The 144,179-nt window shown below is 33.1% G+C and overlaps 5 protein-coding genes across 9 annotated transcripts in view; 3 read left to right on the forward strand and 2 right to left on the reverse strand.

Annotated features, from left to right (window-relative positions):
• The first annotated feature begins 2,393 nt into the window (after positions 1 to 2,393).
• Positions 2,394 to 74,640, forward strand: LOC111051883 (CDC42 small effector protein homolog). Of its 5 annotated transcripts, XM_039427278.1 has the most exons (7): positions 2,394 to 2,853; positions 11,479 to 11,532; positions 22,361 to 22,422; positions 40,207 to 40,294; positions 53,955 to 54,071; positions 68,382 to 68,558; positions 70,299 to 74,640. In XM_039427278.1, exons 5-7 carry the CDS (start codon positions 53,979 to 53,981, stop codon positions 70,305 to 70,307), a joined length of 279 nt encoding a protein of 92 aa, XP_039283212.1. In that variant the 5' UTR covers positions 2,394 to 2,853; positions 11,479 to 11,532; positions 22,361 to 22,422; positions 40,207 to 40,294; positions 53,955 to 53,978; the 3' UTR covers positions 70,308 to 74,640. The 5 variants fall into 5 exon arrangements, with proteins under 5 accessions (XP_039283212.1, XP_022194165.1, XP_022194173.1 ...); XM_022338473.2 differs by lacking the exon at positions 22,361 to 22,422; XM_022338481.2 differs by lacking the exon at positions 22,361 to 22,422 and having other exon boundaries at positions 40,207 to 40,278.
• A 1,729-nt stretch (positions 74,641 to 76,369) lies between these two features.
• Positions 76,370 to 88,729, forward strand: LOC111052031. The gene is made up of 6 exons (XM_039427276.1): positions 76,370 to 76,782; positions 77,886 to 78,676; positions 80,186 to 80,285; positions 80,678 to 80,779; positions 87,344 to 87,499; positions 88,591 to 88,729. Exons 2-6 carry the CDS (start codon positions 77,895 to 77,897, stop codon positions 88,654 to 88,656), a joined length of 1,206 nt encoding a protein of 401 aa, XP_039283210.1. The 5' UTR covers positions 76,370 to 76,782; positions 77,886 to 77,894; the 3' UTR covers positions 88,657 to 88,729.
• A 1,735-nt stretch (positions 88,730 to 90,464) lies between these two features.
• LOC111051958 lies at positions 90,465 to 123,440 on the reverse strand. The gene is made up of 5 exons (XM_039427277.1): positions 122,648 to 123,440; positions 108,170 to 108,212; positions 106,804 to 107,051; positions 90,862 to 91,065; positions 90,465 to 90,696 (listed from the first exon to the last, which is right to left on the reverse strand). Exons 1-5 carry the CDS (start codon positions 122,694 to 122,696, stop codon positions 90,638 to 90,640), a joined length of 603 nt encoding a protein of 200 aa, XP_039283211.1. The 5' UTR covers positions 122,697 to 123,440; the 3' UTR covers positions 90,465 to 90,637.
• A 379-nt stretch (positions 123,441 to 123,819) lies between these two features.
• LOC111051969 (another transcription unit protein) lies at positions 123,820 to 136,946 on the reverse strand. Its single transcript, XM_039427274.1, has 10 exons — positions 136,767 to 136,946; positions 135,350 to 136,414; positions 134,657 to 134,705; positions 133,406 to 133,533; positions 132,742 to 132,914; positions 131,597 to 131,814; positions 130,259 to 130,421; positions 129,152 to 129,367; positions 127,583 to 127,772; positions 123,820 to 124,185 (listed from the first exon to the last, which is right to left on the reverse strand). Exons 1-10 carry the CDS (start codon positions 136,807 to 136,809, stop codon positions 123,974 to 123,976), a joined length of 2,457 nt encoding a protein of 818 aa, XP_039283208.1. The 5' UTR covers positions 136,810 to 136,946; the 3' UTR covers positions 123,820 to 123,973.
• A 326-nt stretch (positions 136,947 to 137,272) lies between these two features.
• The window catches only part of LOC120350831, a 25,938-nt gene continuing 19,031 nt past the window's right edge, over positions 137,273 to 144,179 (forward strand). Inside the window, exon 1 of the mRNA XM_039425728.1 lies at positions 137,273 to 137,581. Within this exon, the coding sequence (XP_039281662.1) occupies positions 137,302 to 137,581 (280 nt within the window). The 5' untranslated portion in view covers positions 137,273 to 137,301. The remainder of the gene's footprint in view (positions 137,582 to 144,179) is intronic.

A 144,179-nucleotide genomic window follows, 5' to 3' on the forward strand; every position in this document is an offset into this window, starting at 1 on the left:
GAAGTCATTCTATTGTATTCCATGTAGGTGTTCAGTTTGAAGCAGAGAATTAAATGTAGAGACCCATATGGCATTCGTCGACTTTGAGAAAGCTTTTGACTGATTAGATAGGCCTATACTTTGGTGCATAATAACAAGAAAATGATATCCCAAGCAATTGATTGACACGATAAAAAACTCATATCAAGGAACCATGATTGCTATTGGCATGGCTGTAGATTATCCCATCATTATTCAATATCTATCTTCACGACGTCTATTCGATTCTGGATGAGTTGCGCCCCTCCTGGAATACGTTTAGATCTCGAAGATTTTTATGTTTACAAATGTCCTTGTTATTCTTCAAATTCTAAAGATAACTTGCAGAAAGCAATGTATCTTAATATTTCAAGACATTATAATCTGAGAAAATCAAAAAACAAAACCAAAACAATGCCCTTCCTCCTGCGGCGAGATCACCAGTGAGAGCTAAAATTATTCCGGTTTATGTTGTTCTTAAACAAGTGTTTTACTTCAAATACTTGGGGGTTGAAATCACATTAGGCACTACTTGATAAGAATGTAGACCTGAAATTGCTGAATCCTTTTTTGTTGGAGGAACAACCAACCAGAGTAAAATGTATCTTTAGAAAAAAAATAAGACAATATTAAATATTTTTATGATCAAAAAAATATTTTCTCTACGAATTATTTCATATTATTACGTGATCAAGTGGTAGAGTTAACATTTATTGTTCAAATTTCCCCAAGTCATAGAATAAAAAGAAGTCATTCTATTGTATTCCATGTAGGTGTTCAGTTTGAAGCAGAGAATTAAATGTAGAGACCCATATGGCATTCGTCGACTTTGAGAAAGCTTTTGACTGATTAGATAGGCCTATACTTTGGTGCATAATAACAAGAAAATGATATCCCAAGCAATTGATTGACACGATAAAAAACTCATATCAAGGAACCATGATTGCTATTGGCATGGCTTTAGATTATCCCATCATTATTCAATATCTATCTTCACGACGTCTATTCGATTCTGGATGAGTTGCGCCCCTCCTGGAATAAGTTTAGATCTCGAAGATTTTTATGTTTACAAATGTCCTTGTTATTCTTCAAATTCTAAAGATAACTTGCAGAAAGCAATGTATCTTAATATTTCAAGACATTATAATCTGAGAAAATCAAAAAACAAAACCAAAACAATGCCCTTCCTCCTGCGGCGAGATCACCAGTCAGAGCTAAAATTATTCCGGTTTATGTTGTTCTTAAACAAGTGTTTTACTTCAAATACTTGGGGGTTGAAATCACATTAGGCACTACTTGATAAGAATGTAGACCTGAAATTGCTGAATACGTTCTTGAACACTAGGTGGTACAATTAAATGCTGGTTAAAAAACAGAACAAGAAAGGAGACACAATTGAAATAGTATAAAGTGATAGCAAAAACAACTTATTACGTTTACCTTAACGTATCCATAATCAAAGGTATTACTTCAAGGAGCAGAAACTTGGGTGGACAATAAAAAACATTATGTAGTTTCAAGCAGCAGAGACGCATTTTCTTCGAAGTGTGAAAGGCTGCACAAAGTTGTACAGATTCTGCAATGATGACGCCTGATGTTGTGGCATATATCATCATTAACTGTACAACTTGAAATATACTGGAAATCATGGATAAACGGATGTTAGATAGTCCGGACAATGAATGCTCGAAAAAGGGTATAGAATGAAAAGTTTGGTCATATGATAAATATGACATATGAAGCTGCTACAAGAAAGGAAAACATAAAATAGTGAAATAATACATCAAATTGAAGAGTATTTAATGCTCTAAAAATATAAGATAAGCATTGATTCATGCAATGCATTGTTGGAGAGTTATAACTATAAGCCTTGAAAGAGCCAAAAAGTGGATGAAAACCTGTTACGGTATTTAAAGAATTTTACACTTTCAAGAGAGAATATCTCGGGAACTTAATAAAATGTTACATCATATATATTCAATATCTCGTCAATTTAAAAAACTCCACTGAAAAAATATTGAAAATCTATCAAGCTTCAAATTTGAATGTTTATAGTTGTATATGTGGTTTGAACGCATTTCGCCTTAATATAAGCATATTTTATATACGATAAGCAAAAATTTGAAAAATGCAACTTTTTTCAATTGTTTTTCATTCGATGCATGTTTTCTCACAAGTAGATATACGACAAAAATGCATTTTCTCTACTAAATAATTATTATTAAATACTATGCAGTGTGCAATATTATTTTAAATATTTTGAAAAATGTGCACAATGCAATAGAACCGTAGAGTGCTGCGATCTTTGGAGAGTTGCTCGTACTAAGTACTAGGTCACGTGTCACGTGATATAGTGCCAAGCAATGCTGAGCTCTGTTGAGAGCAAGCACAACTATTTTAGTATTGGTACAATAATATATAATATATTATGCGAATCATCTATTTCTATTTGCTTTCTATAATCATCTATTTATGTTGCTAATTAAATTGATGGTTTTTGAAAAGTAAATAGCATGAGGTGTCAGAAAATCAAAGTTGAATCAATGATTTTGTACGTTGAGTGTTGGTAGCATGATATCTCGTGTGATTAGGTTGGCCAGATTGAGTCAGTTTGTTGTTCTTTCGTTCTTTGTGTATTGTGTTTTTGACAGTCTTGTTCTCTCATCTTGGCGTGTATGTACTAAAATAGTGGTTTGTGATGTGTAAAATTGTTTAATTTATTGATTAATAATTAGTAAATAATACTGTGTTATTAAAAAAAGTGCTTAATCCGTGAAGAATCTTTCAAAAGAATGAATACCTGCTTATTGGATTAGATATTCTAGCATCACTAAGGTAATCACGTTATGTTTGTAGGTTATATTTTCATGTTATTTCTTGTATGATTTGTAAAAAATGATAATTATAATGCTGACAGTTTATGCTACGACTCAATCCCAATATACTTGATATTTTGATTGAAATCCAGGAAATTGAATTTGTCATGTGTACTTGCTACAACAACCTGAAAATTTTCAAAACCACTCGGTTTTCCGGTATTGACATGAGGTGCAGAATTTTAAACATTTTCAAGTTGAGATATCTAGAGAATCGTATCCGATACCTATTATCTCATTGTTCCATTTATATCTTTGAGATACCTAATAGTTTTCGTTAATTTATTGTAATTTTTTAATTTTAGTTAGGCTACGGACACCACATGGGAATGCTACATGATTTTCTGATTTCTAAGCTTTCTAGTTTTGTTTCCATAGAGCAGTCATGCATTTATAACTAGACTTCTAAGTTCTAGACATCTGGAGAACTTTTTATGGGGGGCTTGGACTAAAATTTTATATAACTTAGGCCTATTTGAAAGGGGCACGTATTTGAACTTGAGGGGGTTGAACACCCATGTTTGTAATATTTCTTTTATCGAACCTTAGTTTATCTTCCATTCAGCGTAAGTTATAGCCTAAAGCTTAATCAACTCTCTGAAATATAATTATTATGATAAGATAAATACTAGATAATCTATGTAGTCTATAAGGATTAAAGTATAACAAAATTGTAATTTTTGACTAAGCTGTATCAATATAGTAGGACCTTTATATTATTATTGAAAAAATGTAGTCCTCAACAACATCTTTGTAGCTAGGAGGCTAGGACACAGGAGGTGGCTTCTGCCGAATATGCGCCTCTCCCAATGTATTTGGGTGAGACACACACACACACACACACTAGATTCGGCTGCCGCCACTGACTTGTCGTCTCAGAACTTTTTTATGCAAAAAAGTGAATTGATGCGTTTGAAGCAAACGGCACATAATTTAATATCGTAGACAAAAGATAGGAACTAATTTCTCTAAATTGTAGCTTACTATATTTTGTATGTATACCTACTAAACATGTATATACAGACGAGTCTGTACAGCCGCGAATGCGCTGCGTTTCATGTTCGAAATCAAACTCAAATTTATTTATTCATAAAGAGTTACATTACAAAATAATAGTGTAACAAATAATTAATGAATATTTACTACTCTGCGTGGATGCTTTGTCCGTGTGCAGGGAAATGTTTTCGGCTGACTTGGCGAAAAACTACCTTGTTTTTCTCTGCCCTTATTTAAACGAAAAATTCATTCTCTAAAAAACACACACACACATTTCTAACAGTAGACCAAACAAATTCAAATGGCACAAACTAAATGAAAATCCAAATTGAATCATGCTTAATAGAATATAACAAAATATGTAAAGGTATGATATTTAAACTCAACTGTATGGTACATCAATTTTTAAATCATTCTACAATCCTTGACAACATAACATTTTACAAGCTTTATCAAGAGTTAGTATTACCCAAAACAATAACAACATTTTCTAATTTACAAAAGCAATGAGAGACAATTTCTAACTAGTGAAGCAAAAACATTTTTCCGAATCTTTGCGCTTTCTTTGTTGCATTCAAACAGGACCTCCGATATACTATATAGGAATTATATATAGGTATATAGGAAGTCCTGATTCAAAGTTTTATCTCATTTTTTCATTTCAGTTATGAAAATACTCACTTAATTATTACAATATTTTATATTTTTTGCAATAACATGATAACATCCAATTATCAACTGAATCAGTGACATGAAATGTGATCATTTTCATTGATTCTAATAATTTTTCATATTTTTTAGTAGGCTGCCTCTTTCTATCACAGTCTTCCATCAGCTCTGTCACAATAAAGAGCCAAATCAATTTGACATAAATTATATCAAAAAGTGCCATAAATAAATATTTAGAAAAATTTTAAATAAAAATTTTAAACTAGATTAGGCTAGATATTTTGACTGACAGTATCAGTACTGTATGAGAATTGAGTAATGACATCAAGTATAATTTCTGGTAGACAGGCTATAATCACCAGAAAGTTTAACATTATATATACAATGTAGGGTAAAAGCAACGTTAGTAGACAGTCTAATAACTTTGGGGTAGGGGCTATTGAACTCTCAATATTCTCAATTACGGTACAGCAAATCTCATTGTGACCCAAAAATATTATTTCTGCCAACTCCAAAGTACTTCAGTCAAAAAAATGGGTTGATTGGTGTGCATTGATATCACAAGCGTCTTCAATTTTATCATTGCAGTCAAAATCTATACCTTAATACCTTCAGCTTCATCCATTACCCACAATTGCGGGATCGATGGCGTCAAAAAAACAAAACACGTACAAACACATGAAAAAAAACTATCACTGTAGCCTACATGAATTCTATTTGCTATTACGTTTTCAAGTTCCTCTCACGCATCTCACTCCATTTCATGTCAAGTTAGAACAATCTTGTCAAGCAGAATAGATCGATCATAGATCTCAATCATTGAATTAATCTTACAATCTAATTAAATAATAGATCCGCTATGGCAAGGACTAGGAGTTTTTTATTTTTCTCTTGAAATATTGAAGAAGTTTTTACTTTCTCATTGAAGGTTTTTATTGCATCTAGCTTTAGAATGTTATTCATTCATTTAATTTATCTCTGAAGAATAATAGATATCATGAATTTTTTATAGTTCAATTTTTTAGATAGTTCAATTTTTTATTGAATAAAATAGGAGGAGGCTCAATCAATTCTCATTAGCATATTCTACAGATAATGTTTTACTTTTTTTAATTCAGTCATATTTTTGAACTAAAATCCTTTATTTGTAAAGCAAATCGGTTCTACATGCGGAGCTTTTTATAGTAGATTGAATGTTTTTAACATTTATCTTACATTGGAATAATTACATTCATATTTATCTTTGGAATTATTTATTTCATTCTACCTAACCCAAAAGAAATGAATAAGAGTAGCATATAGTTGAATAGAATAGATAGCTGTCTTTATTTTTACTTAGGAGGGCGGAGTTAGGGCGCAGCCGGCCCTCTCTTACACTCAACTCTCCAATACAAAGCTGAATATTCAAGATTAAACAATTCAAATTGAGAAGAAATATATACAATATTACAAACAAGGTTGACAAATATTATTGAAATACAGAATAATGATCAATGTAGAAAAAAATAAAAAAAACCTAAATTATAATTAATATATAAAAAGAAATTAAAAACTGAAAATTATACAATTTTACTAAAGAAGAAGTAGAAACAGAGAAAGAAGAAGAAGAAGATGAATAAAAAGTAAAAGAAGAGGAAGAGAGAGAGATAATAGATATTGAATTGTTTTGAAAAATAGAAGAAGAAGAAAGAAAAATCGCCAAAGAACCCTGTGCTAGGTCCAATCTATAGTTGATTGATATTTGATAAATTCGGATTGTGAGGGTAAGCAAATCGAAAATCAATCGTTGTCATTTCAATTTCTCTTTCCAATTTATTTGCTATCAGAAATAAATCGTCCCATTGGTTGAAGCGAAGTTCGGAAATCGTGGGTCGCTGCAAGTGAGAGAGAAGGGTGGAAAATTTGGGGTTGCTGAATGGTGGGGTGGCACTGGCAAACGTGAATCATAAATTGTTTTGTAGGGGTGCAAACGCTGTTATCAGGCTTCCTTTTGTGGGACTTCCAGAGCAATGCAACTGTGCAGTGTACCATAGCTGTATTCCAGCAAACTCTAGACATTGAATTTTCCTGTAAACAAGAAGTAAGATACAACATGTGTAAATATTGATGTCTTCCAATCATTATGTTCACTAACTTCCAATCAATATTTTAATCATTCAATTTTGTGTGATTATGATCTATAAAAGACGGTGGATTAAATTCTAGTTTGCTATAAATTACAATATTCTAATTTATAACCATTTAGTTAATGGAATACTAGAAGTTTTTTTAAATTGAAAATCTGTATTTTTGTTTTGGAGTGTACATTTTTGTGTGGTTCAATGATGTGGAACTGTTGATATGGACTGTTGTAAAACTTGGAATCTAACCAGTTTTGGGCTCGATCCTGTGGAACAGTACTATCTTTTAAGAAATTTAAATAGGTATTAGAATTCAGGATTGATTGATACAGGACTGCTTTTTTAATAAAAAACCAGTCTTGATTGTGTGAGCCAGTTGAAATTTAAACGTTCAAACTACTTCAAGAAGAAATAATATCAGTACAAAATTACGTAAGGTAGACACAACTGCATAATGAGTAAATAATAATTTTGTTTCATTTTGAGAGTGAAATCGAATAATTATTGCTGCTACACATTTCTATTGGTTGGTAGACTAGAGTAGACAGCTAGAGATCCGGAAGATCTAGCAGGAAGAGTACAGTTGATTTCCATTTTCACATAATAGTTGGTGGCCAGGGCCAGTCTAGAAGTAATTAAACTTCCGAGAAAACTTATGAATAGAGAAAACTAACCGGGATGCGAACGCTGGGCGCCATGAACACTTGAATTGTGTGAGAAACTCTCGCACGCGAACTATACAGTCTATATAAAATGTTATTTAGTATATACAGGTGCATAATAAGCACTACACATGGAAGTGAGCTTTATGCTTTGTGAACAGAACTAGGGTGCAGACGTCCCTGAACTGTTCTGGTCAACGTAGAAGAAAGCCCATAAAAAATTTGCACCTGTCCATTCAAAAGATCTTCATTCTACTCGGCCAGTTCAGGCACAAACAATTTACAATGAGTGAAGGACTTTGAGGTGACTATCAACAGTGAAGAAGCAAACTGGAGAAGACTGTATTATATCCGGTCGGTCATGCTCCAGTGTTTTGTTGAATGAAGATGTATGGCTTGATATAAAACTAAAACACACCTGTTGAGTAAGTCATTAATGAGTGCAAAGTGATACAGGCACAGAAATTTATTTAAAGTAAGAGCGTGTTTTCTGGGTCTACTTTTATGTTTTCCTTCGTAAAATTTTGAGCCTGATACTTTGGACAAGGAACTGTTTTCCATAATGTTAGCAGGTTGAACTGTGTTTGACATGTTACGAAATTCAATGCTATATTGAGAAGCTATCGGCAATCTAAATGGTCATGTACATCGAAAAAGGACGTTTTTTAATAAAGTTATGCATGTTTGTTAATTCTAGTTTATCCTTGACAATAGTGCCCTTTAGGTAATAACGCCCAATGACAGACAGGTGTAGTCGATTAGTGAATTCTGTTACAGGTTTTATACTGATACTTTTGTAGTCGATCCAGCAACATGTTTTAAAAATTCAACATAACTATAGCAAGAAGATTAGTTTTGAACGACTTGGGAATAAGTCTAAAAAAGTAAATTGATTCGGAAGTATAAGTAGTCTATAACTGTAAACCAAAATAATATTCACAATTTTTAAATTATTATGCACTTTAACTTGAGTTATGCATTTTATTTATTAATTTATTCAACTTATTGAAATTATAGCATCAGGCAAGTGAATAAATCACGAGTTTAAAGTGAACAACATACAAAATGCTAACAAATAATTGGTATTGAAGGAAGATGTTTCAGTCACTAATTAAATGACTTATTCATGAAGAATTGGAAATATAACACAATGAAAGAATGAAATCAATGTAGAATAGTGAAATAGGTACTTGAGAGAGGAACAACAATTTATGCCTTCTCCCCAGCAGTTACAACTTCTTATAACCGGAAATGTGAATAAAGAAGGTGTAGATTGACGTCTATGCAGAGTAGGCCTACGGCTGAGGGGAATGTACACATAGGATACGACATATGGGGTGCGGGAGGATTGAGGCACAAAAAGATAATAGTCTAATAAACGTTTTGGGTGGAGCTGATGTCTATTTTGAAGAATATAAACAATCTATCAAATCACAGATAGTCTCAGTAGTATTTAGGAGCAAATTTAAGGAATGACATTACTTTCAAATACTGTATTACAAAAAAATGAAATATATTTTAAAAAAATATTATTTTAACAAGAAACCCATCTAAGAGAAGATTGGCATTTCTCTGTAGAAATTTGTGAGTTTATAAGTATTGCTATTTTAAGAAATTTCTATTTTAATTGTGATTTGGTTAACTTGAAAGCGTCTGTCGGAGCCAACCACAGTAATGTTCTGTACTCAACTTCCCACGGATGTAAAATGAGTTCATCGTCTAGTGCTGGTCTCAACTCAACCAAAACTACAAATTGCTATACTAACCAACTAAAACTGAAATAAGTCTAGTTTATGACTCATGTGTTCGTCATTTGCCACTCCTTCCTTCATTATTGTCACAGTTTCCTTTCTCGAATAAATAAAGTAAGAAACCGTTCATTTTCAGTTATCTATGACATGAGATAAATTATTCATCCATTCCATGGAAAATAGAAAGAAAATGAAACAGTCTCTTACTACCTTAATTTATTAAACCAATGTCCAAACATAGGCCTAATAATTGTCCAAACCGAGATTGTAATAGTAATTATCTCACCAAGATAAATTGAAATCAATATCAATGAGATACACAATGAATATTTTGCCAACTTTCAAAAGATTCAACTTGTAAACAGAAATGTTTTCCAGGCGCAACAGTAAAATTTTCAGCTTGAAAAATTCAGCATTTTTAGTGATTTGTAATAGCTCTGTCGTCTTATAATCATTACACTTTGTTGATGATGACCTCGTAGATCTTATTGAGTTTATAAGAATGACGGGTGGAATTTCGAATTTGCCATAAAAAATGTGACTTCATGAACAGATGGACTTAGTGATTTATCAGTGCCAAAGGCTACATTGTATTTTATTCCACTGGTAACTTCGAAACTCTAATCAATTGATATGCTTGCATATGGATGCAAGCCGCCCATAAATGTATAGTTTGTGAGATTTGATTTAGTTCGAGATAGTTTGTGATATAGATTGAACTGAGTTCAATGCAGCTAGAACAACATACCTATAACCGTCATCACGATACAGGTTCCAAGTTTAAGAACTAGTTATGAAAACTAGATATTCATGAAAAATACAATGTAGGTGCACTGTATATTACTACATTGCTGATAAGCCTTCTGACCATTCCTTACAAATAAAATTCTTGAGGACATTATTCCTAAATACCGTACACATCTCTGAGGCTCTATCGGGTCAGGATAATCTACTAGCGCATCATTTATAAATACCAATGTATGGACGGACGGTTTGTATAGTTGGCCCCGGGACTACCGTCCTGGAACGGAAATACAAACTGGCCCCCATCAAGCCTGGTGCTTGCTAGCAGCCAGCCAAGCGAGAACGTGCAAGTGAAGTTAATAGATGCTTAAACAGTACCCGAGGATGGGATGGTAACAGAGGAGGGGATGGTAGAAGGAGTAAAAAGGATGAAGAGGAGAAGGAGGATGTTACTACAGTCGATCTATGCACGCACCTTTGGATTGCATTGCTGTGCTATGCTATGCTCAGTTCGACAAGTTTGTTTTCCACCTGACTATACTTACATTAGTCTTCCCTTCCTATTAATTTATCCTAGCAGTATGAAAAATTCTATCTAGAATTTCTTGCATCTATATTATAACAGGATTATTTTTGTGTTCTCATCTATCAGCAATATATAAAGCTTCTTCAATTAATTTATCTTCATACTCTAACTGCACACATAAATAAAACGGTACAAGACGTTTACATACATGTAGTGATGAGAAATGTGACATCAAATTTTGAAGAAAATTAAAATTATTAAATAATTAGTGTACTGCGGTACAACAAGAGTGTATTTCCCATCCATATAGCACGACAGCAACATTCACATACCTTATAATGTTATCATTGACTAACTACCTCACATTTCCATATGCTATTTGTAATCAATATTAATTTAACCACGCATATTTGTGTTACATATTTCTTGAATTGCATTGTTTCTTACAATAACTATGTATTCATCCTTTTTCTGGGTGTACAGTACCAAGTGGAAGAAAATTATAGAAAATCCATCAGCAATATTAGATTTTTTTCATTTACAGTATTATGATTAATTATTGCATATTCCGTGATCTTTATGATGATCTCTAGCTGATCTTTATGATGATATGTATGGCTGAACATGAGTGAAGTGAATATTTTACTCAAAAGTCTTCTTCTCAAACAGTTCTTTATGCTGAACTAGGGCTGTGTAATGTACAATGTGATAATCCATAAATGCTTTCAGCCTTATCTTATCTGCCTAATAGCTCAATGGGAATCGCCAGGTCCAGTCACTTGTATTTTTGCACTTGAAAATGAAGTCTAAAGATGCTACTTGGCTTTCATTCAAGTATGCAATATTCTATGCAATAATATTATACATAGTATCAAATTCTCCTCTTCAAAATTATTTTTATTGTTTGTCAATTAGGATAGTGAGTGCATGTCATAATCAATATTATTCTGATTCTGCTCAGTTTGATAGCGTTACTTTTTTAATTGCAGGAAATGATTTATTAACTTCTGATCGGAAGTGCATTATACTGGTAGGTCATCATTATAATCTTTGTTATTAAATTAGGATCAAATAAATTGTTTATTTCTAATATCGTTTTTCTTTTCATAATTTCAGAAGTGGCCTAAGGCTATCGGTCCTGGAGCAGGCTTCTACTTATAGAAACTAGAGGTGAGCTGAAGTATAATATTCTAGCATGAATAGCACTCGACATTTAAAAATGAAAAAATCAATATCAAGTAGTACCAATTTAATCAATTTTCAACTTCACGGAACCCTGGTTCATTTTAATTTGTTTTGATGATTTGTAAAAGAATAAGTTAAATGTTATAGTTTCATTTTTTCTCACAGACATGAAAAGAGTAGTTATGATTGGCACATATCACCATATTTTGTTATGCTTCGAAGGTGCATCTAAGTTTTGAGAGACTTATGGATCAATTAGTTTGACGGGGAAATAAGATAATTTTGCATTTAAAGGTTTCGTATACTTGCTCTTAGCATAGAAGTGAAAGTTTAACGAACCTATCAAGCTATCAAAGACTTGCAGGAAATGATTTATTAACTTCTGATCGGAAGTGCATTATACTGGTAGGTCATCATCTTAATCTTTGTTATTAAATTAGGATCAAATAAATTGTCTTGATTTCTCCAATCTAGTTAATACACGTGAATTTTTTTTCTAAATGTTGGACTTTAAAAAATCCTTGTTACAATTTCATCCAATTAAATCCAATTTAAAATCCATGTTACATCTCCATTTACTACATGTTGCACTACTAGAATCTGAAAACATTCACTTCTTCCATATTAATAGTCTCTTGATAATTTCTAATAAACTATTTTACTTTCGGTACTAAATTATTTATTACTGTACTTTCTGTAAATTATTCTACTTACTTTATAAAAGGAAAGTAAAATTCACCAACATGGCTAAAATCAGAGTTTTGGCCTTTCTTCTCAAATTCTGTTATTACAGTTGAATAGATTTACTGTACTTTGTGAATAGCTTTTAACGCTTCATGAGTGATACATTGAGCTATAGTAAATAACGAATATGGTATCTTCCAGTCTCCAATCTTTTGAAAAACCTCTCCAAATTTCGGGCGTTGTCGTTATCTTGCACATGGCCTTTTGCTCTCTAAAACTCCTTGTCCTTATCTTTTAGAATCGTCCTCTAATGTTTATTTATCCGGTAAAAATTTGTAGTGTGCCACTCAGTAAGAATTTTAAATGCATCTACCCTCTACTCATCCTATACCTTTCTTCATCTACTCAGTCCACCTCTTAATGTTAATACATTTTTAAAGTGCGAGGCTTTTCCTTTCTTCTATAAAATAGAAGTAGCAGAAGTCACCAGATTGAGTCCTCCAAAATTGTTCAAGTTAAATTCACCTATAGATACACAAAAACTCCAAATAGTTTTTATGCATTGAAGATGCCTTTTATCAATATCATTTTGAGTCGTCAAACGCTTCATCAAAGAATGAAAGAAGAGTTGAATATTTTTTAATTTTGTATTTGAAAATACGCAAAGATATTCTGTCTTCAGTGCCCTGAGTTGTAAGTACTGAGGAAAAATGTAAAATGTGAATTTTATTCATCATCTTTTACGAAATCACTTATTACTAAAATGATATTAGAAGAGGACAATTCTCAATGAAATCAGAGGAAAAGAACTTGGATAGCACAGATAATCGCATAAAACATGAGTTGAACAGCGTTGCGAACAACTAGCATGAATGAAAGAAGAGAAATTTGAACTGTAGTTTGTAGTTGCTAATTATCATTTGGTTCATGAACTTGCCTGAGCTTGAGCTTGTACTTACATGAAAATGGCAATTAGTGTTAATTATTCAAAGGCAACTAGTTGGCAGGAAGCTCGAGCATGCTCGCGTTCAGCCTCATTAACTCAACGCAGGACCATGCAATCTGGACCAGTAACCTAAAAATAGTGCGCCCATACAGAGATCATTCATTTTTGGAATATTTCCATTCCATAAATCACCAATCCCCAGATTTGTATTTATCCACATAACAAAGAAAAATCAGCTCTAGAATAGAGCAGTTGAACAGTTAAATAGTTTTATGAATTTTAAAAAGTGAATTTGATTGAATTAGACATTGAATACATTTCAAAATATAACTTGATAGGCCCAATTGAATTACAGCACTCAATGAATAAATCAAGAAAAATAATGAATATTGGTTATTGATAGAATCTATGGTCTGATAGAATTGGTTATTAAATAAATGTGAAAAAATTTAATCTTTTCGAATTAGTTGCTGAATAAATTTGGAAAAATAAAATTCTAACTCAAATTCAAAACATATTGACCTACTTTTTTGACCATTGTATGAATAAAAAATTTGAGGATTGAACAGTTTTGGGCTGTGTCTGTAGGTCCTTCCACAATCATTTTAATGAATAGTGTTTTGTGTATCATTGAATAGATAAATAAATAAAAAATGAGTTCAATTACTACATTACTATTTTAAAATAATTGTGGTAGAACTCAAGGAGAAAGTGATAATCAATATTTTTAGTACACAATAATGTAAAATGTGTAATGAAGACATCCGATTTGAAGAGAATCTACTCTGTACGGAAGAAAAATTAAAGTTGTCAAATGTAATTGAATGAAAATTTATCATTATTCATCTGAAAATGGTCATGAAAATATCAGTTGGAACTCAAAAGCAAAACAGCTTTGTAATAATATATTATGAGAAGTCCTCATTCTTTCATGATAATTGAAAAAATCACGTTTGTGGAAGCTCAAATAATCTATTTTCCTGTCAGACGAGATCTGAATTCATAGAGTTTTGAAGATGATGTAGGAAATTGAAAATATGATGTTGTGTTGTAGATGAAGTTGAAGCATCTAGTCGAGGAATTTTTAATTAGATGACGTACACAATTTAAAGGTACTGTTACTGTTGAATGTGAAGTAGAGAAATGGAAAGTACATAAGGGACGACAGATGGACACAGAAAGTAATGGGATGATGATTAGAGGATGGAAAGTAATGGAGAGTTAATAGACTGACATGATATGAAATATAGGATGCAGAGGAAGAGGAAGAGGAAGACCAAGTAGATGTTCAATGACTGACTTGTGAGCAGCTGGGATGAGTAGCTTCAAGTAAATTTGGAGAAGACCTACATCACCAAATTTAACTTTTTTGTGACCCACTTCTTTAATAATTGTACTATTAACAAGCTGTGAAATAAGAATTCTATATAAAATTATGTTCAGAAGGAGAAGATTTATACTACTTAACGCTTTGATAAGCCTTGGTAGTATCATATTATGTGGAACTTATACCTTGTCGAAAGTTAATTGAATGAGAATAAATATTTGTCTGGTGAAAAGAAAGGTTTTGTAGTTTAATGGAATCATAACCTCGATTCAGTAGGATTTTGTTGTCCAATCAGAATGCTGTGGAAGATTACTGTTCAAATGTCTTGATTCCATTTAAGGTTGGGGAAAATTAGAGGAATGATTACTTCCAAGATGTCTAAATGCCAAATACGTCTAAGACGTCTCAAATAGACAATTCGAAAAGGTTTTTTTTTAGTTTGTTGTTACAACTCATTAGGATGGTTTGAGAATGAAGGTGACTCGGTAATTGAGTTGCAAAGATGGGATTGAGAGCATTCGCAACTTATTAACGCTGGTTCACCTACTTCTCCATGTGCTATTGTTTAATATGCTGCTATTCTCATTAGTTTGCTTCCAGAACAATCATTAATGACCCAGGGTTATTATTGACACGTATTAAAGGAATTAATCAGTTTTCGTATTAAAGGAATTAATCAGTTTTTCTGTCTTCCCGTATTATATAAAAATAACAGATAGGCCTACTCTTTTCACTAACCGTTGTTGGAATGTTGTCAACCTAAATCTTATGTAAAATAGTCGTATTTACAATAGCCGTATAAGTATTAGTACTCAATATATATTTCAGTACCTAATACCTCATGAAATCATGTTTGTATCTAAACTAACATTATTGCATGATTATATTATGAGAAATTATCTTTTTTTTCTTGGGGCTCTGGGCTGAAAATACTTATTCATAGATAAAACTGTATTTGTTAATTATTATGGAAACTCTTAACTCATAGTAAATGATATCTACTGTATCAAATGAAATGTGCTTTCCGTATATAGATGAACGGAATAATGCCTGAGAGAAGTTTTTATGGTAGACAAAATTGGTACATATCAGGATTTGTAACGGAATAATGTTGCCTGACGCTTTTTATTGTGGGTGGTTCCGGATGTATCTTATAGTGGAATTGCGTGATGTTCGGTAATTTTTAAATCCTCCATTACCCACCGAGATTGACAAATCCAAATTGTAGGGTGTGAGAATGACTCGTGTTTGTTGATTTATGTTCTTATGGTTGTCTTTTCTTTTTTTTTGTCACTCTACCGCTAGGCTTGTACTACAGTTGTGATAATTTAGAAGAGTTTTTGTTTTGATTTTTTACATTGTGGAACGAAAACTTACCAAGTATCTAACATTCAAAATAATATTTATTTTTCCAATGGCTTTATTGAATAAATATTTTTTATTTTGATGGTGTAGAGATAATAATTTCAAGATATCTTGGAAGAAAAAGTTGACAATACATTAAGAATTGAGGTTCAAATAATGGCAGTAGCTGATTAGGTAAGGCCTGAAGTTAGGGCAAATTGAAATCTAGTTATATTGTAGATCTGTAGCATGATGTGTTGCTGTAACAACAACAGACCGGAATGGATATTAACCTTATTTTGAATGCCGTTTTATGGCCCAGTGCAACTGGTATCTTAGTAGATAGAATAGATAGCAACTGGGTTTATGTAGAGAACAATTGAGTAACTTCCACCACAAAGTATGAAAACCTATATTCTCTCTTTTCTGTGCTTTGACGTATCCTATGAATAGGGAATGCCCTAAACCCACCTCAAGCTGTGTTATTGTAAAAATGAATTCAACTTTCTTTACTCTAATCCGAGTTTAAAACTTCTTACAAACTTCCTTTAGTTGGAGAAACTAAAAATGATTTTAATAGCTTAGCAAGATAATTTTGTCGTTTGACGAGTGCCAAATTATATAACAAAGAAAGTGCATTTAATTTGTAGGAAGTAATCTGCAATCTTTCTGTTAGGTGTTATCTTTTGATAATGTTGCGCAATAGAGCAATAGACTTGTCAGTTCAATCTCTTTTCTGTTCTTCTCATTCCAATTGCCGTGTAATATTACCACCGAGCAACTAGTAATTACTAATAATTGAAATGGCTCATTAACTGTTCTGTGCTCTGTTTCTGTGGCACTCAGAGGCAGCGGATAGTTCCTTAAAATTGTCCCAATTCATTGTTCAGTGATGAAGAAAGTCTTGTAAATGACATCATGATCAGATTATGTAATAAAGAACGTCCCAATCGTAGTTTAATGAGAGAAAAGATAGTCTTGTGAATTACATTATGTTCATGATGTACAAATTGAAGGATGATCAATGAAATCATGCCCAGGACATTCAAATAATGTACACATAAATTGAACAAATTAAGGAATGATTTGGATTTAATCGGCAATGAACATTTGAATAAGATTCTAAATTGATGTACTTCTATGCAATTAAATACAGTATTATTGTGTACTATGTAAATAAGTAAGCTCGGAAAATGTGTCAAATCAGTTTTAGACTATTCAGTGAAGAGTGAGAGAGTGATTAATTGTTCAATTAAGAACGCCTGATTTACACAACTACATTGTTCTGATAAACTATGCGTCAACTGATCCCAAATATAATATGATCTCATATAATATGATATAATAAAATATCATTGAATCCACAAATGAAGAAATACAAATATTCAAATGTGGTTTTAATTTTATTTGTTTATGTGAAAAATTGATCCATTTGAAATGCTTGTTGTTTGTTGTAATGTTCAATGTTGTTTAGGTTCTGTCATAGATAAGACAGTCTTTGACCCGGTTACACAAAAGCCTGTTAATTTTTAACCGTGATCAAATGTAATGTGAACCAATCAGAGAAGTCTTCTTCTCAGAAAGCCTTTTCTGATTGGCTCTCGTGATATTTAATCATGATTAATATTTAACAGGGTTTTGTGCAATCGGCATCAAGTCCAATTAGTCTATGGTTGTATTTTTTATATGGGATTGGAAATCACCAAATGGATGATCTATTGTGAACTGTTTGAAAAAAAATCACTTGTTTTCTTTGTTATTTTGGATACTTCTCACCTTGTAAACTTGATGTTCGCTATGTAAAATTTTCCTTAAAATTAACCATATTTGTCTTATGCTCTAAAGCTGGTGTCCTTAGGACGTAATCTTTAATTTAAAGAAAAGCCTCACAACTGAGTACTTGACTATTCAAGTACCAATCATAAACCTTTTGAACAACTTATCAAATTTTATTTTTCAGGATCAATGACATTGTTTCAAGTCAAGGCTTTACAACATTTTCCTTGAACAATTGAAATATTTGGGTTGAAACCCAGTTTCCCCATAGCAGGTAGAATCAAGTGTAAAGTAGAACTTCTTCAGCGGCGTGATTTTTTCTGGAAGCAGTCTGAAGAAGCGAGTTCATTTTCTGCTTGCACTTGGCGCGTCTGCGGCGTAGACAGACCTACTTCTGCCGCGGTGACACTGCACTACAAAGGTCATCCATCATCCATCCATCTATGGTTGAGGTCAACTGGTGATCGGACCATTTTCCATACCCGGCTGCTTGCTTGCTCATGACAATGACCGCGCTTCTTCTCAACATTTCTCCAGTTTCCATTTTCCTGGTACTTTACCATACTGGGTCGATGATTCTCTCTCTTTCTCAAACACACATTCCTCCTCTTTCTCTCAGCCGATCACTTTCCGATGTAGGACACTTCGTGAACTGAACTGTAACTGTGCGCTCATATTGATACAATGATAATAAGTATCACAGTAATATTTCTCGAATACGTTCCAGATTATTTTGAAGCTTCCATACCATTCAATTTCTAGTCTGCCTGTGAAGAGTAAAGTGATAAAATTTAGCACATTCTCGAATGCGTTCCAGATTATTTTGAAGCTTCCATACTTCAATTTCTAGTCTGCCTATAAAGAGTAAAGTGATAAAATTCAGCAGATTTCCTTTCAATCTTGAAAAGCGTTGAAAATTGAGATTTTCCACTTGTTTGGTTTAATTTTGATACGCTTGCAATTATTAACAGGATTGTTGCTCAGTGTCATTGTCGAATAATTGTAAATTTTAAAGATTGAAATAGGTCTCCCACTAGATATTATGTTGAATTCCATCTCATTAGTTGGAATTGGTGATTATTCGGAAAATAGTTCAAAAAGTCCTGGAAGTTGAGTCTCGATCGAGAATTTGTCGCATGATTCAGCAATTCCAATGTAGTTTTAGTTTGTTAGTTGTTTTGTTATTTATTATAAATATTAATTTCCTGGACTTTGTTCTTAATTAATTAAAAAACTTGAATTTCATGATAAATTAGCTGGCCCGGCGAACTTCGTACCGCCAAATAGTTGATGCATCTCATGACAATCTTTAGCTGGATGCACATCTCAAAATCTATAACCCATATTAACAATCCTCAAATCCAGACCATCCTATTATTTTCTTATTGACCAAATAATCAGTTCAGCATACTCTTCCATGTGCGTGTACGATAAAATCATATCTGACAAATTAATTGATCACGCATATCATTAATCGACGTGTAGTTTAAGCTATGCTATCTTTTTGCATAAATCACATGTGTTTCCCCTTTCACTCCTTTCACTTACTCAAAGCATGCAGGGGATTTAAAACTCTTATAAAAATCTAATGCGTGACCTTGGAAAATAGCTAGAAAATTAATTGCTCCACAAACTTTTTAAATAATTGGTGAGTGACGATGAACCCTTATGTCGGAATTGTAATTGGAGAATCGAGAGTTTCGATAGAAATCAATGGTACAAAATTGATTACTTTTATCAGTAAGAACTTCAAATACCAAATTTTATTAGAAACTTACAGGTAACTCATGCCCCGCAAGGGTCCAAGTAAAACCTTGACCTACTGAAATCTTGAAGAATTGAAGGGACTTGAATAGGCCTATATCCATTCTCGGTGAATTAAGTCTTAAAAAGATCGATTAATAATAAATCTGAATAAGTAACTGTATATGTGTCTAATAACTAAAATATGTAATAACTGTAACTAATATAAATGTAACTGAATGAGTAACTGATATTTGAATAAGTAACTGGCTTCAGGGGATTTTAGTGGATTTCATTTATATAGATAATTATCCAACTCCAAAATAAATAATTTACTAAAAATCAATTAATTCTAAACACCGAAGACAGCAGAATTATTCGAAACAAAGCAATGTTTTTAACCTGAGGCCGCACTGCTGGATGGTTACACACAGAACAGTCATTTTGTTTTTAGTCGGGGGGCTTAGAATAAAAATACATTGGTGGTTATGGAGCAGCACACACTCTTGTCTACTATCTATCGACGGCTGTTGGATGACGCAATGATTATAACTGCTGATTTTTATTTCTCTGTGTGACCAGCTCCTCAAAGTAGGAGAAAATTCTAGGAGAACACTCTTACTTCTTCTCTGTGCCAGCTCACAAATCTTCTCCCATAAGGATTACATGTAAACTTCGAAGGACCGTAGGAAAGAGTCCTGAAGTCGGATTATAAATTTGATAGGCCATAAACCTGGTCCTAAACATAACGAACACAACTAAAACAAATCATGAAATTCGGTTTACACATAAAAAAGTTATTGAATGTCAAAATTTGAGGCTCGATTTTTATTTATAAAGATGTATAAATTTCAACCACTTATCGGAAACTAAATCGCCTATGAAATATCGCAGTAGCCAGAACTGAAATGCTACTTGAGTTCGTCAAGGTCTAGCAACAGTTCTTTCCAATATTTTATGAATTTTAAACCTTTATGAATAATGTAAAGGAGAGCTCATCTGAACTTGGACTTGATTCGTTTGTTTTCAGTGAGCCAACTATTCCTTTCAAGGAGTTGTCTGTTTGTTTCGAGAGAGCTTTAATAATTCAAGTTCCCTTCCAAGTTGAGATTTCCTCGCCGACTAATTTGAAACAAACTGAATAGAATTACGATCTTGGCCTTGTCCGCTCACTTGTCCGAGTCACAAATTTGTGTCCGGCCTTCTCAATAATAAGTTGCGGCCGGCGCAGTCCAAGTTCTATTGAGAGGTTGAGGCTGTTTGTCGCGTTAATTTCCATGGCACCCGAAGCAAATGCCAATTGTGTCGGCGCGGCGGCTGCTCTAATGAAAATTGACGCCGGCCACTAAACACTGTCAGTTGATCTTGCTACCACATAAGGCAATGAACTGATATGTCCATTTCCATTTCAGACTCAGATATGTACACACTTGCTTCACAGAGGAATGCTTCATACCAATAAAAAAGAATGTCACTTTATGCCACTTGTTCTTCCGTATCACTAATTCTTGATAGCATACTCCGAAGTTTTAAATATTGATAATTTTTTAATATATTTCTAGCTGTGTTCACGTCAACAAATATAAAAATGAAATTATGTACATTATCTATACCTACCTCTTGGCTCTTTGGTATTTTCAGTGCAATAATCATTTTTGAGGCTTACGCTTATATTTCTGTAATTGAAATTCATTATAATATTCACTCGTAATCTCTGGTCCCATTATCTACTTTTATGTACACCTCAATTCTATTTTTATGTAATACCTCAATGGAGGTATTATTTATTTGTACAGTTCACATGACATTGTAATTAAATAATCATGTTTTATTTTATAGCATTGTTTTGTTGATATAGCAATTCATAGTTACTATACACACTTTATTTTAAAAAAACGCTACCGTATGAAAACAATTACTTCTTACTAAGAGTCATACCGAACTACTGTACTCCAAAGCATGAACTTGCATAATAAACGTACACCACATTCATCTTTCAAGTCAATCTACGAGGCTTGCCACAAATTTTTGTAATGGAGATTAGAAGAAAAAGTTGTGTTCCAGGCTGTATGGAAACATTGAAGAGTGCTGGACTCACCTCTTGACTCCACCAAGCCACATTGCATGCGCTTTCAGTCCTGACTCCTGAGAGCTAACCATGCATTATTCATAATGTACCTTGGTGTTCCTTGCATATTTAATGGCTCCTCCTTCAATTTCGCCTGCTCATTAGTTTTTTCTTATCTCATTTTGTGTTGAGCCGTTGACCCTGGCTGCTCTTGACCTCTCATCACTCCGTATTGTCTGCCACGCTCGTATCATTTGCGGAAACTACTGTTTATCTAGATATTCAGTTTTTGCCTTGAATTGGTGGCGAACATACATCGCCAATATTTCAGTTGAATAATTGAGATAAAAGTGAATTAGTAACGACCATCCGATTTAATTTCGATATTGTAAGGTCGATGTGGTAATTGGCACAGAATACTTTCAAACTCTGAAAACGTCTTCATTTTTGTGAGAATTTTACTTTAAGCCAACCACGAATTTTGTATTCATTAGTTTTGAAAATTCGTTGTGTACATACATTTAAAACCAACTTATGACTATTAGGTAGTTAATAATATCAATCAAAACTAAAATTTTATTTGAAATTCGAAAATAATGTTCCAGTGTTTTCACAGACATATCAAAATTCATTGGGAATCAAATTTTCCAGTAAGCTTTAATTTTCTGCTGTTGAAAATTCTTCATTGTGAATTTATTCAAGTACTTTTCGTTGCTAATCTTTCAGCTTGTGAAATATACCCACAGACATCTGAAGATGCAAGGAATAATGAGATTATCTGATTTTTAAATTTTAGTGAATTGATCATAACCTACAAACGAAAAAAATGTGTTGAATATTGTAATACAGTAATGTATTACTAGTACGATGACTGTCTCCCACATACATAAAATTGTTCACCTATTCGATTGTCTTTATGTTTCAGGTAAGGAGGACGAATAAAATAGTTGATCCAGAGTAAATTGGTTGCAAAACGTTTCGACTCAGGTACCGTTTATTTCATTTCCTTTTATGTGGCATTAAAGCCCGTTGACACAGATAAAGGATTATTAGTTTGATGATTTTCCAACTCTCTTAGCTTTAGATTCGTCTTTAAGAGACTAAGAAGATTCGCATCAGAAACTTTTCAGTAAGTGGGTTTTGGGTAAGTGGGTGGTGGTAGTAACCCCGGAAGGAAAAAATTGAATGTGAATTTGTTTTTAAAATCTGTATGTGACAGAATCTATGACAATGCGTTTCCAACATAACATCCCAAAGTAAGTGTTTTACTGAGTGAGAATGAAAGTTCAATAAATTTCACATTATCTAATTTATGGTATGTGGTCAAAAAAGCTTTGCTTATCAATGAAGTGACTTCCTTTATTTGCGGAAACCAGGAACTGTAGGTCCGCTTTCTCCCCCTTCGTTACCAACAAAAATAACATGTGTGCGTGGGACACAGCAAAGCTCATTGTTGGCTCTACAGTTCGGTGCTTAATCTGCTATTATTCAGACTTTGTATGTTTGTTGTTCTTGTAATTCGTTAAAATTACATCCGAATTGAATAAAATGGAAAGTAAATGCATTTTTCATCGTTGTTGATGTCTTTAGCTCATCATTCATTGATATAAATTGAATTGAATCATTCGAAAAATTGATGAAAAATTAATTTTCCTAGACAAAAATGACATGCATTTTCAGTAGTGTGTGTAATTTTTGTATGTGTTTTCAGTGTGTTTGTTCTCTTTTTTAAATCACAGTGACTTTTTGAGACATTCCTTTCCCAAAAATCACCTTCAAATCTATCTTCCATGTCTAGTAGACTCAGAAGAAATTGTACATTATACTCATTCTCAAAGATTTTATGTGCCTTTGTGTCTTGGATTTATCCATTTGCCTTCTTTCTTCTAGAGCTAGACTAAAACATTTCCTTTTAGATCTATCTTTATTATTGTCTTTATCTTTTAGCTCCGTGTGCTCCTGACTATTTTAGGCTTCAAAATATTCTCATACTACATATACGCTCAAAAATGTATTTTCCTTACAGTTGTGTTCTCATAATGTATTTTTCATTTGACATTTTAATGAAAAAAGGTCTTACAATTCAATTAACAATTCAATCATTACAATTTTTTCTGGGTTGATAAATAAATACGTACATTAATTTTGTTATGGGAGTCGCTACAAGTCGACTCCAATGTTAATCTCACTAGCAGATCGTTTTATGAACTTTGTTCACAGTTATTTACCTCAAGAGTGATTCAAGGCGCTAAATGTCTACATAAATGTCTACCCGTGCATCTTCATCTACACCGAGTTGGACAGCTTCATCAAATTTTCTTACTAAATTGAGATTGAATTACAGTTTTCCAAACGAAAGTAGAAGAGAAAATAATTAAGTCAAATTGTCCAATTAAATTTAACTGTTTCTGCGGTGTAATAACTAAATGAACGAGCGGTGCAGCGGTGTCCTGAGAGTGTGCGTTAGTGTGCTTGATTTGAACTGGTAGTCATTTTCGAGCGATAAATAGGGAACGCTTTAATCAGTGTGTTGGGCCTAAAAACTGTGCCAAGGCCAGGTATTCATGGTTTCTATATACAAAATGATGTTTGTGAGATCTCTCTTTAACTGCTTGTGATATACGTTCACCCGAATTTTCGAAATACGCCACCACAAACAATTCCTCTGGGCTTGGTCAATCTAGTTTCTATTTTCTCCATTGTCTCTTCAGTGTCTACCTCATTCTTGTACTCTGAAGTTCCAATCTATGTAATATACAAAATATTAGTTTGCAGTGTTACGTACGATAACGGTTTGCGGTCAAGATGTGAATGCTAGGTTTCATTACAAATGTCATTTCTGTTACTATTTAGGAGTTCACTTGAAGAAACCCAATACATGCGGTTAGCTATTGCCTTCTAAGTTGCTACCGATTGCTGCTTTTGATATTCAGATCCATATTAGGAAATCTATGTACATTGGAAATTTTAAGGTAACTGCTACATTTTATCTTAATCGCTTAAAATTTCAATAATTGAATTAATTTCAACAAGTAGAAGGAACTTGTAAGCTCAATCTACTAGTAACGTTTGAGAACTGTTGATGTGACATCTTCCTCGTTTCCCGGAACGAATTTATACAGTGTCCAGGAAAGTGTTGGTTTCACCACAGATAAGACAAAATTTGGTTACATGGTCTAAGGCCATTATTCTCCACTTATCACTATTCCTGTTTGTTAAATCTTCTTATGTGATTATTATGCACATAGATCTACATATCATGCATAGAGACTTCGGTATTACGCCATCATACAATTGAAATATTAATAAATCATTCTTATTTATTTTTTTATTTCATAGCCTATGTTATCTTATTTGGAAAAGATTGATAATAAAAAAAACAGAAAATAATTAGAAATTTCAAAGAATATTGAATAAAAACTTCATTCCTCTGATTTTAGTTCACAGTACTGGGATGTTGGAAACAGATTTATTTCACTTCAAAATATGGAGTTTCTTTTCAAGGTTAGCAGTGTATTGGGCAGATCTTGATTGTACGCAAAGTACCTAAAATACATGTATTCTAGGTACCTTGGTTGTACGGTAGTGAATACCGCTGAGACTTCTTGATTATTGAAAATGAGGGTAGCACGTTTTATGTGCTTGTAATTTTCGAGCCTGGACCAGCTCTTGATGGCAGAAATCATCTTTCAAAAAGATCCGGTACAAGAGATGATCAAGTTTGATAAACTTTCGTTAGCGCACATTTTCCATCATTAGTTGGGAGACGTACATGCAAGGTAGCTTTAGTGAAGGCGGGTTTCATCTTCCCTGGACCTCGTAAAAACTCTCTCCGTTCAGCTTCATTAACTTACAGCTCCTAAATTAGCTTTAAAACATCATATTTCTTAGGTATCGGCTTGTTAGCACTGAAGAAGGTAACATTTTAATAGTGTTCATTCAATAGGGATATCAAAACAGGGTTCTGTATTACGATTAATTTTCAAAATGTGATGGATAATATTAAGGATAGTTCAACTGAAATTATGGATTAAAACCAATCATGAGCTTGTAACTAATTAGGTATCCTGGATTGTTGTTCAGTACTTGGAACTTTCCAATAACTGCATAAGTTATTCATTATTGAGAAAACGTTTTCATGATCCTACAACTTTGAGATTACTTCCATCTTTTGTATTGTACCATTGAGATACCCTCGAATAATGTCAAGTTGAGCATTAAGTCCAACTTAACTAGGATTTTAAAAAAATTAGATCATTGGTATCTCAGAGAAATAGTAAAGACTAACTTTTATTTTAAACTGTAGCACTCACAATGTCTATTGTTCTTGCGTTTTCTCTTTTATTTCTAGCCTTGCTGCTGAATTTTTTATACTTTAGTGCTCACTAGGCAGTTTTCTATTATTTGAACATAAAAACTTGAACCTTTTTGGTAATTTCATAGGCTGTTCAACTATTTACTATTGGTCTTTTTTATGTGAAGAATCTTGCTTTTATACTCAGATTTAGAGTACAATATTTGTAATTTTTATCATAATCTTATCACCTCTTGATTTATTATAAGGCTACAGTATTGATACATCATCAATATATATATACTGTATTTCAATTTTGAAGCCCTCCTGCAATTCTGATGTAATGAATTTTATTTCTCTTCGAAGTTGATTTGAAGAATGAAAGGTGTTTCGTTTATACACCAGTTCGTCAATCATTTTGTTGATCCAGTGTGGCGTTCTACATACGAATACCTTGATTACTTTTTTATTGTTAGGCGTTCCAAACTGTTCAATATTCGTAAATGGCCCTCAATTGTCTCCACATGGCGGTTTCATCACAAGCATTAATATTCAGAGTCTAACCTATTGTTCAATCCCCGCTTATTCAGGCCGACAAAAATAGCTATCATTTATTTGAATGGAATCCTCGAGTTAATTTGTGTCTTTGATTGTCTTAACATTCTTCAAAAAACTTTTTGAAATATAATTTGTTCATTTACAGTTCTAGGATTATATTTTCTTTCCGTTTGTCACTTTCTCTTAGGATGATGTTAAAAATTCATCAGTCATTCGATCTAGTCTACAATCAAGGAAAGATAAAATAAAATACATTTACTTATCCATTCAACCACTTTCATTTACTGACATTGATAGACTCCGCAAATCGAGTATTCTCAAAAACAATATTTTGTAATCCAGATCACAAATTCAATCCGTTTTTATAGTTTTCAATAGATATTACTACGGTGAAGTTGTAATGAACACAAATATTATAGACTGTAGTTTTAGATTATGAGTTGAGCGAAATTAATTTCACAGGAGAATAAATAGGCTGAAGTCTTTATGGAATTTATAATGCGCAGTGACCTTCCCACTTTTCTTGCTTCTTCAGGTTCTTTATTTCCACAATATGGCGTCGAAATGACATGATGTCAATAGAAGAGAACGTAAGGTCTGAGGAATAAGAAAGGCGAGTATAATTCAAGGTTCAGGACATAGAAGAATGTGGCAGTGGACAATGGACAAATGTGGCGGATCAGAGAGTTGACTTTTGACAGAAATCGGCGCTGCCTTCTGCCGGAAAAGCGTCGTTGATCTGGCGAGCAACGCCCTTCCCAAGCCACCGTCCAAAATCGTTTGTCTAGCATTGCATTGTTGCTGCTGCTGCTGCTGCTGCATTGATGTTGGCCGGACAACCAGCTGATTGACACCAGCTTGATCTTCTCAATGTCTCAATAGATAGGACGGCGTCGCGAGGCGGATTACAACGTTACTTCCTGTTCATACATTTCATGTCGATCTAATCATGCTTCTATTATTCGTGTATTATCTCATGTTCATCTAATCATGGTTGCATTATTCTTTGTCGCTGGGTTATGTAGACAATCGCTTTGATTGTTGATTTAGACTCTCCTGCTGGTTGTCAAAGTTTTGCTATCATTCTTTATCATATGATTGATAGTTTTTCATGGTTGTATAGTCTTGGTGAACTGATGATGATCTGAAAATCACTTGAAATCCGGGATCAGCGGATTCAGCTAAAAGGGTTGCTGACCTGAAATAAGTTGAGTAAGAACTATAAGCTGATTCAAGATAGTTGATCTCGTTTAGTGCTATCCAGAAGAAGTGATTTTCTAAAAAGGATCTTGTATTATCAGGGTGTGTCAAGACTCAAAATTTGTCGATTGAAGTAGAGTTAGTTATTTATTTTGAAATATGAATTTTATAGACAATAGGCATATGAAACGAAATGGCACTGATTAATTCACTCACTCATTCATAATCAACGTAACTAAAAACAGAACTAAACAGAACTAACTTTCATTTTTATCTATCAATAAAATGATAGATAACATAATGAATTCGCAATAGAATTATAAATTTTGATGAAAGAGAAAAATATACCTAAGAAAGGCTAGAAGCTAGATGAAATAATTATTGTTGAGTAATTTGGTCATAGACCAAATAAAAAATTGATAATCGAAGTTGTCAGACAATCTCATAAGTTTTAATCCAAATACAATCCCCCATACATGAATCCTATAAGCCTACATACAAGATACAATGTATTTTATTTCAGTATCTTTTTAAAAGTCATGCTTGTACTCAAAGGATTACGCCCATTGACACCAACCACTTTTACATGAACTATTACTATTCTGAGCGAGATAGTCCTTTTTCCAGCATTCTTTCTATCCAATTTCTTGTTAGAAGCAGTACCTGGTGAGTAGCTGGTTAGCATGACCCTTGGTCGACCCGCTGGCATCTGAAAAGCAGTCGGCCTTACCACAGTCACAGACGCAGACGCAGACGCAGCGCAGAGTAGACTGCTTGGGGTCTCGGTGACCTCAATGCTGGCTCGCCATCGCAAACCACCAACCAACACCATCCTAGATAGTAGTTGACTTCTCTAACTTGTGGCTTTTTGCTGTCCTCTTATTTCACAGTCACTTTGCCACTGACTATAGATCTATTCTTACATGTAGACGTGTCTGAATAGTAGCCTATAGAAGACTATGCTTATTGCTTACCGTTTTAGAATAGTTTAGACCTGCTACCTCTTCTACACCGATTTATTCATTAACCATAAACAGTTGATGTAAAGCCTTTCACTGCATTCTGTTAAAAATCTCTACAAATCACTTAGCATACGCCTAGAATATGGGATTAACTCCTAATTTCTATTCTATGATGATTAATGGAGATAAGAAGATACTTTCTTAGCTAATATGGTAATTGTTGATCTGCTCATGTTAGAGGAGTGGTTATTTCAAATTCTAGACTGTACCTTAATGTTTTATGTATGTTTACCTCGCCATCTATTACGTACTTGCATCTGTATTTTATAGAATGGATATTTTTAATTATTCGTCAAGAAATTCTAATAAACATTGATGGTGAGGAGAAAACAAAACTGGCTTCTCGTTGCAAGCAAGTGTAAATGTCATGTCTTCTCATAAACTATCATTTGTATTACCTTTCAACTATAAACATAAAGTTATTCTTGAACTTTTACAATAATAGTTTCAAAAGAAGCTTTGATTTTATTATTCTCGGAAAATATTGAAAGCATTGTGAAAGTAAAATGTCCATCACTAGTGCAACATTGCAATAAACTGAAATGAAAATTATTTCATTCTTTCTAGTATTGTACGGAACATATTCGTAGGATCTACAGTTTGATTATAAGAATTTATTGAATTACAATATATTATTTTATTGAATAAGAAATTAAAAATCAATGACAAGCTATTCAACAAATTTAATGATGGATGTGATTGAAGACCTTAATGATCACTTTTGAATTTTTCATTCCTCAATTTATCATTCAACTTATAGCGGATGAATATGTCTGTTGAAAAAGTATTGGCAATAATCTGTTATGGCCATGTCCAAATATACGAGTATAATATGCAATTTTAATCATTTTTCCTGATGACATTATTTCATGATTCATCTATATTTTCCATACTTTCCTCAAGGTATCGTTTTTTATTGCACACAAATTTGGAAGTTTTCTGTTGTGTTCCTTCTTTGTACAAGAAATTGCTCATGAATTATTACTTCTAACCTTGAAGCACACTCATTTCTCCATGTGCTTTATGCGCCTTTCTCATTTTTTATTATTCATCCAGTGTTCGTAAATATGTCGGTTGAAAAGAAATGTTGGCAATAATCTGTTATGGCCATGTCCAAACATACAAAGAAAATTTAAGATCTTTTTGGTAGGCTGAAAAGTTGAGCAGCGATGTTATTTTTAATAATGAGCCATTGTCCACTGCACCTTAGTATTCAAGGACGTGTAACCTATACTACCGTTCTCAATTTTTTCAACCTTCCATTTCATTACGCTCTTACTTTCATTGATTTTCTTTTCACTGTCCATTCTTTCATTCTAAGTTCTTTTTTAAAGGTACCATAGAAAATTTGTACTGGGACTAACATGGTTTTCCTATCACCGAAGTTTTGCGTTTGTTTCCAAAATGTGTTTGTAATTCTTCTTCTTTAAGTACCTTCTCCATTATAGAGGTTGGCTACCATCATGGCAATTCTAACTTTGTTAAGTGCTGCTTAGAAGAGCTCCCGTGACATGCAGTTGAATGCTTCTCTCAGTCTGCAATATTAATGTTAATTACTAACATACAACTCTTATTACTGGGTATTTTTTATTCAATTTGAACAGACACTTCAAGATCATCAAGTCCTCCGTCCGAAAACACTCTTAAAATCTCATTTCTGGAAATAAAATCATATTCAAAATTAGGTCTATGTTACATTCGGCCACCATGGATGCTCGCGCGGCCATCAGTCTTGCCACCAAGCGGAGCAAACATTTGTATGGCAATAAAATTCAAAATCATTATATTTCAACCAATCAAAGATCTAGTATATGGTAGTGATGGGCTGAGTGTTTGCGATTTTGGAAGCGTAATGTTACATGCTCCATATTATTCAGTGAGGCTACTCTTAGTCTCTTCACCAACTGATGGATAAAAAAAGTCGGAGCTTTTGGTGGTGCTTTTGCTAGTGCTTCCAAAACGAAGTGTGACATGCTCCCATTTGATTCTATGATATCGCTTGGTGGCTGAGTGTGCTATTGATTGTCAAAATAAAACCAAATGAAAATATCTGGGGACGTTCATAGTACTGAATCATCCATTTTTTCATCAATGGTCCTTCACGTTAGAAATTTCTAGACAAAGTTGATATTATTCAGTTGATTGATGATAGTGGAAAAATGCCAAAAATTTCAACAATTGAGTGTTGATTGATGCTGATAATATACAAGTTTGATAACCCATCACTTTATTCTTATGACTTGGTGAAATATAACCAATTCAAGTTTATTCTTGAAATCACAAGATAACAATTAAAGAATGAATGACCTGATTCATGTAACCTTATTAATATTACTTTGTATTCTCTCTCAAATTATGTAGTCTCATATAGCTTATCTTCAAATTATGAAGAATAATTTTTTCTACTGGTCAATCAATCGATTGAGTAATGCCTTGATAAGAAATAGTATCCGAAATATTTCTGATTATGTGTTATTTTCCTCCAATTTTTTTCTCATGTGACATTCATTTCTGTTTACTGGACTATCACAGTAAACTACACTTTATTACTATGTATATAGTTTACTGTATACTTTATAGTTATAACGTGTAGATCATTCATAAAATTTTCATGATACAATACTAAATTGGAATGTAAGTAATCGGTTTTCCAGCGATAGTTGAGGTTAAGAAGACTATTTTCAAATTGTTTAAGATACTGCGTACCATTTCTATTTATTTCAACTTTTATCAAATTTTAACTTTTGGGAAATTGATTTATTGTTTATTCAGTAACGGCTAGAAGAGGTTCATGAGAATCGGTGGTTGATGAGTTTCCTAGTTTAGAGAACCGTTAAAAACAGATTGACTATTGAACCGAGATTCCTTCCATGAAAAAGCACTCAAATCTGTTTTCTATGATTTAGTGGGTTGGACCGTTTTTATTTCTTCCTCTCTCCTCGCCGGTGATTCTCTAGTTCTTGCATTGGAAATGGAGCAAAAGCGGATACTGCTCGTGGCTTGGGTGGTTCTGTTGCTGACTAGAGTAAAACAATAGCGCCATCACCATTCATCGTGTTTGCCCCGCGGAAAGATTTACACACCACGTGCTCAAAATAAAGGCGTAGGAGTACAGTTAGTTGGCGAGGAGGAGGTGGAGGAGGAGCTCTTTTGACAGAAGGAAACAGACGCTGGTTTCACTGAAATTGGAAAATGCTTTCAGCGTGTTTCTTTCATCTAAAATGAGTCATGGTGGAAATAGGATTGAAAAATGAGAAAACTAACTCAATGAAAATATTCTCTATTTTTGAGAAAATTATATCTATTTCTCAATATCAGTTACCCACTTGATCAAAATTAATGTAGCATAAAAATATCAAAACCTGTTAAAATCTGCTCGGTTGATACTAAATATTGGTTCATTATAACTAATTATGTTTAATGTCAAAGCTTCAAAACTATAAGAAAGTAAATTATTGATTTTGGATTTGGATTCCCATCCAAGCAAATTATTGTTATTTAATTTTTCAATCACTCCGGTTCTTGGGTGATTTATGAGCTTGTTCAATTTGTAAAGAATTTGAGCAGGGAAAAGAGAAGGCCTACCAGATATGCGGATCTTCCATTGGTATTTCCACCTTTGATATGGAAAATATTATGTACTTCCGCTTATAAAACTAGCAGTTTTTGACATTTTGGTACTTCTTTCTTTTGGTATTTTTTCTTTTGAACTTTATAATGTTACCTGCGTTTCTTTTACAACAAAACCATCCAAAACTCTTCAATTGCATTCTTCATTAATATAAGCTTCAGCCTTCTACCTTTATAGTATGTGAATATCAGCTAAAGCTGAATGAGCGCATTGATCTATGCGAATATAGAATGTATACCAAACAGTGTTGAGAAACTTCAGCAATCTTTATACTTCAAGTAGGTGACAGAATGCTTTGCTCAAAGCTGTCCATCCATTATTGGGGTTTATTACTTGTATTCAGCATAAATGAAAATAATCAATTCACCTCAAACCGGAAATCCGGTATTCAAGTACAGGACAATGCTATTGAATTCTCGTTGGTAAGAAATCAAATTTGTAGTGAAAGTCGATGTGCTCGTACAACAGAATACAGAATTTGTGAAATTTATGTATGTTTGAAGGGCGGTTTGAATTGCTTTCACTCATATCCACAAGCTTTGTCCATATCAGCGCTGCTTTCTTTGCCAGATAAGAAGGACAGAGGACATTTGGATTGTGAGTCACCCGATGGATGAGTTGACCATATCTACGCAATCTTCTCTTCCCACAACGTAGCCTACTCCTTGTCGTCACTCTGACTTATTCACATTATGAAACATCTCTAAAACCAAACGCTTTCTCCCTGGACTAATAGTTTCCAATTCCAACGCCTCTACCCATAAATAATCCAGAAAGCATCTTGCGTTGTGAAGTGGGTGGTAGACTGTACGGGAGGAGGCTTTCCAGTAAACAACGGTAACATAACATAACCTCAACCTGGCACTCATTGTGGAGAGCGTCCAAATTTATTATTGGAAGTGTGAATGAATTCCATTATCATAAATTAACCAGCTATGCCGTAAACTCGCGGCGCTTCACTCTCTTACTTTCGATTCAATGAGAGCTCCTTCTTTTTCCACAATTATTCAACACGTGGCTCGAGAAATCTTATATTCTCTGATATTGTGGACGAGTCCTACACAAACTAGAAGCTGTGATGAGGTGAATTATTATGTTGAAACCCGTTTGCTAGTTTCTTATCTCTGATATCGTAAATCTCATCTGAACGTTGTAGACGTGAACAGGATGATAATGTTGTTATTTAGGAAATGCTAAAACTCCGTCAAATGCACCGGGAAAACTCAAAACTAGGTTCTTTTGATTGTGCAATGTTGTTGATTAACTCTTCTAATCAACACATCTTGAATTAAGCCCTGCACACATCGATTTTTGTTCTTACGATATTCTGCCGTCCTTATGCTGTTATTAGATTAAAAAATGTATTTCTTATTTTTAAAACTCGTGGCTGGAGACCAAGGCTTCTTTTTCCAGTCACGCCAAAAACTATTGTATTTTAATGATTATATTATTTGTAAAAATATTTCTTGTATTTGGCTATCAATTATAATATTATTCTATCAGATTAAACGGAACTTGCCAAACATCATCTGTTTGAAATCATCTGTATAATCTAATAGAATTTATAATGACGGCAAAATATCGTACAAACAAAAATTGATGTATGTGTAGCTAGCCTTCGTGAGTGAAATGTGTCTCTATCCTGAGTCATTGTCAAAGCTTCAATAATTTCCTGATCAGCGTTGTAATGGAGAGGAAACTTGATTACCATACTTTTCCTATATTTACCAAATTTTTAGTTGAATTATATTATGATGTAAGACAATGAAAGTTTAGAAAGGAAGGAAGCATTGTGACGATGAAAGTCTAAAATGTGTACTTAGATTTTGACCATTTATTGATGTTTTAAACATTAATTTCAAGCATCTAATAATAAAATTTTTTGCCAAACAGAGAAGTTTTCTCTCAACCATGACATTCACTCTATTGTGAGATTCACTTAAAACTGTCAGCTTTCCTTATAAATTAGATTAAAGCTTCCAATGAACTAATGCTGACAGTTTGAAGTGAAATTCAGCATTGCCAAGAGAATAAAAGCAAGTTTCCAATGACCTAATTCTGTCTGTTTAAGGCTGTGCAAAGTTTCTTCTGGTGATTTTTTTCAAAGTTTTTCGATTTATGTATCATCAAGCTATCAAAATGGAATAGTTTTCTCAGAAAAACATTTTTTCCCGATTAATTTTTGAGATATGAGCGCCTAAAGTTTAAATTTTTGAGAACATTTCAAATTCTGTAAGAGTTGAATCCGATTTGGAGGATAAATTCTTCACGGTATTGTTGATTGAATAAAACAAAAATCTTTTGAATATATCAATTTCTGAGAAAGTCATTCAATTTACCAAAAATAACTCAACTAAAAGTTATTTTACAAATCGAAAAACTTTGAAAAATATCACCAGTAGAAAGTCTATGTTTAGCCTTTGCACAGCCTTAAAGTGAATCTCACTTTACTAGCTGTGTATTAGTCGCGTAATTAATTATTCTGCAATTCAATGAGGGTGGTCTGAATCATTTCAGATTAAGGTGAACTGATCACTTGAAGATAACTGGAAATTCAAATTAGTGAAGAATCTGAACCCTTTCTTGATTATAGACGACGACTCTACTCTTTGAGTTGTAAAATAAGCTCTTGGGAATCTAAAATAAACGCGTTCGGATGCTGAAACGATCGATAGAATTGCGTGGGTTTTGAGCTGATTCGTTGACAGGAGGGTTCGTAGTTCGTATGTACTGTTTGTGCGTGCTGATAACTCAGGATTATAAAAATATGACGGTCCATTAGAATCAGATTGCTTTAGAATCTGATCGACACGCACATTGCCCAATCCTGAGCTTTGAATACACTTTGTCAGCATCGTCGAATTTCGTGCACGGAATAGTCTTGAATAATGCAGCAGTAGCTGGCTGATCGCTGCTCTGATAACAGGTTCATTGAGCTGTGATCAAAAATCTCTTCGAAAAATATTCACTACTTCACTTCACTTTAAACTCAACGATTCAATTGCTACTGACTTGACGTTGCTAGTGGTTAATGTATCTCCGATTTATGTTTAATAGAAATTCAGGACTGCAGAACATTGAGATCTGACAATTGTAATAAAGCGCACACAAGCACACAAGACAAGCATTAAACGGCATGCATTTATCAATGCAGTATAGCAAAAATAAAATATAATTTATGCATAATAACAATGAAATACGGTATATAAAGTTTGAAAAATATAAACTAAAATATAGACTAAATATAAATAATGGTTGCGTTTTCATTACAGTTAGCCGTTTCCGTTCTATTACATTTTTGAATTTTCATGAAACTGGTTCCTAATAGTTTATCATGTCATCGCTCTACATCAAAACTTGCAGTTTTTTCTTCTAAACGAAATTTATGATCATCAACTCTACTTTCTTCTAATAGAATTGGAAGATAAGCTTTCAAAAATGATATGTATAAGTTTCTTGTTGAAAGAAGTTTTCATAGTGGAAATTAATTTTTATGTGACAATCATGTATGATATCATATAGGCTATATCTATATTTTTATGTACAGTATTTTGTTAAATATTGAAGAGATTATTTTTTGTACTTGACAATGTTCAATTGTATAGTTGTGATCCATGACTGTACTGTATTGAGCAAATAAAAAATATTCTATTCTATTCAAACATAATGGAAGCATGAATGGGAAATTTTAAAATAAGAACTATTTTATAGAAACTTCGATAGATAGCAGGAGCCTAGTACAGTAGTACTCTCTTGAAACAAATACAATTTTTTACGCTCAATCCTGAGTTTTCTTTACATCATCAGAGTCAATCAAAGTGTTTATGGAGATCAGCAGACCTGTACAGTTTGAATTAAAACTCTTAAAAGTATAACTGTTACAAAAAAAATATATTTTTTTATTATATAATGTTCATTTTGGAGTAATTTATATTTTGAATAACTATTTCTTACGTTTTGGAGAAACAGAAACTCTTCTAATGAATTCGATACTGAATACTATATTCTGCTCTTGAGAGACCTTTGTATTCATTCGCTGTGAGCAGACTGAAGTTCATGTTGTACCGAATCGTAATCTTGAACCCGTTCAGATGATTGCGAGTCGTGAACATTATAACGAAGTGTGATGCTCGATGCAACTGATCCGAGAGCCGTAGATTGTAAGTAAAAGCCGGATGCTGGGATGTTGGGATGCTGGCAGCACTCGCCCTGACCGGAATTTCGGTTCAAGACAAAAGAAGTGAGATTGTGCCGGGCGACAGCCAGTCTACATTATTTGCGGACCCCTTCTCTTCAAATCGTAAGTCTAGTGAGCATCCAGCAACAGCAACGACTAATGGCTTTCAACGGAGCGGGGTGGTTTTGTGCTCGTGCTTCAGCCAGTTCACTGCCCCATTTATGTGCAGCAGACACGAATTTTACGAGCTTGCCCAAATCCTGATGCTCACCCTTCGGCCCCTGACTCATGCTTGTTTTTCAATAAAATTCGACCCACTTTCTCTGTAACGCACCGTGAGTTATGCAAGTCGACTGCAGCTGCATGCTGCATCTCTACCTCGAATATTCCAAATGCGTTCGGCTTTCAATTTTATAACTCCACACCACTAGCAGTGCTTACAAAACATGAAATGTGGTGATATATTTATATTTTTCAAGCTATGTTTCACCACTCGACTGAATTGTACCATATTTTAATGCTTCACTATATTTTGTGCAAAGGTTTATAGGAGTTTTACGATCTAATAAATTGAGAGGCTGTTGAATTTTTCACTTTTTGTCTGTGCACTGAGCTTAAACAGAATCATGAGCTTTGCCATCTTGGGTTTCACTTTTCATGGCCATATTGTCATTTTTGGGCTAAAATTCAAAATACAGTGAATTGAATATAAAATGTTTAATACTGTATTGAAAATATAAAATGTATTGAATATTTCACTGTATTGAAAATACAGTGAAATACAGGGTTTGAATTATTTCCAATCCTGCTTATAATGTTCTTTTAATCTTCATGATTTATCGATTAAAAATATCTATTTAAACTTAAGCCACTTATTTTGTGAAATAGAATTCTGTTCTTTCAATCTTCATGATTTATCGATTAAAAATATCTATTCAAACTTGAGCCACTTATTTTGTGAAACTTCCATGAATCATTTTGTTAGTAGTGGACAAATAAACTATGACAAAGAATGTGATATTGTTTATGATATAGCCTTTGGCAAGATTTAGATGAATGTGAGTTAATTTTATCGGCAAAAATATTACTATAATATATATATATACTTTCAATAATATTCAAAATTTAGGATCTGGTTTTTACATTTCCATATTAATATTATCTGGATATTAGAAATGTGTTGTTGCTTTATTTGGAGTGTGTGAATGAATAGGCATAGAAGTTCATTACATTCATTCAGGATCTGATTAATTGAAAGTTCAGTGATGTTGCAGAGTTCATTGCTCTACTTCTGTATACTTGGGGCTGTTCTATTGTTTTCATTTTGAGGCCGATTAATAATACTTCTAAACAATTGAATATGAGATCTAGCATTTAAAATGAAAGCGAGACCTTTGTTTGATTTTTTTATTAATGAGTTCTACATTTCTGAATGAAAACTAATGTGGATAAACGTTAATCAGTTTTCACTTAGGGTTTTTATTGGAATGTTATTTATACTATTTTTATATTTGATCATTCAATCGATTAATTTTCTCTATAGTCAGGATGATTAAGGACTAGGCCATCCATCCGAAGAAATAACAGCGTTGCCAAAAAAAATGCGACTAGCTTGAATTTCAAATCTAATCATAGATTATCTATAAATAGATAAAATTATAAATCTAAACATATCAAAAAAGTATTGAGGACATTCTCATATTCTGTGCAATATATTTGACATCGGCTATTGGAGAAATGATCATTCCTGTTGATGTTGAATACCGCAACACAGACAACTTCACCACAACGTTGAAAAATGCTTTTGATATCGACATATAGTAGGAGATTGTGAAAAATTTATGTACTTACAAAAATATTCAAGAAGATAATGCATGCAAGCTTTAGAAGTTGATGTTTTCAGTTATTTTTAAGATGATGAATTCTTTGTAAGTGCTGTATTACAGTAGCGTCCATCTCTTCTCAGACCATTCTACTCAATTAATTGATAGCATTTATCACAAGTCTTGAATATGATTGTCCTTTCCCACAATCACATGGTTCACTGCAAATACTTTCTCCCTTGTTCCCAGACTATTTCTTCACATGGAACAATACTCTTGACACGGTGAAGTAACATGCTTATTGACCTCAAACCAGGAACAATGTGAGGAGAATCTCATTGATCTCACATAAATAATTTAAGCGTAATTAAATCGTGTAATTGTTCCCAAGAACAATTATTTTAATGGTGTGTCGTATCTAGGAATGAACTAGCCGTTAGATACAAAGGGATGAGAATTTTTCAAGCTATAAAAGAAAGTTTGGATCATAAATGCTTTTATGAAGTTCTTATTGCAGTATACTGTATCCTCCAATACTGTTTCATCAGTCTGATATAATACTCGAAATATTTTATGGCTCATTATTCAATGAAAATGGAATACAGTATTGATGCAAGAATATTTACATGAATTACAGCATAATCTAATTTATTAAAAATCACAGTGAAAGCTGGACAATAAAAATAAAATTAATAAGTCACAGCAATTTTGTTGATGCTTCTAAAATTGTCGGTTGAATTTCACTAGAGGTAGATCAGTAACAGACAACAATAGACTACAATATAAGTATTTTTCACTGTGTTCATAAACAACAATGATTATTCATCGTTTTGTAGCTGTAATTGAGCACGTGTCATTACAGGCTACTTATGACTCATAAGACGGTGTTTATAGCTTTTCATATTCATAATGCCAAGAAATTCTTGAAGATGAGTAGACGTTTATTTTTATTTCTGTACCGTATTAAACTTTTCAAATCCTATTACATATTACAGTACATCAATAATATGACTAAAATTCGACACTGGCATTGAGAGGAGTACACTCCAAAACTCCAGAAACACTGAAATTAATTCTATTCACTCATTCGTGTTTTGAAAACAAAAATTGAATGACATATTTCTGACTGAAAAAGATGATTTTTTTTATTTATACAGAGACAAAAACACAATAAAATGATTGGAAATGGAAAAACAGGCGTTTAGCCCTTACTATTCCATTCCCGAATTTTGATTGAAAATTCAATACCAATCCACTAACCATATCTATACCCTATACCAAATCTACTCTACCATACCACTACCTATCCATTTCAATACTAATATTGTAAAAACAATATTAGGAGAGGTGACTTGATTTCACAGTTGAGATAGTTTTAGTTTGAATATTTATTTAGTATCAATTCATCTGCTTTGATGTAGTGATAGTGTCTGTCAACGTGACAAAAAATCGTGCATCTTGTGATCTGAAAAGTTGAATAGTTCAGAATCAATCACGATTTGAATATTCAAGGAAGTCATGCATGAAATTGGCGCACGATATCTTTGGTTGACGTTACTCACGCCAGACGTCATTATATGCTCTAGTAATAGAGCAATCCAATTCAACCTCTTAATTTCTTCTAATCTTCACTGATCATTCGTTAGCACAATGAAACACTTGAAAAAAGCTTTGAAATTAGTCCCTAGCAAAGCATTGAAAACGTCCCATATCTCTTATCATATATATTAAATTTATTAACACTTATTGTTTGTTATTTTTGACTAATTGTCTTAATAATTTATTCATCACATCAGTTGAAAACGTTATTAAATTAAGAGAAATTCATTCATTCATAGAAACATTAGTATTACAGGTACAAAAGAGGGTTCACTGTATACTTTATTGTAGTAATTTACACTTTGTACATAGAATCTGTAAAAACTTTCTTTTCTCTGTTACATTAATGGTCCATTTATGTAACAGAAGCTTGTGAACCCATTATGAAGAGAATCATATTTATGATTATAATATAATATTCATAATTATCTACTCTTCATCCATTTATTCCCTGTTCTCTGTTTCAGGTAATAATCCAGACTGATCGGGCATTGAAGCTAAACTAAGCTGTGGTTAACTGCTAGGCTGAGTTGACAAAGGTAGTCAAATTGATTGGTAAGGATTATTTCCCGTAATCGTTATTCACGATGTATCACAATACAATGTATTGCATCATTGTGGCATTGCAATGTATTGAAATACAATTCTCTTCGTTTATCATTGTTAGTGGACTTGTTGGATTGTAGAGTAGCACATTTATCATCCTATAATGAAATTTATTCTCCAATGTTCCAAATACATACAGGTCTATTTTACCTCTAATAATAGTGATATTGTACAAGTATGATAATATTCACCACTTTTATTACTCACTGTACGTTTTCATAAGCACTCTGCAGAGTCTTGTCTAGAGTAGCACGAATAAGCAGCCATCCTATTTATTTGGGCTACTCTGTGTAGTGCTCGTAGCTCGTAATACAGCTCTGACTACAAATCATAATCTATTTCGAATTCCATGGCGCAAAAGTCGGTTTGCATCCGAACACCCTAGCCTCCCAAACCAGCTGCTGTGAATGAGATGCGATATTATAGGCAGAGATGGGCAGTAAACAGCCGGCATAACATAACGGGTTATTGGGAAGACTTCTTCCAAGTCAAGGCCAGGTCATCAGGCAGGGTAGGGTCAGTGTTATATGGGTCACTCACACCTCGCCGGACGCCGGTAATAATTGCCATTACTGTCTTATGTGTGCTGCTATTACGTATGTAAATTTGCTAGCTGTTCTGAACAGAATGCTTCAAATCTTTTTGAGTAACTCAATTTTTTACTTTCCTTGCCCTATTACCATAGGTAAGGAAAGTATTGTTTTCCGAAAAAAATTAAGGTACCCCAATTTCTAAATTTCTTTACGTTTCAAGGTCCCTGAGTCCGAAAAAGTGGTTTTTGGGTATTGGTATTGTAATGTATTCAGTACTCTATGTGTTCTCTTGGCCTTCGATGCTCGAGGCTCTGTTTGTGTGTGTGCCTTGCAATGGCGATCACTTGATGTGTTTCCTAACAATTGTAACAGTTGAATATACTTACTATCAATTATATCATGAAGTTTATTTCTTTATCAATACCTGAAGTGAATACTTTACAGGTCTGTATGTGTGTGTGTGTGTGTGTGTGTGTGTGTGTGTGTGTGTGTGTGTGTGTGTATGAGTGTATGTGCGTCTGTGTACACGATATCTCATCTCCCAGTTAACGGAATGACTTGAAATTTGGAACGTAAGGTCCTTACACTATAAGGATCCGACACCATCAATTTCGATCAAATGCAATCCAAGATGGCGGCTAAAATGGCGAAAATGTTATCAAAAACAGGGTTTTTTGCGATTCTCTCGAAAACGACTCCAACAATTTTGATCAAATTTATACCTGGAATAGTCATTGATAAGCTCTATCAACTGCAACAAGTCCTATATCTGTAAAAATTTCAGGAGCTTTGCCCCATCTATGCAAAGTTTGATTTTAGATTCTCAATTATCAGCCTTCATATACAATTTAAACAAAAAAATTCAAGTGGAAAAGATTGAGCATGAAAATCTCTGCAATTAATGTCCAGTAACATTTCCACCTAGAATTGAAAATAAGCTTGAAATCCGAGAAAATGTGATTATTAAATTGCAAACTGTTGGCAACTGTTGGTTCTATTAAATCATTCACTACGAAGAGATAGCAGACCTCGTGTGTTTCCTGCGTTATTGACCTATCACCAGCTGTCTCATATCTTTGAATAGTAGACTTGAGATGCGCGAGTACACTAGCGTCAGGTGATCAATTTTCATAACGGCAAGGAAAGTTGTGTGAGTGCGCCACACCAGATTTTTCTAGGTTGTCTTTGTGGGACTATCCTAGTTATAATGAATTACTTGAATTATGTAGAAACTAATAGAATACATTGAATTGTGTTGATCCATTTGTGATTACAGTAATTCAATTTGTGGTCATATCCTAGTTCATGGCTATAAGTAATTTCCCCAAAATACCTTCATTTTCATTTTTTACCATCAGCGTAGAAACTTAACGAGTTGCTATGAGTAGCCAGCTTAATTCCTTGGTTGTGTGTCGCTTCTCACAGCGACTTAACTTCTGATTTATCTTTTTAGATTGCTGAGGAAATTTAGCTACTTCATTTAAATAACACTCTGTCCGTAGAGAATTTGCTATGATTTAGCATTCATGAAAATTTACAATTAGATTTCACACATGGGTCTTCATATAAAGTTTGAAAATAAAATCGTTTTTGTTTCATGATATTTCTTGAGCCTCCCATAACAGCTCATTCATGAGCTATTGATGTACATATTTCCACTCATTCTTTACATGACCAAAGGGTTAGTTCCACTCAAGGATAGTATATAGCTATGTAGGATAGTCTATATACTATTCTTGAGTTCCACCTGCCTCGTTGTGTTGTGAAGTACTGTAGCAGCAAGTTACTTGAGATTCCCTGATTGCTCTTTTCTCATAGTTACGTTGAATTATTCTCCTTGAAACTACGTTTAAGTATTCTCCTTAAGACTACGCTTAATTATTCTCCTATAATTTAAAACTGTCGTTAAACGAATTTACTTTAACTCAATTCGTTTATTCCATATTTAAATTTGAACTACAGATTATAAAATACAAGTAAAACGTTTGTTGTTTCCCTACATTCACTTTTGATACTAAATTATCGTGTATATATCTGAAAATCCTACTTTATGATGTACAATCGTACGTACTTTTTATAAATTAAAAAGAGGTGTATGACCTTTTGATCTTGAAGAAAGAAAGACAATAAAACTTATTCGTTTGAAAAGCTGATTCCATGAGTATTATTCCTGTGATTAATTAGCGTCTCCCATAATATCAATCTTTTGTTGATAATACAGAGTGACCATGAGAAACATTTACATTTTAGAAATGAAAATCAATATTAATTTTTTAAGATATTATTTATTCATCTTGAGTAAAATTGTTGGGAGTATATGCTATTTACTTTTTGTAGAGAAAATTATGTCAGGAAGGTGACGTCCTTCTTCACTGAAGCAATTTTCTATTCTGTTCACGCTCCTTCAAGTGTATCCTCAGTGATCTACGCCATCTCAGTACGTATCGCCGCTTTCAAGTCACTTAAAGTACGGGGTTTATGTCGATAAACTTGCTCTCTCAAATGTCCCCACAAATAAAAATTACATTAGATGACTTGAAAGCGGTGATACGTACTGAGGTGCTTTTCATCACTGAGAAAACACTGGCACGAGTGTGGAAGAGCTTCCTGGACAGAATAGAAAAATGGCCCATATGAATAAAACCAGAGCAAATGCTCATGAGCAAAAGCATTGAGCATAAGGTTTTGCTCATGAGCAAAAGGTAGAAGCAAAAGCATTTGCTCATTTTGATATGAATAAGCTTTACCTTATACTCTTACCTTATGCTCCTGAACTCTGGAGCAAATGCTCACGTATTTTAAAGATTTTTCATCAGCTGATTCGCTTTTTTAGCCTTATTTGTATTTATAGCTCACGGAAGCGCTAAATATGCAAACAGGGGGCACCGCTTGTGTTTGCGTTGTCTGCTCTGTTTTCTATATTTATGAATACAGTTTTAGGTTAGTTGAGTTTAGAATTTTGAAATAATAACGTGAAAAAATGTCATCTCTATAATAATCTTCAGCATATTCTTATAATATCAATAGCTTTCTTATAATCGTCTACACTCTCATATTCTTAAATGCCTATTTCCTTTTTCGTGATGGCTATCTTTATAACAGGTAGCTTTTGTACTATTATTCTTTTGTAGGAATAATGGTGATATATATCATGGTTGAATCTAAAAAGAGTTTTATATAGTTCTACACTATTGGTTGTGATAGTATCTGGTATAGTTTTCTCTTCCTCATACGAATTAGTTGAGCCATTCTACTATGAGCAAAAGGTGATAAGCTGCTCTAGACTAGACTCACCTTTTTTAAGCATTGCTGTGCTGGAGCTTCCAGCTAAGTTGCAAAAGGTAAAGCTAAATTATATGTTTGTATGCATGGCATTCAACACTGAACTAGAGGTGCAAACATATTATGGTGTACACGTTTACAGCAGCAGAGAAACACAAGAAAGAAAGGAAGCTCTTAATCTTGAAACATGTTTCCGAATTACAGTACAGTAATTCTATATTTGCAGTACACTTTGTGTAGTGTATTGCTTATACAATCTGTATTATATTCATGCTGTTTGTACATATTTATTACAGCAAATGAATATACTTTTAAAGTCGATGTAAGTTATAAATTAAGTTCAACTACATCATAGATAATGAAGGAAAGAGTAGACTACTCGAAATTCACTGAAAATAGCAAAATGTAAAGGAGCTGCGAGACGCCAAAAAGAAGCCTCCGCAGGCTCTAACATTTAATAATAATACTTCAAATAAATAATCTTGATGATTGATGACCAGGACTACTCCACAAGAAAATATTCACTGAGAAATAAAGAGCATTAACTTGTTAGAAATCTCCGTTGAAAATGAAAGCATTCCATAACAGAAGTATATTTTAGAAACGGTTTTCAATAAAATTCTAACAACTCCTTTCTAATTTTTTCTATTTAATTCTTTAAAACAAGAAGGAAAAGTTGCTGTGTAAAGTGCGCAGATTGCGTAGGTAACTTTCAAAATATCCTAAATAGAAGTTTATTGTCCATGACCAAGTATTGCAATCACGAAAGTAGCCGCAACAAAAACAGAGCAGCGAGTAGCGCCTGACAAGGTACAGCACTTTACTGATAGTATTATCGGCCTGAGAATGGACAACCAACTACACCGAAACCGTTTTTGTCTTTGTTACCAGATAGTTGTTTGATGAAAGCGCAGATCAGGTGGCAATCAATCACCGCAGAGGAATGAGGATGTAAGGACGGAGCTAATTGTATAAATAAATGCAACTAAAAAGCAACTGTAATGCAACTTGTGTCGGTACTTGATTGCCGGTCACGGTCTATTTGAAAATTCGAGACCGGTTTCCTTCGTTCTTCGATTTGTCAGCTATACAAATAACATCCGTCTTTTGCTGTATTGGTCTCTCCCAAAACAAAGAGGACCCATTCAATCAGAACATTTCTTTTTGCTGATTGACAGCCGTGGTGAGGTCCGCTGAATTAATTGAAATCCGCTCGCTGATGTCTCACGGTGTACCGAGCGGCACTTGGCTAGAACAAAAGAAGTGTTTAATGAGACTTTATGATGTCATCAGAAACTGGTGGTATTGAAGTGAATGATTTCGTGATGTACTGAATTGGTTGATGCTATTTGGTTTGAGGTGAATGTCACGAATTCATTATTCCAGAGCATATTCTGAAGGATGTCAATTCACAGTTGAGCAAGTCAAGTTAATTCAAACTCACTCAAACTTCATAATAACATAAATCCATATTATACAACAATCATTACTGCTATAACTGCTTTATCAAGTGGCATATCCACTTATGGTATTGAAATCATTAGACAAGTAATAACATTGTTGTAGGCTGCAAAGAATCTTCTACTGTAGCACGTTTTTACTTGAAATTCAACTAAATGTGTTCTCTTCCCTTGCTGTATCACATATTAATACACTGTTGGTTTAAGACCAACGCTGTCATTTTATTTGAAACATATGTCAAATGAAGCTAATCTGTTGTTTTTAGTCTCAACTACTGTACAATCCCCCCTTCTTCCATGGAATGGTTCCCTCCTTTCTTCAAAATGGAATTTGATATTATCTGTGCTCAAGAACAGAATAATAAAAACCAGTAGTCTGTCAAATGACTGACTTCATCTATCATATCTTGTCTTATGTACGGTTTTTTAGGGAAAAGTCATTTTTTTCTGTTTTGGAAGACTCCCAGAGCCACATGTTATGATTTGTTGAGACGGTAGTAGGAATCAAATAGTCGTTTCAAAAAAGTTATTAATATTTATAGCGGTGAGTCCATACAATTGATGTCTTTTAAAAACACCAAATTGCTCTATACTCAATGTATTCAAATTGTATTGAACAATAATTATTGTAAAGAGAATAAGAAGGGATAGGAAATTATAAGGTAATTATTTCTGAAAATGAATTGTTAAAACTGGCTCTTTTGGAGAAAATTAAGGTAATAATGGCTAGTTCCATTTAACTCTATCTGTAGAGATTAGATCATATCCATCCTTGACTTACATCTAACAATAAGAAAAATTGATTATTCATCACGTTTTTATACTCCAGACATGTCTGTTTTCCCTTCATATACAATTAATAAATTATAAAATTCAATCATCAGTGAAGCCAAGTTTTCTTAATTTGAAAATGTTCGTTTGAAAAAATATCTTTCAAGTCCAGTAAAATTCTGCTGCTCTGGAATCTATTTTCAGAATATTTTGGATCAGTAAATTCTGCTGCTCTGTAAACTATTTTCAGAATATTTTAGATCATTAAATACAGTGCTCTCGTATGATTTAACTCTCATTCTAAATTCGTCAGTAAAATTTCACGTAGGACACCATGAAATAAATAATAATAATTATACGTTATACTTGAAATCATCATGCTGATATTAAGGGAAATAATCTTGAATGTACAATACAGTGCCAGCTGAAGAATTTTAGAAATTTATGTTAGTCCTACATTTTTGATTACACCATTTAGGTCAATAATGACAAAAAATATAGAGATGATATCATCACTACTTGTATTTCATAATGATAGTACACTGTACTTGTGACATTTGCGGCTCCATTTTGATAAACAACATCCACTTGGCAATGTTGGTATCATTTAAGGTAACAACTTACCAAGTGAAAACCAGTTATGATAATGATGGTGCGCTTTGCTTTTGTTGTGTCAGGATTTGGATGCAGGAAAAGCCACCTCTGGGGGCGCCCGTTAGTTCATTCTGAACGCGGGTGCCAACAAAATACTAGATACCTTCACGCTTCCAAGCCAAAACAGCACCTCCAATTATTGGAAAACATAGATTCTTGAATAATTATTGCTTTCTTGGTCTTGCGGAAATAGTGAATGATTCCGGAGTATGTTATCTATTTTATGACCAAGGATAATCTGACATTCGGAGCTGGCTTTTCCTCAAACCATTCCTCTACCCAGTATATAATGAGCTATTCTGCTTCTATAAATGGTTGTGTTACAAACTAAATCCGATCTGTTGCAGGTTTGAAGTGACGAGAATTCATCATGTTTTGAATCGAATTCTTACTTTGTCTGTAATCGTTTAGAGGTTCTTTCATACAACTTAGTTGGTTTTGCCGTTGATGGGAATAAACATATGAATAAATAGATTATTTATTATAAACAGGAATAAATCATTTTGGTATCTTTGGTACAATAAGAAACAAAGCAAATAAAATACGTCTTTTTATTATCAACCAGATACAAACTGATACAACTTACGCTATATTTTCTCTATGGTACCACTTATTTTAAAAAGTGTTGTTCAATGCCGCACCTTTGGAACTTTTTCTACTAATATTTTAATTATCTTTTTGGTATTAATAAATCAGCAGTTAGTCCAGGCAACGAATGCTCAAATAAAGGTTTAGAGGGAAAAGTTTGGAACACAATTTTCAACTACACAGCTCTTAAAAGGATAGTAAGAGGATTAACATATCAAAAGTCCTCACCCCTACCTAGGGAAATGCGTAAAATAGTGAAAATATACATCAAATTGAAGAAAATTTGATGCTCTATCAGCTTATAATCAGCACGGATTTTTTCATCAATCGTTCAAAAATTACAAGGCCGAAAAGATGAAAAAACTGGAGGCAGAAGTGTTTTTTCAAAAAAAATCTCACTTTCTAGAGCGGATATCTCAGAAACCATGAGATATATGGACAAAATGTAAAGGACAAATTTGTTTGTAATTTTGTAAGCTTCAATTTTGCACCGAATACAAATGTTCATAAAATGCATCGTTTCCGAGATATATGCAAAAAATTTAATAATGGTACTTTCAAACCACCCCCACCCCTCAAGCACAGGGGGGTAGGGGTGAGGACTTTTGATATGTTAATCTTCTTACTATCCTTAAAAGAGCTGTGGAGTTGAAAATTGTGTTCCAAACTTTTCCCTCTATTATCTTTTGTTGACTGGACTAAGTTCGATTTCAACTTTTATTAATTAATATAATAGTTGAATAGTATGTAAGCTATTTAATCCTACCAATGCATTCCTATTTTGTCGCATACATCCATATTTGACTCTCTCAGTGAATGAATTGTTAGGTGACATTTAGCACCATAATCCTATCACTATCTATCCTCAATATCATGATTATTAATAGATTTATTCTTGAAAATTTGCAAAACTTGGAGTAGCACTGGACTAATTGCTATCCAATAATGTGTTTATTTTTCCCGTGTAACTAATTCTGCTAAATTTACTCTCGCATTCTAGTCCAAAAACGAAAATATTTAACTTAGAAAGCTGGTTTCCTGTATATTTTCTGTGTAGTTATGATTAAATCCTTGATTGTGTGTAACTTCTAACTGATAACATTGTTTGTACGTTCGGTCTTTGACCCCTGTTGTTCCTTGCGGTTTGACACAAACTGTATGGACGAATATAGGAATAATTCCAAAACTGGTTGGGTAGATTACGAATGTTATCGATGCATAGGCCTCACAGTTTGCATGCTTCTCTCCATGTTGTACTTTGGTTCTCTGAAATCGGCCTTGGTGTAGTGAAGGTTTTCAGTGTTATTAAATCGGTTCCGTTCCTCATTTCCTCCCTGATTGAAAGGAAAATCAGCTTCCATTTCACGGTGAGCACTCCAGCCAGTGTATTAGGCACGTGATTCGTAAAGAACTATCCATTGTAATAATGTTGTCGTGCATTTAATTTGCGCCAAGAATCACTTCCTTCGTCAATTCTTTATTTTTCATTAACCTCCAAATTGCATCCTTATTAACTCTTCTCTATGTGTTTTGTATTGGTAAGGTAATATGATTTTCTCACTTTCTTATTTCCGTGTAGTTTACATTTCAATGTATCGATACTTGAGTTGAAATAATTTTGAGGTTTGAAAGTTCACAAATGTACAAGAAAGTACGAGGTTTGAAAGTCCTATTTATATTTCATTATCATTATCATTTTCATACCAATCCATTCTGTGTTTAATATTTGAAATATTCAACAAAATGAATATATTTTGTAATAACTTTTCAGTTCTTTTTCGGATAAACCCAAATCTAACTTAATTTCTGTGCTTAGATTGAGTACCTATCAACCTAGATTGCAGATGATTGTCAAATGTGATGAACCAAGGAGTCGATAAAACTAGAATGTAGCCTATTCTAGACTCCAATCAATCACATTGCAATAAAATAATATTCATCATTATTTCATTTTGCTTTTAAAACACATTTTGTAATTTATTAGATCTATGTCAACTGTTCCGATTTGAATGTTGTTCAGATTCAATTAGTTGAATACATTGACTGTTTCATTCACTGATTATTTCTGTTCATGATTGTTGCAAATACCTTATCAGGAAATAAATCTGTTTCTTGTAAAAGTGAAGTTTATAAAACTAACAAATACCCAAATGAGTGAGGTTTACTTTGAACTTGAGATGCCTGGAGCTATTCCAATAAAAATACTCTGACTTGCTGTTGAGTTAGAACGAAGCATGGAGCATTTCCTCCACAGTTCCAAAGCATTCCTAATTGAGGCAGTCGTTCTCTTTGTAATGTCCCTGTTGTCGCCTTATTAAGATATTCGCATTGACTCAATTGGTCGAAATCGGACATGGGTTGATAATGCTGAGGCCTACGGCTTACAACCATAGGGTCACGCAGCTTTCATTCTGTTATTACTAATAATATGCAATGTTTGGCCTCTGGTAAAATATTCCTCGCTAAATAAGGGGGTCAGCAGTTAGATCATCTCAGTAATTTGTAGATAAATAATAATACTGTAATATGGAATCGTTTTGAAAGTTGTATCATCATGCTTTTTGGCGAAAAGTTTCTTCAATTATGGCTTTCTTTTTGTAATGTGGTTTGTATGTCCTGAAGGTTCTGAATTATGTGAGAATTGAACCTCAATTATTAATTTTTTCACTATTCTGTTTTATTATGTTACCTGATAAGGCTATGTTTTAAACAACTCTTGCAGTTCTATACCAACAACCTAAAAAAATTTGAACGTTACTATGATCCTAATCCAAGGTTGAGGCTACTGATAGCAGCATCTTTAGAAATCTTGCTACATCCCATTCTCTCTTAGAACAGTACAGTAATAGAAAATTTAAGTTGTATTTATTCCTTTTCCCGTTCAGTTGTGAAGAAAAACTTATTGCTTGAAACTATTCTATAACACTGACAAAGTGACTTCAGTGATGATACAATATTTTCATTGATCACAATAGCGGCATTGATAGGACTGTACCAAATGCACTTCTGACGTGCGTGACCGAACAATGAGTTGCCGATTTATGGATGAATTAGATTATAACTGTTTACCGAAACTGACACCCTGACCACAACCCGAAATGACATGCTGATCATGAACATTGTCTTTGCTCAGCGAAAAATAAAATGTTGTAGTCATCCAGTTCGACGGAGTCAAGGCTATTTTCCAACATTTGTCATTATCATTGAAATGTCACTGAACGTTTATTACGTAATAGAACCCAGAAGTGAAATATGTGCTTTGTTATTGCTGGAGTCGATCCTGTCCATTCAATAAAATAGACTGGTATGAATTCGTTAATTATTGTACCTTATATAATTAGATGTTCGACATTGGTCTTTTGAAAACTGGAAAATATGATTCAGAATCAAATTCTTGAGATCAAGTATAGACAATGAATCAATCTACGATATTAAAATATAATCCATTTTATTACGATATTATTATCCAGTTATTCCTTTGAAAGGATATACTTTACCAAGATATGTAGCACAATACAGTACATCTAACGTTACCTGTGTGAATTATGACATGTTTTATTGATAACAACAAGCTGTTGTACTAATAGGCAACGTGAGTGTTTCTCACGAACTGTTTAATAATACAGAACTGAGCACTGTTCTCGAAGAAAACACCAGCCAATTATTAGAAGTGATGTTCTTATAACAGGAGTCTATGTATCTTTGATACCGTTAAACCATTTTTTAAAAGAGTATCCGTTTCAAATTAATCATAACAGGTTTTAAAAAAGATTGTCAATATACTTTGTGAAGATATAATCTTCAAGTCTTCATTCAGATAAAGGTTAATCTTAATTGAGATTGATATTGAAACTCGAAGTTTAATCTTCATTGTAATATTTCAATTTATCTTGTTTGATATGAGGTATCCTCTTATCCTCCTTCTCTTCTTCCTCCTCGTTCTTTTTCTTCCTCACCAACATCAGCGAAGCAGTTGTATTCGTGTTACAAAACAAAAAAAACCGGAATTTTTCCAAATAAAATTCACTGGTTGACCCACCAGAGATTATAATTTTACAATAATTATAAAATTTTGTTGGAAATTGGTTTTAGCAGTGAAGGTAGTGAAGATTTTGAATGTGTTGAAATAAAAACAAAATTAAAATAAAATAGAAATTCAGTTATAGGTTGATTTTTTTTTAAACACGGTATTTACTCAGATAGTACAGAATGTAAGTATGTAATGAGAGTATAGAATTACATTCTATCCTCACTGTATTTACTCTTGTTTAAGACAAGTCTGCATTATTTCTTCATCAAGTATAAATATCCCAGCTTAGCTGCTTGAAAAACTGCATCCAATTCTATTTCGTTTCAGTAAATGAAAACACTGCACTCTTGTAAGTTTACTTCGACCGATTTGAAGCAGGATAGCGCACTATTCGTGACAAGAAACGATCCGATTAACAAAAATAAAACTAGTCTGTTTTTAATGTTCTCACACAAGATACCGAACATGGCAGGATAAAGCGGCCCAGAGAGCACTCTCAAACGTAAAATAAACGAAACAGCCATTTCTCCTCCCGCATCAATGGCTGATACTTAACATGTGTGACCTGATTAAAAAGACGAGTGTATAAACTTAGTGCAGTAAAGTACACACCATAGATGACTGCATTGGTGAAGTACGTGAAAGGCTACTAGAAGCTACGTGGGTGCAGCTGATATAAATAAATTTCTGAGAGAGAGGCGACCTCAAGAGTTGTTTGTACCTACTTTTCATTCCAGTTATGAGTTGAATATCAATAAAATTCAGGTAACCTATGGCCAACATTGGTCTATTTTCATCGTTATTGTATCGCTGTTTCAAAGTAATTGGAAAAGATACAGGGTGTGAGCTGCCCACAAGAATAGACCATGGAAAGTTGTTTGATCTTTGACTTCTCTGTTCCAGCAATATGTACAAATTGCATTATTCATTTTGTATGTTACTCTTAAATGTTAAAGTGAGTGTCCCAAAAAATTGAAGTGTTGGCACAGTGTTTAATGTATGAACATTATTTGAAAGTTCAACAGCACTTTTGACCTAGTAGCAGTTCCAAAACTTGAGGCAATCAGTGGAGTTGTATGGTCTTTCCAGTGGCTCAATATTTGTCTATGCTTTTTCGTTCTGCAGGTAACAATACAGAATATTGCATTTCAACATTTAAACCATTACCTTCAACTTTATGACAAAATTAAAAAAACCTTTATCATCTACTCAATGAAAATCTTAAATTCCTCACAATAATTCTATTTCATCTTTCCTTGTTCACTGATCTTTTTCTTATCATCAATTGATCATAAAACTGTCAAGAATCTCATTCATTCTAGTTCTTTTTTTTTTTAATTTTAATGCCCAATTAATTACAAGTGTATTATCATTCTGATGAAATTATATCAATAATTTTAATGTCTTCAATTGTAGTTTTTGTGTTCAAATTATCAAACCAATATGCGTTGATCAATCATTTTCTTAGATGAGTCATAAGGACCACCAGAAGCAAGGCTGAATTTTAAAATGCAATAGCAAGTATAAGCTTCAAGGTCAAGTTGAATGTGTCGTTTCAATGTGTAAAAAGAGGAAATTGAGAAAAGTGGAGCTGTGTTGAGGTGTTGCGTGTCGCCCAGTAGGATTATCTCATGTACGTGTCTCATCTCATCGGCAGAGGCAGGGTAGATTACAGCAATGATTCACGACCAATTGGTCAGTCCATTTCAATAACGTCCGTCCATAAAATTACTGTCTTGAAACGTGTGACTTATCCAAAGCAAAACAAACATGGCATTTTTACTCCATGCTAGCTTAAAAATAAAGTGAGAACTAAGAGCACTGGAGAAAACAAGTCTCTTGTATTTTTATGTAGATCATTGAGAATTGAAAGCTCACATAATTGTTAAATTGTCAACAGGAATAGTTTGTGTTTTATTTAATTCAGTAAGGAAAACAGTTTTGGGTATGAAATCAGTTGTAACATTCTTATGTGAATGTAAGTGAATTTGAAATAAAATATGATTCAAAATCTAGTAAATTAAATATTGCAATATCAAATAATGTATTTATGATGCCAATAATTTAGATGTGTGAGTCTTTGTTCTCTTCTCATGCGAATTTATCTAGAATAAGATTAATTCTGTAACATTCATAATTTCTAGCAATACAATTATACCTATGAAAAGCTTGTTCTATCTTAAGTGATAAATTTATCCTTCTATATTTCAATGCAAAACCCAAGTTGTCCATCTTCCAGTATAGCGATCCAATCCTTCATTCAAAAATTAATAGAATGTGTTGTTTTTCAGACAGCCTGCGGATCGGTTGTGGAGATGTCCGGTTATCAGTCAGGAGGAGGAAACATGGCAGCTGGTGAAGTGTGGCTACAATGGTTCTCGTGCTGTATAAACCAGCCAGCTCAGCAGGTAAATAGCCTACCAAATACAGGGGAAGTTTTAATCTTTTAAATTATGCAAAACCCACAACTTGGGTTTTGCATTGGAATATAGAAAGATAAATTTATTACTTACTTATCATTAGTAAATGAGTACTAATGTGCACTCCTTCCAACCAAGGTTCCTCAACTTAGATAAGTGACGTACTCTTGTTACTACCTTTCTAAGCAAAGACCTTGAAGAGATATCTTTAAAGGTGTTTGTTTCTAAGGCCCAAATTCACCAAAAATGAAAACTTGGTTTGAGCGCCAGTTGGTTCTAAGTCATATGATTTTGAATTGGTTTTGTAGTATGATTGTCTGCTTATTTAGAATCAACTGGGGCTCAAACCAAGTTTTCGTTGTGGTGAATTCGGTCCTATAGGTGGGTTTTCGTTTGGGCGGATTCGCGTTCGGCTGCGTAAGCGATTAGTCAAAATAGCAACTTTCCAAACAATAATCGTATCTATATTTTGTATCGTATTCACTCAGTTGATATCGTACGTCATTCCATTTAATATAACAGTGATTTTAATACTAAATACGATATCAACTGAATGTATATGATACAAATAGATTCAATCTATTGTTTTGGATAGTTGCTTTTTAAAATAGCTGACGCATATGCAGCCGAACGCGTATCCGCACAAACGAAACCCCACTTTTAAGGTTGAGATTCGTTTCATCTCTGATTTCAGTTGATCTAGAATCAGCTGCTGAGGGTTCTCAGTTTCCCTAATATTTCAATTCATCTATTTGTTGTTGCTTTCAGAAAGTCCAGTGGATACAGAGTATCATATTCTATTCAAATTATATTTTGTAATATATTTTTCATTATACCAACATATTGCTATGTAAAAGCAAAAATCGAATCCCTTAACATACCCTTTTTCCTTTGAAACATAAGTAGCATAACATTTAAGCTTATGTCGTGATGCCGTGTGGCGTGTGATTCTCACGAATGGTCAAAATAGGCACCAGATGAACTGATATCGAGAGGAACTGAGATCATCCCTTTTCTGAGGATTAGGATGAACTCACTTATACATATTTGCTTCAAAATCACTTTTTGGTAATTCGGAATTAATGTTTCAACGGTATTTCTCTTATACCACACAAAAGTCAAAAACTTATGTGGGCTTCATCCCCTTTCTACTAGATGAAATTCTTCTCAGTAGGAAATACAAGGAATTCCAAAAATTTCAAACGTATCTAATAACAGTATTTGAATTAAGCAAATAGACTGCATTTTATTATAATATGTTGCTTATTTATAACTAAAAAACTGTGTTATATGACAAGTTAAGATTGATCAAATTTGTGTCTTATCAAGGTGTAAATTTTATCAATTTTCGATTTATTGATTTATTCATCAGTGAATAGCCTAATTATCGTGACTAGAAAACGAACATGTCTGTAAAATCGGGTTGAGTCTGCATTACAAATTTCAATAGTTGATAGCATTTTTATAGTTCAATTATACTGGTGCCGCTAGTAGTTGAGGTGTTATCTTCAAACGGAAACAAACCGGGAGGTGAAACTTGTCTAATCTCAATTTTAAAACAAACCGTATAAACGTGACCAGCGATCAGATTGCAGAGCTGTGTTCTAGTGGAGATAAAGGCTGAAAATTAAAATAAGAATATAACAAGACTTGGAGAATAATTGGATCCGAAAAGGCAATGAGCAGAAACAGTGAGCGAATTGATTCCACTATGCTTCAACATACAAGTAGTTGGCATATTGAAAGTATTACTTACGTTATTGACAAGGACAGGTGTAAAGCGAGAGCCACCTAATGATAAGAAAGTGTGGAAAGCAATACAAAGGATGAACGTGAACAATGTATGTGTTGATTTGCTGCTCGGTACAAAGGTGATTGATTTGTCAGTTTGGTTTGTGTCTTGATTCTGAACAGAGCTGATTTGAACCGTCAATTGTTGGTATTTTGATGTTGATCGTTTTTTCTTCGTCCATAACACCTGACCTTTAGGTAATAAAAGCCAGCTTGGTTGACCTTTTATTGTTAGTAGTCATCATTCATGGGGGTTTCATTTAGCATTTTTTCATTTTACCTTTAGCATTGATAAATGAAGTGTTTTATGGAATTAAATGAACTGTGTTAGCTCTCATTTGGGAAACACTTCAGATGATTAGACCTAAAGCCTAATTGGAAGATTTTTGATCGATATTTAATTTAGAATATAATTTACAGCATTTTCATTGAGAAGAAAATTAATAAATTCAAAAATCCAAAATAAGTGCTAGTAGTTGACGTTGAAGAAGTTTATAGAAGAAAAACAACTGAACTTTTTTCAGAAAGTTAAAAAATACAATATTTTTATGAATTTGAAGGTATATTATTTCAATTTATACTGTGAGGCTGAGGTATGATATTTCTTATTTTGTTTCGGGAGAAATACCTGTGGGAGAAGAAAATCGATAGAACGAGAAATAATGAAAATTCATTTTATTGAGAGACGTTGGATAGTACTGTACTCGGAAAATAATATTGTGAAATATCAACCCAAATAGAATGCAATGTTTAATCAACTTAACGATTTCCATGGAAACATTGCACAATGCATGATAATAGCTGGTGTGAAATGCTTGTAAAATAATAATAAAATAATCACTTAATAGTAAATTATGTTCAAATTGATGTTGTTTTCCATGACGAAACAATATTTTATAATAATTTTGTTGTAGTTTAGACACTGTGTATCTTTGTCGAAGATACAGATTGTCTAAACTATATCAAAGTTAAATTATGTCCATACTCTGTTTTCTCTATCTTCGATGCATTCGAATATTTTGTATGTGGACCATTTAAGTTTATTTCTAGTTTTTCTATCATGCAAGATAATATAATAATATATTTATGAATACGTTGCTCTCTCATGGTTAGGTTAATCTACCGGGAACGATGTTTTGAATTACATTCACTGCAAACAGCAGATCGCAGATCAAATTTATCTTGCTAGAGCAACCGAGCATAACTACTCTGGTTCTCTTGAACTTGATAAACTATTGCCATGCTTTATTGCCTAAGAGCTTAGGTGCTGAGGTAGGGTGAAAATAGCATTTATATGTAGTATGTAGTACTGTGTCATTGTGAGTTCAAGAATTGATAAAGAGTGGTAAGAAAGAACGGCAAATGTGTGTGTAGAAGCGCAGAGCACAAAAGGACATAACCAGCTGCATTTGCAGAGAGATAAAGTAGGTTTGCTGAGTCGCTGACATGTGACTGCAGACTGCTTGAAAAGTGAACTGAAAGCTTTCTCCTGCTGCTGCACAAAATAAGAAGACCAAAAGAAGATAGAATAGACAGACTTCAGGGGAAAAGGTAGAAGAAGTAGAGGTGTAAAGCACCTAAAGAAAGGGCGGCCTACGCAAAAACGCATCTGAATAAATTTCATAATCAGGCGAGAGGCGACCGACCCGCATACATTCATGCTGTGCGCTATGCGTGAAAGGCATGCATATTGCAGCCAATAAATTTCTAATGCACTACCTTGCAGTATTAAAGTGGTACCCAGTTTGTATTATATTGAACGTGTTATTGGAACGTATCATTGAAATTGATACCAGTTCATAAATCTTAATAATAGACTAAACTATAGATCACTGAACAGAGGTAACTCTGTTGTTTGGAGTTTCATGCGCATGATTTCAATCTGGAATAATAGCAGTAGTAGTTATTGGTGAGTGGTGCATGTTCTGGTTTATCGTTCGAGGCTAGAAAGGTGTTGTATAAGCAGAATCAATATCAGTTATAATTTCAAATTACGTTTTTTGTTAGATTTGGTAATAATGGTTATTGTAATCAAATTACAAAAAATGAAAACACCAACAATTGATGAATTTCCGGATAAAAAACATTGTAAAATGTACAACTTTCTAGTTTACTTGCTATGCACTTCAGTTTGAAGAAAACTATACGGCGAATACTAAAGATCTGTCTGACAGAGCGAAGGATTAATTACCGTATTTTAGCTTTCAACGAGTTTATTACCGCTTGGAGTGATGCAGATTTATTATGCGTGACAACATTTGTTTACACACATTATACTGTCTTACTTTCTCCAGGTTTTCTGCCTTTTCCAGGATTTGATTAAGTAATTTGCAGCACTTGGATGTAAACTTTCTGCATCCTAGAATAGTTTCAACACATGGTTCAAGATCAATCACAGTATTGCTAAAAAGCTTATTATCAATATCAATAATTGAAAAGTTTGTTAAATTCGACAGTTAATAATTAATTTTTACAGTGATTATACTGTTGAATATGAAATACAAGGATTCAGAGTAAACCTTACTATTTTATTAATTTTAATTCTATCATGATTTTTTATTCAAATTTTTTTATTCCTCCTGTCAACTTTGTACTACTTGTCAGTAATTGACTGGTTCAACTGTCCATCAATCCACTCCATTCATTAAGGAATTATAGTGAAATAAACTGTTGTGCGTGGATCCGTGGATAAGAATATTTAAAATTTCCCTATAAATTATAAGGGAAGTAATAATTTATAGGTGCAGAGTAGAACCTGTGCGCAGGTATGAGTTTATAAAAAAGTTCAATTCAATAGAAAAAACAGATCTAATAATAGTATGTCTATTGGATTACTTGAATGAAAATGAAATAAGAGTAAAGGGGTAGATGTATGAAAGAAAGAATGTTAATATTCTGTTGTAAATTCTTTATTTGTGTCCTATAATAATGTAATAAATGCCTGTCATTCCATTCATTCAAAACTCCATTGCTCTTATAAAAAATATTGTTTATTTGGGTACTGATATCCAATGTCAATATTTACGGTAGCGGTAGACCCATTTTATTGGCTGGTTTGGCTGGCATATCGTTAGCTGTTCTCAGGCGCTGGACTCAATAATCTTTTTAGGTTATGTCCACAAGCACTTATCATTTATTTCATAGTATTTAGAGTACAATTCAACATGAACACGTGCTCACAGCCTCCGTAGCAGGCCTTTGACCTTCAACGCAATGTGAGCTGTGAACTGTGAGCTCAATCAGCTTATTCAATCCTGCTCCTTCCCATCCTCTGCTCTGCTCTGACATCATCCAGCCGATTAGACCAACTAGCCAAACATCTCTCTGCCAGAGGCTAGAAACACCCCACCACATAGTGTGCGAGTTGTGTTGTAGTCATTTCGTTGAGTGAATATCTGAATTAATAAATCTTCATGTAATTTAAATTTTGTTTAGATGCTTGAATAAATGAATCTCATAGCTCTAGATCAATAATGTAGATTATTCAGTAGCTGAGGACCTGGGGTGTATTTATTCTATTGAAGAGTAATAATGAATGGGAGATTGGCAGAAAACATTGAATAAATATAGTAATAGTAGATGACGATTATTATACTCCGTGCAAATTTACTTCAGACTTGGAGGAATTTGCGGCGCAGAAAAATGGAGGGAGATCAGCCAATTGCAGTCATAGGTGGAAGCGTAGTTGTTAATTTGTTGAATAGAGTCAGTCGAGTTTGTGATTGCAACGAGGAAACTTCCTAAGCAAGGTCGTACCCAGGGGGTGGGTCACAGGGGTTGGAACCCCCCCCCCCGAAATTTTCTCAAAAATAAAAATTTTCATGTACATAGGAACTGAATTTCTCAACTAGGCTATCTATTATTAAATTATTTTCATAGGTAAATAAAGAAGAGTTCAAATTTGAAAACAATTTCTAGTCTACGTTACATACACAATTTTGTGGTGCATTAAACGATGTTAAGTCTATTTGTATTGTCTTTTAATTTTCCTATTCACCACAGACCACATAACGGTGAAATAATACATTTCGCACCTAGGGCCGAAAATGAGACTTTTCTGGTTCGAAATCGGTTTTGAAGTCAGAGGCCGTAGGCCTCTATAGAATATACTTTTTATTCTTCCAAATGACAATAAGATGATATTATTATAAATGTTTGATTATTGAATAATAAACACAAAGAATGAAAAGTTTTTGATCAACTGTTTTAGCACACTTGAAATTTGGCCAATCTGAATGTCAACGGAAGTTTAGGTTAGAAGTTCTATCCTACTCTGAAAATAGAATTATTTGAATAGTTTATAATATATATCTTATCTGTATTTTATTCATCCAAATAAAATGATAGTATATTATTACAGAATACTTTATTGAATTCTAAAAGCATAAAATGATTCCGTTTATCCACCATGTTCCATGATAAACGCTGTACTAGGAGGTTTGAGGTTAGATTCTATTATACTCTGAAAATTGAATTTGAATAGTTTATAATATCTCATTATTTGTATTTCATTCATCCAAATAAAATGATAGTATCTTATTGCAAAAACTTTATTCAATTCTAGAAGCATAAACTGATTCCGTTTCATAAACTATTTTGTAAACACGTTCACATCAAATCAGAATCAGCTGACTTCAAGGTTATTTTACAGCCCTAGGGCCGTAAAAATTTTACCGGCCTGGTCAGAAAACAATCACTTTCGGCCTCCATATGACGCACGTAAACCAGCTCATTACATCCAAATGTTTTTTCGCCCCACTTGGATGTAATGAGCTGGTTTACGTGCGTCATATGGAGGCCGAAAATGATTGTTTTCTGACCAGGCCGGTAAAAGTTTTACGGCCCTAGGGCTGTAAAATAACCTTGAAGTCAGCTGATTCTGATTTGATGTGAACGTGTTTACAAAATGGTTTATGAAACGGAATCAGTTTATGCTTCTAGAATTGAATAAGTATTCTGCAATAAGATACTATATCATTTTATTTGGATGAATAAAATACAGATAAGATATATATTATAAACTATTCAAATTCGATTTTCAGAGTAGGATAAAATTTCTAACCTAAACTTCCGAAGTCAACGACAACAGCATTGTTGACGTTGACATTCAGATTGGCCAAATTTCAAGTGTGCTAAAACAGCTGATCAAAAAACTTTTCATTATTTGTGTTTATTATTCAAGAATCAAAATATTTATAATAATATCATCTTATTGTCATTTGGAAGATAATAGGTATACATTTTGATAATAGGTATACATCTATATATCGTAATGACTTAACAAATGACGGAAGAAGAGGATGGGGTGTTCTTGTAGCTGTGAAAGATTGCTATAGCTCTGAATTGGTAGCTTCTTCCCGTGGTGAGGGTTTCCAGTCTTTGTGTGTCAAGCTAAATTTCGGTTATTGTAATGTATTTTTGATTGTTGTTTATATTCCGCCTGCTTCGAATATGTGTATTTTTGAAAATTTCTATAATCATGTTGAGAGTCTCAATGGGTTAATTGATGGTAATATTATTATGGTTGGAGATTTTAATCTTCCTGAGATTAACTCGGCTGATTACAACTTATTTACTGGTTCCTTAAGTGCATGTAGACTAAATGTTTTTTCAAAGATTTTTGAAAGTATCATTTTTGATTCTATTTACAAGCACATGTTAAACAGTTTCAATAACAACACACGGCTTTTTACCTGGTAAGTCGACTACTACAAACTTAATTGAATTTTCATGTGATGTTTTGCATGGTCTGGAGTCTTCTGGGAGGTTTGATGTTGTATACATTGATTTCCGAAAGGCTTTTGACCTTGTAAATCATGATGCTCTACTACACAAACTACTGGCCTATAATTTCTCGAATTCTACTGTAGGATTTATAGCATCTTATCTGAAGGACAGGAAACAATTTGTTCATATGATGGTTGTGATTCTGATCTATATGCAAACGTATCTGGTGTCCCTCAAGGTACATCATTGGGTCCTCTTTTATTCCTCATCATGATCAATGATCTACCTGATGTATTAAAAACTCTAAATTTCTTTTATTTGCCGATGATGTTAATATAAATATACTAAATAAACCGGTGTAAATGATTGTGATACATTACAAGAGGATATTAATGAGATTACAACATGGAGCTCTGTGAATGGTTTAAAAATTATGTTAGTAATCACACATAATGACATTTTCAAGACAGAATCTTCCTTTTAATTTCTCTTACATGATGAATGGTTCTGCTCTTCCAATCAGAATATCGTGTAAGGATTTAGGAGTCTATTTTCAAAATGATTTCAGATTCATCTCTCACATTGAACACATTTTAAATGTTTCTAATTGACTGTTGGGCTTTGTTATTAGAACTTGCAAACACTTCAGTAATTTAGATACTATAATATATCTGTACAAGTCGTTGGTAAGGAGTAGATTGGAATATGCCTCAATTATTTGGGATCCTTATCATGCTGAATATTCTGATTCTCTTGAAAAAGTTCAAAATAAATTCCTTCGCTACCTGTATTTTAAAAAGTTTGGCCACTATCCCTATTTGCATATCCCACATCACAACTCAGAATCATGTTCAAAATTCCAACATTGAAATCCAGACGTAATCTCCAAGCCATCTTACATTTATATAAAGTAGTTAATGGTCTTACGCAGCACCCTTTTCACCTGGAAGATTGGGCTTCTATGTGCCGACTGTTTCTTGTGGGAGGTATTTTTCGTTTTTTATACCAAGATCTCGAACATTGCAGGATTATAACTCACCCATCAATCGATCCATGAGACTCTTCAACACAGTATCTCGTGATATCGATCTCTTCAATCCGTCTTTGAATGCCTTTATTAAATCATGCTCTATAATACTTGAATATTAGTTCTTTTGTCAATGTTTAACTTCAAGCACTCTCTCTCCTCTCTTCTTCTGCTATCTATATATAAATATATGTCTTTACCTTACTTCTTCTCTGTTTTATTTTTTTTCTTTTAATTTTGTTTAGTTTAAATGGTCGACTTTTTTTTCATTATATTGAACTTATTCTCTCTATTATTATTTCAATTAAACTTATTTTCTTATTTTAATTAAAATTATTTATATTGTACAATACGAATAGCATTTAATGATATAAATAATTAGTATTTTATTTTAAGATTTAGCATGTAATTCTGAAGTTTGTTTAGTTTCTGTATAAGTTGTTTTTGTTTTCTTATTATTCTTTATTATTTTGTGTGGAGTGCGGTTTTGGGCAGTGTGCCTGTCGCATCCACACTGATTAACTACATTCACTACAATGTATCTTTTTTTTCAATAAATTGAAATTGAAAATTGAAATTGAAGAATAAAGAGTATAAACTCAACCTCTTACATAATTGAACATAATCTTTTAGGCTATTTAGACGAATCAGAATAAAAAAATAAAAAATACTTGGACAATATTTCCTGATATTCAGATTACCTCAGATTTGCTAGAGCTATGACCTTCCTGTTTCGCTTTCAGAAGTGCCAAATAAACAATTATTCTCATATTTATATTGTTTATTTTTCTGTGTGGCGAAAAATAACGTTCTCACCATGGGCAAAAATGTTTTCCGGCTCTCAATCTTTTCTAGTCCTCGGCCTACGGCCTCGGACTTGAAAACCGATTTCGAGCCGGAAAAGTCTCATTTTCGACCCTAGGTGCGAAATTTACTATTTTGCACATGGTGAGAACGTTATTTTCGCCACACAGAAAAATAAACAATATATATATATGAGAATAATTGTCTATTATAAGCATTTCCGAAAGCAAGTGGAAGGTCATAGCTCTAGCAAATCTGAGGTAATCTGAATATCAAGAAATTGTCCAAGTATTTTTATTTTTTATTCTGATTTGTCTAAAAGATTATGTTCAATTATGTAAGAGGTTGAGTTTATACTTTTTATTCTTCCAAATGACAATAAGATGATATTATCATAAATGTTTTAATTATTGAATGATAAACACAAATAATGAAAAGTTTTTGATCAGCTGTTTTAGCACACTTGAAATTTGGTCAATCTGAATGTCAACGGAAGTTTAGGTCAGAAGTTCTATCCTACTCTGAAAATCGAATTATTTGAATAGTTTATAATATATCTTATCTATATTTTATTCATCCAAATAAAATGATAGTATATTATTGCTGAATACTTTATTGAATTCTAGAAGCATAAAATGATTCCGTTTATCCACCATGTTCCGTGATAAACGAGGTAACTAGGAGGTATGAGGTTAGATTCTATTATACTCTGAAAATTGAATTTGAATAGTTTATAATATCTCATTTGTATTTCATTCATCCAAATAAAATGATAGTATCTTATTGCAAAAACTTAATTCAATTCTAGAAGCATAAACTGATTCCGTTTCATAAACTATTTTTCGCCCCACTTGGATGTAATGAGCTGGTTTACGTGCGTCATATGGAGGCCAAAAATGATTGTTTTCTGACCAGGCCGGTAAATTTTTTTCGCCCCACATGGATGTAATGAGCTGGTTTTCGTGCGTCATATGGAGGCCGAAAATGATTGTTTTCTGACCAGGCCGGTAAAAGTTTTATGGCCCTAGGGCTGTAAAATAACCTTAAAGTCAGCTGATTCTGATTTGATGTGAACGTGTTTACAAAATGGTTTATGAAACGGAATCAGTTTATGCTTCTAGAATTGAATAAGTATTTTGCAATAAGATACTATCATTTTATTTGGATGAATAAAATACAGATAAGATATATATTATAAACTATTCAAATTCGATTTTCAGAGTAGGATAGAACTTCTAACCTAAACTTCCGAAGTCAACGACAACAAGCATTGGTTATGTTGACATTCAGATTGGCCAAATTTCAAGTGTGCTAAAACAGCTGATCAAAAAACTTTTCATTATTTGTGTTTATTATTCAAGAATCAAAACATTTATAATAATATCATCTTAATGTCATTTGGAAGAATAAAAAGTATAAACTCAACCTCTTACATAATTGAACATAATCTTTTAGACAAATCAGAATAACAAATAAAAATACTTGGACAATTTCCTGATATTCACATTACCTCAGATTTGCTAGAGCTATGACCTTCCACTTTTGCTTTCGGAAGTGCTTATAATAGACAATTATTCTCATATATATATTGTTTATTTTTCTGTGTGGTGAAAAACAGCGTTCTCACCATGGGCAAAAAAGTTTTTCCGGCTCTCAATCTTTTCTAGTCCTCGGCCTACGGCCTCGGACTTGAAAACCGATTTCGAGCCGGAAAAGTCTCATTTTCGGCCCTAGGTGCGAAATTTACTATTTACTAGGGCTGTAAAATACCTTGAAGTCAGCTGATTCTGATTTGATGTGAACGTGTTTACAAAATAGTTTATGAACGGAATCAGTTTATGCTTCTAGAATTGAATAAGTATTTTGCAATAAGATACTATCATTTTATGTGGATGAATGAAATACAAATAAGATATTATAAACTATTCAAATTCAATTTTCAGAGTATAATGGAATCTAACCTCAAACCTCATAGTACTTCATTTATCACGAGACATGGTGAATAATTTTTGAATTACTTGGGCAATATCCATGAGGCTGAACGTTTTTACAAATAATTTATGAAACAGAATCAGTTTTTGCTTCTAAAATTGAATAAAGTATTCTGCAATAATATACTATCATTTTATTTGGATGAATGAAATACAGATAAGATATATATTATAAACTATCCAAATTTGATTTTCAGATTAGGATAGAACTTCTAACCTAAACTTCCCAAGTCGATGACAACAAGCATTGTTGACGTTGACATTCAGATTGGCCAAATTTCAAGTGTGCTAGAACAGCTGATCAAAAATCTTTTCATTATTGTGTTTATTATTCAATAATTAAAACATTTATAATAATATCATCTTATTGTCATATGAAAGAATAAAAAAGTATAAACTTAACCTCCCACATAATTGAACATAATCTTTTAGGTTATTTAGACAAATCATAATAAAGAATAAAAATACTTGGACAATTTCCTGATATTCAGATTGCCGGTACCTCAGATTTTCTAGAGCTATGACCTTCCACTTTTGCTTTCGGAAGTGCTTAATGAACAATTATTCTCATATATTATATATTGTAGGCTATATTTTTCTGTGTGGTGAAAAACAGCGTTCACACCAAGGGCAAAAATGTTTTTCCGGCTCTCAATCTTTTCTAGTCCTCGGCCTACGGCCTCGGACTTGAAAATCGATTTCGAGCCGGAAAAGTCTCATTTTCGGCCCTAGTTGCAAAATATACTATTGTAAACACGTTCACATCAAATCAGAATCAGCTAATAATAATAATATCGAGTGACCTGGCTGGCTCAGGTCTGGTGTCAGAGTTTTCAGGTCGCAACTGATCAATTTCAGGGCCTCTGACATGACCTAACGACTGCTTTTTAGGCAGCCGGGACCGACGGCTTAACGTGTCCATCCGAAACACGGGAGTGGCCCGAGATAAATATCTTGGCCCGGGCCGGGATTTGAACCCGGGCTTCTGAATCATAAAGCCAGCATCTGATCCACTCGACTACGGCCACTCCTAGAATCAGCTGACTTCAAGGTTATTTTACAGCCCTAGGGCTGTAAAAATTTTACCGGCCTGGTCAGAAACAATCACTTTCGGCCTCCATATGACGCACGTAAACCAGCTCATTACATCCAAGTGGGGCGAAAATTATATTTTCCTCCACCTACTGTCTAAAGTACTTACTTTACTCCCTGAAACATAATACTAAAGTGTCACTTTTTTGCTATCGGTAGTAAAAAACAGAAAAACTCCCTAGGGAGGAAAAGTGACTTCATTTAAATAACATGAGAAGCAACTCTATTTTAAAACTTATATTGTAATAGGTTAGAAGGTCTAAGCTCAGATGTGAAAGCATAATAGAGGTGTCTGTCATTGAGTCAACTGAATTCAATACCACAACCAGAAATTTGATCAACTCAAAAGTACGACTTTTTCTCCCTGATTATCCAATTGAAATGAAAAAAAAAGTGTACCAAACGGCTTTAATGCCATGAGCACCTTTTTGAGCCAGCCAGAGAGAACAACAAACCGCTTTGTGTGGAAATGGTCCAAGCGGCAAGCCCATCAAAGCTTCGTTTTGTCAATAAAAACATAATGGTCTGAAAAAGGGTTATTTGACAATTTTTAAAAAGTTTTATTGGGCCCTCCGGACCCCAATGTATGTTAGGACCCTGCCTAGTATCACATCCCCCCCCCCCGAAATTTTTTTCTGGGTACGGCCTTGTTCCTAAGTTTAACATGAGCGTTTGAATACTCACTGGAAATTAGAGAACGCTGGCCGGTACACAACGGTAACATAGCCGCCGTTGTATCCCTGCCGCTGTATGCCTTCTCTGCTGCGCATGTTCATCCCAAGTCGGAAGTAGTTCTGAACAGAGTATAGTATTTACTATTTTTCCAAACAGTAGGCTATTGTATTCTATAAGGTAAAATGAATAATGTTTTGATCTCATAGCTATGAAGTGAATATATTCTTCATTGGTCCTTTTTTAATTATTGAGGAGTAATAGTTACCGTACTGTAGAACTTTTTAAATCTTTGATCAATAAATAAATAGTAACGATATATTAGAATATGTATGTGTCATGTCTGTAAATGATGGAAGAGTTATCCATCTTTGGTGAATACTGCTATAATTCCAACTTCAAAAAAAATGAAAGAATGAATTAAATCAAATTCTCACATATCAGTATCAGATTCACTGACCGGTACAGTTTAAATATAAAAATTGCCATGTGTTCTAACACGACTGTTTCCATTCAGTCCGGCGGAGCGAGTATGAATAGTCTCATTAGAACTTATGGGAATAATATTCTCACTGTACCGGACACGTTCACTGATACTGATATGTGGGAATCCGCCTTAATAGTTTTTAAATGTATGATGAATGAATGTTTTTACCAAATAGGTCACTAATAATAGACAAATCAATAATATTATAAAATACTTGTACCATTGTTGTAAGGCAATGATGTGTAGTTTTGAGTGTATCAATGTCGGAATGGATCAGGTAGTTGTTCTATTTTCAAGTTTCAAGTTTTTCAAGTTTTATTTTACACGGTTGTTGTTTGTGCTGCAAGCATTATTGTGCCCTGTTTAAAATGTTACAATCATGTATAATTCTGACGAAATAAACTCAATTCAATTCAATGTTCTAGCGAAAACAATGTTATTGTCTACAACGTTACCAACAAATATCACTGACAAGAACACTGACACTGAAACAGAAAAAGGCATAGACAAGAATCGGTCTGTATCTGTGTTAATATTTAAACAACGTTATCAATATTGAGATAAAGTGAAATATAACCTAAAAAATTTGTATACATTAGAATTGGAACCGTTATGAGCTTTAGCCTGTGGTACTTCTCTAGAAATTGTATAATTCTGAATTATTGATTGAATAAATATCTAGTTGAATATTGTTGTTGATGTTTCAGCGAAAACGAGTGCAGAGACGGAGGATTGACCGGTCGATGATTGGGGAGCCGACCAACTTCCAGCACACGGGGCACATTGGCTCGGGCGACGTCGAGCTCGGCAACTCACGGCTTCGCGCCATACAGAACCAGATGCAGTCCAAGGGGGGCTACGAGACTGCATTCTCCACCGTCAAGGTAGTTACTTCCATGAGCCCTTGGGCACAAAGAAAAGAACATAGGTTCCTTCTTCTGTGCGCTTGGGGCACGTTACACCGTCTAAGATAGATAGTAATCATCTATGAATAGATGACTGTGTAACGTGCTCTTATATGTGTATACATGTGTTCATAGATATTCATTTATTTCGTTTTTAATACAAGCACAAAATAATATAATATTATATTGATTAGGAGAGGACAACTAAACAGTTCAAGCCCAAAACTATCCCTCTCCTGAACCTTTGGAGAGGACAACAGACCAAGCCTATAGTCCTCTTCCGAATTTTGATTACTGTTATAGTACAACAATTACTAATATAACTTGATAGTATAACAGTACAATAGTTGCTCTTTATTTCTGAAGAAGTAACTTGAAATATGTTTTTTCACTTACTTTTTTTCTAAATAATGGGCTGAACATATACGGTTATGCTTCACTTGTATAAATATATGTTCAATTTTTATTCACTCTAAAATCATTTAAACTGAAAAGTTAATGTTTATAGAACTAAATTTAAATAATATCACATTTGATAAATAATTACGACTAGAAAATATTATTGTTTATAGACATCAACAAATATTTGTATTCTTGGCTCGGGTGTAATGGGGGGTCGAGTATTTGATGAAAGTTGATCAAATATGTGAGTTTATTAAATATATATTAATGAATAATATTATATCACTGTCTAATGGGGCCTTAAGACAATATTAGAAAGTACAGTGGCTAGATTCCTATTTCAAAGTCTTTAATAGTGAATTCTCACTTATCTATACTATAGTTTATCTAGTATTTGTGTAGTGTGTTGTGTAGTTTATTGATAATATGCAGGATTGAATGAAAACATAATCTTATATTATCTTGCTATCTTGCTTTCTCAGTTTTATAATTAATAAGTATTATAATAATTATTAATATGCCGTATCACAAAGATTGATAATAAATAGAAGAAACTAAAAACCAATTTGGATTGAAGACTCTCTCTTTGATATCATTGTAAAACACACGGATTACTCAAGTTGGAGCAATCTCTTAAATTCAGATCAATTTTATGTCTGTATTGTTTAATATCATTTAGTTCATAAAGTATTCTTATTCAATACTTTTTAATATTATTTTTCTTTTTTATTTCCAACAATTTTGGAAGACAATTAGCAACGAATTTGTATAGATGGAGAACTTGAAAATATATTGCAAAGCAAATTATTGCGAGTCATACAGAACTCCCCACCAATATTCTAGGACATTTTCCCTGGGTATCTGGGAAACATATCTAAATATAATTTTCAATCTGTCCGAAAGTCCTTAGTTACTCACAAAGCCGTCATTTTGTTTTTCACTTACTTTTTTCTAAATAATGGGCTGAACATACGGAAGTGAAACTTAGCACGAACATTTATGGCAACTAGACAGAACTACTAAAAAATTATGCCAATTTATCAAATTCGTAAAACAAAATGGCGGCCGTTCAATTTTGTATATTTCTTAAATAACCAAAAAACCCGTTGATTTCACAAAAAATTACAAGAGTAACGATTCTTAGTTAATTTAGCTCGATTGGCACCTCAATTTTTAAGATTGTTCGAAATAGATTGAGTGATTGATGAAGTGATGCTTCTCCATATTTATTTTATGCTAGTATCTTGAATGTTCAATAATGGTAATATATCTTATTATAATTATTAATGTATGTATGTATGTTTGTTTCTGTTGCAGGCCTGTTGAACAAATGACAGCGTTATCAGTATTGTATTATATTGTAATCCTTCCTTCTGATGTTGCCTGTGATGCTGTGGCTCATCTACACATTTGTATGGAAAACCAGATCGATGAACAAAAGCAAAAGTGAACACTGTTAAACAACATCGCTACATCTAATGATGAAGGCAATCACGAACAATGTGTTTCAAAGTCATCAATCAAGAGCAGCAATGTGCTACTTCATCAATCTCCACTATTGAGAGAAGTTTAAACTGATACAATTTTATTCCTAAAATACGAGTACTTTATATCCTTAACTATAGATGATTAATCTTGAACAAATTTTCGACTCATACTTTATTCATCATGTATGTACTGCACAAAATTTCCTTATTTAAATAATAAATCTTCATCACTTGTTATAAAAATTCGCTAACGCCCAGAATTCTGGTATCAGGCCTATCAAATTGTCTTAATGACTCACCTATCAGAAAAGGTAAATTTTATTTATTTATTGATTCAATGATACACACAATAATTCATGATAATTTTTTAAATTTTGATTAACTTGAAATCTTGATCTCGATTCCCTGATGATATCTAAATAAAAAATAATTGTTCATAAATAGCTGTCAGTTTGGATTTTGTTGTTAGTATAAATCTCAGTTGCATTGAGAGTAAGAAAGCCAATCAACATCACACTAATTTTGTAATTGGAAACCAATTTTAATGAGCTTACTTATTCCACCATGACATTTGATAGAATTTAATTTGTGTCTCAAAGTTTATTATCAAGTTGACTATTCAACTCATCTTTCATTAGGATATTGTTTTAATATTTCCAAAATATTACTGATTTTTCTATAAATCGTAAATATTAAATGTAAAGTAAACGTATCATGTGTCATACAACTTTAATCTATTTTTTCTCATTCCATGCTTATTCGTTTATAAATAAAATTTTTTTACAACTACAGTAGAATCCAATGCTCTATTATCATTGTAAATTCAACTGAAAGATGCTTGAAATGCATCTGGGGAATTATAAGATTATTGAGGCTATTATAATTTGCTGCATGTTACTGAAAAATACAATTTCATCCTACAGAGTAATTTGAAATTGATAAATTATCATTTTAAGAAAGGGTTTGAACTTTATTGTTTCTTTAAAAATGAAGGATATGTTTCATTTTGACATGGAACACAGCTATTCCGATTTCAATTCACTATTAAACGTAAAACATGTTGAACATCCATCCATACTCTTCAATTGTTTAAAAGTGATCCATCCATAATTGATATTTATTGCCAGATTTCAAGATTCTGATTATTATTGGTTGATTTCAGTTTGAAACTTTTTCTATAACATCTCTCACTCTTAAACAACAATCCAATGATTTTTTGTTCCATTTTTATAATAAAAATAATGTCTTATGCGCGCACTACTGCGATTTGCATGACGGCGACGGTAGCGGGAGAACTTTTGAGCCGTGGTTAAATTGTTTAAATTGTCATGAAAATCACAGTGGTGTGCACAAGGCTTGAACCATACATTTGATGGTTTATTTCTTTGTATTGCATCAATATAAATATTGTGATCTAATATTATTGTTATTGTATTGTGTAAATTATGTTATTTTTACTGTTGAGTGTATGATTATTACTCTTATCAATATTATCCCATGATTGTAAATATTAATTTTATGATTGAATTATTCCAATGTAGTTGTTAAGTCTGTATACTTTGAAATACTCAAACTTAGTGAATAGCTTCTGATTTAAATTATAATAGGCTACGTATGAGTTTCAGATCAGTGCGTACTTAATTAAGAATCAATTTGCCGTTTGATTTATATTTTTATTTCCATATAAGTTGCTTTAAAAATCTATTGGTTACCTTCATGATGCATTCATTGGCATTTTACTCTTGTTAATATTATGTTTTCAATAGTATGCTATAATGTTTCTACTACTGTATTATATTAAATGTATCCACTGTTATGCACATTTTGCAAGAATAAGACACTCTTGTTGAATTTAAACGCTCTCGGTAATTGATAAGTAGGATTGCTTGAACAAATCAATAGACTGACTCGATAATAGTTCAATTGTTGAATGTTAGCATTACTATTTTCATCGTGAAACAAATTTTACTCCCAAATAACTCACATCCGTTACATAAAATCACTGTTTTTCTGTTCTTGTCTTCAGAAGTCTAAACTCAAGTTTTCTCACTCATAAAAACTCAGCATTTCTGCTAAGTAAGGGACATGTCACACCAGGCCAGAACAGGACTCGTACGTCACAATTTGACAAAAGAATATAGTGCGCATATATAGAATGTCCGGATGCGTCTGATGTAATATGGTCTCACCTACTTGAATGCTAAAGCCTTCCCATCCAGTCGGAGTGGTCATCAAGCCCGTTCGTGTCCTGCTTGATGTGACATCACCCTGACTAACGATAAGTTACCTTTTATACAATTTCATCTTGAATTTCAACAATACTATATATTATATGAATATGACTAATAACTTATTGACTGTTATGTATGCTGTAATGAATTCATGGCTAAGATTGTATTACATATGTCTAAAGAACAAATTTCTAATATAGCTAAATTGAACTGTTATTTCTGTGTAACTAATAATTAATAAAAATATTTAATGGGACAAATTTCAAAAAGTGTATAAGGTATGTAAGACCAGAAAAAGCCGTCCACTCACTGAGCATAGCAAGACGTATTATATGTAATACACATGTTTACATCTGAAGTATCAGTGCTTGTGCTTCTTTTTCCTGCTCAGATACTCTACACTATTAAATAGGCGCCATACAACTTTAAGAAAGCAATAGTGCATTTAATAATATCCGCTAGTTACAGTAGTTATCTAGTTGTATTAAATTTAAAGTTATCTGAGCTACTTTGGCATTGTCTGCTTTTTAACGTCCACTCTATTATTTACTTACATTAGTGGCTCAGAAGCTCTGTCTACCTCACTATCTGTTTCCATTCTTAGACTCTTATGATAATGTAAATTATTCTAAATCGTATTAAAGCATTCTAGTATTGCATTTACAAATTATCTCACATAGCAGAGTGATTGAGAAGTCTCGCAACCCAAATAATTGTAAACACTTTGAATGTTTAGGTTGCACGGCCTTTCGACAACTCTGTATAAGACTGTTTCATTGACATGCATTGACTGTTGATTCTTGTACGAGTTCTTGAGCATATTCGTGCCTTTTCATTGACTCACACGAGAAAATTTCGAAATTTTTATTTACGAGATTTCTATTTCTAAATTCACCTTTGCTACTTTATTCAGTTATTCCTTGCTTCCCATAATATAGCATTAATATTTTTAATGCTTCATTAAATCAAAACTTGATCAGACTCCATCAATCGATATGTTCTTCTTACAATTTTACAAAAAAATGTGATGAATCTAAAGACTACATTGCTCATATTGATAAGTTTTTCTCCAAATCATCTTCATGCGCCTTCCTACTTATTGAAATGACTGATGTTTTTCTGTCCATGAAATAATATAATCAAATGAAGGTTATTAATTGATTAATATAAAACTTCTGTACACAAAAATGATCATGATAAGACTGTTTTAATCATCTAAATTTCAATGCAGTAGAAAATAAAATAGTAGTAAAAATTATTGCTGTTCTAAAATATTATTGTTAATATAAAGCTCTGTACCAAGGTAGATATATTTATATTATTAACTTGGTTCTGTACTATGTAATTAAAATCATCACATGTATTATTATTTAAGATTATTTCAAAATTTTCATTCTTTTGTTGAGTTGTGAATGCGCAAAATGTATTTTAGTAATTATTTGTATTAATGTGATTTTTAGATGAAAATGTTCATTAGTTCCAATATAATATGGAATATAGAGATTATATTTAAGCATTGTCGAACCGTTCATGTGAAGTGTGTAAATTTTGTCTCATTACTCTTAAATTTATTGATAGTGATGTAAGTTATGTTATTACTAAACTGAATTGTACTGAATGAAAAAATTGAGAGTTGTCTTGATTCGGCCTATTTTCTTATTAGGAAATTATTTTTGTTTTTAATCGTTCTCAAGTGTGCTAGAAGTTTAACCGTTCAGTCATAACAGAAGTGCTATTACTTGGTGTTGAACAGTCGCATTTTAATACAAATATTTTTAAAATTTATTTTAAATTATTGTTTTTCTCAAAGTTATTCTTTTTTTGCAAAAAGTGTTCAAAAAAATCTATCATGTCACATTTTTTTATCAACAAATTTTAGAATTATTTTTTATTTTATTTTATAACTTTGTTAAGTGCCAAATAAATATTGAGACAACATAATAATGCAATTATTTATTGCTTTAATCATTGTTTCTTCTCATCTCTTCTAATTATTATGATGATGCTAGAATTTTGGAGATAATTTCCAAAAACTTATATATTCAGGACTACTTAAAAATGATACTATGGTATTAATTTACAACTATTGGAATAATATTTTTATGAAAACATAAATCCACAGGGTATTAATGAAGAAAAATCTCATCAATACCCGGTTTTAGGTTCACTTTGAAATTAACTATTATCCTTTGTACTGACTCCGTTTGTAATATCTACTGCACCGGTAAAATTTTTTAAATTATTAAATATACACGGTGCTATAGAATTGCAATAGCATAGAGAACACTTTATTGTCTCTTTTCTGTTTAGGGCTACTTGTAATATAAATGTAAATACAAATTTCAGTAAATCATTTTCAAGTCTTGAAAATGGCATGAGTGTCCAAAACATGTTGTGATAAAATAATTCAAAAAGGGTACTGAGATTTGTATTTACATTTACATAGAGAACATAATATAGCATAAGAAGATATCCATGGTATTGGTCGTTTGTGTTCCAAATTTCAAACCGATTACTGTTAACAACTGTCTGTTATCACTGTTTTGGCCGGGTCAGAGTGTAAGATCGGCACAGTATGAGAGACTACCAGTGTCACAAAGCTTCACGAAAAATAACTACTAGGACTATCAGCTTGAGTTAACAGTGAAATTTGGAAAATAATCGCCCTAAACCATGGATTATACCACGCTATATTTTCTCTATGATAATAGTGAGATTGATGTTTGTTAATGTAGGCCTACTGAGGTGTGGCGGGCGCATTGAGTGATGTGATGTGATGTGATCAAGTTGCAAGTCTCATACATTTAGTCTGACACTTCCCATTGAATCAATGTTGACAGTTTAAGGTAATTTCATAATGTTTAAACAAGCTCACTAAAATAAATTTTCCCAATTAGGTGTTTTGATTTTTTGTGATCCTCCTACTTGATCAACAAGAAAAAACAACAATTTTTATAATTTCTGGAATTATAAACGTATTCTCGTGTATAAACGCTAGTTAAGCTGCGTTTAAACCAAAGTTATTAACAAAATGTTTATTTTTCCTTCCTTATAGATTCTATTAGATTGAACGGAACTTGACAAACACATATGTTCATCATGTGTATGATAAGTTATGTTCAATCTAATAGAATCTATATAACTTTGGTGTGAACGCAGCTCTAATAAACATTTATCAATTTACCAGTTGCCGTGTATGATACGAATAAATTACCAGTTCCTCATAAGACAGTGAAGTAGGGAATAGGCTTACTTGATTACTGATATCCTGGATATAAGATGTTGACTGAACTGATCTTGCTGTCACATAAAAATGCTGCTTATAATGTTGGACTGCATTATAAAAAAATAAATATTTTTTAGTTTCAACACTATTATAACAGCATAACCTAGCAGTTCTTAATGGAAAGTGAAATTGAAAGACTAGTTTTTACAATCCCCCCGGATCAGCACTGTTCCATGTTGAGTTGATTCATGGGATAATTGTGGCTAAAACAGTGTACATTCGAATCCTTAGATTAATATTACAAGATTGAATATTCCGTTGAGTCTGATCACTGGAAAAAAATCAGTTTTCAAAAGAAATGAGATCGGAATAACTTGCTATTTTCAGATAGGGTGTGAATTTCCACCAGTTTCTATAATTTCAATTGATTCATCCCCAACTGTAATTAAGAGTTATTATTTTGTAACGGAGCTCCAGTAATTGCGCAATTAAAGATACTATTTTGAGCTGGAGATGAACGTTATCATTTGAGCAGAAAAACAGTATTATTTTAATAAACTATTTTCTAGCTTCAAGGAGGGAAAATAATAGTAATTTGTGGAAAAACGTAGCCTTTCCCAATATCAAAATGATTGCTAAGTTGACGATGATTATCAATAATAAGTAACCTTTTACTGGTTTATTACAGAATAGTAATCAGCTAGAAAATGTTCCTTTTCAAGGGTCAGTATTGTTAACTCTTTCAATAGTCCTCCAGCTCACCTCACAGGCTGAATAAAAATATTCACATCTCAGATCGTAACTAAAACAAGAGTATTAGTCTTCAATAATATCAGTCATATAGGTTCTCAACAAAGGTACTATATTAAGAATGTAATACTGTAATGAGTCTCGCTCATTTTATGCATCTTTTTATCTCAGACTTTTGATTGGATAGGAAAGAGAAAATTCTTCGATAAATGTATGCTTCCAAATGCATTAAGCTGAACACGAATAATTATTTTCTTTTCTTCAAAAATGTATCTTGGGAGAAGCGAGGGTTCACTTGTGAATGCAGTCTTCTAGAAACTTTTTCATTGGTTTTTCCAATCATCATGATCGGACTTACAATAATATTATTATTAATCACATTTAATCATAAAAAGTGAAAATTTTCATCAAAGAAAAAAGTTGAACAAATTATCAACAACATAACATTTTTCTGAAAAAAATCTTTTGTATGAAGTTAATCGAATGTCAAATCATTGTCCCGATATTTCAAAAACTCATTTCCTTCAGCCCTGAATTTTAACCCCTACAATCATCAAGAATCAAAAAATCCTTTACCAATCTGTAGAGCGTCACTTGTCTTACAGAATCAACTATAAAAGTTTCAGTATTCTCCAGAACACCAAAACAATTTTAGCGGATTTAGAAAATTGGAGGTAACTTTTTGAAAATTTCTGATTTCTCTTTTATTTTCTGGGTAGTTTGAATCCCAACCACCATCAAAATTCACCAAAACACCTTCATCAACATCTTTAATATCCACCTCAAGGTGTCCTAGGATCCTAATAACCAACTAATTACCAGATTTTATAACTGCCAGATAGTTGGAAAAATGTGATTGGATAGTTTGTGGTACCTAGATCTTCTGTGATTTGAATTATAATTACCTTGGGGCTACTAATTTATCAGTTCAATAGAATTACCGGTACATCAAAAAACGTTTGAGTAGCTTACATTAGTTTTTTTTTCTTCAAAGTAATATGGTTCTGAAGCGTTTTGTAATACAATAGGCTATGCTTATTGTATTATTCTAGTGTTTATCTGATATCTCTTACTGATGAGATGGGTCCTGCCAGAGTCCAGAAACATTTCAGTTGAGATCATGTGCCTGTGCCCATACGGACCATATACAATGTACAAGCTGTCCTTGTTATAGGCTTGATTGTAGTTTTAAATTTTGTTTCTATTACAGGTTTTAGTGATGGAGGTGGCCAGTTTCTTAGGAAAATACAATGATTTGATGTGCTACAAGAATAAAGAGCCCTACAACTCCCTTCCAGTAATATTCTATGCAGTGATATTCGTTTACATAGAGTACGACATGTTTGTTGCTCTAGCTATTGAGCCAAAAACATTGGAGAATACAGTTCTTACTGTTCTTGACGCTGTGATGATATCAATATTGTTTTGCTATTCAGTGATTCGTAATATAAATAATGCTGACGTCAGAAATCTGATGGATCTAGTGGAGGGTGAATTCCCATTCAATCGCCGTGATATGGTGCTCGCAAATCGACTAGCATTATTGGAGGAGATCGAGCAATTCTATGAGAGCAAGAGAAAATACATGAGAAGCATGGCGAACAATTTGGCATGCATCTTTTTTGTGTATGGATTCTTAGTGAACAACAGGAATGTGTTCAACTATTTGACAGGAATTATTAACAATGATGACTCGAACGTGTGGCCTACTCCCTATGTCTCACACTGTCCATCGCTCCTCAGATCTCCTGTATTTTTCTTGTACACTTACTTTTTGCACACCATACTCATGTCTATATTTATGATGGAGGCTCTCTTTGTTATAATGCTGGTATTTCTATCGACTGAGACAATAATTTCGGACTTTGGAACGCTTCACATACTTTTGGGCCACCTGACCAACAACTATCCGGACCTAATCAAGCAAAACTGTATTGCACAGTCATCAAGTCTCAGAAAAGACATGTCACGTATTATCCAATTCCATCAGACCATGATTAAGTAGGTAAACTTTTTGTAATTAGACCTACTACATTTTTCTCTATGATTTAATATTAATAGCACAGTCGATAAATTAGGGGGTTTCCCTCACCCCTCAGAACATGGTAAAAAGCTGAATTTTTCACCATCTATGGGGAAATACATAAGAGTAGGTATACTTAATATACTTTATCAATTTCTTTTAAGGGTTTCTCCTAACTTTAAAATTTTGTAATTTTATATACTTTATCAATATAGATTTTCTCAGCCACAAGATACCTGGCTGTGGATACATTTTCTATTAAAGACATCACTCTATTATAGTGACTTTTTAAAAAATGGTACCGGCTGTTCATGTACTCACTTGTTGGCGTTGCAAAATAAAATAATGCATTTCACTCTTGGTGAAGAGCTTCAAAGCTTGTATTTATACTCCTATTGAATAATTATTTAAGATACTGTATTTAATTAAAAATCATATTATACAGTAAGGTAAGCTTTGATTCAAATTCATTTAGGCCACATGCTCCAAATCTCCAGTTAGCATCTCTGCCTAAAAGGAACAAAGTTATATTTATGAGTATCTGCATAAACTAAACTACATAATATCGTGTCTTCCTTTGATCATTCTTCTCACTGACAAACTTTCCTTCACATATAGGATAATCAGTGGCATTGAAAAATCAATGCCAATATGCCTAGGCATTGAGGCATAGAGAAACAGAATGAAAACGAGAAATATATAGACACAGTTCCTCCACGATATGAAATCTGATAAAGATAGCTTAAGATACCAATATTATTTATCACCTAGAGTGGCAATCATTGTGGATCTTTCCGTCTCTCGTCTTGTTTAGTTGCTGCGAATCATCTAACTTCTTCAGAATCATAAATATGAGAGAGCATTCTATTATGCGTGTATTTTATCACAGATGAGTTTTAAACAATCGATTTGGTAGTTGAGTTACCTCCTTATTCCCAATCATGATGATAATATTATTGATGAATAAATAAATAGTATTTTTATCCACGGATCAGCATATTCTCCATGTATGGTAGCTTAGTCTACCTATATTTTAATGCGTAACTTATTGAGCTTAACTTGGTAGGTAAAGCTTAAGTTGGTGAAATTATATACAATCCACTCTGCGTGGAGTGAAAATTAGCTAGAATAAATTAAACAATTTGAAGAATGTTATTCGATTGTTCGATTATTATATCACAATCAAGATCATCATAATAATTAAATCTATAATTTTGATGTAGCTATTTGTGTGATAAATTGAAATCACTCACATAATACCGGTATATAATAATATAATTTTATAATTATTATTGACTCATTGTAGTTAGAGTATAATTATTATTCACGGACTTTTTTGTCAGAGTGATAATTAAATTAACAATGTGTATTTATATTTTATTGTACAGGCTACTGTTGTGTAGAAGAATGAAACTTTATTCTATTATAAGAAACCATGAAAATTTTATGTGTCTGTTGCTGATCTATGTGTTCTCTCAACATTTCAGAAATTTTGAAGTATGCATTAAAGGCTCGGGACTCATGATTTCGGTTGTCAATTTGGTAATCATGCTTTACTGCTGTTCAATTGCTTACCTCATGTTAACGGTAAGTGCAACTATTGCTTTATTTTCATCATTAGTTGGAATAGAATCATCAATTATTATTGAATCCATTTTGAACAGATATGTTGATTTTTGTTGTATGAGCGAGAGAGACTGGAATTCCAGATCTTCTGAATCATCAATTGAAGCGAGAGACTGAAATTCCAGAATCCAGATCCTTTATACAGATTAGTATATAGATCATTTGGATGCAGACTTTTCTCAATCTAAAGGAGGTAGAATTCAATTTCCATGGCAAATTATTGTCTGATAACAATGTTTTTCAATTCATCTGCGAATCGTAATCGCACGGTTCCATTGATGGGGAACATAGAAATTAATTCATTGAATGCCTTTCATCCTTTTTATCGGGCTTATGTTTCTTTTTCCTTGCAGACCACAGATTTGAAGAAGAGATTGAACTTTGCAATGTCATTTCTTCTAGTGACCTTAACAATATTCTCTATCTATCAGAACGGACAACGCATCTACAATCAGGTATACAGCCACTAAGAGTTTTTAAACTGTCAAATTAATTTTTTCAGCTAGTCCAGTGGTTCTCAAAGTGTGGGGCGTGACCCCCAAGGGGGGCGCGATGAATGCTCAGGGAGGGGGGAGGGCGCAAAGCATAGTTGGAAAATGTTTTTAATTTACTTCTAAAATAATTACGATAAGCAATCTTTCTATTTTCAAAATTACATGTGAGTACATAAAATATTTATATCAACCGTATTGTCAAATTCATATTCTCAATCAATAAGTGCTCCCTCAACATGATAGAAAAGGAAAACCTCATTGATCTCCAAGGTGACTTTGCGCTTAGTACATCCTTCTGGATTGGTGTGCAAAAGGAACACCCAATTTTTAAGTAAAAAGGCATTGAAGATTTAGACTCCATTTGCTACAATTTAACCGTGTAGAACTGGGTTTTCTGCTCTAGCTGCCATGAAAAGTTAATATAGACCAAGCCTGGATGTGACCCAGGAACTTAGAGTAGCGTTATCGGAGCTGACACCTCGTTTCAACAAACTCTGTACGAAAAAAACAAGCTCATCCTTCACACTGACGCTCTTTGTATTGTTAATTTCTATGAGAAACAAAATAACAACTATGTACTATAGTAGCTGTAGTACCTGAATAAATTATAATTTATTGTTTGTATAGAATTTGTTGTTTTATTATGATTGAAACTATTGCAACATTGCGATGGGTTATGTATAGAATGTGCAAAACTCAAATAAATATTGAGTCTAAGCTCGGCCCCCAATATTAAGTTCATAATCAGCATGGATTTTTTCCATCGATTTTTAAAATTTATAATAATTATCAAAAATTGAAAACAAATTGGAGGCAAACGTGTTTTTTCAATAACGTCACACGTTCAAGAGCGGATATCTCGAAAACTAGAGAAGATATAGAAAAAGTTGTGAGATATTTTTTTTATGAAATTATGTAAGCTTCAATTTTGGGGTGGTGACTTTTGATATGTTTACCTCCTTACTACCCTAAACAGAACTGCGGGGTCAAAAATTGTCTTCCAAACATTTCCCTCTATCACCTTTTTTCAGCATTCATTGCCTGAACTATTCAAGGTCAAATTTGCTCACCGTAGCTTACTTCCTTCCGCTATGTAGGCCTACTGAATACTGACTTCCATTATTATTATTATTATATTATAATTCGTCTGGTTTATAATATTTGAAATGTTCTACTGAAGGGAATCTTCTTATCTTTTGTCATTCTTGCTTTTTTTATATTCTCATTTGTTTTGTTTGTAAGATTTCTTTTATAAGTGTATTTTTCATTTTTGTTGTTATATTTTCTATAATAAACTCCCTTCTTCTGGGGGTACCAGGACGAAGGAAAAAGGAAAAAAAAGTATTATTATTATTATTATTATATTATTATTATTATTATTATTATTATTATTATTATTATTATTATTATTATATTATTATTATTATTATTAATCGTAGAGCTCCCGAAGTGGAAGACGCTGAGTAAAATCATGATCATCGATTTTTATTAGACTTGGCGGTTTTCTTGTTCGCCCACCAGCTTTTCATTCTCTGAGAAAATGCAGCTTTTCTTTCTTCACTCCATCTTGTGCCAACTCTTGGTGCTTTTATCTATGGAATAATTCCCATTTGTTCACTTTTGTTTTAAAATTATTTCTATTTTTAATTTCATCATCAGTAATTCCTGCCAAAACTAGATCTTCTTAACATTCCTAATCCATTCTCCTCCATAGGCAAGCGAAGCTAGGTACATATTTTACTATTTTTTTTGTGATTCTATGGTCAGGGAGCCTCATGATATGACCATAGAATTTTGGACGTCTTTTTCTCATGTCTGTTACAATATTTGAATGTTGCTCAACTGTGCTATTTTTCTGTAATCTATAACCATTCTCAGTTAATCTCGGACCTAGAATTTTTCGAATTATTTTCCTTTCTTCTTTCTTCAAATTTTCTAGATCAGCTTTCCTGTTGAGATTTAGGGTTTCACTGGCATATAGCATTGATGGCTTTATTACTGTATTATAATGTCTAATTTTAGTGTGAAGAGACAAGCATTTTTATTGTAAATGGATTGCACCAGCCCTAGGCCTTTACGAGCTTTCTTAATTCTATCCTGCTGTGATAATCTCTCCGAAATAACCTCTCCTAAATATTTAAAACCTGGAACCCTGTTGATTGTTCCATATTTAGTTTGTAGTCTGGTAACTTCTAGGTTTGTAGTTGTGAACACTGTTTTTTCGAAGGATATTTGTAAGCCAACTTTTTCTGCACATTCTTTCAAAGTTTCTATTTGTTTTATTGCAACTTCGCCCGAGTCTGCCATTATTGCAAGATCATCCGCAAAAGCCAAATAAGGTATTTGTAAATTATTTTTCTTGGTCCCAAGCGCGATTGGCTTCCAAAGGTTTCTTTCTTTGAGTTGCTTTTCCCACTCTTCCATTACTCTATCCAGAACTATGTTGAATAGCAACGGAGACAATCCATCCTTGTCTGACGCCAGTCTTTATCTCAAACGGTTTTGACAGTTTTCCCATGAACTTTACTTTGGATATTGTATTAGTTAATGTTTTTTCTATCAGTTTTCGAGTTTTCTTTAAACTTAACAACAGATCATCTGCTGGTCCTGATAAGATCAGATCACTAGATATAGTAAATAATATTTTCTATCTAAAGCTGGTACTTATGCATCTATTTAATCGAATAATTGAAACAGGGAAGATACCTCAAAGCTTAAAAGTAACGTATCTCAGACCTATCTACAAAAACGGGGTAAAGAAAAGTGTGGATTCTTATAGGCCAATAGGATCTATTTCAGTAGTCATGAAAATCCTGGAACACTTTATTAGTATGCAATTGAATCAATACTTGACTAGACATAATATAATAAATGAGGCACAATACGGTTTTGTTTCAAAAAAATCAACAATAGATTTGTTAGAGAAAATGACAGACGATATCTTTGAGGCCTTAGATGATAATAAATTGTCATAACAGTAGCAACAGACTTAACAAAAGCGTATGATCTAGTGAATTATGAAATAATGCTGCAAAAAATAAAAAAAATAGGCATTGGGAATTTGCTGAAGGTGTTGAAAATTACTTTGTAGAAAGAAAAATTCATGTAAACATAGGTGAATATGTTAGTACAGATTATAATCAATATGTGGATTGATTCAGGGCAGCATTTTATCTCCTGTTTATTCAATTTGTATGTGAACGATTTAGCAAGTCTCAAATTCAGAAGCAAATTACTGCAGTATGCAGATGATAATATTCTATATATGATACACACTGATCTGAATATAGGTATGAGATACATGCAGGAAGACTTGAACTTAGCGAATAAGTATTTTTTCAATAATGCTATCAAGATAAATTCAAAAAAAACTAAAGTTATTATATTTAGAAATCATAGAATCAATATCAATATACACAATCATAGGTAATATGCCATAAGGTAAATTGTCTTAGAGATGGTTGAGAAATGATTGTACATGTCAACAATTAGAGTTCAATGAAAGTATTAAACATTTGGGAGTGTTTTTTGATGCAGACATGCGATTTGGTTCACATAATGATAGAATTTTGAAAATTATGAAGGCTGCTCTGTATAAGTGCTCTAGAATTAGCAGGTGCTTTCCAATTAGTACTAAAAGAATAGTCTATTTTTCCATGATACAAGGTGTAATATTTTATGGAATAACATTGCATAGTTTGGCACCAAGTTATTTGAAGCAGCCTGTCTATGATGTAGTTAGGAGAATAACGCAAACTTTGTTCAATGGAATTGAGATTCACTTGTTGGGTATCATGTCAATGGAAGCTCTTGCTAAATATACTGACCTGTCCAGAAATTATTTTAAAAATGAATTCAGGGAAGTTAATGAGATAGGTTATGGTTTAAGAAATAGGGCATTTAGACCGCAAAGATATAATAATAACTATGGTAAGAGATTATCAAAATTTAGAATTCCTTACCTGCTGAATTGTCTGCCACCTGAGTGAGGAATTTGCAAGGAAAAAGCGAATGAGAACAAAATTGAAAGATTTCTTTATAAGAATAGCTGAATAGGATAAAACATCTTTTTCCAAGTGATTTTATTATGTGTTAGTGGGTTAAAATTTAGTCAGGTAGTAAGTAGTCATGTTATAAATATGTAAAGTTAGTAGCATACTAAAGTTAGTGAACAGAGAAGAAAAGGAAACATAAAAATAAAAATTCCAATAGGCTAGATTGATTTTAATATGGAAAATAGAAAGAAAGTATTGTATGTAAAATGTAATATGCTGATAGGTTTAAGATTATAAAAAAAATATTGTAATGAATTATTACTGATGTTTATAAATTTTGAAGGTTATTTGATTGTGCTTCTGTGTTGTGTTCGATTGTGTAGTCTCTAGTCTGACGGCTACGGCCACCTGAATTTCGTTACTTGTGCATGAACAGTCAAAGAATTAAAGAGCGACTCAAGTGGTGAAAATCGGAACTTACTGTATGTCAAACTCTCAAGAATTTCCTCATTGTAGAATAAATGATTGAATGTGAATATATTATTATTATGTAAATGATTTTGACACTCCTCAATTAGCTATAAGCTAGAGGAGTAACTAAAAGCACTGAGTGTATTATGATTGTAATGTAATTTGAAGAAATGAATAAATTGAAATTGAAATTGAAATTGAAAATTATTATTATTATTATTATTATTATTATTATTATTATTATTATTATTATATTATTATTATTATATTATTATTATTATTATTATTATATTATTATTATTAATCGTAGAGCTCCCGAAGTGGAAGACGCTGAGTAAAATCATGATCATCGATTTTTATTAGACTTGGCGGTTTTCTTGTTCGCCCACCAGCTTTTCATTCTCTGAGAAAATGCAGCTTTTCTTTCTTCACTCCATCTTGTGCCAACTCTTGGTGCTTTTATCTATGGAATAATTTCCCATTTGTTCACTTTTGTTTTAAAATTATTTCTATTTTTAATTTCATCATCAGTAATTCCTGCCAAAACTAGATCTTTCTTAACATTCCTAATCCATTCTCCTCCATAGGCAAGCGAAGCTACATATTTTACTATTTTTTTTTGTGATTCTATGGTCAGGGAGCCTCATGATATGACCATAGAATTTTGGACGTCTTTTTCTCATGTCTGTTACAATATTTTGAATGTTGCTCAACTGTGCTATTTTTCTGTAATCTATAACCATTCTCAGTTAATCTCGGACCTAGAATTTTTCGAATTATTTTCCTTTCTTCTTTCTTCAAATTTTCTAGATCAGCTTTCCTGTTGAGATTTAGGGTCTCACTGGCATATAGCATTGATGGCTTTATTACTGTATTATAATGTCTAATTTTAGTGTGAAGAGACAAGCATTTTTTATTGTAAATGGATTGCACCAGCCCTAGGCCTTTACGAGCTTTCTTTATTCTATCCTGCTGTGATAATCTCTCCGAAATAACCTCTCCTAAATATTTAAAACCTGGAACCCTGTTGATTGTTCCATATTTAGTTTGTAGTCTGGTAACTTCTAGGTTTGTAGTTGTGAACACTGTTTTTTCGAAGGATATTTGTAAGCCAACTTTTTCTGCACATTCTTTCAAAGTTTCTATTTGTTTTATTGCAACTTCGCCCGAGTCTGCCATTATTGCAAGATCATCCGCAAAAGCCAAATAAGGTATTTGTAAATTATTTTTCTTGGTCCCAAGCGCGATTGGCTTCCAAAGGTTTCTTTCTTTGAGTTGCTTTTCCCACTCTTCCATTACTCTATCCAGAACTATGTTGAATAGCAACGGAGACAATCCATCCTTGTCTGACGCCAGTCTTTATCTCAAACGGTTTTGACAGTTTTCCCATGAACTTTACTTTGGATATTGTATTAGTTAATGTTTTTTCTATCAGTTTTCGAGTTTTCTGATCTATTCCTTTTTCTTCAAGTATTTTGAAAAGTGTGGGTCTGTGGATTGAGTCGTAAGCCTTTTTGAAATCGACAAATATGTAGACTGTTGGTTTTCCACGCATTTTCCTCAACTTTGTAATCAATTTCAAATTTAGTATCTGTTCTGAACATGATCTGTTTGGCCTGAAGCCAGCTTGCAAATCAGAAATTTTAGGCTCCAATTGGTTTTGCGCTCTTTCAAGAATACAGGCTGATAGAACCTTATATGATACAGCAAGTAGGGAAATTCCTCTAAAATTATTTACATTTGTTTTGTCCCCTTTTTTGTGCAATGGATGAATCAGAGCACATTTCCAATCAACTGGTACTTCTTCAGTGAGCCAAATATTATGTATAATTTTGGCTAGCTTTTATTATTATTATTATTATTATTATTATTATTATTATTATTATTATTATTATTATTATTATTATTATTATTATTATTATTCAATAGAAGAGCTCATTTCATAATTGATTGAATAATCATTTTTTAAAGATTCCTGATTAATGAATTAATTTTCCAATTAATGAGAAATATCGTATTTCTCTGATTAATGAATTGAATTATGATTGTTGTTTTCCAGAATGACATATTACGGCAAAACCTAGCAGAGCTTCCTTGGACTGATAAGCCACAATGGTTCAAGCAATGTTTGCTGATGATGATGACTCGGGCTAACATCGACATGAAGATGTCACCCTACAGAATCTACAACCTCAACTATGTCTCATTCAAAGATGTAAGCAGCTACTTCAACTCAACTCACTCTGAGCCGTACTTATCAACAATATTATTATTTTGCTCTACTAAAATCAAAGCTCTATTTGAAGAACTTACAACCTAAAAACGCATCTACATACTAACGAATTGTTACACCTTGTCCCGTGACAATTTTAAATTTTAACTGCTTATTCACCAATTCACCTCTATATGTAACGAATTTTGGACCTATCAACAACGAATTTTTCTGTTCACTCCATGTCTCTAAATGTTTGTGTATGTGAGTAGCCTATAGAAGCTTACAAAATCGTTTTCAAAGAATTATCTTTATCCAGCAGGAAGGTCAATAGAGCCCAGATTAATAAGAAAACCAGACAGGTAGAGAGTTATTTGAGGTTGATTTGTTTGTAGGTACCGTACCTAAAACAACACTTCTGAGATAACGAGGTCATATAACTTACTGAACTAATAGGTAGTAAAATAATAAAAATAACTTATTTAATGGATATAAACTTGGTCTAGAATTTGGAAATAAACTTGGTACCTAATAGAATTTGGTCTGAGATACCTAATTTTTTTCTCTATTTATTCATATTATATTAGTATATTGTCCAGGTTGTTCATGTTGTCCATGGTTTTTTGGGTTGCCTCAGAGAATAATACAATTTTTGTAATAACATTTTACATTTACACATTTATCACATGTTAAAATGTAAAGAATAGGCTGTAGATTCTATTTTATAATGTCCTACTCTGTCATAAAAATATTTATGTATTCCATCATGAACAATCATCACACTTGAGGGAAAAGGTACCGTACCGTTTACGGTACTTAAATCTTACCTTGACCTTCCCAAATTTTATATGACAGTCCAAAAGTAATTTTCTTAGCCTGTTTTTTTAAATAAGTAATGTTGGTACTTATGTAATTTGTGATAAGATTTTGTATGTGTAATTCAAATTATTAATTCTCAGAATAGAGCCTTCTCATTTTAATTCATAAAATTAGAATACTGTACCGTGTAGACGTACCGTAGGCCTACTGTGTTTTAAGTTTTATCAATTTCATTGTCAATTACCGTATAATTTGAGACATGTCAATTTTTTCAGTGGGTTAAATTTGTCTTCTCAACTGGAAATATTCTTTACACAAAAAAGTTGTCCTCTCAAGCATGAGAGAGCTTAGGGATGAAGACCGGCAGATGTGGATTGGTCACCCATCGAAGCGGAGTTCGGAGCATTCGTGACATATCCACAATCACTCGGAAATATCAATAACCAATCACATCACTTTCATTAAAATCTGAGTATTCAAGATTATCAAAAAACATTTCAAAACTGTGTTCTAATTAAAAACGTCAACAGTTTATTATACATGATGATGACTTATTCAAAACAAACCAGAACTATCTACCTACTATTCTAATGTTTGATAAATATGGTAAGTAAGTTTGATAAAAAAGTAAAAGTGTGAGGTGATATTCACATATATATTACAAACAATATAAAAACCTTGTAAGTACCCTATATTATTAAACACTTTAAAATATTCAAGTTGAAAATGACCTAAGTTAGGGTCGAAACTAGTCGTTGAAATATTTTAAAGTTTTTAATAATAAAGGGTACTACAAGGTTTTTATATTGTTTTTATTAATTTGTACAAAAGTAGCCGATGTAAGTGAAGTGTTTCCACATATATATTTCTAACGACAATGATATTGAATATTCTTGAGTAATGCATATTGTAAATATTGTTTAGACATGTTTGCAATATTGTCACTTCTTCGAGGGGCTCTTTCTGTAGGCCTACATCGTTTCTCCAATCTTCATTGAATCAACTATAGCCTACCCTGAATAAAGCAAGTTGTCGAGAACATTGCTATCGCCCCCTCCTACTTGTGTTATGTTGACATTAATTAATTAATTTCTCTGGATGTTGGACGACACATGCAGAGGAGTTTATTCATCAATTCAGGAACATTACATATTATTTCTTCATACATTTTCAATAATATAACAATATTCAAGGTTTACAAAATGATACCTCACTATATAATATGTGTGTCGAGGTTATCATCAAATTGATACAAATTTATGCTACAACAGATAATACAAAAATAGTTTCAAAAAATCTAAAACTATATCTATTACCCTAAGCATCAACTAGCACAATGATACTAAAATAGTTATTTGTGCAACTAGTGCGCAAAGTGACAGTTTGCTGCACCGAAAGAAACGTTTACGCACGAGCCGTAGGCGAGGGCGGAATGGTTTCTTGAGTGCAGCAGAGGAACTTTGCGCACGTATTTCACATTAAATTTTTCCTACAGTTACCATTGAATATGAAAAGTGGTTGATTATGGCTGAAAGTGTAATGTTGGCTGAAATCCATCAAATGTTTGTCTGTATAATTTTGTTATTAATAACAACTTTAATTTATTTTAAACTTGATAATCCAATTGAAAATTATAATCGATAATTTATTCAAATTAAGAACTAAATTGGTCCAATTAATTTGAAAATTTGAATAATTTTGAGTAAATCTTAATTTCTAAATAATTTTTCAACCAATCAATAAATTTATGAATGAAAAAAATATTTTTTGAAATAATGAATAATTAATAATTTTCATAATGTATAATTTAATGAGTTCTCATTATTATTTATTTGAAAATCAGAAAAAATAGAACAAATTTGTATTCAAAATACACGCCAACAATGTCAACAGCTGATTGGGATTGCAGCAAGATAATACCTTTGACTATAGAAAGAATATAAAAAGAATTCTTTCTACAGTATAGTCAAAGATAATACGCAATGTATTAAGAGTACGCAAAGTAATACTTTGCGCACTAAAGCGGAAAAGTGATTCTTTGCGGCCTGCAATCAGTGTAGAAATGGAATGGTCACTTTCCAAGGAAACGATAGTCATAATTTGAGTGAGAAAAATCAATAGAATATTAGGTTAAAATCAAATAAGCATATTTTATATGGTCATATATTCGCAACTATTTGAGAAGTAAAAGAAATTTTCTTGAATTGGTTTAGGAAATTATTCTTTCCTGCTTTGCTTTCCTTAACATCAGAAAGAGAGAGAGGGTTGAATGTTTGATGGCATTGGATGACTTTTCACCGAAGAGTTCACGACTTCAACACTTCAACCACTCTTCAACAGCGTTTCAATGGCTCCAGTGATGTTTGCTAGTACTCCGTGGCCTTGAAAAACAAAATGGAAGTCATCATCATTCAACTAGATAGAGAGTAAAAATTGAAATTAAAATGATACAGTATCTACGGTATATTACCTAATATTATTGCCGAATAATTCAAGAAACGTAGCCTAAATAGTTTAGAAGTGATCAAATGGAATGCTATAGTTACCAAGAAAACAATCAGCAAAGTTGTGTTTCCATTCCCCATTCTCTTTGCAGATATTTTTTGAGGTTTTGGACTGGTCAATGTGGCCAGATATGCATGTTCGTTCAGCCCTTGTTTCTGGCAGAATCTTCTCTTCACAAGATACTCGTTCATTTTTAAGGTAACATTTAAACATTGAGTTTGGAAAACTCAAAGCCGGACAAAACTCTGTAAACAATTAAAAACTCCATTAGAAAGAAGGAAGACCTACCATTACTAACTATGTTTAGGATAACTATATAATACGGTAGTGTTGCTTTTCTATAGCTTTTGAACTTTTTGAATTTAGAATATATTCTATTTAGATTCTCTATTATAGTCCACTATATCGTACTGTATACAGGATTATTATAGGCACTGCGAGACTATTATTAGAATTACGGGTATTGAAACCTAAAAATAAGGCCACAAAATAATATAGCACTGCAGCATTGTTGAAAGAATTTGTCAATGAAATGTGAATTATATCTCCATTTCACATTGTTAAAGTTTACTGTATTATGGTGCTTACTAATAATCATACAAGTATACTCAAGTATCATATGAATATGAATGATATAATTATTCATATTCATATCAATAGCTCGTGGAGTTGTTCTTAGTTGAGCGGATTTGACACTGCTTGCTTTGTATAATCCAGAGGACCAGGTTACCGTACGATCTTGAAAATTTGGGTTGAAAGAACTAGCTACCGAAATTCTCCATCCATGATGAAAATCTAAAAAAAACCTACTATCAAGTTTTACTTTTTTAAATGTTAGCTAACACTTCCCACTTATAGTAGCATCTACCCACAAATTTAACACTTCTTGAACAATAAAGTTTGATATGTCAGATGTTCAATGTACATTAATTCTTTTAATTATTTATTACCTCAGTAACTTTAAATGTGAATAACTTTAAAACGGGTTGTGATGTGCGGTTTTCGTCATTCATTTTCTCCTGAAATTCTGTATCGCAATAAAATTCTGTATCATATGTGACCACCTTCCAATTTCAAGATTCAAGATGGGGACCAAAATTTTGAAGCGACAGTAGTTTTTTACTCCAAATACGATTCCCAATGATTTGCCAAATTATAATTGTGAAAGCTGTTTCCATAATTTTGTCCACCCTTTCATATAACTACAATTCCCACAGTAGGTACTGAAATTTTGATAGGTAACAAACTTATTTAACACCGACATTTTATAAATCTCATTTCATTAGAGATATTAGAGTAGAAACGATCACATGAAAGCACTCCTTTTACAAAAATTATTGTAAATCACAATGCAAGTTATAATGTTTTCAATGCAAGTTGGTTACATTGATCAGTACGACAAAACTATATTAATGAAATACAATAATTGTGTTACCTCTATCAATAGATCTGTAAATGATAGATCATATATGTCAATGAATATAATCTGTAATTCTATTCACAATAAATAGAGTGATCATAAAGAATTATCATACATGATCAATGAAAAGAATCAATGCCTCTTCAACTTTAAAGGGTACCGGTAAGTTATAAAAGGAAAAATCTTGGATTGTATATAAGAATAAGAATACTTTTATTCCATTAAGGCAATATACAATGCAATAGGAAACGTCAATAAATATAACAAGAAGTCAATAAACATCAATGAAACTATTACAAGAAAAAATAACAAACATTATAAAAATATGAATTTGGGGATATAAAGCACTATGAGAAATTAATAAAAGCAGACCTAATACAAGAGAAATGACATAACAATTAATTCTTAAGTCTAAAAATAATCTAGCACGGGCAAATGAATGAACTCAGAAAATGAATAAATGGGATTCTTTAAAAGGAGATTCTCCAATCTTTTCTTGGATGAAGCAAGTGGTAGTTCCCTAATATAGTGATAGGGAGGATATTGAAAAGTTTCAGCGATAAGTGTCCAGGACTTGTCAATATTTTACTTAATCTTGTATAGGGCACGTCTATTCTGATCCTATTTCTTGTATTGTATCTGTGAATGTCCTCTCTACAATGATGGTTGTCAATATTCTTCCTTACATTCATTAAGAGTTTGAAAGCCACCATCCCATAAATAGTCATAATATTTTCACTTATGAATAGTGGCTTACAGTGCTCTAGATAGGCTGCACCAGAAATAATACGCAATGCCTTCTTTTGCAACTGTGCCCAAGAAGATAATTTTGAATAAAATTTAGAATTTAGAAATAGGCCGACACATCTAGAAAATACCTGAGTCTATACCTAATTCATGCAGGTGAACGGGCTAGAGTCAAGAAAACTTCAATTAATCTTGCCATGCCTGATTTAATAGGTTTATACTATAGAATAACACTACAATTTGAAATAATAGAAAAATACAAACAGCTTCAATAAACATTGGCAGCTAAAATCGAACAACAGAAACAACAATATCATGTTACTTTGTTGACATTCTTCATCTGATTCGGGGGCGCATTACTATCCCCGTTTAGATAGCAATACGTCACAAAACCAAACAAGATCAGTCATAAAATAACCAATCAATTTCAACATGAAATTACTCAAGAAAGAAAAAAAACCCGTTGAACCCAATTTCGTCGATAGTAACCCATATAACCCATTTCATAATAATTTTGAATCCCCACTTTTTATTGACATTCTCGAATGAACCTTTGTTTCACTACACTGCACTTTCGTTGGTTTGTACGTTGCTTTATCGTCGGGGTTACAGTACCTTGTTTTTGGCGGTGAGCTTTTACCGGTTGAATTTGGCTTGACGGCGACGTCCTCTTACGTCCCTAGACCTGTCGTCTGAACGGGTGTCTTGAAGCGGTTTTACATAAAGTTGCGGAACCAAAGGGGTGGTAGTACAAGAAGTTGGTTTGGGGACACACATGAACCGCTGTAAATAAATGTATTACAGCATTAATTTCTAACTTTTCCTACAATTCATCAAAAGCTAAAACAGGAGTTATCTATTGATTACAATTAATTAAATTCTTTCATTCTTTGAATCCTCATTTTATATAGATTTTTATCTTTAAACTACTGATTCTTTTTATCAGAATTAATGGATCTTTCTTCACAATAATTCAAATTGAAATGATGCTAACTTATATGATATTTTTCGTTTGGTTTGCGAAATCAAATATAATTTTTCATATAGTAGCTCGGCTAGTATTGTTGGAAACTTGTGCGCCAGCCAACATTTATTTTATTTATTATTTATGAACTATAGGACGCAATCCAAGTGTAAATAACGGGCATTCGCCCAAAACTGCTCAGAACCTTAATTAAAAATGAACATTCCAGAGTTTATGATTTGATTTACCTACAAATACAAGTCCAAAAACTAGTATCAACTGAAATTATGAATTTATCACCTAATAAAACAAGACACTTTATAACACAATAAAAGAAAAAAATATTGAAAATTTCACTTTAAGGAAAGATAATGTTTGCCTTATAAGATTCACCTTTAATTAAATAAAATTAGTAGACACATAGAAAATAATTTAAATTGTATTAAAATTTGAACATTCATTAATATTAATTTCCTGGAGAAGAAAAACTTTCTTCTTCATCTATTAAGATTTCTATCATAAAAAATTTACTAAATCATTCAAAAGCCTTAATGACATAAGAAAACAGAGTCTGAAAAATATAAATTAAAAAATGTCATAAACTCAATATGAACAATTCTTAAAAGTTTCATTTCAATTTAAAGGCTATCTTCCTGACTTTCAGCAATACTCTACGATAATATATCTCCAGGAACAATAACTCAAATGTAACGTAACTGAAAACTTTCTATACTTCTGTAGAAAAAAATTATAAGTATCTTCCATCACTAATAAAATCAAAAGGATTATTCTCAATCAATATTATTAACTTGAAAAATAACAGGCTTTGTTGATAAATCTTTTGATTGAAGTTTCACTTAATTAATTTCCCTAAATTATATTTTAACCTTAGTTTACGTACCTTAGCGGTTATTTGAAGAAACAATTATTCGTACATGATGAAGAAACACAATTAAACCTTTCAGGACATGGCACTACTAGTAAATTTAAACATTAATAAAAAATAAAACTAGCTCCTACATTAACTACTGAAATAACTTATAAACCTGCCCAAAAAGGGCGAAACATAGTGACTACATCTTTACTCTCGTAGTGCTCCTAGCAAAGTGTCCTCCGAACGTAATCTGGTCTCTCGACTGGGGAATCCCCACTACTGTATTTAGAAACAGGTCTCCTATTGGGCGAATGGAATCAATTTGACCAATCGTCGCGTGGCTTCTACAGCCTTTGGACCAAATAGTAACTGCAAAATCGGTAGTTTGTTATAATTTCAATGCTTGCTGTTTTCCAACTTATCACATTTTATGTCGCGACAAGAAGGCTAAGTTTTAGAGATATTCCATAATCTACATTCCTCGACGACTCGGAGCCACAATTTTTAAATATCTATCATGGGAAACTCGAAGTCATGGCCGTTCATAATAGAGAGAGAAAATATTTATTTCGCTAACTCACTTACAATAATGGCTCTAGTCTATTGCGTATTAATTTACTATTATAACTTGGGAAAAGGCCTGAATTAAAGACAGTGCCCGGCACACTCCCCTTCCTTCCGGTGTGAAACACGCAAAAAGAAATCTAATCAGGATATGTTACCATAGAGGCATTCTGTATGATTTGGAGAGTCGAATTTCTGGATTGATAGTAGGATCCAATTTGAAGCGGGCCCTCTTCAAAAGAAATCTCTTTAATCATTCCGAAATTCAGCAAAATGTATAACTAATTGAGATTTGTGGCAAGAGTCTTTAAAACTGTGGCAAGAGTCAGGACAAAACAATATGGGCGTGTCCACCTTTTAAGTAGGCACTAAAGACGGACCGAGTATAATAATCTTGAATACTTCAATCACTTTATTGAGTCCCTGGTTATTTTCTTGGCAAAATCTAACAAGGGAAAACGTTTAAGAGACATCATAGTTTTAATTGGTTCTATGTTACTCTGCTGTTGTAAAATATGGAGTACGTTGATTATAATAGTAAAGGATGAAACCTTTTCACTCTGCTGAATGTATTGAAATCTAACTATCATTACTATAGAGTTGAGAGTGCAACATATTTTTAACAATATAAAGCAATTCAATAGGCAATACTATTCTACATCGGCTACGATTCAAAGATAACAATGATTGAAATTGCATTATTAGATCAACGCGAGAGCTATATGACACAAGCACGATTTTGCATTCCACAATCATGAGAAAAACACTTTTCATTATAATATTCTAGTAGGAAACTGTTATATTGAATGAAGAAAATAAAGAAGGCCGTGGCATCAGGCAGCTAAGCCGCCAAAAAAACAGCAATGGCGTCTCGGCCTAGTCATGGACTACAACTCTGTGTTTTATTTATGTTCCCTAATATATAACAGTGGCGACGAGGATTTAAAGTTCCAGGATGAAGATTGTGTAAACAAATATGTAAAAATCCAAATACGGAGAGAGTGAGGAACAGATAATTACGTGAGTAGGCTAATAAAATTGTGAAACATGATTGGAAGTGTAGGAGAATTCGACATTGGTGTCGAAACATGGTCATCATATATTGAACGTTTTGAGTTGTTTTGTGAGTGTAACGACATTAAGAAAGATAAAAAGGTATGTACACTATTATCCGTAGTCGGAGTGAAAACGTATTCATTGTTAAGAAATTTATGTACTCCTGAAAAACCTGCAGATAAGACTTTTGCAGACATTGTCAAAACAATCGAAAGTCATTTGTATCCAAAGCCTTCGTTCATAGCTGAAAGATACAAATTTAGCAAACGAAATCAGTTAGAAAATGAAACTATTCCGAGTACATAGCTAATTTGAAACGCTTATCAATTCACTGTGAATTTGGGGCTTTGCTGAATGATTATTTACGGGACAGACTGGTCAGTGGTATACGAAGTGAGTCTACAAAACAAAAACTGTTAGCTGAATCATCCTTGACCTATGAAGAAGCAGTAAAGATTATATTATCAGTGGAAACTGCCGAAAAGAATGCATCTATCCTGATGGTGGGCGACAACGCAGTGAGTGATGGCCAATTGCAACAAATAAAGGCGAGTTCTTCAAGTTTCCAGAATGCTAGCAATGACGGGAATTACCAGGCGGGTAGCACACGGCAGCACACACCAAATAACCGAAGATTTCAAGAACGAGGAACATCTAAAGAACCAGCATGAACAATCAACAAGTGACGTGTTTTTGCTGTGGGCGAGTTGGACATTATGCCAAGGAGTGCCGTCTATGGGGTTGTACATGCCGAAAATGTGGAAAAAAGAATCATATTGCATTGGTTTGTAGGTCCAGTGGTAAGTCCAACACATCTAACATACAATGAAGCATAATTATGTAGGGGACAATGACAATGAAATTGTTGAAGAGATAGAGGACAATTTTGATGGAGTATTTAATTTATGTAACTTAGGAGCTCTTCTGACAAATAAGACTAGTAGTCTCATTAATACTTTGAAAGTTGATCCATTACGGTGCCTGTAACTATTGGAGGGAAAATGATCAAATTTGAAGTAGACAGTGGAGCATGTGTTTCAGTGATTTCAGAAAATGATTATCATAATAAGTTAAGTCATATTCAATTGAATTCTACAAATTTAGTTTTGAGTTCTTATGTGCAGGAACGCATTAAACCAGTAGGGATGATTCAGGTTATGGTGGGATATAAAGATATAAGTAAAATGTTAGATTTATATGTTGTAGCTAATGGAGCAAATCCTCTATTAGGAAGAGATTGGATACAGGAATTGCAGTTAGTAGTTAGCATTCCTGCAAACAATGTAAATAATGTCCACAGTAAAGTTCAACAATTGATACTAGATCTGACTGTGAGTCAGTGGACAAACTCTACAAAGAGTTTCCACAAGTTTTTAGTGACAAACTAGGAAGTTTCAAAGGTGAGCCAGTCAAACTTAAATTGAAAGAAAATGCTGTTCCAAAGTATTACAAACCTAGGACCTTGCCATTCACATTGAAAGATAAGGTAGAATCAGAATTGAAAAGGTTGGTTGATGAAGGAATTTTATCACCTGTAGACTCTAGTGAATGGGGGACACCAATAGTGCCAGTTTTGAAACCCAATGGTCAAATTCGTATATGTGGTGATTTTAAAGTCACTCTCAATCCTTTTTTGGTGGTAGATCGTCACCCTTTACCAGAATTGAAGAGTTATTTGCTAGTTTACAAAAAGGTGTCAAGTTTTCAAAAATTGATCTTTCACATGCATACCAACAATTGAATTTGGATGAGGAAAGTAGAAATTACTGTACTATTAGTACTCATAAGGGATTGTTCAGATATAATAGATTGTGTTTTGGTATTTCATCAGCTCCGGGAATTTTTCAGAGAACAATAGAGCAAACATTACAAGGTATTGATGGAATTGCAATCTATCAAGATGACATTTTGGTAACAGGTACAAATGATGTTGAACATATGTCACGTTTGAAATTAGTATGTAATAGGTTAAAAGAAAATGGGTTTACTGTGAGTAGAAATAAGTGTAAGTTTTTTTGCAATAGTGTAGAATATCTTGGGTTTATTATAGACAAAAATGGGTTACATGTAAGTGAAGCAAATTTAAAAGCTGTTATTGATGCCCCCATACCTCAAAATGCATTACAAGTTAAGGCATTTGCAGGTTTAATACAGTACTATGGAAAATTTGTTCCCATTTAAGCGGTATCATGGCCCCCATGTATAGACTGTTGAGGAAGGGTGTGCCATTCCATTTTGATGAAAAATGTGTAGTGGCTTTTCGTAAAGTAAAAAATTTGCTAACAACTGCCCCAATATTGGCTCATTATGACCCAACAGCTCCAGTTGTTTTGACAGTAGATGCCAGCTCCACAGGATTGGGTTGTGTGCTTAGTATAATAGATTCCAATGGTGTTGAGCGCCCTGTATCATTCAGTTCCCGCACTCTTTCACCTGCTGAATGTCAATACTCTCAAATAGATAAAGAAGCAACAGCGGTTGTTTATGGGGTCAAGAAATACCATCAATATCTATTTGGTAGATATTTTACACTGAAATGTGATCACAAACCTCTATTAAGTATATTTGGGGAGAAGAAGGGACTGCCAGTGTTTGCAGCAGGCAGACTACAACGCTATGCATTGTTTCTGTCTGGTTACACATTCAATATTCAATATGTAAAATCTGAGGAAAATTGTGCTGATGCATTTTCCCGCTTACCTTTGAATCTTAATCACAAAACAGAAGCAAGAGAGTTAGCATGGGTAGGTACATATTTACATTGCATTAAAGAAGCTGATGCTCCTATTGATTGTCAACTAGTAAGAGTAGAAACTCAGAAAGATCAGATATTAAAAAAAGTTTATGGTTTTATAATGAATGGGTGGCCAATGTTCCTATCTGAAAATAATAAGGAACTTCAAGCATTTTTTCAAAGGCGAAATGAATTGACTGTAGAAATGGGTGTCATTATGTGGGGTTATAGGGTTGTAGTTCCAAGGGTTCTTCAAGAGTTTGTTTTGAAAGAATTACATGTATCTCACATGGGTATAGTTAAAATGAAAAGTGTTGCCCGAAGCTATGTGTATTGGCCTGGTCTTGATGCCGACATTGAGTTAACAGCAAATTCATGTACATTTTGTATTTTAGAAAAACCAAATCCTGCAAAAGCAGAGTTGCATGTCTGGCACTATCCTAATAAGCCATGGGAGCGAATTCATATGGATTATCTTGGGCCATTCAAGGGTAAAATGTACTTGATAATTGTTGATGCACATTCTAAATGGTTGGAGGTGTTTGAAGTGGCATCAACAGTAAGTCATGTAGCTATAGATATTTTGAGATCATTATTTGCAAGGTTTGGATTGCCACTTAAGCTTGTTAGTGATAATGGACCACCTTTCAATTCAAACGATTTAAAAAATTCCTTCAATTCAATGGTGTAGAACACATAACATCTGCTCCTTATCATCCACAATCAAATGGGCAAGCAGAAAATTCTGTAAAGTATGTGAAAAAGAAAGTACAAGTCATGTAAATCTTCCATTGCCAAAATCAAATTACTCCGGAAATGATTATCCATCATTGGTTCATGATCCATCTCCTACAACACCTGAGCAAAGTAACCTTGACCTTCCTCAGGCATTGCCCTATCATGATACTCCTCCAGTCACTAATGTGTCCTCCCCTGAGTCCTCTTCCCCTTCGATTAGACGCTCAAACAGGGTCAAGAAGGAGGTAGACAGGTTAAACCTTTAAGTGTTTGAGTTGAATTTTTTTATTCTTCCTGTAATGTCATTTATTTTTATTTATATCCATTGTCTTATTGTATCTGCCTGTATTGTATTTGTATTCTTCAATTGCATAGTATTTTTATCACTTCATTGGTTAAATAGCTACATAGTTTTGTGAAACTTATTTTGTATCTTCATAATTGGTGAGGAGGTGTTATATTGAATGAAGAAAATAAAGAAGGCCGTGGCATCAGGCAGCTAAGCCGCCAAAAAAACAGCAATGGCGTCTCGGCCTAGTCATGGACTACAACTCTGTGTTTTATTTATGTTCCCTAATATATAACAGAAACCTCTACGACAGAACGCTAGTCAAAACAAAACTATGATCGAGTGCCAGGCTATTATTCTACAATAATAATTCTGTATTTCGCTTCTCACTAGAGTATTGTCATTTTCTCACTGCCTACAACTTCAACTAGATAAATTGACTCGACAGCGATCATGGTTATTATTTCTCTCAAACTCAAAGTACGTGACATTTTCTCTAAACACTGGGAGAATAATTCTCAAGGCATGATTCATTAATATGAAAGTTCAGCTCTAACTTAGCATTGATGAACTGCTGCTGCTTGCCTTCTGATTACCAACATTATGAAATTTACCAATACATTAACACATTAATAGACTACTATTACACTATTACTGATTCCCAAGTTCACTGACATTTCTAACCTTACTGGAGCCTCACATAATTATTCCTCAACAATAAACTTCATATTCAACTAGTTTCAATTACTCTACTAGATCTCAATATATCCCAACTTATTCACATGGAAAACTCTCTCACTCTTCCTTCTCCGTTTTCCTTTGAACTAGACTTTACTGGCCAAAGTAAGATTTCTACTATACAGTTAATTACTTCAATTTAATTTTCCCAACAAAAATTCTATTTCCTTTTGACACGAATTTTCCTACATATTTCTACCTTATATCCCCATGTAAATTTTTAATCAACCTTTCAACTCTCAACTACAGAATAATTTAAACTTATGCTTAACTCAAGAGATTTTCCCTTTTTATTTCAAATTCAACTAGAAGAATTTCACTGTTAATTTTATTTTAATTTAACCCGTTCATTAGTGTTCCAATATTTATTTCTACTTTCACTGATAACCATTTTAACATTACCTAGGTACTCGAAAAAGTTTCTCTGTTATTTTATTTGTATACCTTAACTAATCACTTTAAATATTCATTGTCTAAAACCTTCAATTTTCGTTACCATACCAAATTTCTAAGCAACTTTAAACTCAATAATACCCTTTTTTTTTACCAATTTTTACTTGTGTTTTTGCGGCTGACTTTCCTACCAAACATTAACGAACCTTTTGACTGGGCTTCCCTGAACTGCATTATGCTGATTGTTTTCCTTACAATCACTACGAAGACTCACTAAATATTCTAGATTTCGGTTTACGTTATTCTACTGACGAGCCCCATAACTCTCGAATGAACCAGACCGCTTACTAGATACAAAAAAAAATCTTAGCTCACACCATCTTCGGTGCCTTTCGCTAAAATTATACAATTCCACCGTACAAATTTGCAAGGTTAGTCACAGCTAGATTCCTTGATTTGTTACATGGACAACTTTCGGGCAGTGCTCCGTTCTCTCTGGACACGGACCTACACTCGCGCCGACTACCTAAATTCAACAACACACACAGGCAGGACATCCCCTTGTCCTCCTCTAAATCTTGAGTCTCAACTAAACAAACAAAAAAAATTCCCCACAGTCTACAGGAAACGTCATCAACACAACGGATCTTTACACTATCACTACGCATGCCTACCGCAAAAATCACACCTAAAAAAAATATTTCCAATAATAAAACTGATTCACCTTTTCGAGAATAAACATTACTGATAAAGGGACTTAACAACCTCATCTCAATCAACTTATTTTCATACAAATTCCCAAGGATTTGATTATCGTTTCAACTTTAATCTACAATATCTAATTATTTAGTTTAAACATCTATGAAGGCCAAAACTACTCATCAACCTTTCAAAACTACATATCAACAATAACTAATAAAACAGTTTCCTATTTATTCTCTGATTACCTTCTATCTACCTAAACTTATCAAAAAAAAAATTTCCTATTTTCCTCAAACATTCTCCCATAATAATTTCCGAATTTTCCTAATTTAATTGAGTTGACCTTTAAAATCTCAATATTCACATTCACTACTACTATAATGATATTTAACTACCAGACGTGAGACCAGAATACGTACGTTGACATTACAATAATTTCTATCATCATTCACGGAATTACAGAATGCAAAAATTTTATTCAGCACTTAGAATCAGTTGTTTTCACCTATGCTAGTTTCTTCTACTCATTTTTATTCTAACGTTAAAACCTTTAATTTCTCAATGATCAATTTCAATATGAAGTTTTAGAATACTTTCAACTTGAGCTTCAATGATACCTAACTTTATCTTTAAGCACTTCAAAAGATTTTCATTATAATGGTTTAACATAACTGAATAACTTTCCTGTTTCATCTACAATTATTTAAACTTCAGAAAAATTGGAGTAGCAACAATAAATTATTCATTCAACTCCAAACCCAAAATATTGACAGTTAACACGTTCACAGAATGAATTATTAAGTATAGACTCAGAAAAATTGATCTAGTATTATTAGAGTAAGTTATGAAAAATTTAATTTTTTAGAAAATTTGAATTCCAGAGATTTAATATCTCTAGACAGCAGAGTGGCGCAGTTGTGTGCCCAGAAGATAATTTTGAATAAAATTTAGAATTTAGAAATAGGCCGACACATCTAGAAAATACCTGAGTCTATACCTAATTCATGCAGGTGAACGGGCTAGAGTCAAGAAAACTTCAATTAATCTTGCCATGCCTGATTTAATAGGTTTATACTATAGAATAACACTACAATTTGAAATAATAGAAAAATACAACAGCTTCAATAAACATTGGCAGCTAAAATCGAACAACAGAAACAACAATATCATGTTACTTTGTTGACATTCTTCATCTGATTCGGGGGCGCATTACTATCCCCGTTTAGATAGCAATACGTCACAAAACCAAACAAGATCAGTCATAAAATAACCAATCAATTTCAACATGAAATTACTCAAGAAAGAAAAAAAAACCGTTGAACCCAAATTTCGTCGATAGTAACCCATATAACCCATTTCATAATAATTTTGAATCCCCACTTTTTATTGACATTCTCGAATGAACCTTTGTTTCACTACACTGCACTTTCGTTGGTTTGTACGTTGCTTTATCGTCGGGGTTACAGTACCTTGTTTTTGGCGGTGAGCTTTTACCGGTGAATTTGGCTTGACGGCGACGTCCTCTTACGTCCCTAGACCTGTCGTCTGAACGGTGTCTTGAAGCGGTTTTACATAAAGTTGCGGAACCAAAGGGGTGGTAGTACAAGAAGTTGGTTGGGGACACACATGAACCGCTGTAAATAAATGTATTACAGCATTATTTCTAACTCTTCCTACAATTCATCAAAAGCTAAAACAGGAGTATCTATGATTACAATTAATTAAATTCTTTCATTCTTTGAATCCTCATTTTATATAGATTTTTATCTTTAAACTACTGATTCTTTTTATCAGAATTAATGGAAATTTCTTCACAAGTATTCAAATTGAAATGATGCTAACTTATATGATATTTTTCGTTTGGTTTGCGAAATCAAATATATTTTTCATATAGTAGCTCGGCTAGTATTGTTGGAAACTTGTGCGCCAGCCAACATTTATTTTATTTATTATTTATGAACTATAGGACGCAATCCAAGTGTAAATAACGGGCATTCGCCCAAAACTGCTCAGAACCTTAATTAAAAATGAACATTCAGAGTTTATGATTTGTTTACCTACAAATACAAGTCCAAAAACTAGTATCAACTGAAATTATGAATTTATCACCTAATAAAACAAGACACTTTATAACACAATAAAAGAAAAAATATTGAAAATTTCACTTTAAGGAAAGATAATGTTTGCCTTATAAGATTCACCTTTAATTAAATAAAATTAGTAGACACATAGAAAATAATTTAAATTGTATTAAAATTTGAACATCATTAATATTAATTTCCTGGAGAAGAAAACTTTCTTCTTCATCTATTAAGATTTCTATCATGAAAAATTTACTAAATCATTCAAAAGCCTTAATGACATAAGAAAACAGAGTCTGAAAAATATAAATTAAAAAATGTCATAAACTCAATATGAACAATTCTTAAAAGTTTCATTTCAATTTAAAGGCTATCTTCCTGACTTTCAGCAATACTCTACGATAATATATCTCCAGGAACATAACTCAAATGTAACGTAACTGAAAACTTTCTATACTTCTGTAGAAAAAAATTATAAGTATCTTCCATCACTAATAAAATCAAAAGGATATTCTCAATCAATATTATCAACTTGAAAAATAACAGGCTTTGTTGATAAAATCTTTTGATTGAAGTTTCACTTAATTAATTTCCCTAAATTATATTTTAACCTTAGTTTACATACCTTAGCGGTTATTTGAAGAAACAATTATTCGTACATGATGAAGAACACAATTAAACCTTTCAGGACATGGCACTACTAGTAAATTTAACATTAATAAAAAATAAAACTAGCTCCTACATTACTACTGAAATAAACTTATAAACCTGCCCAAAAGGGCGAAACATAGTGACTACATCTTTACTCTCGTAGTGCTCCTAGCAAGTGTCCTCCGGAACGTAATCTGGTCTCTCGACTGGGGAATCCCCACTACTGTATTTAGAAACAGGTCTCCTATTGGGCGAATGGAATCAATTTGACCAATCGTCGCGTGGCTTCTACAGCCTTTGGACCAAATAGTAACTGCAAAATCGGTAGTTTGTTATAATTTCAATGCTTGCTGTTTTCCAACTTATTGCATTTTATGTCGCGACAAGAAGGCTAAGTTTTAGAGATAATTCCATAATCTACATTCCTCAACGACTCGGAGCCACAATTTTTAAATATCTATCATGGGAAACTCGAAGTCATGGCCGTTCATAATAGAGAGAGAAAATAATTTATTTCGCTAACTCACTTACAATAATGGCTCTAGTCTATTGCGTATTAAATTTACTATTATAACTTGGGAAAAGGCCTGAATTAAAGACAGTGCCCGGCACACAACAGTAGCACCCTTTGATGAACTTCTGGAGCACAACCCCACAAGACCAATCCATAACTATAGACACTCTGAAAGAATGCAAAGTAACACATTCTCAAGTAGTGCTTAGGTACACAATCTTTCAAGTTTCGAAGCAGGTAAATCACTCTGCTGAGCTTGGAACAAACATTTTCAATATGAAGGATCCAAGTAAATTTCTGATCTAGAGTGATACCTAGAAGGTTTGCATTCTTTGCTCCATCACTGACCTGCCTCAAGCTGAGCACCAACATTTGGGTCTCTTATTTGTGCTCAGAAGAAGGTGGTTTGTCCTGAACCTTTGTCCTTAATATATAACAAATACAATCCTAAAAATCTGGTGTGGTACACTCACACAACTTTCCTTGCTCATATTCGAAACTACGATCAGACTTTTGTATATGTGTATATATAATTGTTTTCAGAGTACTTTTTCCTTTGTGTAAATTGTGAAATTCAATGATTTTTTTAGTCGTCATTTTTTTGAAGTCGTCAAAACAGCTGTTCTACAGATGAAATATCTCGACTATGTGTTCTTTTTATGAACTGCTCTACCTACCTACCTACAAAGTCCATTTCTCAAGGATGGGGTGGACCCCCCATTAGTTTCCCAGAAAGGAGACTCATGCCAGTTAATAGAGCTGATAAATAACTATACAGAGTATGAATTTGAAAAAAATCGGTCAAGTTATTTTGAAAAAATCGTGAAAAACATAGTTTTTTAGTAATTATCCGCCATTTTTCTCAAGAATATTACGGAGCTCCTGAAATTTTCCCAGAAATGAAACTTATGCCAGTTGATAGGGCTTAAAAATAGCTATCCATGGTATAAATTTGAAGAAAATCGTTGGAGCCGTTTTCGAGAAAACCGTGAAAAACATGGTTTTTTAGTCATTTTCCGCCATTTTTCTCAAGAATATTACGGAGCTCCTGAAATTTTCCCAGAAATGAAACTTATGCTAGTTGATAGGGCTTATAAATAGCTATCCATGATATAAATTTGAAGAAAATCGTTAGAGCCATTTTCGAGAAAAACGTGAAAAACATGGTTTTTTAGTAATTATCCGCCATTTTTTCCGCCATCTTGAATTGAATTTTATTGAATTTCTTATTGTCGGGTCCTCATGGTATAGGGACCTTAAGTTTGAAATTTCAAGTCGATCGGTTAATTGGGAATGGAGTTATCGTGTTCACAGACATACACACACACACACATACACACATACACACACACAGACCAATACCCAAAAATCATGTTTTTGGACTCAGGGGACCTTGAAACGTATAGAAAACTTGAAATTGGGGTACCTTAATTTTTTTTGGAAAGCAATACTTTCCTTACCTATGGTAGTAGGGCAAGGAAAGTAAAAATGCACTACTTATCATGCAGTAATACTTACTAATGCACACATTATTAGGTGGGAACCATTGGCCATCATAACAGACCATGTAATATTCTCCTTGGAAAGAGGTACTCTGTCTCACTTTATCACGGCATTCGAGGTGCACCACTGTTGCATTCCCTCTCACTGCTGAATTCGGAGCTAAAATCTGCTTTTTGTTTTCTGAAGCAGACACCTTCTGGAAATAGATTGTGTTCGGTGCTGATGGTAACCGACAGGATTTTGTCCCACTTGATTTTTCAGATCTACAATAGAGCGACATGAAAGCATTGAATTGTATGCGTAGACCGAGGTTTGATCGAATATGGTTCTGTCATTTGCATGCTGACTACTGAGATCACTTAGGTTTTTTTGCAATATGATAGACAAAAATAAAATAATTATAGTATCGAATAAATTAATAAAAACAATATAAAACTTGTATTACCCTTTTATTAAAACATTTTAACGACTAGTTTCGACCTACTTTGGTCATTTTCAAGTTAAAAAAGTTTTAGAGTTTTTAAAATGTTTTAATATGAGTACTACAAGTTTTATATTGTTTTTATTAATTTGAATAAAGTAGCCCATATAAGTGAAGGGATTTTATCGAATAAATGTATGAATGAGTTAGGTAAAGTGATGAAAGATGAATCATTAAATAGCCCAATTTTTAAAAATAAACCACTCTTACTTGCAAACAGCTTAATAGAATTTGGAACAATACAGAAAATTCATTCGAGAAGGTTTTTGAAATTCTTGTTTTCTAAATGGTTTATAGGCATAAATGTTATTTTATTTTATATATTTTATACGGTTATACCCTTATTAAGGAAGGATTGAGAGGAATGCCAAGAATGCGATGGATCAATGATGTAGATGCTGACTTGTGGCAGATGGACATTAGAAGTTGGAGAAGGAAGGCACATGATCGAGATGAATGGGGAGGCGTATTACGGTAGGCCAAGACCCTCCCAATTGGTTTTAGAGCTAATAAGTAGGCTAAGTAAGTAATACCACGGAGTAAAGAACACTTATTCGGTGGTTTCCTTATTCCGTGGTAATACTTAAATGCTGTGACATTTTTTGGTGATGAAAAATATTTTTATATGAGTTGTAGGCCTACGGGTCTCCAGTATCGTACCCAAATTAAATATAAATTCTCATCTCATGGTTCACTTTATCCTTCACCTGATTTCCAAAAAGCAAAATAATGTCATGTGAATATAGATACCATCCTTATAATAATCTTATTATTGTGTTTTCAAATGATCAAACACACAAGTGGTGTATTTGAAAACTTCTTATAAGAAGGTACAACGTCGACAAAATAAGATAAGTGATAATAATCAACTAATTAGTATTCATATTGCTTTTTACTCACTTTATTGTCATTTCAATTGGTGTGTGTGTTGTTTGCACGGGCCCTGAAAATAGCACATCTGTAAATGACACGTTTCAATTCTAGAAAATCAATACTTAAGTTCTACAAAAATCTATTAGGTATTGTTAAATCTTAAGCATTTTTAGATTAGTGTTAAAATGATAAACTAAATTACATGAATTTTAATTTTTCAATTTATTTTCCTCCTAGTTAACTTAATTGCAGTCGGAGCGCTGAATATCAAATCCAACACGGTTTATATGATTAATCTACAGGGTGATTCATAATTATGGTAAAATATTTTAATACGTGATAGTAGAGGTAAAAATAAGAAAAAAAGTTCATATAAACATATATCCATAAACGCTTCATTAGTGAGCTATACAGGGTGGAAGATTTAGCCCAGAATTCAGTTCCTCTGGTAAAATATACCGATGCTGAATTGTTTGGGGAAAACACAATCTGAAAGATGCATCTATAGTGACAAAGAAATTGGCTAAATATATTAATGTTGATTCTAATATGAACATACCTTTATTGCCTAAATTAACTCCTCAGCAAAGTAACACGGTGGATTGTGGTGTTTATGTGGTCTTAATGACAGAAACAATCATCTTGAGAATACTCAGAGCTGAATTCGGATTTTTCGATGAAAACATTCTCACATTACCCCTTTTACTGATCTCGAAATATGGACAAACGTGCACAAGTTGCTTCTACATTGTATACTTATGACACATCAGTATATTCGGTGAAAAAAATTATGGATATGCTGCTAAGAAGACGCGACGAATCAGTTAATAATGTGGCGTGCTACCAATTTTTCCTTAAACGGTTGGAATAGCATTTAACACCTATCAAACCAAGGACAGTTGTCGGCTCCAATAAAATAGATTCTTGATAAACTGTGAATGGATCTATTGCCTATGAATGAGAAATCCAGTTTTCAGAGCAAATTAACTTATAATCTTCAGATGAAAATACACAAAATACAGAAAGAGAAAATATCTTAAGACTAATTATTTCAAGTAACTACGAACTAAAATACTTATCTAGTTTACAGTTGAAACATAGTGGCTATTGGCTTAACTATACAAACAGCAAATTATGCACAAAATTTATATAAAACTCAATTTAAAACATTAATAAATTCACTTAAACAGAAATAATTCAGAGCACAAAATTACACAAGCAACAGCCAGCCATGTTTTCAGAAGAAGGGCAGAACAGGAAAAAAACATAAGTTGCCAGTCACGAAAACAACGCCCTGTTCAATATCGATCTCCACAGACACGTCATCAAAAAATTATAACTTATAAGTTTAGAATTCACATTCTACATCTGTTCTCAATAAAACTTTATTTTGAAAATGTTATTTTAAATTTTTATATATATCTCGATTTAAATAAACCTTTTATCCAGTAATATGTTAACCCTGCCTTGGTGACACCATGGAACAATGCAACAAACATTTACGATAATAAATTCTCCGTCAAAAAATTTATCCGTCTATTGATAACTCTGACATTTACTATAAAGTTCCATAGATCTCGAATTGAAGATTCGATTCAAATGTGAGAAAAATGTAATATTACAAATACCCCCCTCTTGACATAAAAAAAATTTACTGTTTGAAAATTCAAAGAAAAAAAATTTACATTGACCCTAATGAAAATTGTTGAAATTTAAATTTGAGAACAGTAACAATTTTTTCTAGAAAAAAAAACAATACATGTCATCCAAAAATATTGAAAATTATTATAAAAATTCATCAATAGCGTTTGTTATATGTTTCCAACAATATCTCAAAATATAGAATATCAATATTACTTTTGATTTAGCTTTATAATTTAAAGAAAAATATCTCAACAGAAAGTTTAATATGTAAGAATAGTTTTTTGAAATTGCACATAAATTTAATAGATAGAAAAATTTATTTTTATTGCATAAAAAAAAATTTAGTATGTTGAATGAAAAATTTATTATTATTATTATTTTTTTTTAAATGAATTGATGAATTGTTACATTTAATTTTCACATAAAATTTCAATAAATCAAAAAATGTTCATTTCTTTCACTATTGACGCGGTTGATTTTATTGATGCACATTTTGGAAAACAGTCCGTTAAGGCACTCAGTATGATTTTCAGTTAAGTGTGACTCCAATGTGATGACGTTAAGTGTTGGGCTGATCTGGATGCACGTAGTATTGAGCTGATACTTGTAGTCGACTGATGCATATCAAACTCGATACAGGTGACATCTCAGTTAGCATTGCTTCATGTTTGTAGTAGACGGCTGCATTCCAAATTCAATACAGAGTCACATAAATTTTGTATCATATTTATAATTATACAATGTACATTTCAGGCTTGAAATGACAATGTAATTCATTTTTTGGAAAAGAGATAGACGCTGCATACAGGATTAATTTAGGTGAGGATTAATTTAGGTAAGGTTTGGTTTTTTGATATTTTCAGCTTTCAAGGTTTAGAGTTCTGCATACAGGAATAATTTAGGAGAGGATTTTTTGAATCAATTCTTTCATGATACTGTGACTGTTCTTCTGAATTCAAAGTTGTGAATGTAAACATGGATGGCAATTACCTCCAGGTAATGCAGTAGTGTTGAAGTTTGAGATACAGAGTCAGCAATAAGCATTGGCATTGCTATTGGTGTATGCTTTGGTGTCGGCTTGGCATCGGCGTTGATATTGGCATTGGCGTGGCGTAGCTATTGACATCAGCACAGGCATCGGCGTTGATTTTGGTGTTGGCATCAGCATTGGCGCAGGCATGGCGTAGCTATTGGCATTGATTTTTGTTGTTGGCATTGGTGCAGATTTTGGCATTGGCGTAGCTATTGACATTGGCGCAGGCATTGGCATTGATTTTTGTTGTTGGCATCAGCATTGGCACAGATTTGGCATTAGCATTGGCGCAGGCATTGCGTAGCTTGGCATGATTTTTGTGTTGGCATTGGCGCAGATTTTGGCATTGGCGTAGCTATGCATGGCGCAGGCATTGGCATTGATTTTGGTGTTGGCATCAGCATGGCGCAGGCATGGCGTAGCTATTGGCATTGATTTTTGTTGTTGGCATTGGAACAGATTTTGGCATTGGCGTAGCTATTGGCATTGGCGCAGGCATTGGCATTGATTTTTGTTGTTGGCATCAGCATTGGCGCAGGCATTGGCGTAGCTATTGGCATTGGCGCAGGCATTGGCGTAGCTATTGGCATTTTGGCGTAGTTATTAGTGTTAATATTGTTGTAGGTATTAGTGTAGGCATCAGCATTGGCACAGATTTGGCATCAGCATTGGCGTAGATATTGGCATTGGCATCAGCACAGGCATCGGCGTAGATATTGGCGTTGGCATCAGCATTGGCGTAGATATTGGCATTGGCATCAGCACAGGCATCGGCATTGATTTTGGCGTAGTTATTGGTGTAGGCCGCAGCGTTGATTTTGGCGTAGATATGTCACACTAGTTCGAAAATCACCCAAATGTTCTTAACACTCTTCATGGCATTCACTTGTTGCTGATTTCGAGATTCACATGATAACTATTTCAATGTTAATGTCTGTGCTGTACCTGTTATCTTAAAATGCTTATAAACTAAAAAGAAAAACTTGATTAGGCTATCAATACAATCTAATACACATAAAAATTATTTTAAGTATCTATGAAATTGAAATTTGTTAACATCTTATTATACAGTCAGCAATACATAAATTGTGAAATATGGACATATCAATGATAAATTTAAAAAAAATTCATTTTCATCTATTCACTGTTCAAATATCAAATTTTAATCCATTTTTCAAAATAGAAATAGAATTTCATAACACCCTGTATCATTATCAAAATTGTAAAAAACATCATATCATCACAACAAAATTTAATTTCAATACATATTTCAATAATTTCAGACAATTGGTCTTCTATTCACAATCATTTCATAATATATCTGCATTTCATTATCATTTAATATAACATTTCATTTATAGCATGTTCATTTCACATTTATGATTTATCATTCAGGGTTTCAAAATTATTTAGTTTTAATTTTGTTCAAAAATTGTATAAAAAGCAAATTATTAATATTATTAATCATCGTTTGTTGGATACTATAGTTTATTTCGACTCTTCAATGTTCTAAACACAAACTACATTTCATGACAAAACTTTACTATCAATCATTAAACAAGAAACCATTCAAAACATCAATAATATTTTGCTTCAAAGGCAAACATATTCATAAGTAATCATCATTTTGCATCTATGGCAATCAACATTATTAATCATTATTTTGCATCTATGGCAATCAACATTATTAATCAACACAAAAAATATTATCTCATTACTGCCTCTCTAAGTCATAACCTCTGTTATTCCTTCTTTAGGCAATAATGGGTTTCCATCTCAAAAAAAACAATCACATACCAGCAAAATTCTAATCAACAAACCCCACTAAAAATTCTACATACACTCCAGCATCCATTTCAAACGATAATCAATCATATCAAAATTTATAGAACAAACAGTTTTAAAATAAAAAAAAAATCAATTACAAACACTTATTTCAATTAATAATATAACAAAACGTTTTAAATTAAACCAATTATTTTTTAAAATAATTTAAAATTTAAAGACTGTATAATAAGTACAAACATTTCAAGATTATAATACAAAGACGATCAAGATGAAATACTGGGTAAATAAGTTCCCTAAAAAATACAAACAAGAGAAAAAGAAAACTGGGTAAATAAATTCCCTAAAACAATACAAAGAGAGAAAGATTAATTAGAGCCTATCCTACATGTCAGTACTGAACTTTCATGAGGAAGTATATTTAATAAAATATACTACTATGGAATTTGTAAATTCCAAGTATGACTCTAATTTGTTATAATTGTGAGCTATCACTCCCACAAAAACAACTGGTGAAGGAAAAAAAATGTTGACTATTGTGACTGGGTGGAAAGTTCCTAGATGTCTGTAAGGCAATGTGATAGCAGACTCTAGTATCGGACCACAAAAACAAAAGTATGCAAAAGGTTTTACAAACATTTGTTGTTGCAGTCATAAGGTTTTTATATCGCAAACAAGTAGGTCAGATAATCGAGTCCAGCCGTATGTGGTTCACGCCCACACCTCTAAAAGAATCACACCTACTTGTCTACCAAAAATCCAAAGTATTGGACAGCAAAGAAAAAATAAAATGCAAAATGGGTTAAAAGCCCAGAAGAAAACTATAACCTAATTACATATGGCTTATGGCACAATATGCAATGAAAGATGAGAACATGGGACATAATTGCTCTGAAAAACCTAATTACCTAATATGATACCTAAAAAAAAATAGACATGATTAAAATATGTAATACATGATGAAAAAATATACCGCAAGCAAACAATTATTTACACAACAATGGATAGATTTTAGAAAAGTTAAGTTTTATCAACAAATTAAAGATTAGGAAATAAGCTACTATTTCAACTTCTAAAATTATTTCAGAAAAAATACAAATTTAAATGACTATGGACAAGATGGTTAAGATATGTATCATAGAAGAAATTTACTGAATATTACACAAAGACAGGAAAGAATCGAAAATTGAAAAGATTAAGGGCCAAGAAAATAGGCTACAGGAAAGAAAAAAGATACAATTATGGACTCTTACCATACGTAGTATTTACGGTCATTGCTATTCTGAATCCGGCATGACACAGGATTCCTAATCATTGTGTATTGGGGAATACCCTTTCATCATGTGATTCACTGTCATCATCTTGTAAGTAAGCAACTTGAAACAACCTTTGAATACTAACACATCAATGGAGACTTTGCGTTTTGTTTTCTTCAAGAACATGATTTTATTATTCATGGGTTCATTAGTTTCAACCAAGCAGTTTTGCCTACAAAAGTTCGTCATGTTCACTTGAGAATGCATGCATACACCTTTTCAATTCTCAGTTGAAAGTTGAACTCATCAACTTGACTCAAAGCAACATTCATTTTGTTCACATTATTCCTAACCTCCACAGAAACCTGTCTCATGTAATCATTCATTTTGTTTACAATCTTCCTAACTTTGATGTAGTAATCTGATCCATAGAAACATTTGATTTATTACTGTTCCTAACCTTCAATGTAGCAATAGTACTTCTTGATAGTGACTTTCAGTGAAGACAACTCCCTACCTACTTCTTTACTCAATTCTACTGTCTCACTATGGTTGACTTTTCCAACAACAGTAACTAGGCCTACATTTTCAGAAACTTGAATGAGTTGATCTTGTAACTTAACACTACTATCATCCTGCTTCAATTTGTTTTCATCTTCATCTTCATCTTTCAATGTTTCATGTGCACTTTTCAATAGAAGGTTTATACTAACCTGCTCTAGTCTTATATTAGTACATTCTTGCTTCATATCATCAAACCTAGCATCAAATCTAGCATTTTGTTCATCAAATCTAGCATTTTGCTCATCAAATCTAGCATTTTGCTCATCAAATCTAGCATTAAACTTAGCATTTTGTCATCAAATCTAGCATCTAGCTTATCAAACCTTTGTGTTAAGAATGCTATAAGATTCAGATCATTTTAATGTTGCCATTTTGTAATATGCACTGATTCATTAAAACTTGATCTCTCTTGAACCGACTTCCCACTCAGCAAACAACCATTCATAACCTATCAAGATATCTATCTACTAATAATTTCTATAACCAGGGATTTCATGGTGTACCATTTGGGACATATTTATTTGTAATTCTGTCCACCACAGGGGTAACATTTGCGTGCTACCAATTTTTCCTTAAACGGTTGGAATAGCATTTAACACCTATCAAACCAAGGACAGTTGTCGGCTCCAATAAAATAGATTCTTGATAAACTGTGAATGGATCTATTGCCTATGAATGAGAAATCCAGTTTTCAGAGCAAATTAACTTATAATCTTCAGATGAAAATACACAAAATACAGAAAGAGAAAATATCTTAAGACTAATTATTTCAAGTAACTACGAACTAAAATACTTATCTAGTTTACAGTTGAAACATAGTGGCTATTGGCTTAACTATACAAACAGCAAATTATGCACAAAAATTTATATAAAACTCAATTTAAAACATTAATAAATTCACTTAAACAGACAATAATTCAGAGCACAAAATTACACAAGCAACAGCCAGCCATGTTTTCAGAAGAAGGGCAGAACAGGAAAAAAAACATAAGTTGCCAGTCACGAAAACAACGCCCTGTTCAATATCGATCTCCACAGACACGTCATCAAAAAATTATAACTTATAAGTTTAGAATTCACATTCTACATCTGTTCTCAATAAAACTTTATTTTGAAAATGTTTTTTAAATTTTTATATATATCTCGATTTAAATAAACATTTATCCAGTAATATGTTAACCCTGCCTCGGTGACACCATGGAACAATGCAACAAACATTTACGATAATAAATTCTCCGTCAAAAAATTTATCCGTCTATTGAAACTCTGACATTTACTATAAAGTTCCATAGATCTCGATTGAAGATTCGATTCAAAAATATGATGAAGCCAGGGGCGAAATTTGAAAGAGTCACAGAGGAGAGTGAAAGTATGTGCTCTGATATGGGTAATGGAGACCTCGCTGTGTTTATCGCCGGAACAAACGATGTGGCATGTAACGAATCTAATCGTCTGATTCAATCGTGTAAGCGGAGACTCACAAATATGCGCCACACCAATGTATTGATCTTCTCAGTTCCACATAGATATGATCTACCGAGATGGTCATGTGTGAACAAGGAGATTAGAAGAACCAATGAACGCTTGGAAAAAATAACCAAACACTTCTCCAATGTGTGTTTCTCAGATTTAAGTTCTTTAGGGCCAAGATTTCATACATCACACGGTCTTCACTTGAACTATCTGGGGAAAAAATTCATTGCCGATACCATATTGAACACCGCATCGAGAATCACGGAAGCCATGGAGTCACCTAACCAGCCAATCCCTTTAGGACAACAGAGTGAGGACAATAACATTTTTTTAGACTGAACGGCTCAACTACTGACCTATCGCCACCTTCCAGAACTTCAAGATGAAATGCGAAAGCAACAGTGAATAATAATTATATAAGAACTCAAATTGAGGGTTGCCAGAGCACTGAAGTGAACATAATTTCATGGAACTGCCAGGGTTTAATGAATAAAATCAATTACCTAGAAGTAATCGCTCTTGAAAATAAATGTGACATGTTAGCACTAAGTGAGCACTGGATGAGTGATGACGAAATTGTCAATATTGGCTTCGAAAATTTTAAATTAGGATCATACTTTTGCAGATCCAATAGAATTCATGGTGGGGCTGCTATTTTCATTAAAAATAAGTTAGAGTTTAATGTGATCCATAAAATTAGAAATATGTCTGTGGAAATGGTGTGTGAGGGTTGTGCAATCAAAGTACCTGAATTGAATGTAATCTACATGTCATTATATAGACCCTTTAACATAGATAGTGCAATCTTTAATAATTTTCTAGTCATTCTTAATGACATGTTAAGCTATCTGTTTACTTTTAAAAAATTCAATGTTATTCTATGTGCTGATTTCAATGTTAATTTTAATCAAGAATCTAGTCAAAGAGATGATCTTCTCAATTTACTAAATAGCTTTAATATGCAAATAACAACAAATGAGATAACAAGACCTAGTGCAACTGGTGGCTCTTGCATTGACAATATTGCTACTGACATTCATTTTAGTAGATGGGAAAGTAAAATAATAAACACAATTTTCTCAGATCATTTCGCTATTGGGCTGTCAATAAAACTGGAAAATACAATAAATTATGACAAGAATAAGAATATTATTTTAAACACAAATAATAAGGGTGAAGGCTTATAGACTAAAACAATGGGTAGGAAGTTTGGGAAGTCCCAAATTCAGCGCTTTATAAATGATCTAGATAAATTGGATTGGACTGAACTTTATCAGAGTCCTGTAGAAAACAAATTTTCATACTTTTACAATTTGCTCAAATATTATTTTGATCTTCACTTTCCGTTTGGTAGGATAGTAAGAGCGAAACAATGTAGTAATAAGTGGATTGATAATGAGATTGTCGACGAACATAAAAGGCTAATAGAAATGCATCAGCGATACAGGAAAGACCAAAGTAATAGAAACTTAAAGAAAACTATAAAAGCACATAAAAAGCATCTAAAAAGAATTATCCTCTACAAAAAAAAGAATTATATTGACTCAAAAAAAAAAAATCAACAAATGTAAACAGAACAATATGGCAAATAGTTAACAATGAAACAACAAACAAAAAGGACAAGAAAGTTATTGAAAATATTGTACTTAAAGAGAATGGTATAGACATAGATGATCCGTATAAAATTTCAAACATACTAAACAATGATTTTGTAGGGATGGTTGACACTCATGTCATCCCTTATCTAACCAAAAGTGACGTAACAGATGAGAAAAATGAAAAAGTTACAAAATTATCATTTAGATGTAAAACAATTGAAGAGAAGGACTTAAGTAAAATAATAGATTCGATAAAACCAAAATGGTCAGCCGGCTATGATGACATACCAATAAAAATAATCAAGGATGCTAAGTCATCACTCATCAAACCTCTTTTGCACGTAATCAATGCCTCAATTATAACTGGAGTGTACCCAAACGAATTGAAGATATCAAAAGTAATACCAGCATATGAGAAAGGAGATCCATCTGACCCTCTCAACTACAGACCTTTGGCCATCCAACCTGCCCTATCTAAAATATTTGAAAAGTGTGTACTAGTTCAGTTCAGTTAATTGATTATTTTGAAACTAATGGTATACTTGACAAAGAACAACATGGCTATAGAAAAAACAGGTCAACCATTACTGCTTTGATAGAGTTCATAGAAAACATTTTAGAAAACTTAGATGAGGGATTAAATACTGTGGGAGCATTCCTGGATCTAACCAAAGCATTTGACAGTGTGAATCATAAATTATTATTAAATAAACTTCAAAATTACGGAATTAGAGGTAAAGAGCTTAGCTGGATCAAGTCATATCTAGAAGGACGGCAACAGTATGTAAATATAAAGTATACAAGCAATAAAAATCAGTACAATATTGGATCAAACTTAAAATGTAATAACTATTCTGTACCACAAGGATCGGTGTTAGGTCCATTTTTGTTTCTGTGCTACTTAGGGGGGTTGCCTAAATACATGTGCGATTTAGTTGAAAATAGTAAATTATGCTTAAACGCTGACGATATAAGTCTGTGCATTGCTGATAAGGACTGGAACACAACAGAAAATAAATGTAACAATTCTATATCATTAACTAAAAAGTACCTAAATCACAGACATCTGCTACTTAATGATAACAAAACAAAGTTCCTCCATTTTACTTGTAGAAATTCAGAGGTAAAACAACTTAATTCCGTAGATAATAAGAAAGAAATTAAATTTTTAGGTCTATATCTTGAAAACACACTTAGTTGGTCCGTTCACATTCAAAAAATATGTAAAAAATTAAGCTCAGGAATTTTCGCGCTGAGACAATACCTACTATTACTTAGTAATAGTATAGGTATTGGCTGAGACGACTTGCAAAAATTTGCAACATAGAAACGTTAAAAGCAGTGTACTTCGCAATGATCCACTCCCACATTTCATATGGAATTGAAATATTTGGAGAAACAAGCATCTCAAACTTAAATAAAATACTCCTATTACAAAAAGAAGCAATAAGAATAATTCTAAATCTTGATAGAGAGCAATCATGCAAGCCATTCTTCAGTAAGTTAAAGTTCATGACGGTGTACAGCCTGTACATTTATAGGACAATATTATATATAAAAACTAACGAATCTAGATTCCCACGGCAAGTAGATATACATAATTACAACACAAGAAATAAAAATAATTTTACAATAAAGAAACACAATAAGGAAAAATATAAATAAAGTCCAACGTACATGGGAATAAAATTTATTGGTTGTCTCCCAGGTTGCATAAGACATGAACCTGATAGATCAAAATTTAAGGAATTGCTGAGAGCATATTTGATGGATTTAGCATGCTACAGTATAAACGAGTTTACTGTAAAAAAATGAACTTTATACAGTCACTAATTTCTCTTTAGCTTTAAGTTAGTTTTAGTTTTTGACTTTTTCATGTACATTTTCATGTATGTTTTGGAAAGAAATAAATGATTGATTGACTAGTTTTTGAAAAACTTATGCTGGATTAATATGGAAAAATATCTGAAAAATTGAATAAAACTAGTCTGGAAGCTGTAGTGTGAGTAGTTTTTGAGAAAAAAGTTGAAATATGCAAAAAATCTAAGTAGAAAAACATAGACTTCTACGTTTGATGCCCAATAACTTTCTTTAATGACCAGTAAACAAATAATTTTTCGCAATAAAAATTGTAGAGAATTTAATTCTGAAAAAATTATGTAAGCTGTGTAAACTAAATTCAAATAAAAGTTGAATAAAATGTATTCTTATGTAGTACATTACACCACAAAAATTTGCTGTTTTATGAGGAGAGAACTAATAACTCATAGGTTGTAGCTGATTGCAAAAAACATGGATTTTAATAACAGCTGTTCCAAAACAGCTGATTTATTATGTTTTAAATAAGAAAATATTTAAAAGAAATTATCAGCTGAAAATTATTTTCAGAAATATTTTAGCTCACTGTTGAACAGAAAAAAACAAACTGTAAGTTAGGCCTACTGTAACCGCGCTATGTTTTTTGTTTAATCTATTAACCAGTTATTAGTAACCATTCCACTTTGCTTTTGTGTTAAGTGTTTACTTTTGAAAAATGGCAGGTAAACTTAGACATTATTCATACTCCGAATTAGCTGACTTGCATTAAATGTATGGAATGGGACACAACTGTAATAGTACTGAAGCCAGACGTTTGTATCAAGAGAACTTTCCTAACCGAGTATGTCCAAGTCAAGGTTTTTTGCCACTATTCATCAACGTCTGTCTGAAACAGATCCTTTGATATCCAAAGAGCACATTTATGCAGGCAGACCCTGATCTACTATGACTGTTGTGTTAGAAGAACAAGTTCTTAATGAAATTTATGAACAACCAGAGAAGAGCACGAGAGAATTGTCAGTGCAGTTTAATGTGAATCAATCCATTATTTGAAGGATACTAAAATAGCAACAATTACATCCATACCACCTCCAGTTAGTTCATACTCTATTGCCACGAGACTGTATTCCCTGTGCTGGTATTTGCCGATGGTTTTTAGTAAAACTTGTTTACCCAAACTTTTTAACAACCGTTTTATTTACTGACGAGGCACACTCTACAAGAACAGCTATCGTTAACGTCCACAACCAACATATTTGGGCAGCTGAGAATCCTCATGCCATCAATCCTAATCTTCCACAACATCAATTTTCAGTAAACATTTGGGCAGGAATCATAGGAGATCATCTACTTCTGTTTGAGCTTCCTCCCAGGCTTAATGGCATAATCAACTAGTCTTTTGGTATACGTTTAATGTCATTTAGATATGCTACTTTCATATAAAAAAAACTTTTCATAAAAAACCGAATATTTTATTTGCAATCAGCTACAACTTATGAGTTATCAGTTCTCTCCTCATAAAACAGCAAATTTTTGTGGTGTAATGTACTACATAAGAATACATTTTATTCAACCTTTATTCAAATTTAGTTAACACAGCTTACATAATTCTTTTCAGAATTTAATTCTCTACAATTTTTAGTGCGAAAAATTATTTGTTTATTGGTCATTAAAGAAAGTTATTGGGCATCAAACGTAGAAGTCTGTGTTTTTCTACTTAGATTTTTTGCATATTTCAACTTGTTTCTCAAAAAAGACTCACACTACAGCTTCCAGACTAGTTTTATTCAATTTTTCAGATATTTTTCCATACGAATCCAGCATAAGTTTTTCAAAAAACTAGTCCCCAAACAATTCAGCATCGGTATATTTCACCAAAGGAACTGAATTCTGGGCTAAATCTTCCACCCTGTATAGCTCGCTAATGAAGCGTTTATGGATATATGTTTATATGAACTTTTTTTCTTATTTTTACCTCTACTATCACGAATTAAAATATTTTACCATAATTATGAATCACCCTGTATATCCAAATTCAACTTGGAAAAATCTATCTCGATGTCCTGCTAGGGAGATGAGATATCGTGTACACGCAGACGCACATACACTCATACACACACACACACATACAGACCAATACCCAAAAACCACTTTTTTGGACTCAGGGGACCTTGAAACGTATAGAAATTTAGAAATTGGGGTATCTTAATTTTTTCGGAAAGCAATACTTTCCTTACCTATGGTAATAGGGCAAGAAAAATAAAAAGTAATGATCGGGAAAAAAATGTTTTCCTGAGAAAACTTTTTCATTTTGATAGCTTGATGATATACAAATCGAAAAACTATCACGAGTAAAAAGTTTATTTTTCTCCTTTGCACAGCCTTAATTAGACTGGATGTCCCTCCATTTTGCTCTATCCACCTGGAAAACATGAGAAGTCTTGACTGTCAAGAGGAAGACATTCAGACTTGAAAACGCAGTAAAAAGGAGAATAAAAAAGATTATTTGTGTTTTTCCTGATTAGGTAGGTGTAAAACTAAATCCTTGGTACGGTAGACTTTTTAACAATAATTAAATAGTAGGCCTATATCCAAAATTTTAATAATTTTTTCCAGTTACCGTAAAATTTAAACAATTTTTCAAAGTCTTTTACTTATTGGTTTTGGTCCTACTAGATTTAATGGTTTTTTTCAACTGATACATGAAAAAATAAGTAGTTTTTTGGAAACCTTTTACTGGTAGACTACCGTAGACTTTTTTGGTTTGGATAATATTAAGTTATCATAATAAGGATCTTTCTCAAGAATTTTTTTTAGTAATTATTTTTTGAGATATGAGGGCCCAAAGTTGAAAATTTCTAAACACAGAACATCTCAAAATTGTTAATAAATAAATATTGATAAAACTAATGAGGATACATTTCCAAAAAGAATTTTTTATTAACAAGAAACAAAAATTTTATATCTTTATTTGATCACCAATATTTTGAAGAATGTATCCTCAAAATTTATCAAATTTGAAACTATCTGTTTGGAAAATTTCAACTTCAAGTGTTCATATATGTCAAAAATTAATTATTTTGATAATTTCCTTTTTCGTGCAGTGGAATACATACGACCACATCCACCAACAATCCATGAAAAACTTCTCCAGTAGAAAGTTTCCAGAAAACTGTTCCGCAGCCTTAAAATATAAAAATACTGTTAACCTAATGATTTATTCAAACCTGTGACACAGAAAAAAATATTGTATAAACCGAATAAGAATTGAAACCAATATGTCAATTTAGTAAATGTCTTGAAATAGTATCTAGAATTTAAGTCCTACTCTTACCTGTAAATACGATCAGAATAACGGGAAAATATTTACATACTCTATTCATAATTAGTATAAGCACGTTTTGTTCACAAGATGAAATAATTCAAATCAAAGTGGAGAAAATTCTTTGAAGAAAATATTTCTTAAACACAAATAAAACTGTAGTCTATATGAACGAAAATGATCAATACTTGTGATTAATAATGTTTTACAAAGGAGAATTTTTGCTCATAATGGAAATATTGAAACGTATATCAGGCGACATTAATCCAGGAAACGTATAGTGATCAGTTCGGTTACCCACTTCCTCGAGGAGGAAAATTGAGATTTTATTCAAAATATTGCATCCCCGAAAATCACAAGCTGACGTACAGCCAAGCTGTATAATTATAGACATAACCTAAAAAGCCAAAACGTAGGTTAGAGCACGGAGTGGAGAACATCGTTCTTCAGTGGTTAGAGGATTAGGTTTTTGATTTTGAATTGGAATATGCCTGTATTATTCATGTTTGATCATTGGGAAGCAGAAAGCTTGCATCTCAGAACATGTTTGTGTTATATAGTCTGTCTATACGTAACGGTATGATTTTCGGGGATGTGATATTTTGCCTGGGTCCGGTTTTATCTTATTTTAATTGGTATTACCAGATAGTTGATAGGTGACTGTTACCAGAGAGAAGTTAGTACTTTTTCCCTTATCTCTGCTGTTACTGAGCTCAGCTCACAGTCCACGTCACCCATGGGTAATATAGTTACTGTAGTCCACCCATGCTTCCGTTAAAATAACAACATAGATTTAGTCATGACACCTTATTAGCCTACATTTAGATGAAGTATTCTGATACCACAAAGATTACCGTACTTAGAACATGGTGAACAACTTTACATCACTCCGCCTGATAATAAAATAACCAAGTTCTTGAGCTGCTGTATTTAAACTTGGGTTCGTTGTTTGTGTATTATTGCTTTTTTCGTTCTTTAGAATGATTAACAAATTCTTACTCAGTTCAGACGAATTGAAAATTGGGTAGATGGAACTAAATAATTGAGAGAAAAACAATACATTATTGACAAGTCAATTGTCACATCGTAGTCTGAGTACTCTTGGCATTGCTTCAATTAAATGAGGTCATTTTACAGCGGTTCAAAAAAGGTACTTACAACTGGACCAATGAACTGAATCAAAGTCATCGTTTTATACGATTTAATGGTGAAGGTTTACAAGGTTTCTAACCTATTATTCTATAACTAAAATGATAGGACATTGTTTACAGTAAAATGTATGATTATTAACACAGTACACAATACTACAAATAATAGAAAATGTAAGTGAAGTAATGCTCAATCAGAGGCGGCGGCGTCTGAGTTATCGGCGGATCCTTTTGCACTTCCACTGCCACTAGCAGCATCGTCGTCGTCGTCATCCTTGTCATTCTCCTCATCCTCTTCTTCGTCCGAGTCCTTGAGTGCTTTTGCTCTGTCCAACTTCTTTGCTCTGTGGGTTTCCACATCGGATCCCTCATCGTCCGACGAATAGATGTTTTTACGATCATCTGAAATTTAAATTTGTTGAATATTATCAAGTTTTGTTAATTAAGTGCTGTTACAATTAGAATGGAGCAGAAATGAGGAAGGAATGGAATGTGCCGTGCGTTCATTTATTGCGATCAGTAATGCGATCTATTAAATTATTTATTCAATTTATGAATAAATTGCTATGGTGAAAGTGATATTTTCGAACTCAAAATTTAAGTGATTTTATTCTATATTTTGTGAATATTTGAAGTTTGGTTTTTGTTTTAACGGAAGTTTCATTATCAATCTATCTAAATTTGAAATTCTTTGTTTTATTCTGATTCATAGTTTCAGATTGAAGATTTGGTGTTGAAATTGAAGTGAACATAACCTACATAATATTTGGACGATTTGTGACAAAATCAGGAAATTGAAGAAGTTTTGGGCAATAGCCTGTTTTTTCTTTTCCGACTATTGTATTGTTTGCTCTATCTAATAAATAAATAAATTTCAATTTATTTATTTCACACACAATACAAGTTTGATACATATTAACAAAAGAATACATACAAACATCATCTATGTTTAAGGAGTAGCCTACAAGGTAAAACCTGTGCGTAGACCTAAGTTGCAGAAAATATTTATTCAAATTAGTTGAATATTATCAAGTTCTGATAAAATTAAAATACAGCAGAAATAAGGGAGGAATTAAATGTACAGAGTGTTCATTATGTCGCGTACATCCAAATAAAAATGTCTATAAATAATTGGGTTTTATATTCGTTGTGTGGATACTACAAGATTGTATCACTATTTAAAAAATCTGCAGTATTGTTTTATGTACGACTAGCAAGTTTCCCGTGCTCCGCAAGGGTCTAATTAAAAACTTGACCTACTAAAATCTTGAAGAATTCAAAATAGGCCTATAACCATCCTCGGTAAATTAAGAATATATATGCAAAATTTAAAGTTAATCAGTCCAGTTCGTTCAGACGTGATGATGCGACATTCGTGAATTTCCTATCCCGTAAGTGTATATGCCGATTCTTTCCTTTATTAAATTAATAAATATGATAAGCATGTGTAATAAAAAAATCTAAGTACCCTTTTTTAAATTGTTTTACTCACAACATGTTTCAACAGCAATGTCATTTTCAAGTGAGTGAATAAAATTAATAAATAACATATTCTAATAAATACTATTACCGACATTTTGTTTCTGATAAAGAAGGTAATAAACATGTGGTTTGACAAGAGTACTGTTCCTTCATGAACAGTATTTTACCGATTTTTAAAAAAGTAGGCATTATACTCTGAATAAACTGAAAATGAACATTACATCGAATTATGACGCGCATCCCTAAATATTGAATTCTGCTTGCGAAAACCAATAACGCTACGCAACTAAAGGGGTTTTAAATAAAGGCAGCAAATCAATCAATCAACTAGCACTTGACGGGTGACTGGAGTGAGGCGACCATGTTTCGAAGTCTGTAACTCGACAAAAATTGACGACCTGGCCGCACCAAACTCAGTGCGTTTGGTGGGGAGGACACACTGTTCAAATCTGTGAAAATCACACCCCCTATCGCTTCTCTGTGTCTTATGATATGTTATCCGAGATCGGAAAAATTACCGTCGTAGATGGATGAATATGAATGAAATTTCGAAAGCTGAAATAACAGTTTGAGAATTATTTTTATTACAGGACACTTACTTTTATTAGCAGAGCCTTTCTTGTATTTGTTTTTGATGGCGTTGAGCGATATAGCTCCCTCGTCATCTGAGCCATCCTCTCTGTCTGGCTCCAGGTAGCTGGCACTCAGGCCTTTGCCTGCGCCGCGCTCTCTCACTCTCTTCTGCTTACTCTCTCTTCTCAGCGATGCTCTCAGTCTCTCCTCCTCTTTCTATCAACAAACAATTGCGCAATAAAACCAACACAAGCAACAGATAATTTCAATTCAACCCTACAGGAGATATATTGGTACAATTTTAATGGGAACTGTAGTTAGTCCTCCTTGATTTTTTCTTAAATACCACAAATTGACACTACAAAAAGTATTATTAGTTCAAATTTAGCGATGAGAACTTTTGCTTTGATTCATTCAGCATTGATGAAAAATGATTCCACAAATTATTTTACAATTTTAATTAGGTATTTTATTGATAAATGAAACTGTTTTGTATTGTGGGATTTAGGATGTTACAATGGTATAATGAACATGAAATATTCAAATAAAATTATGTTTCATCTCCCAGTGATAAACATAAAAATTGTACTAAGCTGGAGAAATATTAGTATGATTGAACGTTTACTTTGCATTTCAACAACACGTTAAGATTTCAGTTCTGTGAACCACCCTTCTCTTCCTGAATCTAGTATCATTAACAGAAATCTGATAAAATTAAAATACAGCAGAAATAAGGGAGGAATTAAATGTACAGAGTGTTCATTATGTCGCGTACATCCAAATAAAAATGTCTATAAATAATTGGGTTTTATATTCGTTGTGTGGATACTACAAGATTGTATCACTATTTAAAAAATCTGCAGTATTGTTTTATGTACGACTAGCAAGTTACCCGTGATCCGCAAGGGTCTAATTAAAAACTTGACCTACTAAAATCTTGAAGAATTCAAAATAGGCCTATTACCATCCTCGGTAAATTAAGAATATATATGCAAAATTTCAAGTTAATCAGTCCAGTTCGTTCAGACGTGATGATGCGACATTCATGAATTTCCTATCCCGTAAGTGTATATGCCGATTCTTTCCTTTATTAAATTAATAAATATGATAAGCATGTGTAATAAAAAAATCTAAGTACCTTTTTTTAAATTGTTTTACTCACAACATGTTTCAACAGCAATGTCATTTTCAAGTGAGTGAATAAAATTAATAAATAACATATTCTAATAAATACTATTACCGACATTTTGTTTCTGATAAAGAAGGTAATAAACATGTGGTTTGACAAGAGTACTGTTCCTTCATGAACAGTATTTTACCGATTTTTAAAAAGTAGGCATTACTAATATACTCTGAATAAACTGAAAATGAACATTACATCGAATTATGACGCGCATCCCTAAATATTGAATTCTGCTTGCGAAAACCAATAACGCTACGCAACTAAAGGGGTTTTAAATAAAGGCAGCAAATCAATCAATCAACTAGCACTTGACGAGTGACTGGAGTGAGGCGAGTCTGTAACTCGACAAAAATTGACGACCTGGCCGCACCAAACTCAGTGCGTTTGGTGGGGAGGACACACTGTTCAAATCTGTGAAAATCACACCCCCTATCGCTTCTCTGTGTCTTATGATATGTTATCCGAGATCGGAAAAATTACCGTCGTAGATGGATGAATATGAATGAAATTTCGAAAGCTGAAATAACAGTTTGAGAATTATTTTTATTACAGGACACTTACTTTTATTAGCAGAGCCTTTCTTGTATTTGTTTTTGATGGCGTTGAGCGATATAGCTCCCTCGTCATCTGAGCCATCCTCTCTGTCTGGCTCCAGGTAGCTGGCACTCAGGCCTTTGCCTGCGCCGCGCTCTCTCACTCTCTTCTGCTTACTCTCTCTTCTCAGCGATGCTCTCAGTCTCTCCTCCTCTTTCTATCAACAAACAATTGCGCAATAAAAACCAACACAAGCAACAGATAATTTCAATTCAACCCTACAGGAGATATATTGGTACAATTTTAATGGGAACTGTAGTTAGTCCTCCTTGATTTTTTCTTGAATACCACAAATTGACACTACAAAAAGTATTATTAGTTCAAATTTAGCGATGAGAACTTTTGCTTTGATTCATTCAGCATTGATGAAAAATGATTCCACAAATTATTTTACAATTTTAATTAGGTATTTTATTGATAAATGAAACTATTTTGTATTGTGGGATTTAGGATGTTACAATGGTATAATGAACATGAAATATTCAAATAAAATTATGTTTCATCTCCCAGTGATAAACATAAAAATTGTACAAAGCTGGAGAAATATTAGTATGATTGAACGTTTACTTTGCATTTCAACAACACGTTAAGATTTCAGTTCTGTGAACCACCCTTCTCTTCCTGAATCTAGTATCATTAACAGAAATCCGACAATATCGATAATAATCACTAGTAACGAGAACATTGCACCAATAATTAACATACTCCTACTTCAACAAAATTAACACAATGTAATACTACACCAATCAATAATATCCCATTATATGTCATGCTATGAGAAAGACGTTGTTTATGAGCAACTTTTCAAACACATTTTCAATAGAAGCTGTATAGTGGATGACTAAATGCGATCCACTAGATACTGAATCTATTGAAAGTGCATATTGAAAGATGCACATGAACAACATCTTTCTCACAGCATAGAATAGAATAGAATGACTTTTTTATTTTTATTTGATGACGTGGTGAAGTTTAGACATTAGTGTCCAATTTAACCACGTCGTTAGCAAAGATACAAATACAATACAAAAGGCACAGAGATAATAAAAAACGAAACAAAAAAATGGCAATAAAATGTAATAATTAATATAGAAATAATAACATAGTACCCTTTTTAAACTTTTTTATATAATCACTGAACATTAAAAAAATAAAAAAGGGTACGGTACTATGTAATTATTTCTATATTAATTAAAAAAATTGAGTAGCCTTATTAGAATAATTTATTAGAAAATGTAATAAATATGCATGACATATAAGTTAATGGGATATTATTGATTGATGCACTCCCACTAGCCAACAGTTTATTCTGCAGGTAATTTTAACAAAAACTATTTATGCTTAACTTAGATGGTTTATTATATTTTCAACTATAGCCAAATTTATGAACGTCCAAACGAACGGTCTGATCTGTACTCAGTTGTATTTCTAGTTAAATGTGATTAAATAATTCATAAATTCGCCACAAGCAATTGTTCTGAATGGAATAACTGCACTTGTTGCAAAATTTATGTTATTCTGATTGATGACGATTACCTTGATCATTTCGCCCTTGTGATGGTCGGGATCGAATCCGACCTGAGAGAGGACCTTGATGCCTTGGGTCTTCTGCGAGCGGTCGGCCAGCGACATGGTCATCTTCCTGTGCGTGAACGACTCGGTCGAGTGCGGCCGGAACGTCAGCTTTGTCCGGTAGACGGCCTGCCCCTGCAGACCTGTGCCTTGCCGGATGAACAGATGGTTGTGATCGCCCTGAAAGCGCAAATAAATCACTATTATCAAGCAAATTCATTGCGCAATGAATACAACGCAAACAACAGAATATAACAATAGTAAAAAGAACAACAATAAAATACAGAAAAAGATAGTTGTGTTGAAAAATGTATTTGTATAGAGAGGATTGTGAACGAATGATCAGGATAAATCACTGTTATTCCAACGGTAATATGCAACAGAATTTGTGACTGATCATTTTGCATTATTTATGCACAAGCTCTTTTGGAGAAACGTTCTCACACTGAATTCGTTTTATTCTTTATTGATTCATATAATAAGTACATCATCAAAATGATAGGGAGAGAAAAAATAAGGTAACCTTGTGCTATTCCTCTCCCAAATTTAGATAAGGTTTCACATAGTCCGAAATAGGATAAGTCTTGTAGTTGTTCACTTCACAAAATTTTCAGTCCTTAATTATCTTCACAAAGTAGATTTTTAAAATTTAGATGCTTCAAAACCAAACATAGAATAGAATAGAATATTTTATTTCGCCAAATACAAAATGTAAATTATAATAAATCTTTGGCACAACCAGCAAAGTCAGACTTGTGCGCTGCGCTAGCTGTGAGTTCGAAAAGAGAACAGTACAAAGTAAAAGAATACTGAAACATGAAAAAACAACAAGAAGACAAGATAAATGGAAACAAAAAGTAGCCTACTTATAGTAATTATAATAAAAAACATAATGATAAAATATGAAGTAATTTCGTGTTATCACGAAAATCTATATGATAGAAGAAATATTTCACATTATTGTCACTAAAATAGGAAATATTCACATATTTAAGAAATAATTTTGAAGGAGCAAAAAACAAACTTAATTCTGATAGTATTTTATTTCAAAATGCGTGAATAATACTTCACCTGCAACGGCTGTTTGTAAACGTCGAAAATTTCGGAGCCAAGATGAAGAGAGAAGCTGCCATCCGACCAGCGCACCACTCGGGCGTTGCTCTCCTTCACCACGTTGCCCTCATCGTCGAACGCCTCGCGCCATCGAATCGTGTTCTCCACCTTCAATTTCAACCTGCCAATTCACAAACAATTTCAAAAACAATCCACAAACACCGCTGTTTTACAGTACCTAATAAATATAAGACCATTCGATAAATTGAACTTGCTACAAAGTAAAATTTAAGAAGCTTCACTTATTTATCTTAAGGTAGATTGTACAGCCAAGGCTTAAACTTAATTTAATCAGCTGGTGGCTTAAACTCAAGATGTAAACACATTATAACAAACGAGACTTGATACAAATTTAATCGAGTTTAAAATGAAATTTAGTCTAAACTGTCACTGTGCAAACGGCCCTTAAGCTGCGTTTACACCATCCTTATAGATTCTATTGGAGTCAACTCAACTTATCATACACATGATGAAGATGTGTGTTTGTCAAGTTCCGTTCAATCTAATAGAATCTATAAGGTTCAAGTTATTAACATTTTGTTAATAACTTTGGTGAAACGCAGCTTTAGAGTGTCTCTTCTTCATCCTAGAATAAAGTGTTTTAAAGTAATTACTTCAAATTATTTTACCAATTTTAAAATGAATAATACTGGCGAATATTAGTAATTTTAATTTGCACAATATATTTTCTCTGGATTTAATGGAAATAATAACTTATTATTATTACACTCAAGTGTAATGAGTTTTAGTGTTTACAGTTTTTTTATAAGTAATTGAGTAATTTGATTGAAAGTTTCATTGTGAATTCAATAATTACGGTTGTTTCATCTGGAGTGGCTAGTCGATCAGACATTTTGATTTGTCACAATATATTATATCGCTCAACTCTCCTGTCACGTGGATCTACTGGATAACAAAATACTTTGAGATTAAATTGGAACCTATGAAATCAATGTAACAGTTTTGCATATATCTTGCATAACTGATTTGTCTGGTGTCTCTATTACAATATATTGCGCAGCTTGCTTGTCACTTATTTGGTTGCATAGGATGTCAAAATACATTGATTGAGTTAAATTTAAAACTTATCAGATCAATCTAACAGCTTTGTATAAATCTCGCATAACTGATTTGTCTGGTTTCTCTATTATTCATAAAAAGTTGCTCAAATATTGGCCAAAAATAGCTAGAAGTATTCAATAATCAACCTGCCTCGCTAATCACTAAAATTTGATCTTATTCAAGAGGCCGAGAATCTGATAATTCAACTCGAATAACAGGAAACCGAATACACACCTGGCTCTACCCTCTTCATCCAGAGTTTCTTCTTCGTCAATCTCATCTTCATAAGTATCTGGATCAAAAGGCCGAGTTTCAACTGACAGGAAGTTGGGCATTTTCACGAAATGGATCTCACGTCCCAAGTCACACGAGATTTTAGGGATTTTAACATCGATTCTTGTTTCTGGAGGTGGTTCCTCCGCTTCTTTCTCTTTGGGTGCTCCTTCTCCATCCTAGAATGAGAATTTTATAAATTATTTTCTTAATTAAACCAAAATAAATCATCATTGTTCGATGTTTAAATGTCAAGATAAACAATATACATATATCGTATGGTTCCCTGTCAGCTAGACAAATTAAAAACAATAGATAAAAAAAATAGTGCTCACGTCAATATTTAAAAATACACAGAGATGGTTGAAAAGTATAAATAGTTTAAAAAGTAAGCTATAAAGAGGAATTTAAGCTGATACCCGAAGCTACAAAACCAAATCCAGCTCGCCTCACTGCCGCCGCCTTGAAGGCCCACCATTCCACCCGGGAAAAGACACAGGAGACATTCCTCAATAATGTGACTCATGGACTGGATCTCAGCTCCACAATCACATGACCCATCATTTGCTAGGCACCATTTGGTCCGCCAGCAGCCAATAATGATACTTTTCAACGAATACTTCTACAGTAAAGTGATGAAGTCTTAAACAAACATGATTAATCATTTTCAATGTTTAAATCACAAGAAAAACAATTATGATACTTTTCAACCAATACTTATATAGTAGCAAATACTTTTATAGTAAAGTGATAAATCAGAAAAAATCAATAATTTTTAAAAACAAAATATACAATAAGATTTCCTCCAATCAAATGTTCTTGAAAAAGGAGTTTTGAAGAGAAAAGTAATAATTAAAATATTAAAGTGTTAAGCTCATAAGATATGAGAAAAGACTTACTTTCAATTACTAAATACTTTCAACATTCAAGTGTATAATTACAGCAGAATTTTATCTAGTTGTAGTTTTATGAAAATAAAAAATGTAGCTGATACAGCAATAATAGCGTCCCAGAAGTAACAATAAATATGAACCTTGTAAGTCAAATAAGATTAGGATGAAAAAAGCTATCAATATTGAATTTTGAAAATATAAATAGAATCTTACTTCGTCTAATCTCTCATTTTCTTCTTCTTCATCGCCGCTCCTGCTCCTTCTTCTCTCTTCACGGTCACTCTCTATTCTTTCCTCGTCATCAGATTTCTTTTCTTTTGCTTTGGCCTTTTCTTCTTCATCAGAGCTTATATCACTTGCATCTCCAAACAATGCTTCGGCTGTTGCTGGATTCAACAAATATGAAAAGGTTAGTGAATGTTTAGTAATAAGTCAGTACTTCGTTTAGAGCATCCAACAATCAATCATTAATTATATAGTGAGGTAGGCCTACTAGTAGTGAAGTTTGAGATTGAACAACGACAGAAAATATAGGAGGATAGACTCATCTTTATGAATGTAAATAAAGTTATCAGATTTACAATAGAATAATTCGAGAAATTGAATGACAATAAATGATAATCCAGACTACTGAATGACTGAAATTCGAATGTCAATTTATTTGCATTACTAATTGAAGCAAGAGGGATGTACTATCAATATAGTAAATTTGTAGTCTAATTGTAAATTTATATAATTATCAAATTGGCAAATCTGACGTAGCAGTAGTCATTTGAGAATGTTATTAATACTGTGCTTAAATATTATTTATTATTATCTAGTTTTACAAATTCTGAAATCAACAAATACATGAAGGAATAAAATTGTAAATACTAACCACCCTCTTTCTTCTCATCTCCACTAGCCTCACTGTCTGATCCAATTGTTGTCACCTTTTTCTTCTTGGTCGCTTTGGAGTCAGAATCAGAGCCACTCTCACTCAAGACTGCGTGCTTCCGCTTTGTACTGCAACAAATAACACATTCATTAACTTAAAAGTTACCAAACCAGGGAAATTCTACTTGTTTCTCAACTTTTAAGTAAATGTTTGTTAATACTGAGGGTGATGCCCACATAAGCTCTTGGGCTTGTGCGTGGATAATGAGTGAGAGGGATGATGATGATGAGAGATGACGACTAATTTTTAGGTAGTCGGGACCGACGGATATCGTCTCCTCCGAAAAACGGGGTGGCCGTATTTATGTGATTTTGCTATAGTCAAAAACTTTTTGTCCCGGTCGAGATTCGAACTCGGGTTCTCTTGATTGTTAGACCGGCGCGTTATCACTTACTCCAACGAGCCACCCAAAAGTCATAATTCCCCGATATTTTTTACTGGAAGCTAAACTTACTCCAGTACATGACTTACCATAGTGGAGTAGGTTAATTTCCTCAACATATTTTTATGTATCCAGCCATCTGTGTAATGTAATAATAATTGTTTAGACATGGAAAAGGTTGTATACATTTATCAAGGAAATAAATAAGCTAATTAATGATAGATTATAATATTTTTTAATCATTTAATAAGTATTTATGTATTTAATAAGTATATATGAATACTTTATTCAAAATATAAATTTTATACTTTGAATAGTTCTGTTGGTTTGAATCAGAGGATGTCTCAGGAACATTTTTAATTCCTGTACTATACAAAGAAGCTACTCTCATACTAGAAATAGTTAATATCGTTTACTTCATGATAATTTTTAACGTCCAGACTTTTTCTGTATCAGAGGATCTATGAATGTTTGTAGAATGGTCCTCAGGCTTTCGTCAAAGAATATACAAATTTTAAGGATGTTAGGAATGACAATCATATAGGAAGTAAATTCATCATCTAGTTAAGATGGTCGATTTTGAAGAATAGGTGAGCTATAAATAACACATTTGTTTTAAGACAGATTTGGGGTGACCCCCGTTGTCTCCATTTATGAATGAATAAATAAAATAAAAATAAAATATAACATCCAACTTTCAATTATTGATGGAAGTAAGAAATACCAGAAAGTGAGATGAGAAAGATTTATGTTAAACGTTTAGGTATCAGATTTGTTCACTTTCATTATGAATTAATAAAGGATCTTACCCTGCATTAGCTTCGTTTCCTGATTCAGCGCCTTCGTTTCCACCATCAGCTACAATAAGATAACAATAAGAGTTTTAATAAATTTCGTACTTTTATTTAATTCAAATTATTCATTATTACACAACTTCCAGAAAAGTACCACAGGCTTGAGCCCAAATCTGTTCCAATTCCAATTTATACAACAGTCCAAATGTAGCTAGTTTATGTGTCACTTGAAAGGATAAGTAGTAGCGATTGTGGCAAACATAACGGGAATGCAAGACTGACAATGAAAACAACATAACGTACTCTTTTCAATTTAAGCACAATAATGGAAACTACAGAAATAGCTTTATTGGAATAGAATGGGCACGTAAGAGTTCTATGATTAAATTATAGAAAAAGATTGTTCGTCATAATAATTTATTGATTCCATTAATCTTTTAAAGACTAATAAGACTTGAAAACCTTTGTTCTATGATATATGCTTGATAGAATATTATGTAATTTTATTGAAAATGATTAAATATTCACTCACTGCAAATTATCTAATCATAATGAAAACATGCTTCTCAATTAGAATATTTCAACAGCACTTTCAGGTAACATTAATTTGAAATTTTCTCACACTCATCTTGTTGCATTGTTTTTAATGCTAATACTGGTTCAATTACACTTTTAGTTATTAAAATGTATGAAATATAGAATAATTACCTGAGCCGGACCGAGAGCGTCTCCTTGCAGCTTGTACAGGACTGCCAGACCCTGATCGTGACCTGGAACGGGACTTTGATCTAGAGGCTGAACGTCTACTTTTCGGAGATCCAGACCTCGACCTTGAAGCAGACGCTCTGCTCTTGGGTGATTTCGATCTTGAACGCGACCGAGACCGAGAAGCAGACGCTGCACTCTTTGGGGAGCCAGAAGCAGAGCGCCTACTGCCCGGGGTTCGCGATCTGGACCTCGAAACTGAAGCTTTTCGAGAGGTTGGAGATGCGGATCTAGACCTGGAGCGGGATGCTCTGCTCTTGGGAGACGCTGATCTCGATCTCGATCTCGAAGCCGATGTGCGAGTGCCTTTGGGAGAGCCAGACCTGGACCTGGAGCCAGAGTGTCGGCTCTTCGGAGATCTAGATCGTGACCTTGAGGGAGACCCATGGCTTTTGGAAGCAACTGAAGCAGGACTTTGTGAACTACGTGATCGACGAGACGTGGGACTTGCTTCAGAATGATGTGAGGCCGCAGCCGATTTGGCACTCTGTTCAGATCGAGCCGAGCTGTGGGACCTTGATCTGGAGCGATCGGAAGCAGGGCTAGCAGAAGCCGCCCGGGAATGGTGAGATTTGGGGCTGCCCGAAGCTGCCGAATGTACAGGACTTGCAGATGGTTCACGACTGGCAGATCTCACAGTACGAGGACTGGCTGACCGAGCTGATGCTGCAGGGCTATGGGACCGATTCGAGTGTTCTGAGCCTGCTGGACTTTGCGAGTGTTCTGAATTAGCGGGACTCTGGGACCGCGAATGAGCAGGACTGGGCGACCTGTGTGACTGATGACTCTCCGAACGTTCTGAATGAGAGGGACTCTGAGCTGCAGGGGAGCGCGGACTGTAGGCTGCAGACGGTGCGGGACTCTTGGACTGAGCACTGGCTCTGGAATGTTGGCTCGCCTCATCCTCACTCCCACTCACTCCACTTCTGCCTGGAGTTGCGGCAGTTCTCGCTGAGGCGGGACTGCCACTGCGACTCGACCCGCTGCTGTCCGTATCTGATCCACTTCCTAAAAATTGATAAAGGAATAGTTAAAATTCTCTTAATAAAAATCTAGATAGATTCATTGAAAAATATAACTTAACTTATTTCTAATAACTTTCAACAGTAAGAAGGCCTATAACATTTTAAGAAAATACTAACCATACCTACCTTAGATGTAAGATCTTGCAAATAGAAGTAGCAATTATACATTCTAAAGTTTTAAAATAAAACTTTACAATTTTTTAGTAGACTTATAAAATAATTCAAATAGGTAAGTATCGTGTAATTGAATTGAACATTAAAATTATTTGATTGTTGTCAAGTTTGTGGGCTGAACTGTACCGATTACTTTTAACAGGTAATTAGTAAAACTATACCTGAATCTCCTTCACTGGAATCCTCTTTATAATTACTAGGCATTTTTTACTTGAAAATGACCAAAGCAGCAGAAAAATATAATTGAAACTAGTTCACAAATCAATCATTTTATACAAACAAGTTAAAAAATAATATAAATAGGTTATGAAAGCCGCGTTCCTGTTTTTCTTTTTCAATGCCTCTTGAATCTTGAAAAGTTGTAATCGTATAGTATAGACTGAAGCAGCTATATAGAGTGGTACACAGATCTCATTGCTTTAAAATTTACTTTTTTAAAATAGATATATCAGTGCATTAATAAATGTGAAAAAACTCCTCTCATATTTTAAAATAGAGCTGTGAATTGTAAAATTATGCTCCAATTTTAGTGATACTTCATTTCTATCAAAAAAAGAAACAAGTTTGAGGTTTCTAGTTTCAACAACAGATGGTGCTTGTATCGGCCAAAAGTGAAGATTTTGACATGAACATGGACGATTGATGTAGCACGGCAACTTTCAAAAGTTCAAAACATTCAGTTTCCAACAAGTCGGTATGGCAGGTATGTGTGAAGTAGCTAGTTCTTTGGAAAAACACAAGAAAATAATTGTTCGCGAGTTGAAAACAAGTAAAATATTATCGTTACTTGTTGAAAAAGGAGTTTTCAGTGCGGATGAAGAAGATTTAGTGAGAAATGAACAAAATGAATGTGTGAAAGGTGATATTTTCATAGATTTAATTTCAAAAAAAGGTGTACATGCTTTTGAACAGTTTTGCTTTGCATTAGAATTAGAATGTCCACATATTTTATCAGAGCTACTGTCGGAGGATTTTGGTAAGTCTTAAAGATAGTGTTGAGAATAATAATTCAATGTTTTCATTAGCAGTTTTGTCATTCTAACCTTAAAATGTCGCATGGTGATGTTTGTAAACAACTCATTTAACACGTTATAAAATTGCTTGATGCTTTATTGTGTTATAGATTAATAAGTCATTGCAAGTTAGTGCTATGTTATTCTTATTATTGATTGTTGATAACAATTCTTATCTTGATTTCGAGTTGACATACGATTAAATCTAATAATTGATGATAATATTTCTTGAATAAAGCTCAAAGTTGACAACTAGCGTATGCTAATACTAATGACAAACTTAATTTATTAATTTATGCTCGTATTTGGAAGCAGTTTATATATGCAGGTTAACATTTTTTTACCTAATGGGGGACATTTTAACTGTTTTAAATAATTATAATAATATTATTACCGCTGCGTCACACTTGACCAATTGGTGATGGATGAGCTGTGTCTAGGTGGTTTTTGACATTTTCTATGGACGGCCTCTTGTCATTTGGTCCTGTAGAAACTCCTTGACAGATTACAGGGGCTTCGCTCATCCTTCTCCTAAAATCAGTGTCTTGCAATCTTTTTATATCCTCTGCCAACAGTTTGAAAATTTTTATCTCAAGAACGAAATGTTGTATTGATCTGAAATTTGGCATGAATATTTATGCTATAAAGACTCAACTATAAAAAATAAAAAAAAAATTTTCGTTGAAATTTTTCAAAATGGCGGCCATTTTAAATTTTTGATGGCGAATATCTCGAAAACCGTCCATTTTACAGAAAATTTACAAGAGACAAAAAAGTTAGCAAATTTTTTCACGATTCCAATGATACCTAATTTATTAAGATTGGTCGAAGAATAACAGAGAAATTAATTTTTTCGTACTGCATGCATGACCACTTTTCACCATTTAAAGATCAATATTAATTTTTTTATAATTTCATGAAAACCGTTCTTATTACAGAAATATACAAGAATAACTTTCCTCCAAATTTTATTTTACATTGAAAAATATTAATTTCACTCAAATCGGTTCACTGATACTAATGCAGCAATTGCTCAAAATGCCGTCCTTCAACTTGATTACACAGTCTGCACCTTTCAATCATGGACCGTCGAACTGCTATAAAAGCATTTTCATCATCTTGAATGGCACCTGCTGCAGCAACCACTCTTGCCACAAGGTCTTCTTCGTTTTCTACTGGCGTGCTGTAAACAAGGTCTTTCATATGGCCCCAGAAAAAAAAATCGAAAGGGTTGAGGTCAGGTGAACGTGCGGGCCACGGTACTGGTCCACCCCGCCCAATCCACCGCTGACGATAGGTCATGTTCAGAAAGTCCGTAACAACATTTCCGAAATGAGCAGGGGCACCATCATGTTGAAACCAAATATTATATCTGTTTGCAAGAGGCACATCTTCCAAAAGTTCTGGTAGTATGTCTCTTAAAAAAGTAATGTACGTGGGAGAATTCAGACGATTAGGAAGAATGTATGGTCCAATCACGCGATTACCTAAGATACCCGTCCAAACATTCAGCGAAAATCTATGCTGATAACCACGCACTTTGACCTCATGAGGATTGTCTAAGGCCCAGACGTGACTGTTGCGAGAGTTGAAGATTCCTTCTCTTGTAAAGCTGGACTCATCGGTAAATAACACATTTTCTAGAAAATTTGGTTGGATAATGTCTTGCTGAAGAAACCAACGGGCACAGTTTACTCTTGGCTCATAGTCGCGTTCAACCAATGAGTGAACTTTTTGAAAGCGGAAGGGGTGAAGTCTTTCCTTGTTTAGTACACGCCACACAGAAGAAGCACTTGAATTGATTTGCTTTGCAACTGCTCTCGTACTCGTTCTAGGATTGAAATCGAATTTCTGCAATACTTCCTCTTCAAAAGCAACATTTCGAACTGCTCGAGGCCTACCAGCAATTACCCTGTTCCGTTCAAATGAACCAACTTCTCTCAGCCGATTGTGAGTTCTTGTGAACACCTTGTCGGAAGGGAGACGGCGGTTTGGAAATGCAGCTGCATACATTCTTCTTGCTTCGGTCGCATTGCCAAGAGCTGCTCCATACATGAAGTGAATATCGGTGTACTCCAGCGAACTAAATTCCATTACAATAATTAAATATTTGTGTAGAAGCAACGTAAGAAAATATTGAAACTGGAAATTTAAGATAGAAATAAGACCTAGGAAACGTGAGACTAAGAAATAGGAAGCACTACATCTGGTTCTTTACTTTTAATGAAACAACAATACTTTTACAAGACAAACATTATCATCTGAAAACCATTGTAAAATCATCTGTTTGCCCATATGGAGCCATACCGAGTTTCAAAGCTTCATCTTAAATACATCTGGAATTAAAAAATTAATATTGATCTTTAAATGGTGAAAAGTGGTCATGCATGCAGTACGAAAAAAATTAATTTCTCTGTTATTCTTCGACCAATCTTAATAAATTAGGTATCATTGGAATCGTGAAAAAATTTGCTAACTTTTTTGTCTCTTGTAAATTTTCTGTAAAATGGACGGTTTTCGAGATATTCGCCATCAAAAATTTAAAATGGCCGCCATTTTGAAAAATTTCAACGAAAAATTTTTTTTTTTTTTTATAGTTGAGTCTTTATAGCATAAATATTCATGCCAAATTTCAGATCAATACAACATTTCATTCTTGAGATAAAAATTTTAAGTGAAAAAAACAAAATGGCAGCTATAAGGATAACCGCTGAGTTTTGGACACTTCAAATATGACATTTGTAGTCTCCTAGCATCCAGGTACAATACCCTAAAATTCTCGACACTACTTCTGAAACACCCTGTATATAGCGATATACAGTTGAAAGCTGAGGATGCTGTATCATTCATCAAATTTCAAGTACCGGTAGGCTATAGATGATTTGAAAAGTTGAACATCGGTACTATTGCTTACATTGATATGCATATAACTTCTTTTCTCAGTAGGCCTAGATTTTCAATCTGATATGAAAAATAAATTAGCACATTAAAAAAATAGGAATTTTCTTTAAGTTAACTTGTTTTCTAATTTGGTGTGGCTTCCTTCATAATATCAATTTAAAATCATCTTCATATTCAGTTTGTTCCATTTTGTGTCTAGTTACTAGATATTTAGTCACTAGTTAGTGTGATATGAATCATTTCTCAACCTCTTCATGACTAGGAATCAGCGAATATTACATACACTTGCATGTATATGAATGTATTTTTGAACTGTAAATTCTATTCAGTATTGTAAATTATTCATCAATAATAATTAACCTTACCTTCAACTGTCTGTATTATCATCTAGGCCATAGAACTGGTAACTAGGAAAATCTACAAAAGTGGAAGATTGAAAAAAATCAACAATCAGGATTTCTAGAAATCCTTGATTTTTGAATTCATCCACAATTGACCAAACAGACACAGTTTGTAGAAGTGTTTACACTCATTATCATTAATGAGAGTGCAGAAAATAATTGCAGAATGTAATGATATGCTATGGGCAATGCTCTTATCACTAATATAATATTTTATTAATAGCATCTAATACTAAGTACTTATGTGGCACGATCAATTCAGGAAACCTTGTCATTCGTCACAATATTGGATATTGAAAAATTGACATTCTAGTTGTTCCGTTTTTTGTGCAATTAAATTTTTTGACAATCAGTAAAAAAGTTTGAGCAAGTGGAATGTTTCGCGGAAGAAGCCGCTAAAAGTTAATCGCAATGAGCTCCAGGTGGCTTCGATTTTCTTTGGCCTAATCGACAGTAGGCTAACCGCAGGAGGTCAATGGCTAGCTGCTCTAAACACACTGGCTTGTGGCTTCTCTTTCTCCTCTGTCCTCTCAACTCATCCGGGCCCTTCAATTTAGCCCATTCATTTTCCACTACGAAATTCCTTCCGCGCAAGGAACAGGTTTTACATGTCTCAGTCAGTTCTCGGCTAACAAACACTGGACTGCTCTTAGTTGAGCCAAATACTTTGTTAAATTTAAGATTTGATAAACCGAGACTGGCTGGATATTTTGCTAGAATTAAGATGTTATAAACCATGATTGGATTTATAGTGAGAATAGATAAAACGTATTATGCACTTTATAACCATCAATCAATTATTTCATGTTTTTCAAATGATGAGTAGTATTTTGTTATGGAATTTCTGTTTATTGGTTTTGTGGTCCCTCTTAATCGTCGAGATTGTCTTTTGTGTCTTCTTCTAAACTGTTCACCATATATATTATTTTTGCAGTGGGAGATGCACATAAAATCCTTGGGTTTGTCTATGGGCAAAGCAAGGATGCTGATGATGAATGGATGTACAGTTTCATATGTGTTACAATCCACTGGGAAGTGGCTTTAATATTCTGGTGATTGTGTAAACATGGTTTCTGTCACTGATCTGTCATCATTTTTAGAGATTAGATGGCACCCTAACTGCATGTCCTATCACTCCGCAAATGGATGAACAGAATTTGACTACTGTTCTATTTTTCATTTAGAATTAGACTACCTAGAAATCTAGACTAGAGAGAAGTATATGCCCCTTTTGATTCTGGTGTCGCAAGCTCAGGTTGCTTGGTCACTTGGACGGTGACTAATTGTTTCAATCATCCAATGGAATCCATTCATCAATCTATTCACAATTGATTTGAATTTCAATCTATTCAGAATAAAACTGTGCAATTTTAATATTAATCTAATGGCATTGGCATCATAGAAATAATAATCCCTGTGACAAATCATGGCAATGGTGTATAACTGAATACGATTAAGTAAGTATGTTGTTGGGTTATGGAGTGAGTACAGTGGTAGACAATGAGAAAAGAAGCAATTCCAATCTTAGAAGAAATTGAATGTAAGTTAATCATAAGTATTATTTATTCTCCGCCTTTCAATACCTCCATTGAGCTTATCGAAGTGTCAAGGATGATTGCAAAAACATTGAAGATGTGAAGAGTTTCCTCCCTCTTCCTGTAACGCTGATGTATTCTTCTATCCCCTCATATTTCCGTAGGAAGTTAAGTAATCAAGTAATGCTCTCTAAACAACTAATTTTTGCAGAATATTTGTTGTAAACATGTGTGATCATCATGCATTATTCACTCTTTCACGGTATTTATTGTTTTGTTATAGTCTTAGAATATCGTTTTTCAAGAAGTTTTGAATGGGGAAAACATCTTTGCACTTCTTGAGCTGAGTAGAACAGAAAACTTGTTTTAATAACTGGAGCTTGGTCATTGAACCAATCTTGTTTGTCCCTTTCATTATTTAAGCTACTTCATTCTTTGTGAGTAGATGACAGAGGACTTTGCATTGTGGAGTTCAACTCAAATCAGTGCAACAGTGCAGCATTCATCCTCAGTAATCGTGTCTAGCTGACAGTTGGTAAACTCGTTCCAAGCAGCTTCTTCTTTGTGCAAGACTAGTTGTTAGTGAGCGGCAGCTAAAAGAAAAACAGTAAGGTACGCGACATATTACCAAGTCAAGAGAGAAGTACCATCGTGAAGGCATTGAGACGTGTTGTCACCTTCTTCTAACCTTTCCAGTTCGAAAAGAATGCAGGATGCGCCTGTTTCACAACTATAATCAGCTTATCTTTGTGCCATATCTGTTTTCTAGGTACTTTACTCAATGGCGTTGGTCATTTCTTTGAACTGTAGTAGCAAATAGGTGTGAGTGATCTGACAGCAATAAATTTTGCGTCCTTTCGAAATTTAATCCGATAAGGTTTCAACCAAAAACTACTCAAGTCTCAAGCCCTATTGGTGGATTATGCGACTTTGTTTGAAATTTAATTCTGTTTACTAAGCTTTCTCAATCATTTAAATACTATTTCTTGTATCTCACTTCAATTATCCACTCATTTCTACAACTCAACAATGATACAATTTATTCTTCTTTAAGAGAAATATTGGGAATTTATTGTTGATCTCCTACTTTGTTGTGTAGTCCTAGATTCAATCGACTCAATTTCAATCTCTTTTCGAGTAAAAAAAGCTAACTGGCTTGCAATGTTGTAGGTTAGCACAAGGTTATATATTTGAATATCTGAAGAAAAGTATTCAGTATCAATCAAATAAGTCAGAAATGTGACTCACTCAAATTAATTAATATAACTATTATCATATCTAAGTCAATTTCGTGAAAAATAATGTGAAAATTTGTTTTTGTTTATTATTTTCAATGAATGTTATTCCTTTAAAATTTAATTGTATATACCTACAGAATTAAAAAAATATTATGGAGATTATTGATAATTTCCAATTTCCCACCAAAAAAACACTGTATCTTACACAAGCTACTCTACTCTAATTACTGGCCAATTCTCATTCCCTTCAACTAGTCTCATATTCATAATACTTAACTGATTTTTTTATTAATATTTACTGATTGATAAATGTTTGAAAAAATAAAATGTTCTTCCGATGCGGCAAGAAAGTACTATTACTTCTCTTGTAAAAATTGAACGAATTCTGTTAGAGAATCATGTCAGACTCTAACTTTATTCGCATTAGTTATTTTTAGCATGACCTGTGTGTATAAAGGCGGGAACTCTGGCGTTGTAAATACGTTG

The sequence above is a fragment of the Nilaparvata lugens genome, chromosome 4 (assembly GCF_014356525.2).
Source record: "Nilaparvata lugens isolate BPH chromosome 4, ASM1435652v1, whole genome shotgun sequence".
NCBI lineage: Eukaryota > Metazoa > Arthropoda > Insecta > Hemiptera > Delphacidae > Nilaparvata > Nilaparvata lugens.

What these genes read in the sequence shown, in the direction of transcription:
- LOC111051883 (XM_039427278.1), top strand. Translation starts at nt 53,979, where the DNA reads ATGTCCGGTTATCAGTCAGGAGGAGGAAACATGGCAGCTGGTGAAGTG. An exon ending in TAAACCAGCCAGCTCAGCAG is followed by an intron (nt 54,072 to 68,381) that starts GTAAATAGCCTA and finishes TTGATGTTTCAG; the next exon opens with CGAAAACGAGTGCAGAGACG.
- LOC111052031 (XM_039427276.1), top strand. Translation starts at nt 77,895, where the DNA reads ATGGAGGTGGCCAGTTTCTTAGGAAAATACAATGATTTGATGTGCTAC. An exon ending in TTGCTTACCTCATGTTAACG is followed by an intron (nt 80,286 to 80,677) that starts GTAAGTGCAACT and finishes TTTTCCTTGCAG; the next exon opens with ACCACAGATTTGAAGAAGAG. An exon ending in ACTATGTCTCATTCAAAGAT is followed by an intron (nt 87,500 to 88,590) that starts GTAAGCAGCTAC and finishes CAATTTTTTCAG; the next exon opens with TGGGTTAAATTTGTCTTCTC.
- LOC111051958 (XM_039427277.1), bottom strand. Translation starts at nt 122,696, where the DNA reads ATGAATAGAGTATGTAAATATTTTCCCGTTATTCTGATCGTATTTACA. An exon ending in TATTCTGATCGTATTTACAG is followed by an intron (nt 108,213 to 122,647) that starts GTAAGAGTAGGA and finishes TGCTATTTTCAG; the next exon opens with GGCCCGTGCAAACAACACAC. An exon ending in CCAATTGAAATGACAATAAA is followed by an intron (nt 107,052 to 108,169) that starts GTGAGTAAAAAG and finishes GCTCTATTGTAG; the next exon opens with ATCTGAAAAATCAAGTGGGA.
- LOC111051969 (XM_039427274.1), bottom strand. Translation starts at nt 136,809, where the DNA reads ATGCCTAGTAATTATAAAGAGGATTCCAGTGAAGGAGATTCAG. An exon ending in AAAATGAGAGATTAGACGAA is followed by an intron (nt 131,815 to 132,741) that starts GTAAGATTCTAT and finishes TTCTCATTCTAG; the next exon opens with GATGGAGAAGGAGCACCCAA. An exon ending in TTTACAAACAGCCGTTGCAG is followed by an intron (nt 129,368 to 130,258) that starts GTGAAGTATTAT and finishes TTGCGCTTTCAG; the next exon opens with GGCGATCACAACCATCTGTT.